Genomic DNA, 144,179 nt, shown 5'->3' on the forward strand with positions numbered 1-144,179 from the left:
TAAAATCTACTGCATCCTCAGTTCACACACATCCAGAAACAGATTTATGTCTGGGCTCTTCCTTCTCCTGTAGTCTTATAGTACTGTGCATATGTACCCAAGTAACAGGTCCTGTGAAAAGACCTTAGAAAACCCACATGTAACTGACTCAGTCCATGAACCCTCTGCCTCCCCTCCCCCACCTCTAACCCTATTTGAGCATTAAGTAGTAGTATATAAATTAATGAATTTGTAACTCAAGAAGACTGCAGGGGCATTGCCAAATAGTGAGGAGTCAGAATTCTGCACATCACCACACAATTCTTAAGAGAAAATATGTCTGGCACCAGAGACAATTTAGCTTGAGACACCATCACCTGGCTAAGTCAATTCCTTTTCTATGGTAGTAGTGAACAAAATAGATCGTTAGTTCAGTGAAAATATAATTGAAATATGCATTGAAATATGCATTGCAAATAACAAATATGCACTGATAAGACTAGAGAAATTTATCAGGAAGTAAAATTTAGGCTGCAATCCTATGCCCACATTCCTTGAACTCAATGGGACTTACTTCAAAGTAGACAATACATAGGTTTGTGAAGTTATTTAACTCAGGTTAAATATAAAAAGAAAGCGTTCGTTTTGTTTGTTTAATAGAAATAATTCATTGGGAGGGGCACTACATAGGACTTCCTTTTGCAGGCCCATGAAAATCCCAGCTTTGTTCAATTGAGGGGGGAGGTCCTTATAGTTCAGTGAGGTAGCCAGGTGGGGTTTTCTTCTTTTTCTTCTTTTTACTTTAAACAAACATCTCCTGCCAATCCAAAGGGCTCGGCAGCTTGGCTGTCAAGTGCTTTGAAAATGAGAGCAAAAATACCCCATGACAACTAGGTAGCATCATCAGTGCACCACAGACCCCTCCAAGTTGTGCCTAATATTCTACATGCTTTCCCAACCTCCTTTGTGAGTTGCAACAACATAAACAGAAGGCAGCTAACAATAATTTCCTCATTTTAGTCTCTCCCCCGCCCTCCTGCGCACACACACACAACCCACAATAGGCCTGTAACAGATCCCACACATATACACACACACTTTGTGATGAGATTTAGAAAGGAGCTGTTTTTTGTTGTTCAGCTTTGGTCTGTGGGCAGAAAGTTGTTTCATCAAATGTGTCAACATAGTCTGAGTACATTCTGAAACTCCGCCGTCCTAAGCTGGTAGCAGCCTATCTGTAGCTGAATGATAAGACTGTATCGGCTATAAATAAAACAGCATCCTTCACACACACATACAGATGGATATAATGAAACGGCAACGAAATATCTCGCTTTACCAAATATAGAGCCCACTCAGAAATGATGCATTCTAGGTTTTAAATTCTCTCTGAAATTTGACATTCAGATTCAAGTTATCTCTGCAATAGATGTTGGTGGCGGCTCACTTGATTATTTTGCATTTGCTATTCCGGCAGCCGATTATGTATGAGAATCAGTAATATTAGTGTTAGCAATGATCCCACTGTTAGCTTGATAGCGCTGGGACATGATGCAAAATCAAGGTAAAAGGAAAGGGGGGGAGTGCTCTTAAAACAGTCTGAAGGCCTGTCTAAGATCATATGATGAAGGGCAATATATAAATCTAATAAATAAATGAATAAAATTCATCAAGTGTTGGCTGTGCAGAGGATCAGCACATGCAGGTAAAAGGAAAAGGACCCCTGGATGGTGAAGTCCAGTCAAAGGTGACTATGGGGTTGTGGCGCTCATCTCACTCGCAGGCCAAGGGAGCCAGGTGTTTGTCCACAGACAGCTTTCCGAGTCATGTGGCCAGCATGACTAAACCGCTTCTGGCACAACGGGACACCATGACAAGTGCCAGAGCGCATGGAAATGCCGTTTACCTTCCCTACCTGTTTATCTACTCGCGCTGGTGTGCTTTCAAACTGCTAGGTTGGCAGATCAGCACATGCAGTGCTGCCAACAGCTGATGCCACATGCTGACGTTGGCTTCTTACACACCGCACTGCCACAAACTGCCATAAAGCAGTACAGTGGTGCCTCGCAAGACGAAAAGAATCCGTTCTGTGATTCTCTTCGTCTAGCGGTTTTTTTCGTCTTGCGAAGCAAGCCCATTGAAGGATTAGCGGATTAGCGCTATTAGCGGCTTTTAGAGGCTTTTAGAGGCTTTTAGTGGCTTATTTGCTGATTGGATCAGCTGATAAGCGGCTTAGTGCTATTAGCGGCTTTTAGAGGCTTTTAGAGGCTTTTAGCGGCTTATTTGCTGATCGGATCAGCTGATAAGCGGCTTAGTGCTATTAGCGGCTTTTAGAGGCTTTTAGCGTCTTATCTGCTGATCAGATCAGCTGATAAGCGGCTTAGCGCTATTAGCGGCTTTTAGAGGCTTTTAGAGGCTTTTAGAGGCTTATTTGCTGATCGGATCAGCTGATAAGCGGCTTAGTGCTATTAGCGGCTTTTAGAGGCTTTTAGCGGCTTATCTGCTGATCGGATCAGATGATAAGCGGCTTAGCGGCTTAGAAAAGGGGGGGGGAGAAAAAAACCAGCAGGAACTCGCAAGACATTGTCGTCTTGCGAAGCAAACCCATAGGAGATTCGTTTCGCGAAGCACCTCCAAAACGGGAAACTCTTTCGTCTAGCGAGTTTTCCGTCTTGCGAGGCATTCGTCTTGCGGGGCACCACTGTAGTTGTGTGTGCGCGGTGGGGCAAGGATGCCCTCCGAATCACCAGCCTTACCGCTGTTTACATTGGCTGGACTGGGATTGGGAGGCGGTGAGGTTGGGGCTGCAATGTCGGGTCAGGTTGGCGATCATGGTCCCACCAGTGAGAACACGTTACCCTCCCCCATACCTCACCGCCCCCCTGCCCCTGTCCAGATAAGCAGCAGTGATGCTGATGTCAGGGGGGTGGCCTAGCCCCACCCATACAAACCACCCATGTCCTAAAAGTATATTAGCATTGAAAACACTTTACACAGAAGCAGCATGGGCAGGGCCAGGACTGCATATCAGAGGATGCGGCTGCCGCCTCTGAGCGACAACTGCAGTAACCCCGTCATCTTACCTGAAGTAAGGGCAAGCCACCACAGACTTGTATTCTTTGATTCTAAATCTATTTTTTGTATCCCACACATAGTAATGCAGCCTTGGGGCCAGAAAAATGAGGGGTGGTTCAACCATTCACTGTGAACGGTACACTGAGTTTCTTATTGCAATCATAGAATGACACTGGGTATTTGATTCACATGGGCCTAATTATTTTAGGAATTAAATGCAGAGATATGTTTCACTTTCTGGCAACATTACGTCAAAGTAGCACAAGGTTGGTGGCAGTGAAGGCTATTGACAGAGAATATATTCAAGTGTCGAGTAGGCTGTCTGTAATTTGTCATTTATGCATGGGGATATCATTTCTTACGAGGAAGAACTAAAACCTTCGTGGCAAAGTAAGATGTCGAAGTCCTTCCATATTGGTTATGGACATGGTTGTTGAAACACAAACTAGGAAGAGATGATTGGTGGTATCCCTAATATCACAAGATTGCTTAAATCTCAAAACAGAATGTGAAAAGCTGTGCAACCTATTTGCAAAGTAGGAAGCTAAGAGAGAGGTGTTCAGTGAAGGTTAAATGATTTTGGACCCGGTAGATATAATTCCGAACACAGGGAAACTGTACCCCATTTAGCTTGGCAGGTCTGGCAGCCTGTTCACACCATTTCGGTCTGCGCTACAGATGGCTGACTCAACTGCTTTTCTCCTACAGTACATCATATTTCTCCCAGCATGCTGCCAAATTGTCCACCAAATTTGTAAACAGTCTCTCATTAGGCAGTGGGCACCCCCTCAGTTTCCCACTGAAATACACACAGGCACAAACTTGCCAGTGTGAAATAGCCAAACGTAATAGCAGAAACCACAGCACACATTAGTTCATAATGCAAAATGACCTACAGTACACGGGTTGGCAAATGAGGACAGATAAGTAGGTTAAGTGCTCTCTTGGCTAAATACTGGGTATGTATCTTGGCTCAAGGAACACTTCTAACACCATTGTGGCAGAGCACAAATAATCAGCCTTCATAACAAAAGAAGGTTGATCTAGCATTTTAGCCTTCAGGAGATACCACATGACCCCAAGTACCAAATGTTAAGAGAACACAAGAAAAAAGCACTTGAACGAAACATTTTAAAAGCAGCAGCTTCACCTGTCCAACACTCTGAGCAGCTGCGTGGCCCTTGTTCAGAACAATGTTTATGATTTCACCTTCATGTTCCTTCGTACGGAACAACAGATTTACTGAAACACAAAAGTCTTCAGTAACTCAACACATCTGAGGCCTTTCAGCCCTTATTCGAGGAAATCATCTTGGTGATGAAATCCAGAGATTAAGTACATATGCATTTCAAAAAGCCCAATAGTAAAACTGAATAATTACATACAATTGTAAAAAACAAAAACCTGTCTTCTGGATTGACAACGGCTTGAAAATAACTATATCTATATCCAGGACTTTTTTCCCAGCTTCAGCACCTCTCAGGTGGGCGCCATTTCTGTTCTAAGAAAACGAGTTAGTTCATTGTGAGCTCCAGAACTTCATTTTCTAGAAAAATAGTACTACCGAGATCTATATTGATATCGATTTCTATATTGATATCAATATCTGTATAAACACACATGTATATGTGTACACAAACACACCCTTCAAAGTGCCTTAAAGGTTAGAGAACCTGTAGTCCTAGCTTTATTTTATGTAAGCTGCAAAGAAAGGGGAAATGGAGGCAGGGAGGAGGGAAGCTATAAGACAGATGGGATAGTGGAAAGAGAGACAGTAAAGGGGTCTTTACTTTTGTCTTCAGCCCCCATTTTGATTCAGGACCTTTACTATATTGGTGTGTGACACCCCCCCCCAAAAAAAAACCCAAAAGTACCCCTGAGGATATGCAAACCACAACAAAAAAGGCCTAAAAATGGTTAACAAACATCACAGTGTTCCAACAGAAAGAGCACATGGCGACCTATCACTACTAATGTTTGCTGTACACAGGAGCTTACAATGCCACATAAGTTAACCTCTATCTAGGTCTGAGAAGATGCTCTACCACTGAGCTACGACCAGTGGCGTAGCGTGGGGGGTGCCAGGGGTGCCGGCCGCACCGGGCGCAACATCTGGGGGGGGCGCGCTCGCTGCCTCCGGAGTCGCCGAAGAGCCTCGGGCGCAGGCTGTAGCGGAGCCGCATGTCTCGCGGAACCGACGAGCTGTGCGCGCGTCCGGGCTGAAGGCGCCCGGCAGGCAGCGGCTCTCAGCGCTCGCCGCGGAGGACGCGCCAGGCAGCCCCTCCTCACAGCCCCGCCTCCGCCGGTGCTGCTGCAGCTGCTGGGCCGTTGCATTTTCCTCGCCTCTCTGCCCCCCTCCTCCTCCGGGCAAGCGGCGTCGTTTGGGCGGCAGCGCCAGCGGCAACTCGCAGGTTAGGGGTTAGGGGGGGCGCAAATTACGTGCCTTGCCCCGGGTTAGGGGGCGCAAATTACTTGCGTTGCCCCGGGTGCTGACAACTCACGCTACGCCGCTGGCTACGACTCCTCAATGGACCTTCACAAGTCACTCAAAATTCAGCAAGAGTTTTCCTCACAGGAACAGAATCTGCTCAGCTACAGGAAAGTGCACAACTATACTTTGCATGGAGAATCATTCTAACATCTTGCCCAGCTCCCAAACAAAACAAGGTCATACAGTACAAGTGAATTATTGTTTTTGGTTACACATTTCAATCTTACGGCTTAGTTAATTGACTTCGGCAGTTGTCAAGCCACCTTTCTTCCCCTGCTCCTTAAACTGAAATGGCAGTCTTGAAGACGGGGTGTGTGGGTGTGGGGGGAACCAATCATTTGATGAACTTAATCTAAGCGCCAACCACAGAATAAATGTCCCCTCTAGACCTTTCATCGCATTGGAGCATTCAAAATTGTTGTAGAATGAGCAAAGCAAAATCGAAAAAATACTTTCCAGATAAGAAACTGTAGCTTCCTATATGCACCCAGTGCACATGGTACACTGAAAAAGAAAATACTCAGTGGCTTAATTCAGCTGAAATGGCAACAATACCAAGCCATGATTTGGCAACCAAGGGTGCCCCCCGGGCTCACCCATTCACACACCTCCCTTCTGTTCAGATGCATGTTGCATTCCTCCCTCCTTTTATGATTCATGACAACACAAATTCAGTAAACTATGGTTAGCAGCAGAGAACATGGAAAACTAAGTCATGTAATTTGGAGAAGTGCAAATTTTGAAGTTGTGTTTCATGTTGGTTTGGGATGTGTGAATTGTGTAGGCTCACATTAAAATGTGAACAAAAAAATTTCTCCTCAACATGCGGCTAAACCTGCAGCAGGTAGACTGGGGGCCGCCAGTTCACCTGTTCAGTTCATGCTACTTTGACATAGGAAAGGACTTAGGAAAGCAGGGGCATATTGGGTTTGTGCCAAAGAATGGCAACGCCACTCACGATACAAAGACTCACTCACTCTTATGCTTTATTTCTGTTCACAGGGAGAAAATACGGTTGTTTAAAACTCCATGCTAATTACATCCGCCCTTCTCAAGCTGGTATCTTTGCTAGTTTTGCAGGATGGTGGCGGGTGGGAGAGTCACAAACTATACAATTGCTTGAAAGCACTTCAGTATCATTATCCTTGCCCTCTTCTTTTTCAGTATTCTTCTCACATTTACATTTTATGTCTTGTCTCAACTTGTGAATTCTGGTGCATATGTATTTGTTTATTGTGCATGGTACTGTAAACCAATGTATTGTTTTCGGAATATTTGTAGCATCTCTTTCAAGGGATCGACTAATTAACTCATTAAAATTAATAACAGCATCTCAATGCAGGGTGATATTCTAGGTATAGTAATGGAAATAGTAATTCCCTCTGCTCACATAGTACATAAAGAGCTTGGTCCTATGCATGTTCACTTGGAAACAAGTCCCATTGAGCTCACTGTTGCTAACAAGTTTGAATTAGCACATTCACACTTTGAAATAATTAGTCAGTTATTAATCATTACCATGGAAAGAATAGATTTGCTATCAATGAAATCAAGACCATTCATGAATGTGGCCTCATATTATGCACGGCATACCTTCAGAGAAGCCTCCAGATAGTCTCATTATGCAGCTGTGTGCACTTCCTCACAGCAGGGGCAGGGCAAGAAATGGCCTTGGTTGGCACAACAATGCCCCTTTACTTATTATTGCTTTACATAAATCTCCCAGCATAGAGGCTTGTATTGAAGGTGCAGCCAAGCTGGTGAACTTCAACCCAGATCCTCGGAGCCTGCCCTACCATTAGGCAGAGTGAGGTGGCTGCCTCAGGCAGCCGATTTGGGGCATAATGAAAGGGCAGCACATTGTTCATTATTTAATTATTGTTGTGTTATTAACAATACAATTAGACAGAAAGAGACATGCAGGGTAGTTTTTGCCGAAATAATTTGGCCAGGCTTTGTTACCATGATCCTGTCCTGTTCTGCCCCAGGCACCAAATGTAGGGGGCCAGCTGTGTAGATACTGTCTTTAATCATACAGACTTTCTTACTGGAGAGACAATGTGCCCACTCGGAGGCGGAGCTAACTGTGCATGGCAAGCATAGGGGTGCCACCCACGGTGATGTCACACACACCCAGGGAAGACACCCCACACCCCCTTCCTCCACCAGTGTGCCTACTCACTTTCTACCATTGTTATTATCACAGATTTAACCAGCATCAAATTTAGGGTTCGTTCGTTCTTTCTCTTTCTTTTCAACATTTCCCTCTTCTAACCTTACACAGGACAGATCATAAAGTAGGAAGGGCACCAGGTAGGTACTGCTGACTTTTCAAGGCCCAATCCTATAGGTAGGGGAAGTGGAAGCTGTCTTTGCAAGAGTCTGTTTGGCTGCCTGTTGCTCCCAGTTCCACGAGCAGCAGTGGCCCAGGACAAGTGACTTAGTAGAACCCTGTTCTTTTGTAGCATTACAGAATGGTTCTTACAACCATTGAAAAGAAGTATGGTTTCAAGACCAGCTGAAAAGAACTAGGCTGGTATCCCACCCCGCTCTTACCCACTTCAAGCACTAAGAAAGCCCTGTTGAACAACAGTGACCTTAATTCCAAAGCAGGGCTTTTTTTGCAGTGGGAACTCACCGGAACTCAGTTCTGGCACCTCACAAGTGGGCACTATTGCCATTCTAAGAAAATGATGGAGGCATTTGTGGTGAGTTCCAGCACCTCTTCTTTCTAGAAAAATAGAACTGATTCTAAGTAAATATGCATAGAATTGTTCTGCATGTCTGATGTATGAATCTAATTCCTTGTTTCATGATCTCAAAAAGGGAGGGCTCTTTCACTGTTAAAATGTAATAAACATGTTGAAATCATAAAAGCGCTGTCATCATCTGGCCTTGGGCCTTATCTTCAATTCCGTCTCATATCTCCCAACACTTCCATGTTGGTTTGTTTTTAAGCACCTTCAAAAGCTTGAATCTGGACCAAAGAAAAAACCGACTGCAGAAGAAGGTTTCAGAGTGTTCTGGTTGCAGTTCCTTAATGAAATAAAAAAAGAGCCCATCTATTTCCAAAGAACCAATTTGAACCAGTGGTTTGATCATTCCCAGTCAGGATTCGGTGAGCGTCAGTTATCACTAGCAACACTGTGAAACAAGATCTCTTCCTCAATTCGACAGCTCCTGTTCTGCACACATGCTGTGGATCCAAGATGCACACACAGCTCTGTGGGTGTGAAGAGGGGCTGGCAGTTCAGAAACATGCAATCTAATTGTTCAAATCACACTGCTCAGCCATGAAGGTCACTAGGTGGCTTGGGGGAAATCACATTCTCTCAGCATAAGCAAATCCATAGGATGAAACATGACAAAGAATGCACCTGCAAAGTACAAATGAGACAAACAGACAGGAGTCACCCAATTTGGGATACTATTCAATTGAGTTTTAGTCAGAATCAACCTGCTGTTTGTCCATTTCAATGGGTCTACTCTGAGTAAGACCTAGTTGACTACCATGCATGGGGAGGAATTCAACACGGCATTAAGTTAAAGTCCCATAGTGGTGTACTATTTGCACTAGCAGAATGGTTTGCAAAAGGGAAGGGCAGGAATCCAGCACGGCTCTCATGGCTGGTTCTGCAACAGATTACTTGATGCTTCCCGTTGCACAACTAGCTGCATGACAAGCTTCCGCTATTGCAAGTGTTGTGTTGAATTCCATGTTGTCCGTCCATTATTCCTGACCGCACGCTAGTGCATCAGCCCTTGCGCTGGTGGCCAGAGAGAGTACTGAATCCAGGCCTTTGTCTCCAGTGACTTGTCCAAGGTCATACCTGTTCAAGAGCAGAGGGGGGAAAGAACTAAAATCTGGATGCAACTTGGTGAGACTCCCCTAATTCCAGACTGATGCTCAGAATGCTTATTATGCCTCCTACCTTGAATGAGAGGAAGATAATGGAAATACTTTGCCTTTGTTTGTTTTTTGTGTGTGTTTTCTTCCCCCCGCCCCCATGTATTCGAGTTTATCGCTTCGTTGTATCATCCCGCTTGGCATCTATATGGTACAGGAGGCAGGCTGAATATTAAGCATCCTGCTTCATCTGACTCATTCAGTCCTAACACAGGTTAATCCCTGTATCATAGGCTGCCACCAGTTTCCTAAGCAGCTTAAAAGGACATGTTATAACTTCGACAGTGACCCGCTAATGGTTTTACATTTCTCAGAAGTATTATGAGCTGTCTTTGTCACTTTTATCTTCTAATGAGATCAATAAATTTAGGGAGCAGACATCGCTGGTGCAAAATGCAATGCCTCAGTCAAGGACATGGCGTATAATGGCTATACTATAAATAATAATCTGGGAACTATCATCAGACCTTGACACTCCCCCCCCCTCCCATCAGTGAGCAACACCGATACAGGTCCCCTGGAGGAAACAAATCTGCTTGTGCATTAGGAAAACAACGTAGCCTGTGATTTTTTCTCCCTTTCAGATCGCACTGTGCCCCTCTTAATGAAAACTCTCACACTGGAAAACAGGTTCTGAGCATCACCTTTTCTTTCTGTAGGCGAAGTATGGGGGGGGGATGTCTTCTTCCCCATTTTATCACTGACAGATCTTGTTGGGTTTAAATGTGAAATAAAGCATGTAATAAAGGTCCAACTACATTGTGTTTTCCCCAATGTGGACCTTCTCCATTTACATGTAAATGTGGTGGGTTTATCATTTAGCTTTTATCTAAATGATAAAAGCTATGAATCCTAAAAGAGCTGCTCCTGGCCTTGCAGGTCTTTCTCCACCTGGCCTAGGAGGGCAGGGCCCTGACTGACTCCAGCTACAAAAAGCTAAGGCTGCTGCACAGATAATTGGGTTAATTAAATCCCTAAATCCTAGCCCTCTAACTTTGGTCATACCAAGTCAAATACCAAGGCTAAATGCTCACAGACTGACCATTTAATTATTTGTTCTAGGACCTTTTGTGGTATCGACGTCAAGCTCACCTGGGTCTTCTTTCCTTCCCCCCGCTTTTAAAGATGGGGACAACATCTGCCTTCTTCCAGTCTGCAGGGACTTGACCTGTTCTCCCAAGAATTCTTGAAAATTATAGACAGAGGCTCTGAGATTACACATGCAAACTCCTTGGTACTAAACCATACTTTGGTTTAGTGCTATGCATGAACTGAGCCATTGGGAATAAATATGCCTGTGATCCTAGCATGGAATCATAAGATACAGGTTAAAGATCAAAGCCAACGTTCACATTTGGACAAACGCTGTTTTCCACACTATCAAAAACTACCAAGGGGGTGGGGAGGGAGGGGTGGAAATCACAGGCCTCTCTGGATCGTCCATAGTGCATTAATTTTGCTCATCACACAAGAGGCGCCAAGGAAATGGCACTGAAGCCCACAAAGAGCCTCTCTCTCCACAAGGCACAAGACTGGTATGTGCAGCAGCTGCTTCAAGGCGGCAGCATTTATGAAAACGAGATGTTATGAATATTGCACAAATCAAACCATTCTCATATTCCAAGTTCAAGCCACAGGAAGGTTCAGTGGACTCTTGACATATGGAAGGGGAAGAGGAAGCCCTGAGGTTTCCAGAGCCAATAAAGCAAATATGCATGACAAAGGAAAACCTCTGAAAGGCTACCATCAGAATGGCAGCATGCGTGCACATGTGCCCAATGTCTAAAATAAAATAATAACATTTCTGTTCTTGTCATATATTTTCTTGGTGGAGGGAATGGTATGGCATAGATATTAAAAGTGATACAGACCTTTGACTGCATGTGCTATTGATGTCTAATCATGGCCGGGGACAGGGGGGAGAGAACAGGCAAATTGACATAATATACAGATCCAGACAGAATCAGGTATTCACCCGCTAACCCTCCAAAGTGTTCAGAATTTGGATTAATGAATACAATGTTCTCCCAGATGTTCCTTCAATGGGCCAGAGTGGGAAGGAAAACTGGCTGCAGACCAAATCAAATTTTTATATTCCTCTAAGATAGTGCCAGACACTAAGATTTCATCAATGTAACATCTGAGGCACAGAGACAATGCACCATGGTTGGCTAACCCCCCATATTCAATCCATTTTGCTGAAGACAGGACAAATAAACTCAGAATCAGAGCATTCAACGACTCATATCAAAAGGTATAAATTGAAAGTCAAAACTTGTACTGCCTATAATCTTGCCAAAGAAGAATTTATAGCTGAAAATTTTCCTATGTAGAGAAGTGCTGCTGTTTGCTGATAGGCTCCAAATGCTAGCTTTAAACATTTCGAGCCCTTTCAAGTCGAGAGTTTTGCTCTCTTTGCAATATCTGCTGCGTGCACACACCCTTCTAAGGAGTGAGAAAAAGAGGAAAGTTGGAAGAGAAATGAATGACTAAAAATGGCTACTTTATATCCCCAAGAATGCTGTTTTAGTTATATTAAACGACTGGGGGGGTGTAGGCGTGGGGGTGGGGGGTGTAGGCTGTAGTTTAGCCATTTAAAGAAAATATAATAACAATGAAATAAGTCCCAGTGAGAAAAATCAATCAGGGAAAGGTTGAATGCCTACTAATTTTTCAGCCAAGGTGTTCTGTGCAAATGAGTCGTTTGTCAGCGATATCTATAATGACTACCACCACCCTCCTAGAAGAGAGATATCCATTCATTGCCTTATATAAATCCAGCAATATGTTATGCTTCATGTCGAGGTAAACTATTCATGTGAGCACAAAACCTTTTGTTTCCTAAACAGCAGCTTGCCAGGCATGCGCCAAGCATTTTGAAATGGAGGCTTCAGAAACAAGTTAGAATAGACACCAGGGTAATGCTCAGAAATAGCTGTTGAAAGAAAAAATAATCAAACATTTCACTGGTCTTCAGCAAACCTTATGCGTAAGACTAAGCAGCACTCGGAACCCTAGCCAGGTGATGTGTTTTAATATTGTTGCAGTGTACTGGTTAGCTGCCTTGATTTTCTTTTGAAAATTAGACAGGATGTGCTTAAAATATAGTATGTCGTTTCCAATTGGCACCAACAGAAAGGGTTAATCTCCTTCCTTCATGTTGTGGTCCTGGTCCTAATCAGGGAGCCCAGCAGCTGCTATTTACAGCAATGAAAAATGCACTCCTTATTAAGCCACTGTTTAACCTATGTGCGGCTTGACCCTCAGACTCCAATGCAATGCAGTGTGCTGAAGGAGTAAGTTTCATTGAATACAATTATATCGTTCTTTTTCTCTGTTGCTGCTTTTGATTACAGTGGTACCTCGGGTTAAGTACTTAATTCATTCCGGAGGTCCGTTCTTAACTTGAAACTGCTCTTAACCTGAAGCACCACTTTAGCTAAGGGGGCCTCCTGCTGCCACCGTGCCGCCGGAGCACAATTTCTGTTCTCATCCTGAAGCAAAGTTCTTAACCTGAAGCACTATTTCTGGGTTAGCATAGTCTGTAACCTGAAGCGTATGTAACCTGAAGCGTATGTAACCCGAGGTACCACTGTATAAGCCTCTTTGAATGGGCCTTCACTCAGACAGGGTGTCTTTAAAAAATTGTTTAAATAATAATTCAACTGGACTTACTTCAGAATAAACATGTATAGGATTTATATACCAACCCTCTAATTACAAAATGTCCAGCAGCATGCTAGAGCATTGGCCCATAATGAAAAAACGTGATCTTGACTGTACTTAAACTAATTAAAATTGAAGATTAATGCCCATCCACTTTATAAATCAATTTGTAATCATTAATATTTTGACAATGAAGGACATTGGCTGCAAGAAACTGCAGAGCTGTTCCAATAAGGTATATAAGAGCAAAGTAATTAGAATTGTATTAATTCGGAAGGAAAAAGAGCCTTAGCTCTCAGTTTACTACTGCAGTCCGCTTTTTGCACACGAAGGAAGTCTTCACGGTATTTCAGTGTAGAAATGGGATGAAAATAGCCAAGTGAGTACTCACCATGTTCACATTACAATCACACCTGCCTTAATAGACTGGTGGTGGGCAATTTGCATGCCTGGGAATTTGGGTGTATGCCTCGCCCTTGAAGGAGTCACAGTCCATCTGAAGGAGAAGGATTGTAGCCTAGAACTCCACTTGAATTACGTGCCAGCATTGATCCAGCTGGATGCCGTGAAGACTTCCTGTTACTAGTTCTGGTTGTTCTGTGCCAGCCCTAGCTTTTCCTGGAATGAGACAGCCTTGCCACTGAGATCCTCGAAACCTCATGTCTAGACTACTGTAAGCTACCTCAAGGCGCATCTCTGCCTGTAGTCATATAACACCAACTGGGGGGGGGGGGATCTGCACTGCTGGCCAGCGTTACTGTGCCTGACTGAAAATGTCAATATTAGCCTTTAATGAGCTGTGACCCTGCCACCCGTCAGAGCTCCTCCCATATCAACCGGACTTCTAATTGTTCTGCTGTTGGATATAGCTCTTGGACAGTGACACAAGGTAGGACCTCTGTTGTAGCAGCCTACCTATGGAACTCTCTGTCCACCTGGAGATGTGATGATGAACGGTGTGAGGACACATTTGTTTTCTCACCTTTGGGTGAACTTTATTGGTTATTTCAGGCTTCAGGTTTTATTTATGCTGAGTTGTATTGCAGTCTTGTGTTTTGTGGATGATTATTTTTATTTTGTTTGATTTTACCTAGTATAATGGTTTTATAATATGTTGTACATAGCCCTGCGATCTCTTGCACGATGAAGACATTTCATAAATAAGTGAATCAAAATTATACCATTGGGCACCTGAAATTTCCATCCCTTGTCAGCTGTCATGGGTAGGAGCTTTCATTATGGGATCATGAGGTTTGCAGGTGATGTTCAAGAGGTCCAAACAGTTTGTGGATGCTCTTTGAAGAACACTGAGCTCTACCAGAATAATACTGCTGGAATGTTGCATTATATATCTGCAACATATAACTGAGGATAGGTAGCTGAAAACTAAAAGGCCTCACATTGTTTGAGTGAGCGTGTGGTGTCATTGTGAAACAAATGCATAACAAAGCTTTGATCAACAATAGAAGATGCCATATGAAGCCATCTAAGAAAAGGACTGGAGGAGACTCTTGAAAGTCCCATGGACTGTAAGAAGATCAAACCTATCCATTCTGAAGGAAATCAGCCCTGAGTGCTCACTGGAAAGACAGGTCCTGAAGCTGAGGCTCCAATACTTTGGCCACCTCATGAGAAGAGAAGACTCCCTGGAAAAGACCCTGATGTTGGGAAAGTTGGAGGGCACAAGGAGAAGGGGATGACAGAGGACGAGATGGTTGGATAGTGTTCTCGAAGCTACCAGCATGAGTCTGACCAAACTGCGGGAGGCAGTGGAAGACTGAAGTGCCTGGTGTGCTCTGGTCCATGGGGTCACGAAGAGTCAGACACGACTAAACGACTAAACAACAACAAGACAAGGACTCTAACAGAAGAAAGATGACTGCCAGATGTGAATATTATCAAAGGCCAGTCTTACTTATTCAACGACAGCCCTACAGATTTTGGCTAATCAAATGTACTGCCCCATTGGCTCAGTGTACCTTGTAACTAATTGCACTCATGAGGAAACATTGGGGCCTGTCGTTTATTCTGTGGTGAAACTTGCATCTCACTCAACTAATAGCATTTTACTGCTCCTAAGAATGTACTCATGCTCATAACAGTTTTAGTGAGAGTAGAAGATTAACAAAAGAGGAATTTATAGTGGGGCTTAGTAATTGTTAGGAAAAATCAATCTCTTTAGTGATAGGCAGTGTTGCTCAATATACATGTTCTAAGTCCCTTCAATGCAACTGATAACAAGTTTCTGGGTGTGGGAACATGCTGGGAGGAGAACACTGGGATTTTTTGTTTCACTGGGAATGCAGAAGTCTCAAAATATGGACCACAAACACTAGCAAGCGGCCAGGGCATTAATTAAATTACATTTAGGGATATGGGGAGGAAAGAAAATTGAAAAATAGCAATCTGGCAATCTGCTTTGACAAAGTGCACAGACTGTAGAGCAGAAACAAATTTTGGCAAGGGAAACAAACCAAGCAAAATCTCCTTAGTTGGAATTTCAAGTTCAGCATTCATTTCATTTTTAGTATTTCCCATTCAGAGTGCTGTGGATCTGGGGATTTAAGAGGGTGGTGGAGGTTTAAAAACATGTAATTAATTTTTTTTTTTTATGTCTTTAGGAATTTAAATTTAATGGCTAAGTTACGTGTCTCTGAGAGTCACACTTTGTAAACAAATATTAGAAATTCTGATTCATAAATTCTGGTTTGTAATTTTGAAATGGCAAGAAATGTAAGTTTCCAATCCATTTACCTGGTGGGAAATGCAAAGAATCCTAGAAACTGCAGGTTCCTAATGCTGATGGGAACTGTAGCCCTCTGTTTCCAGGATTCTTTGGGTGTTGCTTTAAGTGCAAGGTGTGTGTGAGCCTAGACTTGAACCCAGGACTTGAACCCTAAATTCAACCTGCCGGATTTAGGGTGAGAGTTACTTGATTTATGGAACACACGCACACACACCCCACACACATATGTTGGGCTTCCCTAAACTGTCTTTGGGACTCTTGCAGCTGAGAAGGAGGGGGGAAGTCCATGGATCAATTCTTTGGCTTGGAGAGAGACCTTGATGGAGCAGCTATATTGACAAGGGAAGGAGAAGTTCCAAAACTGGCTTTACAGCAACATGGAAAGGGGATTAAACAGAGGAAGAATGGGAAAACTCCCTTACAGATCTTCAACCCTCCTCAGAAGAAATAACAAGCCCCAAGCTGTTCCCCTTCCATGAGCCTGGCAGCTTCCTTCCTGCATTTCTTCTCTGTCCCCAAAGGGACAGACCTGACCTTGTTTGGAGGAGGACAGTGGGATAAACTGGCTGGATTTTACACTTTTTTAGTGTGACGACCATACCCTCCAACATTGCTCCAATGAAAATAGGGATGTCCTAAGGAAAAAACCAGGACATTCTGGGATCAAATCAGAAACCAGGGTGGCTTCTGTAAATTTGCAACTGTCCCTAGAAAATTGGGACATTTGGAGGGTATGTGACTCTTCTCTCAGATCAAGGGCCATCTAGCCCAGCCAACACAGCCAACAGTTAGGGATGACAAAAGGTGTTTATTTCTCAGTCTGCAAATTGGAAAAAAAATCTGTGTTCCCAAATCTTGCATGCATCTCTTACCCCGTGGCTGTAAAAAGGCAGTTTGGGAAGGGCAATTTTGAACTGGTTACACAATTTATCTCTGGCGGTCTGCCCAAGCTAATGTCAGCTTTTTAAAATGTGGCGTAGGGGGGGAAATGGACAGAATTCAGTGTAATATGCACTTTGAGCCCAAGGTACTGGTATAACACAGACCTCTTCATTCCAATCCTGTAAATATATTACACTGCTATTTGGGGTTGCCAGATTATTTTTCTTCTTCTTCCTCTAGCAAACCTCTTGTAAATGTTCAGAAATTCAACAAGTGAGGCATATTAAATCCCTGCATCTCCATGTTCACAAAAGTGCTTCAGAAAGCTTTACGTTATTTTTATTTGTTTTTTCATATCATGCAGCAGTTAAAGTGCACAGGACGATGCCAGAAATAAAAAGGCATTCCTGCTGCTTTTCCAGAAATTATGTTTTCATCGAGTTTTAAACAAATCTCTTGGAATGTCTCCTCCTATTTACCAAATACTTGTCTCTTTCCTCATTTTTTTTCACTGCCGGCCATTGGAAGATTTCAGAATGGGCTATGTGGAGAAGCAGCCTATTCTGGCCACCGTCCTGTGCAAGGCTTGTGTTAATATTCCCTGAGGTAAATATTTTCACATAGAAAGAACAAATTTATTTAAAGATACTCTTGAGATAGCACAAGGGCTTTAATGTAAGCATTGTGTCTGTCAGGCACTCGTGTCCAAAGGTTTGAAAACACCCAGAGTGGAAACTAGACAGAAGATAGGCTGACAGGGTAAGGAATGGTCTGGCCATCTCCATCTGTGAAAGGTTACTTAGGGTATGTTCACTTACGCTTCATGTGAACTCAGCACATGTCGAGTGCAGTATTTTTGTGTTCACGTAATGTTCTCAGAATGCATGCACACCCTGTTTCTTTTTGGGTGGGAAATGGTTGAAGCTTTTTTTCTTTCTTGTCAAACTGGCTTCGCAGACATTAGAACCTACATGCTGATGCAGATTTTTCTTTACTTGGGCATGCTGATCGGAAGGTCGGCAGTTCGACTCGCTGCGACAGGTTGAGCTCCCGTTGCTCTGTCCCAGCTCCTGCCTACCTAGCAGTTCGAAAGCACACCAGTGCTAGTAGATAAATAGGTACCGCTGAAGCGGGAAGGTAAATGGCATTTCTGTGCACTCTGGCTTCCATCATGGTGTCCCGTTGTGCCAGAAGCAGTTTAGTCAGGCTGGCCACATAACCTGGAAAGCTGTCTGTGGAAAAACGCCAGCTCCCTCTGAAAAGTGAGCTGAGCGCCATACCCCATAGTCACCTTTGACTGGACTTAATCGTCCAGGGGTCCTTTACCTTTTACCTTACATGCAACAACACTAACAGGAAAGACATGCAGACCCTCCAAGTGTCTCTATTTTCCAGGTTTACAGAAGCCTTCTCCTGGAATGTTCCGCTTTTCCTTAGAATGGCCCTATTTTCATGAGAGGAATGTTGGGAGGGTATGGAGTTATGTGACCAGGCAAGGATAAGTAACTACACAAGCTTTAGAAGACATCTGGAGGCAGCCCTGTACAGGGAAGTTTTTTTAAAAAAAGTTAAATGTTTTATTATGTTTTTATATCTGTTGGAAGCTGCCCAGAGTGTCTGGGGCAACTCAGTCAGATGGGCCAGATATAAATAATACATTTATTATTACTACTACTACTATCATTATTATTGAATAGGACATCCTGATCAAAAACGTAAGAAACAGGAAACCAGCTAGGGAGGAAGTTAGACCTTTGGATGACCAAGGAGTCAAAGGCTGGATCTAGACATGTCAATTCATTTAAACGCGTTGTAAACTCATACAGGGAAATCTGGTAGGGAAAGACAGGACTCCACAGTGCCATCTGGTGTCACAGTGTTATATCGTATATACAATGCATATAAAATGCTTTTTCTTTACCAATCCAGCTGAGTCCAAAGGAGAAAGTGGTGATTGTAGAGTAACTGAATTATTTGTGCCTGTCCCCACAGCAAAATATGCAGGGCAGATCCCTGCACTTGAACTAACTTTTTCAAGCAGAGAGTCTGAAAAACTGAGGTGAATAATTGTGACAAGAGATTAAGTTCTAGTCCTTATTGACAAAAACTGACCAAATCACCAAGTCTAGGTGTGGCACCCACCCAAAAGTTCTAAAGGAACTCAAATGTGAAATTTTTGATCTTCTAAACACACACACACACACACACACACACACACACACACACACACCCTAAGGTGGACCCCAGGACTGAAAAGTGTTTAGTGCAACACCATTAAAAAATAATAATAATCCAGGGGTGATCTAGAAATCACAGGCTGCTTAGCTGATGTCTGTTTTGGTAAAATTGGTGGGCCCTGACATCTAAAATCCTGATTTATAATAGCTATATTCATAATACTGACTGTGCCAGCAGAAGGCACCATCTAAGATTCACTTTCTAAAGTGAGCTTTTCCTCTTTCAGAGAAGTGAAATCAGGCCATGGGAGGGAAATCAAAATATTTCCAGATTATTTAAAGAAGCACAAGATAATGTGAGTGTAAACAAAAGCTTAATGTTTGCTGCTGCTGTGAATCAGAACAAACAAAAACAGCCTTACCTGAGAATCTGTAGCATGAAAACAAACACTTGGATGTCTGACAAGATTTCGAAACAGACTCAAGAAATAAAGCTTAGCTAAAGGGCTGGCAGCCTTTCCTTACTTCGATTGCAGAATTTGAAGTGTATTCCAAGAAAGTTCCTTGCTCCAGTGTGAGGTGTTTCCCCATCCACAAGTCATGCATTGTGATTTGGGTGGAATAATGTGCTCATACATTACATAGGAAGCGTAGACAGGGCTGGCACCAGCGCCTGGCATCCTTGGGTACGTGCCAGACCCTCATTGTCTGTGGGGCTCGCAACTAACACATGCACCTGGTCTTCTTCCTTCACTTTTCATACCAGTGCTGTGAGCAAGCACTGGCACTTGCCTACGTGTTAAGTAAATTTCCCACAATGCTCCTGATATTGTGTCACCCTGGTGCATTATGGGAAATTAAAATGGTTCTTCCGTAGCCACATTGTTGCTACCAATGGTCCCCGTTGCCATGTAAGCCTTCCAGGGCTCATCAGAAAAGAGGGGGCACCAGAGTGAACTTTGTCCAGAGCCCCCTGAACTCTGGATAGTCTGGTATTTCCTTAATATCAGAAATGTGATTGAAAGGACCAAGAGATCGGAAAATCTGCCTTGGGATCTAGGAGCAGTTACTCAGGACGGGAAATACAATCATTTGGGAGAAAACATGGCTCCCCTGGAGCACGCACACATGGTTTGTCTCCTGATGGAAGATAGAAAAGTCTTCATTACAGTCTTGGTTCTTAAAACTTGTTTTAATTTGTTGGAAGCCACCCAGAGTGGCTGGGGCAACCCAGTCAGATGGGCGACATATAAATTATTATTATTACATGAAAAGAGCAGGAATGAAGATGATGAGCTGACCCTAGCTTACAATTCAAAACACAAGTTAGGCACTGAGACAAAACCTTTGGGTTCAGCCTATCTTTCTACACAATGCACCCCCACACAAAAAAAATTGGCCTCCACAGACACACACAAAGCATCCTGTAATATTTTCAGCTTCTCAAGCTATCACATTATGTTATCCAGGAAGTTAAAGACACTAATCTGCCTCACCTTTTCCAGACACTCCAAGTGTCCCTATTTTACAGAGACAGCCCCAGATTTATAGAAGCCATCCTGGTTCCTGGTTTGATCCCAAAATGTCCCACTTTTCCTTAGGATGTGCCTGTTATCATCGGAGAAATATGGGAGAGTATGGAGTGATGCGATGCCCCAAGCCAAGGAGATAAGTAACTGTACAACTTTTAGAAGACATTTGAACAGTGCTTTTTCTTCCTGTGGGGACACATACCCCTAAACATTTTGTGAATCTAAGTTTGGCCTCATTGAGGGGCAGTATTTCAATACGAGTAGGAAAATGAGAGTACCCCCAAAAAAAATTAGACAAAAAAGGACTGCGTTTGAGGTCAGCCCTGTACAGGGAAGTTTTTTTAAAATGTTTAATGTTTTTTATATAGGTTGGAATCGCCCAGAGTGGATGGGCCAACCCAGATGGGTGACGTATAAATAATAAAATTATTGTTGTTATTATGAACAAGGACGTCCCTGTTTTCATCGGAGAAATGTTGGAGTGTATGGTTTCCCAAAGTGCTATTCTCCCTCATGCTACAATCTAGACAAAGCAATATGTATGTCAGGAATCAATGCTTCTGAGATGATGGGGAAGTATATCTAAAGGGACCCAAAATAGATTTTAGCGGGCATGTGCATAGAAAGCTGCTTCAGAATATTTGTTCACCCAGTCCTGTCTGGCAGTAATACAGTGATAGCTCGGGTTAAGTACTTAATTCATTCTGGAGGACTGTTCTTAACCTGAAGGACCACTTTAGCTAATGGGGCCTCCTGCTGCTGCCGCGCTGCCGGAGCACAATTTCTGTTCTCATCCTCAAGCAAAGTTCTTAACCCGAGGCACTATTTCTGGGTTAGCGGAGTCTGTAACCTGAAGCGGATGTAACCCAAGGTACCACTGTACACCAGGATCTCTGGCTGACATCTTTCACATCACCTGCTACCTGCTCACCTTTTTTAAAAAGCAGAAATACCCACAACCTTCAGCACGGAGAGCAGGTGTTCTGACACGGAACTACCTGATCCACCTCGGCAGGTCTTGTCTAGGATTTGAACCCAGGAATTCTTGCAAGAAACATACCCCTAGAGCAAACCATTCCTTCTTTGTCTTTGGAGGCTCTTTTAAAAAAAAAAGTATATGTTCAAGATGCAGTAATTCTAGTGGCTACGTTATGCGATAGTGCCCTAGAAAAGAGAATTTTGTTGTTACCAGATTGTTTCAGATATTTGATCTTTCCTGATTCCATGAAAAAGTTTCAACTTCTAAGCATAAGAGGCTAGCAACAGATGAAGTTTGTTTAAGGAGCTCCATTCAATTTGGTTCCGAAAGTCACAGTTGCTCACATAAGTACTCCAATGATCAAAAGTAAACTTATGACGATGGTTATATTGAAACGTATTTCCTCTAGTCTCTTGGAGACTGAGGCCGAATAGGGGGTGGAGTGGACTTCTGGGATCATTTTATTCAATGGGTTTGCTTGTGTTTGTGTGCATGTATAGATTGTGTTTTTTATTTCCTCATCTTATTTTTATTCTGTGATGTTATTGTTGTACTTTTATCGAAGATATTGCTCCCCGTCCTGAGATACTTAGGTTAGGAGTGGGATATAAACATCTTAAAATAATTTTACATTGAAATTTAAATATTTTTCAACAACATACGCACAGAGAGAGAGAGAAGGCTATGACTGGGAGTAAGAATGAAGAGAGGTTGCTCAACCTCCCATCAAGTTGCTTTCATACCTAAAGAAAAAAATGTATGGGGGAACATTATCTTTTCTTCCCTATGGCGAGAGATATTTAAACAACCCTTTGAAATGGAGCCATTTAGTGCATGTTCTTCAAATTTGGTTTGATTTGCTAACATCATTGAGCAAGTAACTAGTTAGAAATATGTATTTTTCTTTTAATGAACAGAATCCTATTCCATCAGCTAGAAATTTCCATGGTAATACATCTCCTTCTGAGGCATGAGATCTCTGACTTGCTTTTTTTTTTTTTTTCCTAATGAGAGGAATAGTGGGGAGACCATCTGACTTATCGATTAAGCTACTATAAGGCATATGTTGGTTCTTTTCCTGCTGCTGAGACAATGGCCTTGGCGTTAGAAGAGCAAAATGAGCTCAGTGAGAGTTCAAACTAACCCAGTGGAAGTCTTTTGGGGCACTTGGAAAAACTGGGTGTGGTGCTTTTTGCCTTCTCAGTCTCTGTTTTAGCTTGTAGACAATTTTAAATGTACACAAATAATTCGAAAAAAGGTATATGGACAAGGGAGAAGGTCTTTGAGGGGTGAAACCATCACAGCACATGACAGGACACTAGGGGTGGGGGTGGTGGCAGTGGGAGAGGAACAAAAGACTTGTCATAAAGGCATTATTTAATCAGTCTCTTCTAGAATGCCAGACTTCATTTGCACACCATGACCTCCCTAATCAAAAGCCATCCAATTAAAGCAGTGAGAGGGCAATGAACCTATGCAAGAAATTCATAGGTCTCCTCTGTGGATTGTTCATTAGTCGTTCCCAAGTGCCCATTACGGGCTTTACCCATGAAAATGTACCTTGAGAATAAAAGATCTACATCAACAGCACATACACACCCGCCAGGTGAATGGCATTCACTTTTAAAATCAACCCCTCCAGAATGGATAAAGTACAATAACCTTTGCCTACTTGAGAGGGAGAAGTGATTTATCAGCTGGAACAAAAACAGAACCCAGTAAGATTAATTTCATACTAATCATAAAGTATTATATGAAAAACTAAACACACAAGCACAGAATGTGCAAAAGATTTTTAAGGAGACGTCTATGTAGCAATTAAACACAAGCATATGGTCATGTTTCAATAACTGCACGCCGATATATTCTAGAACTTCTAACAAATATGAAGTCACAATAATTAGCACTTCCAATTTGATATCATTTTACAAATGAAAAACGAAGTTATTTGCCATTAAGCAGTATTGACGATATGCATACAGTACACATATTTGTCAATTTCATTAACCTTCCAAAATTCACAGTGCATTAATGATAGCAATACACATCATTCCAATATTCAGTGCAATTTCACAGGGGCAAATTCCACATCCCCTCTTCCTTATAGCTGCTAGGAAACATTATACTTTGCAAATATCCCATTGGGGTAAGCAGATGCTAAACAGTTGAATCTGAATAGACTATATTATGCCCCAAAATTAATCCCAGATAAAAAGTAGGGGGCTGTTTTGAATCTATTCATCCTTTTTGGATACACAACCTGCACGGGTTCTTTCCACTAAACACAGTCACTTCATCTGGAAGAAGGGATCTTTCCACTATCAATAGTAGGCTACTTTTCTAAGCCACATAAAAGGGATATCTGCCTTAAATACATAGTTGATCTAGGCAAAGTAATAAAATAGCATCCCATCTGGTTATAAAGTACCCATGTTTGGGTTGGCCACCCTCATCCATTTCAAGGCAGGCCCCAGGCTTGAGTAGACACTCGGCATACTGCTGCAAATGCCCCCTCTGCCTATCAGCCTACCTGGAACTACTGGGGACCCATCACCATCCCTCTTGGTATTGCCACCATCTCCTGATGCTGCTTGGGCCCCCTGGTGGCATGACAATTAGTCCTGCCTCTGCTTATTAATCTGGGCAGGTAGCTCCTCCAGTTGGTGCCAAGCAACAGCCATGTTCTATCTCCACAATGCAATGTCCAGCACCCAAATGAGTCAGAAAATATGGAAGTTGCCTAGCAGAAGATAACAGCTGTTGAGTAAACCTGTTGGGGCAATGGGAAGAGGAAAAATGTTGGTTCCCAGCTGCAGAGCTGCCAGGGCCAGCACCCATCACCAGCTGAAACAAGTGATGCTGGGAAATATGCATTGTTATTATTATTCTGAGTTCACACCTAACTTTCACTTTAAGGTCCCAGAATGGTTCTGGTGGGCCCTGACAGTGGCCACCCCTCCATATTCTATAGTGTGTTTGGTCTTTGGTTTTTTTATTATGAACCAGATTGCCAGTTGCCATCACAGCCTCTTCCCATCTTCTGGCAATGTGCCCTGAACCCTCAGCCTAAAGGTAAAGGTACCCCTGAGCGTTAGGTCCAGTCACAGACGACTCTGGGGTTGCACACTCATCTCGCTCTATAGGCCAAGGGAGCCGGCTTTTTTCCACAGACAGCTTCCGGGTCATGTGGCCAGCATGACTAAGCCGCTTCTGACGAACCAAAGCAGTGCACGGAAACGCCGTTTACCTTCCTGCCGGAGCGGTACCTATTTATCTACTTGCACTTGACATGCTTTCTAATTGCTAGGTGGGCAGGAGCTGGGACCAAACAACGGGAGCTCACCCCATTGCGGGGATTCGAACCGCTGACCTTCTGATCGGCAAGCCCTAGGCTCTATGGTTTAGACCACAGCGCCACTCGCATCCCCTGAACCCCCAGCCTACCTGGCAGCAAGTCAGTATGTCAAATCCTCAGTCCTGGCTCAATCCACATGCCCAAAGTCCAAACCGAAGCACAGTCCCACAGAGATCCTGAAGCATCCAAGCTGAGGCCCACCAACATGGGCAGTTGAGCAGACACAGCCCCTCAGCTCTGCTTCCCTTTTGTTCTTTGAATGCTGATTGCAGCATCTGCGCTTGATGAGGCAGGTGTCCCTCACCTGTCCTGAGCCTACTCCAGCTGAGGAATCACACCCCTCCTCCCTGTTGTCCTACCGGTTCATGACACAACAGAGCTGAAACAGAATCCCAGCCCAAAAGTACTGCTAAGGCTGGATATAGGCTCAAAGGAGCGTTTCAGTTTAAAGTGTTGTAAATTTAAACATGGAATGCCTGGCATGTTCTGGCCATGGGGTCATGAAGAGTCGGACATGACTAAACGACTAAACAACAAAACAACAACAAATTTAAACATGGAAAACAGGTAGAGAAAAACAGGACTCCATGTTGCCACCTGGTGGCACAATGTTATACCGCACATACAACACCTATAAATCGCTTTTTCTTTACCAGTCTAGCTGACTGCTAAGTCTCAGTACTGTTAGCTCTGTCTCTCTCCCTCCCTATGTTCACTAGCCAGACTGGTTGGGCCTAAATAACCTGCACCCTTTTTTCACTTGAACTAAAGCATGCAATGGTTCAAAGGTTTTCTCCTCCTTGTGCCTCTCCCTGCCAAGGGTCTTCAAAACACATTGTTCTGCTTTTTTTGGGGGGGGGGGACATATTCTATAACATGAAGAGATGTTAACATTGTAATCCTATCTGTATCTACTCAGAAGTAAGTCCTGTTGGGTTTGGTGGGCCTCGCTCCTAAGTGAGTGTATATAGGATTTCAGTCTAAGGCTGTGCAAACCTATGCCAACTTACTTGGAGGTAAGCCCTATTGAACTCGGTGAGATTTATGTCTGAGTAAACATACATTGAATTAGGCTGAATGGCAAGTAATGAAACTAGAAGAATTCAACTGCTGCCACATTCTAGGAGCCAATACAGCATTTCCCCAAAGAGGTGTGATGCATATAAGCCATTTCCTTTTCCTATCTTGAGGTAATGTAATTTCACACTAATTTAATATGGCTTTATTTCATTTTATTTTACTTAAAAACAGGCACCAAAGTTGCTTATTGGCTTGATAGGAAACCTTTCAAAATGTTCCCTTTTGTCCCACAAATCCACACTTATTTTTGTGAGCTCTTTCTATAGGATCAGTTGAATTAGGCAGGCATTCAATTATTTCTAGGAAGATTTGATTTTCAGTCTTCAACGTTCATTGTTTCAACATGATGAAAGCGGGAAGGGGAGGATGACAGCAACTAAGAAAAAAAATGTTTGCACCGTTTTGAGCTTCTCTGTTATGATGAACAGAGAAAGAAATTAATGCAATTATATACATGTCCGTGCACACAGGTCTTGACATATTTATGTCTCAAACATTCCTCCAACACACAGACACAGAGACAGACACACACACACACACACACACACACACACTTTTTTCACATTGAGGAGTGGAATATTGTCAAGCACAGTGCTGAGGCTACTTGGCTTGTTCCCATACAGAAAGAACCTTTGGCGTTCCCATATTCCAATGGGCAATTCATTCTTGGCAGAAATGTGCCAATGGATGCTATAAAGCAGCAGGCAGTGGGTGTGTGGTGTGTGCAAGCATTTCAAAACTGCTAACAGCAGCTCCGTTGTGATCCAAACAGCTGTGAGCAAAGACACAGGTGTGCTAACCCAACAAGGCCTGCTTGTGCCTTCCCAGTATGGTGTTGGCCAGGTTTGCAAAGTTGCAGCTGACCACATAACAAACAAGGCTGCCTGAGAAACATCCGCTTGGAGTAAACATTGGGTATGCTTAGTGTTATGTTCAACAATCCATAATTCTAAAGAGCAAAACACAACAACAGCAAATCCCATTGTCCTAAACACTGGCTAATATGCCAAGATATGTCATCTTGGTTTGTGGACAAGTTGGGGTTTTCCTATAGGTGCAAATGTACCCGTCCAATGTGCTGGTGCGCCATGCCAAGCTGAAGAGTTCATCTGCCTTTTTATTGACACTTCCATTCTTGTGCCCATTCTCAGACATCAGCACAGTTAAACAAACTTCAGAACAGGGCCTTTGGATATTTGCATAAACAATGCATTCCCTTGCCATTTAGAAAAAAAGAAGATGTCTTGGCAGTGTAGATTAGTTGGAATTCAACCAGCTTACACTCCACAATAAGAGTTCAAATTGGGTTCCCGCACTCACCCTCTGCAACAATTATCACCACGTTATGAGAGACTGCTGGATTTGAAGTGGATTGTAGAGCTAAGATTGCTTGCCTAATGAAAACTAAAATTTCTTTGACTTGGTGTGGGCTAGCTGTGGATCTCCAGCTCTTGTTGGGTCTACAACTCCCATCATCCCTAACCACAGGCCATGTTGGCTGGGGCTGATGGGAAGTGAAGCCAAAACAAAAATCCAGAGGGCTGCAGGTTCCCCATACCAAATGTCCAAAGAAAACGCTCTAAGAATTCGTGCTGGTGCAAGTAGAGTGCCAACCTAGCATTCATTCCTTTCCTTCATGTCATATTCCTCCTTTTTGTGACACGCCATAAAGCACAATGTACACTGAGGTAATAAAAAATATAATCATCTGTCCATCATCATTCTAGTACCCTTGAGAGATCCATGTCAAGAAAATTATTCTGCCCTTTATGTATGCAACCACAGCAGCTAGGATTCTCATCGCTAAGTTCTGGAAAACACCAGATTTACCCACACTGGAGGACTGGCAGACGCAGTTGATGGACTACATGGAGTTGGCAGAAATGACTGGCAGAATCCGAGATCTGAGCGAAGAAACTATGGAGGAGGACTGGAAAAAATTTAAGGACTATTTGCAAAAACATTATAAGTTGTTTGAATGTTAAGATAGCGCACGATTAAGAAACGCTATGTTTCCGTAATTTATTTTAAGAAATGATAAAGTAAGTATTGATAGAAAAAACGAGAAATATTTGAAACAAATTATTATGTTTATTAACAACGTCAAAACTAAATTACAATTTTTTGAAATTGGTAACATAATATATTTAAAGGTACAATAAGATGGGAAACAAGATAACAAATTGCTGAATTGGTTAGAATAATGAACGCAATGCTGAGAGGATGTGAGGAGGTCCAAAAGTGAAAAGTTGAAGGATGTTAAGGAAAGTTTCATAACTTTTTTTCTTGTTTTTATTTTTTCTTATATATATATACAAAAAATGTTTCTTGTATCTTGCCATCTAAACAAATTTGTAAATCTATGAAAAGAAACGCAATAAAAAATCTTTTTAAAAAAAAAAAGAAAATTATTCTGCCCTGACTAATAGGCACACACACACTCCTTCAACTCTGCAGACAAAAGCCCTTGCACATAAGTTTTGAGAAGATGCAATGACTCTCCATCAACAAACTGGAACTTGACTAGTTTATGCACACAGTTCTCTGCAGTTAGGACCTAAATTAGTCCCTGCAGAGAGTGTTGAGTGCAGCAGTTCTGTCTAGGAATTCAGTTCACTTTTACCTAGGAATAACTAATGGCACCCCCTCACAAATGTTACAGGAGCAGCTTTTACATTCTTACAAGCATCTGAAGCCAGAAACACCCCTCCGCAAATTCACTAAAATTAAATCAATCCAGTTACCAAAAGTAATAGGACCAATCCGACTTTTTTCACAAGAAACAGAGGTTTTTAATAATGGTTTTCTGTGATTATTTTTTGAACAACTGCCTTGAAGAAAATCAGATTTCTAGTTTTGATTTCTTTTTGAAATGTACTTATTGCATATAATAAACCCTTTCTCTCTCGCACACACCATTTTTCAACTAGTCAACAGTAATATGATCATAATGTGCCATTAATTATTTTTTTCAGAACCTGGAAAACTTGACATTATTTTATCATGAAAGGATATGTCCCAAAATTTGATGGAACTTTTGTTCATCGTGACCCCAGTAATTTCACAGATTTCCTTCCATTTACAGAAATCTATTCCTGTCCACCCTGCTCTACACTAATAAGCCAGTTCATAGACCTAAATTTATGATGATGATGATGATGATGATGATGATGTATACCTGCAGGCCTCAGGGAGGTTTACAACATAAAAACAAAATACAAAAACACAAAATACATAATAAAAATAAGAACAAGAACAACCTAGCACATTTTAAAAGTTACTGATTTTAAAATAAAAATAACGAGCAGCACAAACTCCTTCACATTTGCTCAGTACTAGGTCCTACTGTTTTCAGTGGGTAATACTTTTAAGTAAGAATGCATGGGATTGCAACCTAAGGTTGTCTTGCAAGTAAATTCTGCTGAAGATGGTAGTACTCATGTTTTTAGTGAGAATTCATAGGACTGAATGATATTCGAGCATGGCCAATGGCCAGCGACAATGGGAGCTGTACTTCAGCTCCCTCTGAAGGGCCAAAGGTTCCCCACACCTAGGTTAGGAGGAGATTTAGCATCCTGGTAGCCATAGATCTAATTGCCTGTTGAACCTCTTCTTACTGCTTGATTCTTCATAGAACCTAGAATTTTACTTCACTGTAGGAAAACTTGTCTGGATCCCCATGTATTCTACTTGTGTAGAGTCATACTGCTTGTTCCTATTTTCATCAAAACATTTGGTTTCCTTTCCCTATCTTGCATCACAGCCAAGTTCTCTTGCTCTTTAACTTCTCTGTCACATGTCAGAGGGATTTACTTCTATGGATCCAAGATCAAAAAATGCAGACTACAATAACTACAGCAGAAATAGAGAAAGGGGTGGTCAGTTTTGGGGGCGGGGGGAAGAAGTCCATTTTTTTCATTCATGAAGCATGATTTCTTTTTTCTTTTCTTTTTTTAAATCCCCATTATTATTATTATTATTTTGTACCATTTCTCCAAAGCAGGCCTCAGAAATTAAAATCAATTCACTGTTATAGCAATTCATGCTAGCATAGTCAAAAAGCATACACAAATCGGCCTCATGTCAGCCTTTCATCATTCAGAGCAGTGAGCTCAGTGGCGACAATAGAGCTCACGCTATTGCATAGAAATGTGAAGCCCAATTAACATCAGAACACACGCTAATGTTCTAATGAAGTAAATGGACTTCAGATGAGGGGGGGGAAATGCCTATGCACCAATTAGCTGACACCGAAGGCATGTGAAGAAATAGCACGAATAGGAACGAAACAAAAGAGAGGTAAAAGTCACAATTTAAAGTAATTACACACAGGGGCTTATGCCAAGATGTTGCAGTGCCCTTCATCACAGTGAGAGGCCGGCAATTCTTGTTCGTAGGATGTGGGCAATTCACATTTCACATTGTCTTTCCATGGTGCCCACATGCTCAATTTTACAGAACAACAGGCCCCACTGTAGTTTATTTACCTACTGAAGCGAAAACCCACTTTAATGTAAGAACGTACGCCGAGGTGTCGGCTTGAGCAGAAACCAAGCACGAAAGAACTCCTCCAACTTCATTTGAACAGCTGGGGAGAGTCTGTTATGTATCAGGGGGGGGGGGGGATTAACAAAGGCCAAAAAGGAAAGAAAGAAGGGAGGTGGGGGGGGGATAACCCAGTATCTCAGCATAGAACCAGAGAGCTAGCACTGCCCTCGCCCAGCTGGAAGCGTCAGAAGAGGTGGGGAAATGGAAAAGCTGCAGCACATCTGAGCAAAAGGGATGCTTCCTCCTCCACACCCACCCACCCCCGTATGAAGATGATAATATTATATAAAACGAAAAGCAAAGTCAACTCTGTTTAGATCTAAATGCGGCCTTGGAAGACTGTGAAGGCAGTAGCTCTAAACAGATTGTGCACCAGAGGAGAGGAGTATTTTGTGGTAGAGGTAAAGGGTAAAGGGGCCCCTGACCATTAGGTCTAGTCGTGACCGACTCTGGGGTTGCGGCGCTCATCTCGCTTTATTGGCCAAGGGAGCCGGTGTAGAGCTTCCGGATCATGTGGCCAGCATGACTAAGCCGCTTCTGGCGAAACCAGAGCAGTGCATGGAAATGCAGCACCACCCGCGTCCCACTATTTTGTGGTAGAAAGGCTATATAACAAGGCTGACCTGTTTCCTGTCCATGGGCCATATCCCCCCTACACCTACACACAGACACACACACACACACACACACACACTCAAACTGGTGTACTCTTTAGGCAGATAGCTAGGAAGCTGGCTTATAGCAAGTCAAATGAAGAGTCCATCTCAATCAGTATTGTCAACCCTGACTGGCAGCAGCTCTCCAGGGTTTCAGGTAAGGGTCTCTCCCAAACTTACCTGGAGATGCTGCCAGGGATCAAACCTGTCATGCTCTGTCCCTGGACTATGTATCTTATTTGCTTAATATAATTGTATGTGCAATGTGGCTTTGCATTGAACTGGCCATAACTCTTTATGGGCTGGAGCCCATAAATACTTGGACACGCAGATTCAAATTCACATTTAAGTACACTACTGAAATACTAGACTACTTGAAGTCAGGGTGTACAAAAAATATTTAGAACATGGATGGGGAAGCCGAGGTCCTCCAGATATTGTTAGAGTCCAATTTCCATCAGCCTGCCTCATCTCTCCCTCTTGGCCCCCCTCCTCTCCAGCCTCCACTTCTGCCTCTGATTCTGGACTGCTCTCTGCCACAGACTCTTCCTTCTCACTAAACCCTGTTACCTCTTCAGCTTCCAACACCGACTCCTCCCAGTCTGTTCCCTCTTCTCCCTCTGACCACTCGTTGTCATCCCACCGCCAATCCCCCGGCTCTCAGCCTTCTTCCCTTGGGGGTTCCCCAGTGCCTCCCACCACTCCTCTGCATAACAACAAATTTAAGAAGGTAGTCATAAGAACTATTGGCAGTGAAGTCCTATGCATGTCTACTCAGAAGTAAAAATCACTGAGTTCAATCGAAATTCCTCCCAGGTAAATTTGAAGAGGACTGAAGCTTTAATGCCTGCAGTCTTGACACTTTTTGGTGTCATAAAACTCAGAGGGGCTTACTTCCTCCTAGCTAATGTGGTTTGTTGTTGTTTAGTCGTTTAGTTGTGTCCGACTCTTCATGACCCCATGGACCAGAGGACACCAGGCACTCCTGTCTTCCACTGCCTCCCGCAGTTTGGTCAAACTCATGTTGGTAGCTTCGAGAACACTGTCCAACCATCTCGTTCTCTGTCGTCCCCTTCTCCTTGTGCCCTCAATCTTTCCCTTCATGGATCACTGCCTTGCCTTGGCGAAGGGGCTTGAATAACTCAGAGAAGCTATGAGCTATGCCGTGCAGGGCCACCCAAGATGGACAGGTCATAGTGGAGAGTTTTGACCAAACGTGATCCACCTGGAGCAGGAACCGGAAAGCCACTCCAGTATCCCTGCCAAGAAAATTCCATGGACAAAGACAACAGGCATATAAAAGCTCATGTGGTACAAGAGGTTAAAAAAATAATAATCTGAAAAGAGTCTTCTTTGAAAATCTGGGACCAGGCTCACTGGTTTCAAGAAAGGGTTGGTTTTAAAAAAACAACAACAACCAAATATTTAATATAATGAATTCATCCTGTATATATCTGATCAAATCAAATGTTTAATTAAATAACTGACAGAATATGCTTTTGCACATTAGGTTTCTTATGTATCATATTCCAGTATTCAATAAGGGGTTTCCTGTTATCTCGAAAAGTCCTGGCCTTTTGTTTCCCTTAATATAATCAAACGAAACTTGACAGTGTATCCATTATATGCTTTGCTGAACCCATTACAAAGATCAGGTGCCTTTTTATTTTGCCAGTTTTAGTCAATATTACCTTCAGCATGATTAATGAATTTCTTACCAGTCCTGCTGTTTTGCAATACAGTGGTGCCCCGCAAGACGAATGCCTCGCAAGATGAAAAACTCGCTAGATGAAAGGGTTTTCCGTTTTTTGAGTCGCTTCGCAAGACGAATTTCCCTATGGGCTTGCTTCGCAAGACGGAAACGTCTTGCGAGTTTGTTTCCTTTTTCTTAAAGCCGCTAAGCCGTTAATAGCCGCTAAGCCGTTAATAGCCGCTAAGCCGCTAATAGCCGTGCTTCGCAAGACGAAAAAACCGCAAGACAAAGAGACTCGCAGAACGGATTAATTTCGTCTTGCGATGCACCACTGTATCTTTAATTAATCCAAGTAGTAATACCTTGGTATCCAAAAGGTAAGCTATAGCTAATCATTTCTTTTAAAAGAAAGTATTGAAATAAGTCTATAACTCAACCAAACACTGTGTGTATTTGTATTTTGTATTTCAAACATGTATTCTATTTTGTATCTCAACCAGCTTAACAGATACTTTCTGAGATGCATACACAAAATGTACCATTAATATACCATTCTATAGGGGGAGAAGAGGAAGTTCCGGAAAGTGGAAATCTAATATTCAGACATCCTATGGACCATCTCATGAAGGCCCTCCATCTAGTCAAAATAGATTAAAATGGCTGTGAAACAGAACAAGAATTATCCTGATTAGTTAGGAAGACCATCAAATATCAGTTCAGAGATGGTTTGCCTTCATTAGCTCAAAGCAATGAGAAAGTGCAAAGCTGTTGAAACCAGAGTCCTTTTCGTTGGAAATTCCCAGGTGTCAAAAAAGGTTATTTATGTATGCCACCACTGCGGTCCATGTTTTGTTAGTCTAAAAATGGAAAACAAGTGAGGTCCCAACTAAAGAAGAATGGCAACTTAAACTGATGGAATATGCGCAGCTTGCGGACCTAACATATAGAATAAGAGAACAAGAAGAACATACATTTAAAGAAGATTGGAATTGGAAAATGTTTATTGAATATATGGGGGGGCAGATTGTGTACATTTGGAAACTTTGGCAGGCTTGAGATAAATTCAACAGTGTAAACAAGTTTTGTTGGTTGTAATAATGGAATACGGAATGGTTTAGCTTATGTAAAACATGCAGGGATATATGATATGCAAAATGAACCATGGAAAGAGAGGAGGAAAGTCACTGACATTTTAAGGTTGTCTAAATGAATATTCTAAAGTGTGAAACAGAAAATTTAATAAAAAATTGTGTGTGTGTGTGTGTGCGCGCGCGTATGAAAATGCAAAACTGTTGCACATCCTCCAGTTCTTTCCCCACCTGCTGAGCGGACAAATGGAACAGGAAATGGAGCAGGAAACAACTATAGCACCTCAAATTGTAGTGGTCACAGTGGTTGCCTGTCTTTAAGGCTGCAGCCCAGTGAAATAGCACCTGCTTTGCATGCAGAAGGTCAATCTCAGGCATCTCCAAAACAGAGCTAGGAGGGACTCCCCATCTGAAATCTTGGAAAACTGCTAAGAGTCACAGTAGACAATGCTGAACTAAATGGACCAGTGGTCCAGTCTATGGCAGCTTCCAATGTTCCTATCTAGGAGACTTCTTCCAGTCACAAGGCCCACTTTACGGCACTATTGTGAACCTAATCCAAACCCACAAATTATGTTTCTACAAGGCTTTGGCCTAGACCTGGTATCGGTATTCTCTCAGGCTTAGCGTTAACATTACACTCACCTCATGATGTAGGGAGTTCTCATGTGATGTCTTTTCTCATTGGCATTGTATATCATGTGCAGGTGACATTCTCTTGCTTTTCACCTCTGGAATCAAGCCCAGTAATTTCATGATCGCTCAGTTTGCCATCTTGCTCACATAGTAATTGCAATATTTACCTTAAGTTTATGAGGAGAAACTTTCAGGAGCAGGAGTGCCAGCTTGGCCCTGCAACCGTGAGTGCCTGGGGCTGTGGGTGCCACACACCATGGATGGCCCTGGCACCGAAATTTGTGGGTGCCCAGCCCCTTCATGGGGAATTTTGTGGCTGCTCAGGCACCCAGAACCCCAGGGAGTTGGCACCTATGTTCAGGAGAAATATATTTCTCCACCAGAACAGAATACGCAGCACACAGATGGCCAGTAAAGTGCAGGGGCGGAGGAAGGGGTGTGGTGGCTGCGGTCCGCCCCGGGTGTCACCACTGAGGGGGGTGACAAAATGCCAGGCAGCACTCACCACAGGGCCTGCAGAGCACCCGAGCCACGCATCTCTCCTGGGAGAGACGCAGTGGCTTGGGTGCTCACAGGCTCCACGCTGCCCAAACTGTCTGCCCACTGCCTTCTCTCCCCCCAGCTGTAGGGCGACTGAGTGGAAGGAGGCCGGCTGAGTGGAAAGAGGCCCCGGCCCTATAGGTGGCTCGCCCTGCCCCTGGGCGTGCCGCCCCAGGCGCCTGAGCGGCTTCCTCCACTGCTGGTAATGTGGAGACAAGTCTAGCTTTCTTCTTCTCTGTGGTTTCAGTCAAGGTACTGGCACAGAGGGACTCTGCCAGAACAGAGTGGCCATATTTGTAAAGGGCAGACACTACGGCCAGGGTAACCAATATGGAACCCTCTGGATGTCGTTGGACAACAATTACCATTGCCTCTGTCCATGACCAATGGCCATGCAGACTGAGGCTGATGGGAGTTGGAGTCCAACAATATCTGGACCATACCTCTGCTCTGCAGAAACAGAAGTCTTGACTTCCATTTTATTGTTAACTATTGTTGATGTGGTATCTATCCCAGGGGGTTTTCTAAAGAAAGTCACTTACAACAGGGAAGGAAAGTACATTACAGAAGACTCACCTAGGGCAAACAAAACATGTGTCAACCAACATTACAGCTCATTTCCTATACCAGCACATCACAATGTAGTAAGGATAACTTTTAAATTTCACCTCAGTATCCAAAGCTGGTAGCTGGCTTCAGTTTTTCACACCGTGTAGTTTTGTTCTAAAGGGATGTCTATTTACAACCTTAACTGTACGCAAAGAAGGTGGTGGTGCTTGTTTTTGTCTGATATTTATAGGCTATACTTTATAGTTAAAATATATAATTACTGAAGAAGGCATAATGAAATCTTCTATTGTTAGACAACACATAGCAATTCTAATTAACAGGGGAACTGATAAAAGAATTTACAGTGGCACTGCTGCAGGAAAATGCAATTTCTTAGTATGGCTCTTGCCGTTTGTTTTACGGCACTGCGGTTCTTTTTGCATTCATGGTTGATTTGGGGAACTCATCTACAGCAAAACATTTCAGGTACCACCAGCCGTGTCAAAAATACTACAGTGTAACAAGCAACAGAATTTCTGGGATGACACCACAGCTAGCAGCAGAGAGGATGGTGGGACGGAGACACTTACCTAACCTCCTGGCGGGTGAATTGTTGCTGCTTACCATGAGGACAAGGCATGAGGCAGTGCAAACACACAGGCAGGAACCAGATTGGTTCAGCTGATTCATTTTACCGTATTTTTCACTCTATAAGATGCACCAGACCACAAGACGCACCTAGTTTTTGGAGGAGGAATACAAGAGAAAAAAAATATTATGATTCTCAGAAGCCAGAACAGCAAGAGGGATCGCTGCGCAGTGAAAGCAGAATCCCTCTTGCTGTTCTGATTTCTGGGAGAGCTGCGCAGCCTGCATTCGCTCCATAAGACGCACACACATTTCCCCTTACTTTTTAGGAGGGAAAAAGTGAGTCTTATAGAGCAAAAAATACGGTATATTATGAACCGCCCTGTGATCCTTGGATGAAGGGCAGTATAGACATTTAATAAAGAAAATAAAAAATAATTTGCGCCACATTCCCATGTTGTGAAGTGTGAAAGGACTCCTTTAAAAAGTGTCAAGTGTGTTTTGAGAAGTTGTTGTTGTTTTTTGCTCCACTACGTCTGCAGGAACAAATCCTTCCAACTCTACAGTTCTACGACTCTATGATTCTGTGAAAATAAAAAGTATGTAAAAATTAATTTCATGATCATCCCATGGTAAGATTTTGTCTGTAAAAGCTGATTGCGCGAACTTCGCTTCAATGCAAGGTACTGACAGCAATATCACCCTTTAATTGTTTGTATATTCACCATCAACGCAAACTTCTGGATTAAATGAGAATAACCCATCACACCACATTAGTGTTGGGTTAGGACTGGCAAGAGCTAGCTTCCAGTTCCCACTTAGCCATAAAGCTCTCTGGTAGCGTTGTGCAAATCTTGTCACTTTGGTTTTTCTTTCAAATCTTAAGTTCGGTTTTCTACACTTCCACATCAATTTGCAGCTTCTTCTCTTTTTTTAAAAAGACCGTCTGCATAAGAATCCATCAGCATGTTAGCGTGACTTTCTCCAAATATGCACAAATGCAATTTTGCCTAATACCCATGTTTTTGCAATTTTTCTCCAAATATTTACATTTTTTACACACATTTCACCCGAGCATATATGCTTTTATTTATTTTTTACATATTACTTGTCTGGAGATCTGCATTGCAGAATTTGGAGAACTGCAAATTCTGAAGGATGTCTGTTTTGGTTTATGTCTTGTTTCAAAAAAGAGGAAATAAGGCAAGTTTGCCTTGGAATGCAAACTGAATCCAATTTCTTCCCCATCCCTGCTCTCTGGTGATATGGGCCCAGTCACTATCTCTTTCCTTTACCCACCTTGACAGGGTTGTGGTGAGAATAAAAGGGGGGCATGTACCTTGAGATCCTCAAAGCAAAGGCTGGATATAGCTGGATAAAATTAATAAATAGTGAGAGAATTGGGGTGAGTTTTTCTAGGGCTCTGTTAATAACTCAAGAAACATCATGATGATGATGATGATGATGATGATGATGATGATGATGATGATGATAAATTTGTATCCCATCCATCTGACTAGGTTGTCCCCGCCACTCTGGGTAGCTTCCAGCATATATAAGAACATAATACAGTGGTACCTCGGGTTAAGAACTTAATTTGTTCTGGAGGTCCGTTCTTAACCTGAAACTGTTCTTAACCTGAGGTACCACTTTAGCTAATGGGGCCTCCTGCTGCTGCTGCTGCCGCCGCGCCACCGCCACATGATTTCTGTTCTCATCCTGAAGCAAAGTTCTTAACCTGAGGTACTATTTCTGGGTTAGCAGATCTGTAACCTGAAGCATCTGTAACCTGAAGCATCTGTAACCCAAGGTACCACTGTAAAACATGAAACCTTAAAAGGCTTCCCTATACAGGACTGCCTTCAGATGTCTTCCGAAGGCTATAGAGTTGCTCATCTCCTTGACATCTGATGGGAGGGCGTTCCACAGGGTGGGTGCCACTACCGAGAAGGCCCTCTGCCTGGTTCCCTGTAGCTTCACTTCTCACAGTGAGGGAACAGCCAGAAGGCCCTCGGTGCTGGATCTCAGTGTCCCGGCTGAATGACAGGGGTGGAGAATACAAGTGTGCAGTGCTGAGGCCCATGCATCAAGCAGCAGTCAAGAGCATCCAGATCTTATTAAAACAAAGAATGCCTACATCTGTTACTCAAGTTATTACAAAGCCACCAGTGTCATACTTAATAAATAACGAGGCAGGCTTTTTAAACAGAAACCTGATGTAAACTTAACACTCACCCAATTTTTTTTTGAAATGTAACGTTAAAAGCGATCTGCCTATGTAGAAGGAATCTGACGATTTTCCACGCAGAGGAGGAAAGTGGAGCAGCCTGTGCCAAAACTTGGCTCTTTTTGCCATAATCGCTGTGCTGGGATAGCTGTGCTTTAGTACTATTTGTGTAAAACAGCGTCCCAGTGAAATGTGGGCCAGGAGTGAAGGAGGGGGGGAAACGCACAGAGAGAGAGAGCAGCCCAGACACTGCTGGTTTATTAAAGTGCCCTTCATTCACCTGCTCCATCCAAATCAAACAGCTCTGATTGGCGTTCCGTCTTGTAAAACGGGTATTGTGTCAGCAGTGGGCAGCTGGAGTCCTCTGAGAATCTTCACTTGTCAGAGATGAATCAATCATCTAGAAAGATGTCAGCATCTGCCCAAACCATTTTATATTAGAATAAATGGCAGATGGTGGTGTTTTTATATTTAATCAGTTCCACCAAATGCAGTTTCATCTCTTATAAAACTAAACCATCTGCAGCATGTAGGTGTACAGATCTAGCTAAATGCCCGCTGCAGAAACCTCTTCTCTTAAAGGTAAACGGTACAAGTTAGTGGCAGCATTTTGGCACCATAAACTACAGGAGGAAGGGGAGGGGGGGAGAGATTTGACTTTTGCTTTTTAAATATCAGTGTGTTCTTGCAAAGGCTTTCAGTGTAATCATGCCAATAATTTATGTGTAGTATCAAGGCCCGTGCTTAATTCATAATTTAGATGGCACATATCTGCGTCAGCCTGCCCTGGATTGCATGAAAAAAATCACCTCCCCCACTATGTATGTATGAACATACTTCTTTTTTTTGCAAACGCCTTTGGCTATGTGCAATGAAGTTTATTTACTTCGCTCTGGGTGCAATATTTGTCCATCTGCAGGCCAGTGTGATGAATCTTTTACTTGGAGGGAAGTCCTGCCAATGTGACAGGTTGCAATGCACACTTACCTGGGAGTGAGCTAGATTGACTAAAACAGGACTGACTTCTGAGTAAACATATATAAACTAGTACTTACCTTTAAAAGGTTGTACTGTTATTCCCCGATAAGTGAGCACAGAATGAATTTTAAAGCTTTTTTGTCATTGCTTAAACCTATTGATTTTACTTAGCATTTTATTGATCAAACGTTGATAAATAGTTTTATCATTTTTCGTCGTGAGCATTTTTCCTCATTGTTCTCAGGGCAGGGAGATGCTCGAATCCTCTCCTTCAAGGATGAGGAAACCTGTGGCTGCCAGCTCAACAACTTTGTCTGGATTTTCACTTTGGGGAATATGCCATCCCTACCCAGACCACAACTTTCATTAAGCCTTCCCAGGGGTGCCAACTTGAATAAAAAAAATGGGGGGGGGCTAGGTAAGCCCTGCCCTGCATAATTGATCACATGATGCAGTGCATGCACACCATTTGAATGGCAATGCCCATCAACTTGGGGGGCCCAGTCCCCTCAAATATTTTATTCAGGGAACCGAAGGGACCTTGGCCCCTAGTCCCTTCCCATTGGCACGGCTGGCTGGGGCCAGGAAGTTGCCTTATACCAAGTGAGGCTGCTGGTCCATTTAATCCAGTATTGTCTACACTCTCCCGGGTTCCAGGCAGGAGTCTCTCCCGGCCCTACATGGAAACGCCAGAAATTGAACCTAAGACCTGAATACAAGGCAAATGTGCTACCGCTGAGCTACAACCCATCTGCAAAACCGATGGGAGTCTGGAGGGCTACAGATTCCACCCCCCTGCTCTCACCGTATAGTACAGTGGTACCTCAGGTTACATACGCTTCAGGTTACAGACTCCGCTAACCCAGAAATAGTACCTTGGGTTAAGAACTTTGCTTCAGGATGTGAACAGAAATGGTGCAGTGGCAGCGGGAGGCCCCATTAGCTAAAGAGCTAAAGTGTTGCTTCAGATTAAGAACAGTTTCAGGTTAAGAACAGACCTCCAGAAGGAATTAAGTTCTTAACCCGAGGTACCAATGTATATGTTTAGCTGCAGAAAGGCATGGTTTCCACCACTCCCAGTTAATCTCTCTTTCTTCCTTTCTTTTTTTGGTCACGATTTCTGAGTAGAGCAGGTTGGGTACGTTGGCTGCATGGTATTTAACCAAGATGAAAAATAAAAATAGACACCCACAACTTTAACGTAGATTATCTTTTGAGCGCATACGTCTGAGTAGCACCATCTGGGTGGGGTTTGACCAACAGCAGGTTAGAGAGCTGATTTCAAATACAAGCAGATGGATTTTCCCCTTACTTTTGGCTGTATGAAGCAAGTACACATCTTACCACCAACTGGACTATTTGTGAGCAAGTAGCATCGTGGAGAGATCAACTATTTCAATATATTGGACTGTGTTCCAGCGTATGCTTCGACTGCAGCATTTTTGATGCTTCTCAATTCTTGGCAATCAAATTTTTGAATTGGAGTGTTTAGTATGTTCCAAGTCCAGTATCTTAAAAGTGCCTACAACATGTCAGAGGACATTTACCCCTTCTTGTTGGTGAACTAAAGTATATGTGCAATAACATTACTAAGTTGCTAAGAAAAGTCTGGATTTATTTAAGCATGAACAAACACACAAACAAACACACACACACACACACAGAGAGACTTTTTTTTGGAATACCATCTAAGACTGCAGTCATGTATCTAGAACTAAGCATCATTGAACCCAGTGGGACCTTTTAAGACAGTCAAAAACTAAGGATACTGGGTGGGAGCAGCGTGATCTGAAAGTGGGGGATCAGCCCCTGGTCATGGTCAGATCACTTGCTGCTAAGCTTTAGGCTCTCAGCACCATTTCCCCTCAGCAGAGGTGGGGGACCTGTGAGATCATCATCTGAGGCCCTTCTCCGTGTGCCTCATCCACGAGGGGTCCAGAAGGTGGCAACACAAGAACGGGTCTTTTCTGTGGTGGTTCCCTGTTTGTGGAATGCTCTCCCCAGGGAAGTTCATCTGGTGCCTTCATTATACAACTTTAGGTGCCAGGCGAAAACATTCCTCTTCAACCAGGCCTTTGGCTGATTAACATCCAATACCCTTTTAAAAGTGTTGTGGGATTATTGGTGTTATGTACTGAGTTGAATAGGATCCAAAATGCAGAGTCTGATTGGTCCTAGAACAATAGGATTCAGAATGCAACAGTCTGATTGGTCCTAGAGCAATAGGATTCAGAATGCAGCAGCCTGATTGGTCCTAGAGCAATAGGATTCAGAATGCAGCAGTCTGATTGGTCTACAGGAGCCACCCAATCCAGCTCCAGGTGGAAGTGAATCTGCAACCTACAGGAGAATCCCGGAATTAGCCAATCACGTGGGGCCCATTGTGTAAATAATGTATACAAAGCAGACATTCTGGGGGAACTTCCATTCCTCCTCACCACTATGAGCTGGATAAAGAGCATGAAATTCACTCTCGACTCCAAATATATTTCAATTGGTTTGCTTTGTTCTTATTTTTTATTATGCATTTTGTGTTTCTAAGGTCGTATTTTTATGTTGTGAACCACCCTGAGATGGGTGAAGGGCGGTACACAAATTCATAAATCAGTAAAATACAATAAAATAAATAAAAATCCAGGATCTTCAGAAACGGCAAGTTTTACTCTCAGCTACATATAATTGTGTATCTTAACAGCCTAATGCATATAAACAACACTTCCGATTGCCAAATACATTTCGACCATACGGATGTAATTTACCTATCAATATGTGCCACTGAGGAAGACCGTATGGTCAAAATGTATTTGGCAACTGAAAGTGTTACTTGCATTAGGATGTTAAGTGGCACTCTCTTCTGTCATTAAAAAGACCCCTAAGGATCGGTATTGGGGTCTGTGCTTTTGAGCTTGTTCATAAATGATCTGGACTTGGGGTAGACAGCGAGGTTGCCAGGTTTGCTTGTTCATGGTGGTTAGAACAAAAAGGGATTGTGAAGAGCTCTTAAAGGACCCCGCCAAACTGAGTGAATGAGCAGAACAGTGGCAAATGCAATTCAATGTAAACAAGTGTAAAGTGATGTTGGGGCAACAACAACAAAAATCTTAATTTCACATATACACTCAACTGGCGTTGACTGATCATGAACAAGACCTTGGGGTCATAGCAAACAGCTTAATGGAGACGTCGACCCAGTGGACGGCAGCTGTGAAAAAGACAAATCGCATGCTAGACATTATTAGGTCGGGAATTGAAAAACAAAACTGCCAATATCATAATGCCCTTATACAAATCTACGGAATACTGTGTACCGTTCTGGACGCCTTACTTCAAAACGGATATTGTAGAGTGGGAAAAGCTTCAGAAAAGGGCAACCAGAAGGGATGGCGTGACTCCCCGATGAAGAATGGTTGCAGCGCTTTGGACTTTTGAGTTTAGAGAAGAGGCAAATATGAGGTGAAATGATAGAAACTTATAAAATTATGAATGGCTTGAAGAAAGTGGATAGAGGTTGGGGGTAATCTGCCCCTCTCCTAACAGGCAGGAGGTTCTTGTTATGCTAAAACATTTGTATTTCCTCATTTGGTTCAGAAGCTGTTTTTGATTGGTATATACTGTACACAAATACATTGAGCAAAATTTACAGGGTAGGGTTGGTAGGTCTTAACTTTGTACATTTTGTTACTCAACCAATCTGTAGATCAAGCAACAGGTCAATAAGATCTGACTGCTCAAGACAGCAGTCCAATCAGTGGAGTCTGGGATTAACCCAGAGCACTGAAATTAAATCCAGCTCCTGGATCTATATCTGCGCTGACCACCCACTGCCTTGGAAGATAGCCTTGTACGTGTGTGAAGCCTGGGGCAGCTACCCTTGCTTACCCCCAACACTACTCCAAATGGCCTGTCACCATAGGCCATGGGTAAGCCCAGGAGCCGGAGCTGGCCCAATTGCCTTCTAAATCCAGCCCACGTACGGTCCGGGAATCAGCGTGTTTTTACATGAGTAGAATGTGTCCTTTTATTTAAAATGCATGTCTGGGGTATTTGTGGGGCCTGCCTGGTATTTTTTACATGAGTAGAATGTGTGCTTTTATTTAAAATGCATCTCTGGGTTATTTGTGGGCCATAGGAATTCATTCAGTTAATATTTTTTCAAAATATAGTCCAGCCTCCCACAAGCTGTGAAGGACAGTGCACTGGCCCCCTGCTGAAAAAGCTTACTGACCCCTGTTCCATAGGTGCTGGTTCCTGGGGGCCAAGGCACTTTGGGCCCCCCAATTTTTTTAGGGGGGCAAACCCCCTTAATATTCAGAGGACATTCAGCTCCTCCCCCTAGGTCCTCACAACCTCATGTGTGCAATGTCAGGACATTGTGCGACCTCAGGGTATTGTATGACGTTGCACACATAACACCAGGACGTCGGGCCCCTTCAGTCGTCTGGAAAAGCTGGCATCTCTGCCTATCACCAACTTTCTTCGTCCCCAACCACTAGCAATGTACAAGGCAGGGGGAGGCTGGTGTGCTCTAGCCAGCAGTGGCTCTTCAAGGTCTGAGCCAGAGAGCCCTTCTTAGCCTGTCAGCTAAGATGCTGTGACCTTGTTCTATCTGCTTCTGTATTTTCCTCCAAACCTGATGGAGCTTTGATAGCCTGGTTTGTGCATTCACATCTATGGCATTTTCAGGACTCGAATAAAAAAGAATACTAATAATTGTGCAGAGACACCCTAAAAGAAATCACAACATCAACTAGCAGTATGTGGGGGTTTGAGTTTGGTTGGTGGTGGTTGTTTTTTTAGGAAATTCACAGCTTGCAACTTTTGGCTAAGCAGGCTCCTACCAGCACACCCTTTAACTGAGCCAACCAACCACACAGGAAGGCCACCTCTGCTGAGAATTCAGTGCATCTTTTATAGAAAATGACAATATGGCACGGGGATTATCTAGAGCTCTCCTGTTGTCCTAGTGAAACATGCAGTGGCCCTGTGATGCATGTCGCGGCAAAACTTTGTGATTCTCCCCCCCCCCAAAAAAAAAAATTGATGCAAATAAATCACAAAGCCTACTGACTCAGCTAGGTGGGCAAATCAAGATAACAGAGACAAAACATTTGGTTCTGTGCTCTGAGCCAAAAAGAGACCAAGTGCATCATTGATTTGAGGAGGGAAAAGAGGGATCAGTGAGAAATGGGGTTCCATTTGCATTTAAATACAGACCTGCCTAATTCACATTTTCTGAACCAAAAGAGCCATCCTTCACAATTTGCGCTTTTCCAAGTTTTGCAATGCGGTTCTCCAACGTAGCTATCTGTACAAAAATGCATATACTAGAGGGGAAATTGTGCATAAAATGCACTTGTTAGTGAAAATGACATACAGAAATGCATTGTATCGGGGAAAATTGCTTTGCAAAAAAAATGCATATTGGTCCAAATTGCATGGAAAATGTATATATTGGGATAAATTTGCTCTAAAATACTAATGAGTGTACATGAGGACATTTTTATTTTTAAAAACTCACATGTAGAAAAGTGGAGAACTGAGCATACAATTAGAAAAACTAGAAACTGAGAGAAACTGAAATTGATGAATTCTCCTGACATGCTATGGGGCAACACATCATGGATCTCTAGACCTTTTCATCACAAATTAATATATTTGGTACAATTCGATGGTGAGCGTGAGACTTTGCATCTCTGAATCTGGCTTTGAATGCTCCCCAATGGGGAAAATAACCCTGACATGTACATTAAAAAAATCATTTTGGGGATAAGACTGGTCTAAAGCCTTCTCTCACACATGATAGTTTTAGCTCTACAAATACAGTGGTACCTCGGGTTACAGACGCTTCAGGTTACAGACTCCGCTAACCCAGAAATAGTACCTTGGGTTAAGAACTTTGCTTCAGGATGAGAACAGAAATCGTGCTTCGGAGGCGCGGCGGCAGCAGGAGGCCCCATTAGCTAAAGTGGTGCTTCAGGTTAAGAATGGACCTCCGGAACTAATTAAGTACTTCATCCAAGGTACCACTGTAGTCTTTTGTTTTAGTTCAAACATGCAATCCCTGACCTACAATCCAAAATGGCACAGGAAAAATATTTATCCCGTGATTCTACCAAGTACGTAAACTGCCCTGCAGATTCCAGAAGGGAGGCCATTTTGAAATCTGCAGAATTTCATTACAGCTGCAGTTCGATATGCATTTCCTTTGGAGTAAGCCACATGGAACTCAGTAGGGTTTACTTTTGAGTAAGCATGCATGGGATTGGACTGGTAGAGGTCAATCCCGAAATTGTCGAAGCACTCATTACACCGTGCTTCAACAGAATACATGCTGTGAAAATTTGCCGCTGATTGTAAATATGATTCGCTAATGTTCTCTGGGTTGAATGTACTGTGCTCTCCCCCCCCCCTTTCCATCTTTCCCCCTGCATGTAAATTGATCTACTGCGTCAAAACAGTACCATTTAAAACAAAAGGGGTTGATTTATAGCCGGTCCCTAGACTCATAAATCACACCTGCAGTGTGGTGCTCCAGAACCCCTGTGTTCTGCCAGCATTTACCTTTTATAAATGGTCGGGGCTTACCTCCCATTGTGATGGAGCCTAATACAATTGCATTCTTCTCTCCCAGCATTCCCTCTCATTATTCTCACTGGGGAATTCAGACCTCGATTTTGCATCCATGTCAGGTTTCTTTTCTTAAAAAGAAAAACAGGAAAAGAAAAAGGAATGCTGAATTAAATATGTAAACTTGTATTTTGTAGCTCTGCCTACTCTCAGACATGTGAGGTTGGGCCTCCACTCCACCCCTTTGAGTTACCTAAGAAGAGAGAGAGAGAAACAAACATATTATTTTACTGATAAGGTAACTATTTTGAACAAAAGTGGCCGTATTTCAAAATATCACATGCAGAGAGTTTGCGATCTGCAGCTAGCTGAGATACCTGCTTTGGCCTTGATGCCTTTAAATGCTGGTATTTGACCCTGTATCTTTCCATTTCCTTGGTCCTATTAAACAGGTTTTACCTGCAAGGTGTGTAAGAGAAGTGGGGGGGGGGGAGAGAGATACCAATCTACTGACCCTATCCAACCCTTTTCTGTATTGTGTAACGCAATAGATAGTTGCTAGGCTCCTGAGAAATTTCTACCTGCTTTGGCAGCAAGCATTTGCCCACCCAACTGCTGATAGTTTAGGAGCATTCCTCACACACAAATCAATGGGCAAGAACGTGTAAAGTGGTACCTCGGGTTACATACGCTTCAGGTTACAGACTCCGCTAACCCAGAAATAGTACCTCGGGTTAAGAACTTTGCTTCAGGATGAGAACAGAAATTGTGCTCCGGCGGCGCGGCGGCAGCAAGAGGCCCCATTAGCTAAAGTGTTGCTTCAGGTTAAGAACAGTTTCAGGTTAAGAACAGACCTCCAGAACGAATTAAGTACTTAACCTGAGGTACCACTGTATTTATTATTGCTACTGGTATTAAATTCACATACCACTCATCATTCCACAAGAGCCCAGAGCAGTACAGGAGCGTAGGGCAGGCTTCATGATGGACTTGGCCAGGCTAACTAATATTCACCTTCTTACTATCTAAAACCTAAATGCTAAGGGTTTTATCCCAATGGCGGTACCCCTTCCTTTCCTTGTGCTTCCCCAAAATCTGCTCTGGAGGGTCCCCCAACCATCTGGAATAAATTTGGAGGAAGTGTTGGGAACAGCAGGAGAGAAGAGAAGAGGGATTTTTGTTGTTGTTGTGCAAACTGAAGTCTGCAGCCCAAGTGAAAACGCAGTGTTAGATACAACTCTAAGTCCCCATTTCCCTGCTCTTCCAGCAGCAAATGAATGCATAGGCCTTCCAAGGTGGCATTAGGTGTGTGCATTGTGTGTATGCCTTCAGCAGCAAACAATCAAGTTTGCTGAGCATTCGTCCTGATTTGTTTGCACAAAGTTTGCACAGAGGTTAGACAGTGTTGGCTATTTATTGAGCAATCCTTTTTATTTGTTTGCACTGGGGGAATTATACAATGTTGTATCAAGTATTACCCTACACTTCCAAGTGCAATTTTATTTTTATTTATTTATTTATTTATTTATTATTATTATTATTATTATTATTATTATTATTATTATTATTATTATTATTCCACCCATCTGGCTGGGTTCCCCCAGCCACTCTGGATGGCTCCCAACAGAATATTAAAAACATGATAAAACAGCAACCATTAAAAACTTCCCTAAAAGGGCTGCCTTCAGATGTCTTCTAAAAGTCAGATACAGTGGTACCTCGGGTTACATACGCTTCAGGTTACATATGCTTCAGGTTACAGACTCCGCAGAAATATCAGAAATATTACCTCGGATTAAGAACTTTGCTTCAGGTTGAGAACAGAAACCGTGCTCTGGCAGTGCAGCAGCAGCAGGAGGACCCATTAGCTAAAGTGGTGCTTCAGGTTAAGAACAGTTTCAGGTTAAGAACGGACCTCCGGAACGAATTAAATACTTAACCCGAGGTACCACTGTAGTTGTTTATTTCCTCGACATCTGATGGGAGGGCATTCCACAGGACGGGCGCCACCACCAAGAAGGTCCTTTGCCTTCCTAATCACAAAAAGTGAGTTGGGGCGGGAGTGGCTTTGTTGCTCCCAAGCACCAAATCAATTTTAATTGCACAATCTAATTTTGATTGAATCTCCAAGCTCTCAAATAGCAACAGTCTGGAAGCACCTCAGGAAACCAATGTACATGACTTGTACCATGATGGAATCTCCTCTCATGTCGGTTTCAAAAGACTGGAACTGAAAAGCTAGGGAGCTGGGTACAGTACCCGTATATATCAAGAAGCAAATTCTTTACTCAATAGAGGTCTTTAGCCTCCCCCCCCCCAACCATTCACACATTAAAATAGCAGCATTCTTCTGCATTCTTCAACATGAATGAGTGGGGCCAGGGGCAGAGAGCTGAACGAAGGATTTCCCTTACTCCTTCCCCCATTTAATTGACACATGAAAAAGATAGTCCAGCTAATCTCTAAAAATGGTAATCCTTACAGTCTGAAATTGTTTTAGAAGAAAATCCAGGCGCCCTGACAAGCAGGCTGAAAGGCTTTAATTGAGCAATGGCCTGGATCTGACCCTTATCCTGATCTCAGGGCTGACCATACGTGCTCCAGAAGGGCTATCCAATAGCAAAGCAGGATTCCATACTCTGCATTCCATTTCACTTACAAAATCTTTATTCGGTAAATTTGTTCTCTCAGCTATGGTGATGGGAATACACTGGGGTTTTGTTTGTTTGTTTGTTTTGCTTATCTAGACTTCTATGTCAGAAATGGCTCATTCCAGATTCTGCATTTGGGCATTGTAACACCACTGATGTATATATCACACGCAGGGCCGGATTTAGGTTTGATGAGGCCCTAAGCTACTGAAGGTAATGGGGCCCTTTATATGTCCAGCTGTCCTTTGTCGACAACAAATTGCCACTGTTTTTTGGGTTGAATATATGCTATATGGTAATTTATGGACCTAATAGGTATCTAAAGCCATTTGCACATGCAGAATATAGGCGCCCTATATATAGAAATGAGGAAACCAGTGATATTTTAGGGAGCAGGCTAGCAGGCGGAGCCCATTATTAACATCACAGTAGCCTACACAACACAAAACACTGTTGCTGTACGGAGGATTTATTTTATTTGGGTTTTTTTTTCTTATATTTTGGAAATGTACATCCAGGTTTTTCCCTTTAATTTTTTTTGGGGGGGCCAAAAGGGAGGGGCCTAAGCTATAGCTTGTTTAGCTTATACAGTGGTGCCTCGCAAGACGAAATTAATTCGTTCCGCAAGTTTTTTCTTCTTGCGAGTTTTTCGTCTTGCGAAGCACGGTTTCCCATAGGAATGCATTGAAAATCAATCAATGCGTTCCTATGGAGACCGTCCGGGGACAGAGGGGAAGCGCCGCGGGCCTTCCCCTCTGTCCCCAGACCTGTTTTAAAGCAAGGGAAGGGGCAGCGGGGAGAATCGCTTCTCCCCGTTGCCGCCTCTTGCTTCAAAAGAGGTCCGGGGACAGCGGGGGCAAGCTTCGTTTTGCGAAGCAAACCCATAGGGAAATTCGTCTTGCGAAGCAACTCGAAAACGAAAAAACCTTTCGTCTTGCGAGTTTTTCGTCTCGCGAGGCGTTCGTCTTGCGGGGCACCACTGTATGTAAATCCGGCACTGATCACATGCACCATGTAGACGTTGCTTACAGCTCCTCTGCCACTACCACCTCAATATGTCTTCCAAGTTACATGGGATTATAAAAATGCCTGGCGCACTTTATCACTTAAAGTGAAACCAAAAAGGGTGAATAATTTGCCATAATGTAGATTCGGTCACATCTGCATAGCAAGGTACAGATGTAGATGTAGAGATATCCCTGAGAAGGACCATACAGTATGTGCAGTGATGGCTGGATGCTGAGTGACTCTGAGTGGGAAGACTAGGAAAAGGCTGGGGTTTGATTGGCGTGAACGAAATCCTGAATACTGCCTGACGGAGGCTCTACAGAGTTTCAGGCAGGGATCTCTCCTCCTACTGGAGATGCTGGGGAATGAAACTGGGACATTCTGCACTCAAAGCAGGTGTTCTACCATTTTGCTATGCCCCTTCCATAGGCCTCAGGAAATTATATCCTTCCTAGAATCAGTCTCCACTAGGAATGGGTGAAACTGAAAATTTTTGTTTCTCTCGGTTTCTCATTTTTCCAGTCTTAAATTCAGTTGTCCACATTTTCACATCAGTCACTGTTTTCTTTTCTTTTCATTTCATGACAATTCATCAGCGTTTTAGTGCAAATTTACCATGGCATGCATATTTTTGCAAATCAGTTTTCCCTTATATAGTGCATTGTGCATATCATTTTCACTAACAGATGCTTTTCTGTGCATCTCTCCCCTAGTGTGTGCATTCTTGCACACATTGCTTGTCTGGAGAACTGCAGTGCAAAATTCAGAGAAGGGGGGGGGGAGAAAGTGCCTGATGTGAGTGATGCACTGGTCATGAGCAAACACTTACCTGTGGAGGTGTTATATGCAGCCAAAATCACTTTTTAAAAGGCATTTAATCTTTATACAACTGCTCTGTGAGCCTTGTGTTTTATTTCAACAAGTGATCCCTTTGGCAAATTTGGACTTGTGTTATATCCTTGGAGAGGGAGTTTGGTAGATAATGGTCATATTATCACCACCATTAATTTCAAGGCTTGGTTTAGGATTGAAAAAGCTGTTGCACCTTTAAGGATTGATAAAGCAGAAATTCAGACTGAAGTGGCACTGTGAACTTCTTCAGAACAAGTTGTGTTTGTTTCCTTTTAGCACAAAAGTGGCATAGCAGTGTAGACTCCCTAGAGATGCCACAGCTATTTTCAGTGGTGACAGGCACCCACCCAGAGCATGACTTCTAACCTGTTCAAACCTCTTGGAATACTAAGCAGAAACTCTTCCTCCATAAAGCAAACGGAACAAATAACACACTCACCCTTTTATTCCTGTAGCATCTGCCTCTCTTTCTATGGCATGCCGGCTTTGCAAGCTGATCGTGTGGTTTTCTACTCATAGATTTCAAAGGGAGCTGGATTAGACCAAATATGCTCTCAATATGGGGCATGAGATTCCGCAGGGAACTGCGCATTTAAACCAAGGGCGATATACAGCATCTAATTAGAAATGAACAACAATAGAAGAGCAATGATTCATCCTCAATACATTATGATAACTCTTATTAGGGATGCAAAGCCATCTCATCTATGCTTTGGTTATCAACACAGAAATTATGAAGTAAATTAGGTCTTCAGCAAGCTGATGTAATACTGGGGGGGGGAGGTGTGTGTGTGTGTGTGTGTGTGTGTGTGTGTGTGTGTGTGGAAAATAAAATTCAAGCATATAAAATGTTATTTTACATTAAATGAACCTGCTCGATAGGCGGAAGGAATACATCTACGAACTGCAAAAACATGTTTTAAAGGCACGGGAAATTGTTTATGAAGTTCAAATGGAAGTTTGAATGTGTATTAAACAACCACAATTACCCTAGTAGATGGCAGGATCCAGACTCAATCCAGACTGAACGCAGCATGTTGAGGATGAACGTGAATAATTCCAGATTGTGCAAAGACTATATTTTTTGTGTTACCGACAAGTTAATGCATATGCAGCATGAGAGTAGAAGTCTATCACTCTTCCAGGATCTCTGGAATTTGTAGCTGTTTGGGGGGAATAAGGGCGGGTGGCGCTGTGGGTTAGGACTTCCCGATCAGAAGGTCAGCGGTTCAAATCCCCGCGATGGGGTGAGCTCCCATTGCTCGGTCCCTGCTCCTGCCAACCTAGCAGTTCGAAAGAACGTCAAAGTGCAAGTAGATAAATAGGTACCGCTCTGGCAGGAAGGTAAAGGGCATTTCCGTGCGCTGCTCTGGTTCGCCAGAAGCAGCTTAGTCATGCTGACCACATGACCCGGAAGCTGTACGCCGGCTCCCTCGGCCAATAAAGCGAGATGAGCGCCGCAACCCCAGAGTCGGCCAACTTGTTGTGGGGATTCAAACCGCCAACCTTCTGACCGGCAAACCCAAGAGGCTCGGTGGTTTAGACCGCAGCGCCACCCGCGTCCCTGCATTATAAATATAATGAATAATAAACCAACAGATCCTAAGGAAATACAGAACCGCATTATTTTGCCAACTATGTAGAATAACTTCTTTTCCATTGTCCTCTCATCAACACATTGTTAATTCTTGCATACTGTTTCATTGTCTTTATGGCAATAATTGCAAACCTGGCTCTCCTTGAACTATGACTCCCATCCTAGTTGACCACTGAACATTTTGGCTGGGGCTGAAGTGAGTTGGGTACAACAACATTTTGAGGTCCTGCTTTATAGCACAGAACTACTCAACTGAATCTGTGAATGAAATATGTCTATTGCCGTGGTTCCCAACATGGGGCACACACCCCACAGGGGGGCAATTTGATTTTTAAGGGGGGCAATTCGAGAATGAGTTAGACCAAGCTAATGGCCTCTTAGGCTTCCTCCACGTGAATATGAGGTCACTTTTTGAAAAATAAGAATTATATGTCACAGGGGGGCATCAGGATTTTAGAGATCCTTAGGTGGGGCATGGCCAAAAAAAAGGTTGGAAACCACTGGTCTATTGCAAGACAAATCATATACTGATAGTGATCATCTACAAGTCAGGCACCATAAAAAATATTTTTGTAAAAATGCATTTCCTTCTCTGCATCGATTCTGACCGGGCTATAAATGAGGTGCAGAGAGATTTGCAGAGATTCCTTTTTTATAAACTGAATATTACAAATATATAAGCATTTGCACATGTTTATGCCACATACTTACATTATGGAAAAAAACATAAATATTTGACCTGCTTCCATAATGCAGTGCTAATAAAATCTTTTAAAACAACAGGCTTCAAGAGGGATTTGCAACACGAATGAATGGTTGCCTTTTGTAATTGTGTTAGTTTTCTTGGTTATAGTACTAATGCTTCTGTCTTTGTTTCCGACGTCCTTTTACACTGCATTACTTGTGGCATTACACAACTGTAGCTTTTTGATCAATATGCTCCCATGTCACACTTAATTTCACTCACACCAGCAGATGTGGTGTGATACACGGCATGTCACCATCACCACCCTTTATGCACACATGTGCTTCTGCCCCCCTCCCCCCATGCATCACATGTGTAAATGGCAGGAAAGAACTGCATGCTGGGATACCATCCCAATCTTCATCCTGCGATTTTCCAGGTTAACGGAGACGGAAGCCATTTTATTTTCCTGGAAGCGGTTAACAGGGAAATGACTGCTTGACGTCCACTAGAGTCACAGAAATGGCAATATTCTGCCTCCCTCACAACGCTTTGCAATACTCGCTGTTCAGCAAACCTGCACGGCATGAACAAAAGATGGCCCACTTGCGTTTCCCAACTTATTTTTAGCCCCAAGTTCAGTTCCAATCTTTTTATCTTTTGAAATCATGAATTTCCAGTATGACAGATAAGAGATCAGATATGTGTGGAGTTTTTACCCATCTCTTCAAAAGGAGAGCTGCTGACTGTCTACTGTATTATAATGGAAGTGGCGCTTGAATAACAATAGAAGGAACAGGCCTATTATTGCCTTAAGCTATAATTAGTTTTCTGTCAAAGAAGTAAGCAGATTTCAATCAGAACTGGGGTTTTTTTTCTAAAAAGAAAAAAAGGGGGGATTCAGGATCTTTGCAGCAGAATAAAGTGATTAATTCTCCTCCCGCAGAAGTCATATCCCCTAGATTGCTTTTACGGGCCTGTACAAATGTATAGAACTTTTACACATTTCTAGAATGAGAGTTGCTGTTGTTGTTGTTGCCTACTTAACTGTCACAGCTATCCACAAAGAATCCTAGGATCTGTAGTTTTGTGAGGGTGCAGAGAATTACCTGATAAAGATCCATAATGTCCCTCACAGAACTACTGTTCCCAGAGTACCAAGAGAGAGAGAGAGAGAGAGAAATCAATGTTTGAATCAATTTAAATTTGGGGAGCGTAGGGACACCCTTAGTGACACAGGTGGAATCTTTTGTTGCTGTTTAGTCTTTTAGTCATGTCCGACTCTTCGTGACCCCATGGACCAGAGCACGCCAGGCACTCCTGTCTTCCACTGCGTCCCGCAGTTTGGTCAGACTCGTGTTCGTAGCTTCGAGAACACTGTCCAACCATCTCGTCCTCTGTCGCCCCCTTCTCCTTGTGCCCTCCATCTTTCCCAACATCAGGGTCTTTTCCAAGAAGTCTTCTCTTCTCATGAGGTGGCCAAAGTATTGGAGCCTCAGCTTCAGGATCTGTCCTTCCAGTGAGCACTCAGGGCTGATTTCCTTCAGAATGGAGAGGTTTGATCTTCTTGCAGTCCATGGGACTCTCAAGAGTCTCCTCCAGCACCATAATTCAGAAGCATCAATTCTTTGGCAGTCAGCCTTCTCTATGGTCCAGCTCTCACTTCCATACATCACTACTGGGAAAACCATAGCTTTAACTATAAGGACCTATAAAAACCGTTCTGAAAATGGTTTTTTTTAAAGCGTTTTTAAAAATACATCGAATTTTCCATGAGGCTCACCATCGCCATCTAGTGTCACATTGTATGTTGCACTTAAAACACACTTAAAATGTTTTATTTGCAAAGTTCAAGTCTTGGGAAAGGCAGGGCAAACAGGGGTAGAGAAATGACTGCCAGGTTGTAAATGGATTCCAATGCCTTAAATATTTCAGAGTTTATAAATGCTGAAAGGCAGCAATGAAATCATGGATCACTAGGAAGTACGAAGGAAAGAAAACTTTTGTTGTTGTTTAGTCGTTTAGTCGTGTCCGACTCTTCGTGACCCCATGGACCAGAGCATGCCAGGCACTGCTGTCTTCCACTGCCTCCCGCAGTTTGGTCAAACTCATGCTGGTAGCTTCGAGAACACTATCCAACCATCTCGTCCTCTGTCGTCCCCTTCTCCTTGTGCCCTCCATCTTTCCCAACATCAGGGTCTTTTCCAGGGAGTCTTCTCTTCTCATGAGGTAGCCAAAGTATTGGAGCCTCAGCTTCAGGATCTGTCCTTCCAGTGAGCACTCAGGGCTGATTTCCTTCAGAATGGAGAGGTTTGATCTTCTTGCAGTCCATGGGAATCTCAAGAGACTCCGAAAGAAAACTGGTGTGTGGTTTTTTGCAGGGACTGAAACTTGAGAATGGAGACCTTCATCTCTCTTCTGCCAGCTCCTTTGCTAAAATATTAGTTTAATATTATTTGAGAGATTCATCTCCTTCTCACCCTCCTCTCCCCTCCCGGCTCTTTGTTGGCATCTCATTAGAGCCCATTAGTGCAATACTTGTTACAGTTCATTTAGGGAGGGGGGGGAATCATTAAACACATGTCACTTCAAAACTGTGCGACATAACATGAAATTGAAATGACCTTCGTTCTGGCACGGAGCAGCACTGACTTAGAGAGAGCACTCCTGAATTCTAAAAAAATAAAAATAAATGTTACTTAGCCTGATAATAGAATTCCAGCAGCATGCCAAGACAGTGACGACCATTACCTACTGCTTGATAGCAGAAGTCTGCAGATTTCAGCTAGAACAAAGGCATTAAGGGTTAGTAACCTTTCCTTGTGAAACTGAACTAGAAAGGGGTGATGTAATGGTTCTAGGGGTTGCTCGTGCGTAAGCAGGTACCTATCTCCCCGGCTGGGTGCAAACACTTGGCTGGGTTGCCAAAGTGAACCTTTTTCTGTCCGGACAGCCACTCACCCGTGGCTGACTCAATCGCTGGCAGAATCCGTGAGTGGGCGTTTCTTAAACTTCTTCCAGCAAAGAAGTTATTTGATGCCTAGTCTCCGCCTACCCTCTCTGCACGGAAGCCTTCTGCGCAGGGAGGGCGTGGGCAACGGAGGACCCCTACTCTCCCCGCTGGTCCCAGGCAAGGAGTCATGAGACCGCCTCGCCACTTCCCCCAGCTGCCCCCCTTCTCCACTGGTGCTACGCTGATTCTCTTCCCCAGAAGATGGGCTGCTCCTCCCAATCCCTGGACGCTCTCTGGAATCCCTCTGGCTTTTGCTCTCCCCCTCCAGTACTGATGGCAGTTCCCTGACAGGTGAGGAGAATTGCAGGGGGGACTGGGAAGGTATATAACAGAGAGAGGACAAGGATGAAATTAAGAGTCTCCAAGCTGTTTTTACACCATGCAGTTAAAGAATCCTGGGAACTGTTGCTTGTTAAGGGTGCCGGGAGCTGTAGCTCTGTGAAGTGTAAATCAGGTTTCTCGGGGAATGATAACAGATTTAAAGGCATGGTGTGTCCGCGGCTTCGATTGCGGGTTTTTATTCTAAATTTAAGGTTGTGGTTGCTTCGATTTGTGTTATAGGTTTATTATCGCATTTTTATCTGAAATATACTCGGAGTTGAGTGTGGATTTCATGCTCTTTATCCAGCTCATAGTGGTGAGGAGGAATGGAAGTTCCCCCAGAATGTCTGCTTTATATACATTATTTACACAATGGGCCCCACGTGATTGGCTAATTCCGGGATTCTCCTGTAAGCCAATCAGGTCACGGATTCACTTCCACCTGGAGCTGGATTGGGTGGCTCCTGTGGACCAATGAGACTGCTGCATTCTGGGTCCTATTGTTCTAGGACCAATCAGACTGCTGCATTTTGGATCCTATTCAGCTCAGTACATAACATTGTCTATAACCTTTTCCTCAAGAGGAGCTCTGGGAACTGTACGCAGCCTGTTACTCCTCACAGCAGCCTATGGGGTGGATTAGGCTGAGAAACAGTAACTGGCTTTCCGCAAACAAATCAGGATGACTGTTCAATAAGCAGGTCATCTGGAAGCAACCCCAAGTTGTAACAGTCTCAACACAACACCACACAGGCTTTTATTATCATTGCATGCAGCGCATTGGAGATCGCCTTGGGCACTGGGAAATGTGGAAATATGATTTTTGATTTCGTAAAAAAAAAAAAGAACAAATGAATGAGGATATAGATCTAAGCCCAACAATCAATTGAGCCGATAGTCCTCATTTGATTAGACTAAAGTTGTTTCCACATGGGAACACTTTAGCACTCTGGAAGCTTTGATTTTTCTCAATAAGCTGGAAGTGAAAGAACAATAGCGGTACCAAGTAGTATTTAATATAATGCCCTATTATTTCCTTCCCCCATGCCCAAGTTCCTTCTACAATGTTTACCCACAGGTGATTCCCACATGCTAAAAGTCCTTTTCCAATTATAATTAAAAGCTTCCGGTTTGTTGATTTTGCCCATTTTATTGCTTCCTGTTCTGTGTGGTTGTGTGATAAGTGACAAATTACCCAAAGGACGCAATCCTATACATTAGGGATTGCCAACCTGGTCCCCACAGGTGCCATGACACCTGTGAAAGCCTTCTTTGGCATGCCTGGGCATCATGGAGAGAAGCAGAACTGACTATACTCTTTCTAATTTTGTGTTATGCCACCCAATGGCAGCCATGTTGTGTTATTCCACAACTCCATGGCAGCCATTTTGTGAATAGCACCCGCAACACTTTTCCAAAATTCAAAATGTACCCACTGGTCCAAAAAGGTGGGTGATCCTTGCTATACATGTTTACTTAGAAGTAAGCCCTACTCACGTCTATGAGACTCCCCAGAAAACGTGCTTAGAATTGCAGCCCGAATTGCCCCTTATTAATTAGCTTCCGATCCATGCTGGGAAAGGTGTTAATTACTGGTTTCTTTGCATTATTTTTATTTTATTTCTTTGCACTTAAGCAATTAACCCTGACTTGCTAATTAGAATCATCTGTCTATGGAATTATATGGTTGAGGAAATGCCACAAGCCCTAAATCTCCTGTCTAAATCTTAACACGGGTAAATCATGGAACGGTTTAGTGATGAGCTGGCAAAGGTGGAATAGGAGCATTGAGTCTTCAGGGGGATATTCCTTTTTTAAATAAAACATTTAAACACTGCTTTTCAGGACAGCTGTCCGCACAAGGCAGGATGTGAGGAAATGGACAGAATACAGCATGAGGGCAAAGTAGGATGATATTGTAGGTGTGAAGTTTCCAATGAACGCATTTATTCTGTGTTTATAACTACGTTTAATAACTATCCACCTGTAGACAGCAGGACCATTTAAATAAAAAAGCTAAATCTAGATGTAATAGTCGCTGTACGCCATATTCAGAGTAGCGCCACTGAAATCAATAACTTGCCTATTAGGTTTACTGAGTCTACTCTTGAGTATGACTAACACTGAATATATCACCCATAGTCTCACTTGGCGCCCATGTGTGGGTGCCCTTTTTATTTCTTGGTATCTGTTCACTGGTTTAAACCATAAAAACAAATCAATACATTACTCTCGTACAATTGCAGTGCACTACTAACCCCTGATCTGTTCTGCTGGAGAAGGTTCAGATGTGGCAGAGATGAGCCATCACCAGACTCAGCTATACAGGTGCAAATAAAACGTTTCAAGTGTGTTGTAAAGTGCAATATACAAATGTGACACTAGATGGCGACAGTGAGCTATGGCAAATTCAATGGGGTTTTTTTCCCCAAAACTTTTTTTAAAAAAGCATTTTCACAGCGTTTTTTAATACATGTGTAGATTCCACTTCAAGGGTGTGGAGAGCTCCACTGCCATGAAGACACCTCCTGTGGTCAGCATAGTAAGAAAAGCCATTGAACAGGGTGTTTTGGAACAGAGTGTTAATGGCTTTGGCTCTCCTGGATCCAAAGAATTATGAATTTCCAGAGTGACCCAATCCTCAGGTCATATTTCTCCCTGAAAAAACGCTCTGGTCACTTCAAAAACTCAACTGTAAAGAACTATATTTGCAGCAGCTCAACAGTCCGTGGAGTGGGCAGAACAGGTACTAGTGCAATTAAAAACAAAACCAAGTGTCACAACCTTGCCAAACTGTCTCCTCATTGCCCAAGGCAGGCACCTCAGAAACATCCACAAACCTTGCATCATGACCACCACATCACTGAAAGAGAAGGAAGGAACGTGCTCAATCTGTTCCTGGAACTACCAATGCCATGATTATGCAAACTATCACAAGTCCCCAATTGTTGCTAAACAATTTTTAAAATAACAGGAGGACGGGCCTAACCAACAATAATGTGAGGACAGACCATGCTAGCTATGCCGTAAGTTACTTCAAAGCTCATTTCAAGCTGTCATAGATCTTAGAAGCTGCAACTTCAGAACTCAGTCTAGGCAAATAAGAATAATGTTTAGACTGTGCAGAAGATGTTCTACAGCTTCAGGAATGTCACTCCGATGCTGAGGGTCATTAACTTTCTGCATAATTCGTTCATTTCCCCCCTCGGCTTAGGATCTCCCCTCCCCACTGTCAATCTTCAAAACTCCAAGATAAAGACATGATTGGTTCCTCAAATCTGCTTGAATGAGGGGGTCCGTTGCTACTCCACCGGGCGCGCTTTCCAAGCAGTGGCCCTTCTCTTAAGGTCTAGAAACACAAAAGACATTTTGTAATTGCCAATCCTTGAAATCGAATTGGTGATGTTTCAGTGCATGACCCATAAAGGAGAGCTGTGGGGAACGCACATGTGTTTGACATACACTTTCCACCTCTTCGAGACTTACAGATGGAATCAAGATGTGCGAACAAGGCTTCCCAAACAGAGACAAGGGGATGTCAAGGTACCTGGCAGAGTGCCATGTGTCAGAGTTAAAGGAAGCAGATACGCCATGGGGTTTGGGACCCGCCTAGGTGCTGCTGACGATATCAGATTCCAGAACCTTACAGCAAGAGGACTTTGTGAATAATGAAAAGCAACACAGCAATTCCTTTGGGAGAGGCTGGCTGCCAAATGGGCATGAATGTTAACGAGAGTGTCTTCTCCGTTTTGGAATGTAATAACGATTGTTTGATGGGGCTGTGTGCATTCCTTCATTTGGTGCTCTTTATTAGAAAGAAGAAAACTCCGTTCCAAATAAAAAAAGAGACAATAATTGTGTTATTAGCGTATGAGCTGTGAAACCACCAGCAACTGTTTCCTGCAACAAACAACTTCTGTGGAACTTGTAGCAGAAATTTCACATGTGACTGTGAAGTGATAGGAGAATGTTATAGAGCATGAACGTGCCATTATCATCAGCCTAAACTGATCGAATGCACAGTACAGTGGACGCTCGGGTTGCGAATGTGATCCATGCAGGAAGCACGTTCGCGACCCTCAGCATCCGCAACCTGCAGCGCCATGTCTGTGCACGAACGAGTTGCGATTTGGCACTTCCGCACATGCGCAAAGTGTGACTTAGCACTTCTGCGCGTGCGCAAGCACCGAAACCCAGAAGTAACCCGTTCGGGTACTTCCGGGTTCGGCACAGTGCGCAACCCAAAATCACACAACCCAAAGTGTCTGTAACCTGAGGTATGACTGTAGTATATAACCTGAGGTATGCTGTAGCACCCACAGCAGAACATTATTCTATGATTCTATGATTCTATGATTCTAATTTGTGCACACCTGCCACGCCTACGTATATGTGTTTAAGAGACTATTGTGCATATTAACCCCATAGGTAGTGTGAGACCTAAAGTGTACTCACAGTAAATCTCACTAGTTGGAGCTAGTGATATTAATGCTATAAATTTTATAGTATAAAAGATACACCAGGCAATATTCGTCTGTTTGCACAGCACCCACAGCAGAACATTATAGGCAACTCTCTCAGTACCGTACTAGAGAGGACATTTAACCAGTACTATTTTACTAGTAAAAGAGGTGCCAGAACTCACCATGAACGCCTCCCTTGTCCTCTTATAATGGCAATGGTGCCCAACTGAGAAGTTCCGGAACTGAGTTCCGGCGAGATCCGGCTGAAAGAAACCCCTGCGTTTAACCCTTCACACACACCCCATTTTCTTGCCCTAATTTAATGTGCTATTACTTTCTCAGGCATATGGGGGGGGGGACGACAGCCCTAATATGAAGTAGAAATTTCCCTACATTCCTTGCTTACATAGCATTCAAGAGTGAATTAGCCATCACTGATCCAACAGGATAAAGGCTGAGCGGATTTCTAGGCTTCTGCACTTGATTGACAGGCATTGAGCCACAGAGGAAATGAAACCCACACATGCAAGCAAACAAGGGCTGGAGAATGGCATTTGGGGCCTTAGAAATATGACGGCAGCAGGTAAAGTTAACTAGACCTTATAAACATCCAGCCGATATGAGTAATTTCCATCTCAGTACATGTAATGTCCCTCCCATGTAGGGAGATGGGGCACGTAAGCATTAGAGCATTTATTTTATAGGAAGGTCAAAATATACAGTGAGAGAAAGCAAATGCATACATATCCCAGATCCTTAGCTACAAATGCAGCTCCCAAGAGTCCACCTGCAACTTTTAAACCCACCATGAGAAACAAGCAACCCTCATATATATGAAGTATTTGTAGAAAGCAGAGGGCATCCTCCAAATGCACTGGCGACCTCATTAAAGCAGGACGTTTCGGTCTTCAGCCTTCTACTTGTTTTCCTGCCACCGGCTATTCTCAGCTGATATGGTGGTATATCTATGTCCTGGTTTTACCATTTCAGAGGCTGGAGCTCACCTAATGGAATGTTCCTCCATACAACCAACTTAGGACTCAGCTACACTGGCAAAGAAAAAGCGCTTGATAAGCGTTGTATATGCATTATAACACCGTGACACCAGATGGTGCTGTAGAGTTCATTTTTTGCCAAACCCGATTTCTCATACAAAGTTTACAATACAGTTAATGGAAACATTTATTTGATGTGTCTAGATCCAGCCATAGTAGCAGTAGCTGTAGTATGGTGGGGCTGCCATCTAAACACCTGAAGTGACTCCACCGATACTGGCTGGTCATTGCTTGAAGGGTTTCCTGTTCCTAGCTTGAGCAACATGGTCTCTTCCTGGGCTCTGTTGCATTCCTGTATCCTTGGTTATTCTGTGGCCCTGGCTCACTCTCTGATCCTGTCTCCTAGTTTTTCTTTTATTGGCTCTTTTGGCCCAGACTTCTGGCTTGTTTCACATCTTTTGGCCCAGGGCCCTGCTCTGATTCACCTCCCACGGAAATCTAGTGAAGGGCCGCAGACAACATGGTGCCTCCAGATTTTGCTGGCTCCCATCATCCCTGACCATTTGGGCATCCAATAATAACTGAAGGGCAATGGCTTCCCCAATCCAGATCATAGGCTTCCCACCTAGGGTGTGGGTGACAAGGAAACCATGGGGTGGAATTCCAACTAAAGAGTCCCATCAGCAGAAGTCCTATGCAAGGACTTCTGCTTATGCAACAGAGATTCTCCCCCTCTTCCTTCCATATGCCCCTGAAATTGGCCTGGGGCGTGTGGGGTGGGATAGGGAGAAGCCCCAGAACAATGTGTGGGAAGAGGAGAGGGTGGTTGTTCCATATGGCAATCTGCAATGTTTGCCCTGATGGACTGATCACTTTAATGCAACACTGAATTCCTCCCCATGTGAGGTTGGGGGCAGGGCTAGCACTGAGTGAAGGTGGCTCTCCTGTTTGCGAGAACTAGGCTTCTATCACTGTGGGGAATATCCGACATTTAGCACATTCTCCCATAAGCTGTGTAACATCATCAGAAAGCCAGCCCAAGATAAGGGCACTGCAGGATGACTGAATAATATATGAAAGCAGCTGCTCGTCAACAAATATGACAAAAGTGCATGATTAGCTATGATTTATTACTCATTTTTACAGTAATCATCTTTACTTTCCCACCTTTTTCCCAAGGAACAATGCACAGTGGTTCAAACAATCCCTGCCTTGAACTGATTTGGTGCCAGTTTTATGGTGTACACTGCAGACTTAGGCAAATAAAAGGCTTAACCGTTTGTTTCCCTTCACGACGATTAAGCGTTACATTGGAATACCTAGTTAAGCATTGGCTATAAGCCAGACTAGGAAGCTATGACAGGAAGCTATGCCTTTATACCATAAGCAAGACAGTTCCTCACCTCCACAAGGTGACAAGCAGGTGTCTTCTTATACAAAACTTCTCAGTAGGGGCAGGTGGGGTTAAGTCCTCAAGCAAAAATCATGGTTTAGGGTCTCAAGCAGGGCTGAAACAGCAAACCAGGTTTTATTTATTTATTTTTAAAAAAACATTGTATACACTTACACAAAACAATGGGACATAGTAAACCTTCATTGTACATAGGTAAGGGGGAAAAGGGGGGAGACAGGATGGGGGGACCCTAAATCAGTAACCCTGACTTAAAATGTGATTTTTAAGCAGCCTTATGCCAGTTTATCCATAGGAAGGGCCCAATAATTTTCCACCCTGTTTCCATTTAGTAAAGTAGCAGTAAATATGGTTAAGGCAGATGTCTGCACAGGGCCCCTCTGTTGGATTTGAACTACCATAGTTTTCCGTGTATAAGACGAGGATTTTTTATGAAAAAATAATCATAAAAAGTGGGAGATCGTCTTATACAGGGATAGTGCATAGGGGTGACAGTGGATTGGTTGCTGTCGCATGCTGAACTTTGTCAGCGTTGTTTTGGCAGGTGATTGGTGGCTGCTTTCCAGGGGCTGGTGTTGATTGGCTGTCGCAACGGTAATTTTGTGGGCGATATGCAGCTACTGGCATCACGGGGGCAGACAATCGCTGGCAACCCCCCCCCCAAACAAAGCTTAACAATTCTGCACAATCTCTCCCATTTTCCTAAATGTGAGTCCCCCAAAATAGGGGGCGTCTTATACATGTGTTATACACGGGAAAATATGATAGTTCTATTTGCCTTATTGAATTAGCCTTCAGCTCTGTATCTCAATCCTAACCATATTTATATGGAACTAAGGGACACGGGTGGAGCTGTGGGTTAAATCACAGAGCCTAGAACTTGCCGATCAGAAGGTCGGCGGTTCAAATCCCTGTGATGGGGTGAGCTCCCGTTGCTCAGTCCCTGCTCCTGCCAACCTAGCAGTTCAAAAGCATGTCAATGTGCTAGTAAATAGGTACCGCTCTGGCGGGAAGGTAAACGGCGTTTCCATGCATTACTCTGGTTAGCCAGAAGCGGCTTAGTCATGCTGGCCACATGACCCGGAAGCTGTACGCCGGCTCCCTCAGCCAATAAAGATGAGCGCCGCAACCCCAGAGTTGGTCACGACTGGACCTAATGGTCAGGGGTTCCCTTTACCTTTAAGTGACACTGCCTCCAATTTTCCCCAAAATGGGAACAGGGCAGGAGGAACTGCATGTCAACAGCAGCAGAGGGATGGACTCACAGCCCCTTTCTACATTCTTCCATTTCATATGAATAAAGTCTGAATTGAACTATTGATGTAAAGCTCCTTTTTAGATTATATATATATATATGCAAGAAAGTGTGACAGCTACCAGCTTTACCACTTGCTCTTGTTCCTTACTGTGCAGCTGCTTCCCACCCTAAGGAACTCGTCCTGGATGATGCTGGAATGGCATCATTCCTGCAATGGATCTCCACTAGCTCTATGATGAATACATGCCAGAAACAGCAAGATGCAGGCAATTGTTCTTGCAAAGGGGCTGGATTCCCAGCTGCTGAAATGGCTGGCCATTTTGACTGACACAACTGACAAAACGGTTAAATAAATTATAAAGTACGAGAGCCGTGGACGAGCAGGGCTAATTTTAAGCATGTGAAACTAACCGTCTGCTCTCTGATTCTTGGCTTTTCTCCCCAGCTCAGTTCTTGGTTTGGCCTCAGCCATGAAAATAGCCTGTTTTGTTGGAAAGCCACATAATGCCAGAGCTCTCCATTAGTACCAAAGATCAAAGAATTGGTGCTCTTCCCACCCTATTGTCATAGTTAAAAGCCGGGAAGAGCACACCATGTAGATAGAGAACTGCTGGAAAATCAGCTTGATGGTTTATAAAAGAAGAGAGAAAAAGGAGGCAGCAAAGAATATATCTGAAATGCCACCAGTAGTACCATAACAGTAGAGGAGTACATTTTTTTTTATACTGCCCCCCGTTTCGAGAGGAAGAAGAAAAATGTGGCCACAACAGCTGTGTTTTGAATGCCGAATGGTATTTTTGGTCCTCCTTCCTTGCTGAATCCATATTTGGTGCTGAGGCAGCCTCAGCAGGGTGAAAAATAATTCCATTCTTGACTGGAAATTCCATGAGATAAAACATTCTTGCACTTGGTCCAGTAGAAATAACTGCATTTCCATTGCAAATTCCACAATAGTTATCTTGCTTCTGGTGTTTACACTGAACTTAAATATTACAGATCTCCTCCCCACCCCCTTCTCTCTCTTTCTCTCATCACACACAGACTGATTTATGCGATTCGTTCACACCGCTACAAGTTATCTTCTTCAAGCCAGACTGTGGGTTGATCTATTGATTATTGTTTATATCCCACCTTTCTTCCAAGCTTGCCGATGTTAGGCCCATCTGCCTTCAGAAAAAGTGCAGTATTGCACACTGAAACCTAGAGCATGACCTACAGCCCCTCTTCCACTGGAAAGCTGAGACTTCACCTATGTATTGCCACTGACCACGCCTCTCACCTGTCCTACAGTAGCTCTTTGTGTCCTATATTTTCAATAGGGAAATAGAGTGGAAATTTTAAACAGCTGATTAAATGTCCATTCTTTTCTTCTAGGAGTTACTTCATGTACTTACACAAAAGCCTTTAGGGGGGGGGGCGATTACTGGGTGTGAGCCATAGCCCTTTGAGGAAACACATGTTTTTGTGGAGAAAGCTCTCTATGTTCAATCCATAGCACTTCCAGTTGAAGCAGGTGTCAGGGAGCTGACATTGGCTCAGAGGCAAGAGATAGAGGGGCAGTTGTGTTACAGGGAGCCTCCGAAAATCTTGTGAAGCAGTTCCTCTTCCGGCGAGGAGGAAAGCCCCACCTCCAGTGGAGAAGAGGTGCAAGGACCAGAGGATGCTAGCAAGAGCCTTAACACCGCACCTGAGCAAGCCGGAGAGGAGGGAAACACGCCTTTGCCATCGCCCATCCTGCGCAGTAGTCTGAGGCACAGAGAGGGGCGGAGACCATTGGGGGTGATGAAACTTTTATGTTGGGGGAGGTACAAAAACAGACCACTCCAGGATTCTGCTAGCGATTGAGCCAGACATGAACTTATGACGCACTTCACTGTGAATAGTTTGCACCCAAATAAAGTCTGTCAAAGACAGGTCGGAGTCCTGCCTGGTTACTCTCCAGCACCTGACAGCAGGGGTGGGCAACCTCAGCTTTAAGGCCATGATCAGCACCAGATTTAAGGGACCCTCAGCACAGTGCTGGCAATAGGCCCCCACACAATTCAACACACACACACCACCACCACCCCAATGCAGCTTCATAATATTTTTTTGCCCCTCCCTGGGGACCCAGGTGGCTATTTGAGTAGTAGGTGGGCAACAGTGTCACTTCTGAATGGGAGCCAACTTAGTTTGCATCCTGGATGGCTGCCATCCACCTTAATTTGCCCAAATTGCAGCACTCCGGTTTACCAAAGTATGAGGCAGCATCGCTGCCTGCCTACCACTAAAGTAGTCATCCAGTGGGGATGAAAATGAGCATCTGGGACCCTCAGTCAGCAGACCCCACAATCACCTAATCTAAAAAAAAATTGATCCGGAAAATTTAACTATTTTAAATTATGAGGAAATTAACTGATCTAATAATAATTAGATGGTGCCTTTGTGAGAAGAATCTAATTCTGCAAAAGGAGAATAATATTATGAGTTAATAAAATGTAACAGAAATTATACTACTTTGGCCAAGGCTCTGGACACTATCACTGATGATATATGTTACTTGGTACTCAAACCCTATGAAATTAAAGATTTACTTTTGGGGAGCGGGGGATATATTCCTATCCAGATTATTAGATATGCAGACACTTTGCATTTTGCTGAAGTAGATTTATGAAGACCTATCAAAATACCTTTTCAAGTTGCCTGCCTTGAGGGCTGCCATTTAACAATGTTAATTATTATACTTCAGCTCAAAATAGATATGGAACATAAATGTAAAAAGTTCATCATTTGCAGTCATACAGCTGGGGAAATAAGATTACACACTGAGGAAGGGGGGGAAAGAGCAAGACAAGTTAACATAATACAACTCCCCCTGGTATTACTGAGCAAAATCTGTGTCAACAAAGCATTCCTGAAGGAAAGGGAGCGGGAGAGAAGATCATTATAATGGAACTGAAAAGCTGCAACTAGAAAAGCTAAGTTGAATAGTAAGTGGTAAGAACTCAATCAAACTTTCACACCATTTTCTTAAATTGGCCAAATTCAGAATGGTGAGTCCTGAATTTCAAAGGTTTTTGCTTTGGATTTCAGAATTCAACATTAAAGGTAAAGGTAAAGGGACCCCTGACCATTAGGTCCAGTCGTGACCGACTCTGGGGTTGCAGCGCTCATCTCACTTTATTGGCCGAGGGAGCCGGCGTACAGCTTCCGGGTCATGTGGCCAGCATGACTAAGCCGCTTCTGGCGAACCAGAGCAGCACACAGAAACACTGTTTACCTTCCCACCGGAGCGGTACCTATTTATCTACTTGCACTTTGACGTAATTTCGAACTGCTAGGTTGGCAGGAGCAGGGTTAAGGGGTGCTTAAAATACCAATTCTTAAAGCCTGATGAATTTTAAAGTTGATATGGTTAAGAATCAGCTTCCGCACTCAATAGATCAACGTAATAAAACAAGCACAGCCTCCTCCTTTGTCATTCAGAATGTTGAACCTTTACTTCTACAAATTAATTTAAAAAAAACATTTTCCTAATTTAAAGTTAATGTAGAATTTGCATGCATATGCCAACCTTGCCTCCTACGGGCGCGGGCGCGGGCGCACACACACACCATTTCAACTCTGTAAATGATGAGGGATATGCTGTTGTGATAATATGACCAATGGTAACATCTCGTTTTCCAAGTTGCGTCTGGGAGCATTTAATCAGAAGTGCTCCTTTGGTACCCTCAATTACTCTGGAAGCTCTATAGAATGTCAGGAAGTAGGACTGTCAATGATACCATTTACCAATGGTCGCTGCAGAGGGCAGGGAAGGGTTAAAGCTGAGGGATGTCTCCCTCAATATCTGGCCTCCCCATTTCCCAAAGATGCTTTCCTTTTTCATAAACAGCAGCATGGCTTTGTTTCATACATCTGTGTGTATTGTGCAGTTAGCCCCTGGAAGGCAGTGCTTTGCCAAGGCCACCTCTGTGTGGGATTGACAAGTGAAAGAGGACTAGAATATGCATTCCCCAGAGCCAGGCAAACACTTTAGAAACTATGCCACAATAAAAGAATATTTCATGAAGGCCTGACCCTGAACCTTAGTTATGACCACAAAATGAGATGCGTTTCGTGCCCTCCAACATTTCTCCGATGTAAATAGGGATGTCCTAATCAACAACAACAACAACTATAATAATAATAATTTTATTATTTATACCACCACCCAATTGACTGGGTTGCCCCAGCCACCCTGGGTGACTTCCAACATATATAAAAACATAATAAAGCATTAAACATTTAAAAAAACAAAAAAACACCACCCTGACTGGCTACCTTCAGATGTCATCTAAAGGTTGCATAGTTACTTATCTCCTTGGCTTGGGAGTCGGATAACTCCTTACCCTCCAACATTCCTCCAATGAAACTAGGGGCATCCTAAGGAAAGGCGGGACATTCCGAGATAAAATCAGAAACCAGGATGGCTTCTGTAAATCCAGGACTGTCCCTGGAAAATAGGGACACTTGGAGGGTCTGGCCTTTTATTGGACCAACAAGTCTTTATAGCAGATGAGACCTGCCTGTGACAGAGAAACCTCCTCCTAGAGCAGGGATGAGGGGATCTGTTGCCCTCCATATGTTGTTGGATTCTATCATCAGCCTCAGACCAGCATTTTCAGTACAGTGGTACCTCGGGTTAAGAACTTAATTCGTTCTGGAGGTCCGTTCTTAACCTGAAACTGTTCTTAACCTGAGGTACCACTTTAGCTAATGGGGCCTCCCGCTGCCGCTGTGTCGCCGCCACACAATTTCTGTTCTCATCCTGAAGCAAAGCTCTTAACCCAAGGTACTATTTCTGGGTTAGTGGAGTCTGTAACCTGAAGCATCTGTAACCCGAGGTACCACTGTAATAAGAAACGATGGGAGTCGTAGTCCATCAACCTATCGAGAACCCCAGGTACTGCATCTGTGTTCCAGTGGCTACTTTCAGAAACACTTCCATCACACATTTTGGTTGAGATGTCATCTTTTAAAAAAAAAAAAGACAAAAAAACACAACCACCTTCTGCTGTCACACTGAGAAATGGAGCCATCATTTCTACTTACAGGAATCCCTTCATATATATGGATTTACACACACCCACAAAGCAACTGACAGAAAGTCAGTTCTTAAAAGCCGTTGGAGAACGTTACTTTAAATGTCCCAATACACCTTAAAGAGTGTGTGGAGCCAAAGGATAAGATGTGGTTAAATATGGTGTGACCCCAAACAGCATAAAGCATATTCATTTGTGCTCATGTGCACACACACAAAGACTTCATGTGCATACTGATATTCTACCAAATTTCCCGTCTTTCCTCTCTGGTGGTTATCCAGGCATTATAGTTAGCTATATGTTATACTGAGGCATGTCTTATCAGTCAAGCCAGACAACTTAATAAGAGAAGACCTGTCAAGCAAATAGCATTAGCTCTTGAGAAACCCTTTCACCATCGTTCCCCCAAAACAGGAAGGTATTTAGCAAGAGGTGTGCAAACTGGCTGTAAATGCAATACTCGGAGTCAAAGGTGGATGTCATCAGTTAAAAACAGGTTAGGAATGTGCAATTCCTTGCAGCAGAAATACTTGAGCCATATGTTGAAATCTGTTTCTGTAGCTTAAGAACACGCATTACCTTCCTCCTCTCTAGAGTCACATGTTGTCTATTCCTATTTCTCTTATTGATCGGAAGGCTCTCCCCTTATATACCTTTATATGACCATAAGCAGCAATCAGTCAAAACAAACAAGACATGAAGTATTTTCAATTATTTTGTTGCCAGCATACATCAGTTTCTATATTATTCACTCATTCCAAGGCAAAGGACAGAATAGGTTACTCCCAGGAACCAGTGATGGCTAATTTGAGCTCAAAAACTACAGCTCACCTACAACAATTCATACAATGTTATTTAGGTGCAAGGAAATGTCTCTGTGTTAGATAAGTGAATTGGAGGAAAGTTCTCTATTACATTGGCTGCAATTCTACAAACATTTGCCTAGAAATATGTCCCACTGAATGCAGTTGGACTTCTATAATGCTGTGCATACACAACATTTTATTCTGGCACCTTCATTATATAGCTTTCAGTGAATGCTAAAGATCTACCTCTTCACCCTGGCTTTTGACACTTGAGACTTATACTTTTAGGACCCACCCTATTTATGTAGCTTTAACTTGCTTTAAACTATTTTTAATATTGTGTACTATTTGTTATGTACTGAAGTTCTCACCCTGGGCCAGCAGGGGGGTACTGTAGATGCAAATGAAGGATCAAAAGTGACGTTCAGTGATTGGATAGTTTTAGAAAGTTGTTACAGTAACATGGTACTGGAGCTCTATATAAGCAGGCTGACTGAGCCCTTCAGTTCAGTTCTGTCCTGGCCTGTGAATAAACAAGAGCTGTTTGAAGAATCGCTGTGTCGTCTGATATGTTCACCCACAACTTAACACTATTGTACTGTATTTTAATATTAATGTTGTGTTTTAATTGTTCTAGCCTGCCCTGGGAATTTAGGGTGAAGGGCATGTAATAAATAGTAGCAGCAGCAGCAGTAAAATCAACGAAGACATGGACTAATGTGGACTAAGAACATAGTCCACACACAATTTAAACCTCTTGTTTTGCCCCTGAAAGGTTCTTCTTGAGAGTCTGGTTTTGTTTAGAAATAAAAGCTCATTGCAGATGGATTCTGTTATTACCCTGCAGCATGGCCATTTCAAAACATATGTATGTGGTCCAGGCCATTGTGTGCAGGGTGAATCCACACTTGCCCAATGACATTGTGGGTGGACATATACCAATATTGTGTTACGTGTACGTGCGTACATGTACATTTTACGTGCAAGTCAAGGAGAAGACAGAACCACCCAGTGCCTTTCCACACTGTATTCCATACACACCCCGTATTTAGATAACCACACTACATGTGTGGCTCAGCATTGCGGGCAATGACTTTGCCTTCATACCTGTCCTATCCCACTGCCTCTCCCAATGTCCACTTGAATAGCATGGCCTAGGGGTGGCACACCCAAACTGTGGCCCCAGCACCAGCTGCTGCTATGCCAGGGCTGGGGGCAGAACCTGCAACTGGACTAAAGGGCATATTGTGTCTTTGTGCCAGTGCTAAGCCCCTCTGGTGAGCTGCCGGCTCAGGTCTTATCCTACATACATCTGGACTTTGCACAGAAATGGCACTGACCTTCTGTACTTATTACCATACATTCCGTGGCCTTTTGGCCCTACTATTGACAGTTTTTTCCTGTCCGCCTTCTTCGACCTGGTGCCCTTTACCTGCTTTGGACTACAACTCCCATCAGCCCCAGCCATTGCTCTCTAGATCCCCAGCTGCAGATCCCCAGCTGAACAGAGAACTTCATGAACATGACAAAGCGGCGCTGCAGTCCGTGGATGTTTATACTATAATTAAACTGTCTTTAAGGTACCACAGGACTCTTTACTGGTGGTTTTTGTTGCTGCCTTGGGTGGAGGGCGGGGGCAGCTCCCGGGATGAGAGTGTCAACCTCCCAAAGCCAGCTGAAACTATGGTGTTTTGTAAAGCTGTGTCCGAAACTGCTCAGAGTTTTGCAAGCCTTCAAGAGGAAGGAGTTTCGATGTGGGAGGAAAAACCCACCATCTTCTCCTGATGTAACCAGTTTCTTCAAGGTCCGTCATGAGCATTAGCTACCACAAGCTCCTCAGCTCTGCCACATAACTAAACCCGGGGTGGGAGGGGGGAATCCAAGAAATTATCCAGCAAGCTTGTTAAGGTACGCCCTATAATAAACTCATAAAATGTGCCATAACAGTCATAAAGTCACCTTCATGTTGGTGGAGAGAGCCAAGATGAGATTTACACACCTGTTTACCCCACCCCTTGTATTCAGGATTAAGTGGGATGTAAGCCGTGTCTGGACCTTGCGCTGGCCTTCTCTGTTGGTATGGACTTCACTCAGGGATAACAGTGTTTGCTCAGGTGCACTATCTTGGGTGTTCTCCTGAATTCTAACACAACAACCATTCTCTCTCCCGGCTAATAAAAGCCATTGACAAGGCCAGCAGCCTATGAGTTTTCTCTCATGTACTTCTTCTCCTTTCATAAACTCCTTTGAGTATACATGGGTGTCAACCTTTCTATGGAAACACCTTAGTTGGAACACACTTGCATTTTCTTCATCAACTTTTTACTGAGACGTGTAAACCAATGACATGACATCAAAGTAGCGAAAAGCACATGCTGCAATCATTTAAGGATTGCATATTCCTTTAAATGGTTCCCAGTTACGTCTATCATCCACTCCCTTTCCTCTTAGATTTTTAAATAACTGGTTGATTTGTCTGTTCTGATTTAACCTCTCCTGTACAATTAAGTTTCTTTTGCTTTCTTGCTTCTAGGCAATAACCATCTTGGCTTCAGCAGAAAGGCTATGTATCAGACACATCGGTTATCTAGAGACGAAATATGCTAAGGTCATGGCTATACAATACACAAATACGCCAATTAGAGAGGAGTAAAGTAAAACCTAAGTTGCCCCCCAAAAAAATCAAAAAGATGTAGCCATATCCTGTACCCCACAGTACCATCTTCCGAATCACATTGTTCCTATCCATGACATGTACAGCCTGAACAACTGGAGGGAGAGATCACTGGTTAGGAAATCCCCCTTAAAAAACAACTGGACCCGCCCCCACGACCCTGAAGGATCTGGTTTGCAAATTAGGAATCTTGAGTTCAAGGTTGCAGTTGTGGCCAGCAGCACTTTTGCCCAGCTTCAGCTTCTACACCAACCTTCCCCTTTTCTTGGAGAAAACCAGTCTGGCCAATGTCATACATGACTTGATTACACCCAGATTAGATTACTGCAATGCACTCAATACAGAGTAGCCTTTGAAAAGCATTTAGAAAATCCAATTGGTTCAGAATGTGGAAGCGAGAGTTATAACAGAAGCCCCTTTTTTCAGGTCACAAAACACCAATATGTACCACTTTATTTGCTCCTGTTTTCCCAGGCAAATGGAAGTTCTCATTCTTACCTTTGAAGCTCTAAACACACGTGAGGCCGGGAAAATATCAGAAGGACCAGCTCCTCTCATATTAACCTAACACATATTATATCTTGATCCAACATTGTCTGAAACAGATTGTGCTGTGTATATAAAACTCTTTGACAGGACACCCAGGGTGTGGAGTTTGTAATCTTTAGAGTAAAACTTTGTTCCATACTTGCTTTGGTTTAGGTGCCAGTCCAGGATGCTAGTATTTAAGCAATCACCTGACCTGAGCAGTGGTTGAAAATTCTTGCTCTTTTTAATTTGTTTTACCTGTACTGCCTCTGCTGTTTTGTTTATTGTTTATTGTTGTTATTGGCAAGTGGGTCATTTTAAGAATATTTGTATTCTATTTTCCTAGTTTTCTGTTATCATGAGTCACCTTCATTGCCCCTCGTGGACAGAAGGCAGGACAGAAATATTCCAATAAAAAAGAATTCCCCTTCTCTTTTCTTGATTGTCTAGGGCAGGGGTAGGCAACCTAAGGCCCATGGGCCGGGTGCAGCCCAATTGCCTTCTAAATCCGGCCCACGGACGGTCCGGGAATCAGTGTGCTTTTACATGAGTAGAATGTGTGCTTTCATTTAAAATGCATCTCTGGGTTATTTCTGGGGCATAGGAATTTGTTCATTTTTTCTCCCCAAAATATAGTCCAACCCACCACATGGTCTGAGGTACAGTGAAAAAGGTTGCTGACCCCTGGTCTAGGAGGCTTCCAATGCAAGTAACCTTTTACATGGCAAAAATGTGCTGGAGGATATTTCAAGAAAGAAGGAGGGAAGCAACCTGAATTGAGAATGGAAAATGAACGCAGCAGCAATGCTTCTCTGCTATTGTTTTGTTGAAAAAAAGCATCTTGGAGGCTGAGAGGTGGTGCTTTTGATGAGACAAAGAGACAACTTAGGAACTTCAGAAGGAAAATCCAAGGAGTGCCGTCAATAAAGGAAAGAACAACCAGAGATACCAAAGGAGCAAAATTTGGATTTGTCCTCCCTCAGCTTCTCAAGATGATCATACCTTCATTAAAGAGTTCCTTTCTGTCAAAGGGCATATCCTCTATGGTCCACCACCATGCTGTGAAACAGAGGTACCAAAAGTGGAGATCGTGCTTTAAGGAAGAATAGCACATAGCTGAATGTACAGTAAGGTTTTATTTCACCACGCTTCATACAGAAACCTTGGTCCAAGTGTTTTTTTCCAATATATTTTCAGAAGATACGGATTCTTTTTTTTAAAAAAGGCAATATAAAATTGCTACTTTTATAGAAACTGCTGTCCAGTAATAAGCCTTCTGGCCCATAATGTCATGTTTGCAGGCTTTGTTGTAAAAAGGAGTGGAGCACTGGCTAGATTTCCCTTAATCTGTGTAGCATTAATTGTTAGAGGAAGCAGGAGCGCAGCTTCCAATTCCAGTAGGCCTGTGTCATTTGACACCTCGACCTTCTCCCAAGCATGATAGGAGCAATGGCTGAAGGTCCTCATTTATTTCTTAAAGGACTAACAGATGAAATTTGTGAATTTCATTCCTACAACAGTAGGAGATTTAAAAACAAACAGCACTTGCTGTTGCGCCTCTTGGAAAGTTGACACAGAATGGAGGGGGGGGAGAGTCCAAAGGACAATGATTTTATGAAGGAATAAGTGGCTCTCACAGGACATTTATTGGGAGAGGTCCCTTCCAGCTGGCTGTGTCTCCTCACCTTACGTGTGGGATGCTGTTGTGTATGGGAGAGATAGGAGAGGCTGTTGATCCTAATCTTCCAGAGCTTTGTAGAAGATTTTACCTGTGGTCTGCACAGCCACATTCCCATAAATGGAATTGAACAGAACCTACAAAGAAGAACACCTGTATGTTAGAACAGCTTATGGTATCGGCTGGTCTACTTTCAACTGCAAAAATGAAATTTGCTTTCTTACATTTATTCACCACGTCTTACATAAATGCCCACAAGCGGTGACTGGAATGTAGAGAGGATCCCGTAAGAGAGGAAGTGCATGGCTTGCGAGGAAGGGAGAAATCTTCCCCTTTTGTTTTTATCAGAAGGCTTCCTCTTTCTCTTCAACTCCTCTCTAGAACTCACTGTACCATGCGCAGGTCATGCAATCCTATCTGTGACTAATAGAGGAGACTTTTGCCAAATATTTTATTTTGAACTTTTGACAGTGTGAGGATAAAATATTGTATGTTTTAATCCAGCAATGTATCCTCCAGAAGGTTGGTGGGGATGAAGATGATCTTTCATATATTTGGGGCCTTAAGATATTTATGGCTTAAAACACCAATATGAGCTCCTTGAATCAGCCCCAGGAATAAACTGGCAACAAGTGCAGTGGTTTTAAAATGGGGGGTTATGTGAGTTCTAAATGATTGAAGTTACCAAATCATCTTCAAAACCCTTTGTGTGCTAGTATTCACATGCTGACTATGTATTACTGAACTGCACTTTTCAGAAAAAGGCTTTTTGAAGCATATTTTTCTGACTAAAAATTGCAGCTTCACTTTAAAATAAGGTCTCTGCTAGATGAACGGCTAATTACACTTCACAATTAGTAATATTTCACTTTCTCGATGAACTCATCAGAAAGTGCTGCAAGGTAATGTGGCTGTTCCGCGACAATGTCAATAGGAACGCATTCAATTTTCTCACACGCATACACACGGACGTTGTGAGAAACAATTAACACTTCATTAATATGATATAAAATGCTAATTTACCTTGCATCCCAAGAGACCCAAAATACCCTTTTACTCATATGGGCAAATAATTGTTATCGTGATGCAGAGTGTTTGAACCAGGTTCACGGTGCATTGGGAGAAATCATTGTAAACGTTCTCTGTACAATAGCAATTAGTTAATGAGAAAGAAGAGTGGCACATCTTTAACCCTGTGACAGATGAAAGCACCATGTTATTCCACTTGGCTAAGGTACTCTGTGCCACACCAGGCCCAAGATAAGTATGTATATTGGTGAATGGCTTCTAATCTCATTTTTAAGTGTGGATTGAAATGAAGAGCTACAAGCACTGCGATGGTAGTTGTTACAGACAAGAATTGCCCACCGTAAACTCCACAGCACAGACATTCACTGGCAGTTCCCAGTGATCAAAGTATTTGACTTAAATAATTGATTTATTTACACTAGTAAAAAAGATATTATCATACCACTGAGGAATTAAAGACACTCACGCACGCTTTGCGCTTCACAATGCCCTGCGGGTGTGATTAGGGTATCGCACATCAAAGAGGATTCGCTCTGAAGGATTTCATACAATAAATTAATAAAAATAATTGAGTTAAATAATTCCTCTGATTGCCGGGATGCCTTCTGCAAGATCTGGCACAAGATGCTCTGTGCAGAGTTAACAGCTGCGCAGCAGTCAGATATAGACCCATCTAGGAAAATTTAGAACCCCGCTCAGTTTGGGGCTCTGGCATTCCAAATTGCTCTGCTGAAATACACACACTTTGCAATATGCACAGCACCACAAGTGAAAAATAGCAGCTGTTTGACAGGTTCCCTCACCCCTTCTTAGGGCGTAGTAAAATGTACCCATGTCCAAACACAGCAATGTTTCTCTTCTCCCACCTCTGTTCTGCATGCTGCTGCCAGAATCAGAGAAAGGCCTCATCATGATGAAGGAGACATTAATAACTAGATATTATGAAAGAGAAGAGAAGGATGCCATTTTTACTGGCGTGCTCGAGTGTATTGAAACATGCTGTTCTTCGCATAAGGAGTTCCCTTTTATTCCTTTGTAAAGAAATGTCTTTGCATGGTATCTTGTGTGTGTGTTACAAGACAACAATACCTGGGCCCCATCTGCACTATAATGCAGTATCATGCTGCTTTATACAGCCATGGCTTCCCCCCCCAAAACAATTCTGGGAACTGTGACTTGTTAACGGTTCTGAGAGTTGTTAAAAACACTCTTAATGTCCTCAGAGAGGTACAATGGTCAAGAGCTTCCTGAAAAGAGGGGTGTTCATTAAACCATCCTGGACTTGTAGCTCTGTGATGAGAATAGGGGGGGTCTCCTAACAACTCCCAGCATAAAAATAGCATGTGCTATTTTTCTAGAAAAAGGGGTGCTGGAATTCACCTTGTTCTCTTATAAAATGGCAATGGTGCCCACTTGAGAGGTGCCGGAACTGAGTTCCAATGAGTTCCAGCTGAAAAAGCCCAGCTTAACAGCAGTGGTTCGCAGGACTCTTTGGGTGAAGTAATGGCGGTTTAAAGTGGTGCGATAATGCTTTAACTGTATAGTGCAGATGGGGTCCTAGTGTGGGGTTACTGGGCAGAGAGTAACCCAGTAGAAGGCTTGAAATCAAGATCCTGTCCAGCCATGACAGTCACTGAATGACCTAGGTCAAGCATTATCTCTCAGCCTAATCTGCCCCACGGGCTCACAAGGATGGGCAAAAGTGGGGAAAGCCAATGGATATTGATCTGCACCCAGGTCTTCAAAATCCAGTAGATAGATAGTCCTGGCACACTGTAAGGAGAGAAACACCAAGGGAAAGACCAACGACCCATGCTCAATGAATCCAGCTCCTTGTCATTCTGCCTAGGCTGGCGAAGCCAAAGTAATGAAATTGAAACAATTCTGGTTGCAGAGTAATGACAGCCCAAAATGCTCCACATGTGAATTGGGCTTTATTCTACTTTGCATTATTTCAGGGAACGTCATATTTCAAGTGACAGCTGTTGTTGTTTTTTTGTTCTCTATGTTTATGTGGACCTACGGAAGTGAAAGTAGTTCTCATCAGCAGTTTGGTGCCTGTGATAGGAGCAAATCAATCTATTTCTAGTCCACACTATTTTCACATGTGCTCCTTCCTAAATCCCATCCCATTTCTGCATTAATCCGCACCGGTTATTATTTTTAAGTTCAGGCTGAAATTCACAAAGATCAAATTCATGAAGCCTCCCTACTCGGGAACAAGACTGGAGCAGAACTAGTGGATTGTCCTCCCCACCCCACTTCCACCCCAATACCATTAACTATCAGACCTTTGGAAGTCATTAAATGATTCACTCGCCCAACATAATTGACCTATTAAAATGCTTTACATGGAGTTGAGCATTGTTTTCTTTGGATGGTGGCCACTGGGAAAACACAGAGACATTGTTCCCCTTCCTTCTTAATGGGAGATGTTAGGAACTGTACCTGTATTTATGTGGAACTATGTAGAAGGATGAGGACAACAGTCAGAGGTAGAAATTTAGTGACCACCGAGGGAATAGCTACCCAGAAATGACTCCGCACGAACAGTGCAACAACAGAACAGCAGAGAAAGGCATGAATGCAAGTTTGTTTAAATAAAGTTCTTCATCTTATATTACTCCTGCTTGATAACAAACACCACTTGTTATAGGCGAGGATATTAATAGGCAAGATGTTAAATTGTTTTTATATGCAACAACAGTGGCAAGAGTATTGTTAGCCCAGAATTGGAAGCAAGAAGAATTCCTGACAAAAGAAGAATGGCAGATAAAATTAATGGATTGCGCAGAATTAGATAAAATGACAGGAAGGATTCAAAACTTGCGGGACCAGAGATTCACAGAAGATTGGAAGAAATATACAAACTATTTGAAGAGCAATTGTAATCAACAAATTACGTTAATAGGACTACAAGAAGTTTTGTAAGGAGAAATATATGAAATATTGCACAGTAAAGAAAGAATAGGATATTAGTTATGAGATCTGAATGTAATAGTGAATGTAATAAATGTATATTAAGTGAATAGATTGGAAAATTTTCAGATGTGATTGATGGAAGTAAAAAAAATGGTATAAGATATGAAAATATGTTCAATTATTGTTGAAAATGATATGTTGAAAACTAATAAAAAATTAGATAGATAGATAGATGATAGATAGATAGATAGATGATAGATATAGATAGATAGATAGATGATAGATAGATAGATAGATAGATAGATGATAGATAGATAGATAGATAGATAGATAGATAGATAGATAGATAGATGATAGATAGATAACAAACACCACTTGAAATAGCATCTGCTCTTCAGAACTCCTCCCCAACCCATCCCATGTCAGACAGGCTCCATGTCTATCACCTGTTCAGCACCCATGGAAAGATTTCTCCTTTTTCAACAAGCCTTTTAAGTAGAAATCTTTATCCCCAACTGTGTCTCTATTGGATTTGGAATAGGTTTTGCATATGAAATGGCTATTAATTTTCCACCCACGTGGAATTGTTGAAATTGTTTTTACATATGGGATTTTTTTAAAAATTGTTCTTTTTGTTGATATTTTCCCTGTGAAATCGCTGCAAGGTATTTTGTGAGGTGCGATCCATAAATGCGATCAAATGCATAAATAAATACTTGTGTGACTCAGTTTATGTTTCGAACAACTAACCTGGGCTCAGGCCATACAAATATACTCATTTCTGAAGCTCCGGCTTGAGAAACATCATGAGATGCTGGTGTGCTTTTCAGTTGCTTGGGTTGCAGGGGTTAATTAAAACAACAGAATTTTTTTTTAACTCAACAACAATAAAATCGGCTCAAAACCTGTAGAAGCAAATTAAACATTAAAAAAAGCTTCAAATATTAAAAGTGAGCTGTGTGGGCTGACAGCTGTTCCCATGACAAGGGTCTTTAAAAATCTCTTTCAAATGTTTCTGAAACAAATCTCTGTGGCAGTGTGGGAGCAAAGAGCTCTATTAAAGCTTTCCCAAGCGGAGGGAGAGGAAAAGCTGAGAGCCAGCTAGGTAAATAAAGGAGGACTCCTATGAAATCAAAATGATGCCTATCACAAATCTGAGAACCTCCGTGTTTACAAGGACTCACTGTTAAAGGGGAAAGAGATTTTACTTAGAAATGTCGGAAATGTTTAATTAGGCCCAGTTCAAGTGGTAACAGCGACCAACCACTTTTTGGCTCCACAATCCTGTGGAGCTATCTTTTCTGAGAACTCACACCGCCACATGGAGCCATAGAAATCCCGTTCAGACCATTAACAGGCAGTGTTGAATTCATGGAAGGAGGATCACAGCTGTAGTTCACACACACACCCAACCTCTGGGCATTGAGCCAGACCTCTGTTCAGAGCCTAAACACAGAGTGTTATGTGCACGTGGGCCCTGTGCAGAATTTACACAAAGGTTGGGGTGGACCTGCCATTGTGGCCCCACCTTTCTTCCCATCCATACAACGTACCCTATTCTTTTGCGATGTAGGCAAATTGCCCAACAGGTTGCTTCAGTCCCAAACCTGCAATCATACAAATCACATTGGACATGGAGACCACACTCACAGAGGCAGAAAGGTAGCACAAAATTGTTTCGGACCAAGTTCTGTGGGCCTATAATCTCTGAGGCACTTGAGCGGGGAGTGCCTGTCTTTACATTTTTAACAGATCCTTAATCAGTTAACTATAGGGATGAATGAATCTGTTAGCTTCGGGGGGGGGTTCGATCTTAAATCCAGTATGCATATGAGTTTGTGATAAAAAAAGGTAACCTCACAAAAATTCATCAGCATATCAGTACACATTTCTCTTAATAGACACATTTTGCAATAAATTCCCCCCCCCCAATATTTTTGTAATGTTATTTCCCTAATTTTTCCTGCACATTTTGTCCTAACAGATGCATTTCTGTACACACATTTCGGTCGGCAAACTGTTTCACGAAATTTGGGAAAGTGTGAATTTTGAAAGATTCACTTTGTGTGTTGTGCGTTGTTGTGTTGAACAGCAAATTAAAATGCAAACCAAATCAAAAGCCTCCCCAAGAGGGCCATTTTGTATACACAGTGAGCAAATATGTTCATTATATCGTGCCTTACTTGGGACGAGAAAGGAAGACTGTAAGAAGCATTCATAACACTTTTAAATAAGAAGGAATCATCAAGCTTTGCACTTAATTCTGTTTCGACTGAGAAGCTCTAAGCATTTTGCACTTATTACAATAATACTTACAACAGTTTTTTAACACCAGTAGTTTCCACCCCCATTATAATTCTCTGCTATATTGCCAAACTGCATGCTAATATCTGAGGGGGGAAGGTTCTCGTGCTGCAAGACACCTAATTTTCACATGAAGAACCGTTAGCATGAGGTGACTGAAAAAACAAAGGACTCATTTTCAAACATTTTCCCTGGCTTTGTACTTTTCCTCTCTTCCTTGCCCCCAAATTAGGATAGGGCTCCCACACACAAGCCACTCAACATGTAAAAAATGAGGCAGTAAAAAGTCCCCGCATGTGAGAACATAAATACCTCAAAAATAAATGTGTGAATTGGTTGCAAACCCTCACTGGCTCACAGAATTTGCTAAATCCTTGATGTCTATGGAGGATATCAACACTGTCTTTGACAGCGACTTTGTTGAATACCTGACTGAACTGTAAAATAATAGTAGCTAAATTCTAACTACTAAAAGAGTCAAAATACCCCCAAGCCAACCAGCCAACCATCTTGTTCATGTGTGCAATGGGGTTTGGGCTAACATTATTTGCTCCACGTCTGCCCATTCTGCCTTATTCTGTCTTCATGGGAGGGTAGAAGGTAATTACCGGTAATGCCTTCTTGAAGAAGAACATGGTCCCAGTCACATTGAGGGAAGTGTTCATGATGAAGAAGAAACTCTTTCTAGACCTTAACAGTCGGTGACAAATATCCTGTTGAAGAGCATGGTACTTGAGCAGAAGATGCCTGTCTGCTCAATTCCAGGATGAAACAGATTGCCTAGACCTGTGACAGGGAACATGTGTTCCTCCAGATGTTGTTAGACTCCAATATTCAACTGTCCCTGCCAGCAAGACCAATGATCCCCAGGCCACAGGTACCTCATTACTGACCCAGGCCACTACCAATCTTGAATCAGATGCGGATTGGGGACTGAAGCAACTTTGGTTGCCCTGTTGGACAGTTATTGCTCAAGTAAGAGTGTAGCTGTTGATTTTCTGGACCTCTCATGGATTTTCAATACTATCAACCCTAGCATCCTGCTGGATTGGGGACCATTACGTGGAGATGCACATTGGCGGATTAAGGGCAGGCAAAAGGTGGGATTCTGATTGTGCGGTGGGCTTTCACCCTTCTCCTCTCTCTCCATGCCAACCCAGTTGGTTCAGGGAGAGGTTCAGGAGAACCCTCAGGACAGTGCATAGGGAAGGAGAGGGTGGTGATCGGTCTATCTGTCAAGCCAAAATGCTTGCCCTTATGGAACAAGCATGTGATGTTGAATTCCTCCCTGTATATTTAAACTTCAGAATCCACTGCCACAAGGTGCGTTGATGGCCCCCAATTTAGGAAGCTTTAAAAGGCAACTGGGTGAACTCACCATAAGTGCTATATGCTACGTGCAGGATCAGAAGGAGCAACATGCTTCTCTGAATACCAGTTGCCACAGAGGGCTATTGTCTTTATATCCTTCCTGTAGGTTTACTGGAGAAGCAGCTGACTGGCCGCAATGGGACAGAGGAGGTTGATCTTGATGGACTTGTTGGACTGCTCCCATAGGGCTCCTCGTGTTCTCATGATAACCAAACTCAAGCAAGGGAGAGAGAAAGTGACATTATTTTTTATCAAACAAGAACACACACACACCAATCCATTAAGCAATGATTGGCTTCCATTTTGGATCATGCCCATTTAAAAAAAAAAAATGCACTCAACTTGGCAACGAAAAATGGTGAAACTTGAAACCGGGTAGAGTGGGGCAAGAAGAGGCCTTAATTCTAATTCCTAAACAACGCTTCAGTGCCACTTGTGAAGTTGGCCAAAGTTTTGCCATCATGTCGTTTGCGCTTATCAGAAGCCCTCAGGCAAAAGGGGCAACAGGAAGTAGGTAGGCTCCAAATTATTATTGATAAGAAACTCTCATTCTTTATCGTGCCTGGATAGGTACACTCCGTTAACTGGGGAGGGAGGGGAGACACAGAAATGGTGCTGGGAGTTTAGTTCTCCATTTCCTCCCCCTCCTGAAGGACAGAAGTCAAGTGAAAATGATAAAGGTGGTAACATTCCCATTTCAAAGAGGTGTGATCCCATTTATTCTGGCATGTGCCCCCCAGCCTCCCACTATCATGCATACAATTAAGTTCAAATCTCTAAAATCTTACCTGTAATTGGAGCCAGCTGCAACCTTCTGACACGTGCTAATTGCCAGTAATGATTTAAGTGCAGTAAATCCACATGCTGCAATTGTTTTAAATAAGGGAATCTCTTGCAGCTTTTTTTTCTGTGAGAAGGGAGGGGCGGGGGAGAGAGATGAGGACCTGCTAATCTTTGCTTCTGACTTATCAGATCCTCCAGTCACATGTTTGCCATCATTTTCATGACCTGATAATGTGTTTATTAGAGCCATAATGTGCAGGTGGAAGTATAAAGGTCTCAGTAGCCTATGAAACCCGCCTATAATGTATTTACTGTGGGAAACCTTCAAGTCACTCTCTGGGCTTGCCTGTTCTCAAAAACAAGGGCAGCCAAACTAAGCGCCTTTCAAGTTAAAAGTTCTTTTGATATTAGTGACCTGCTCCATATGCGGAGCAAAAACAAAGGGTTTTCTTTAGGGTTGCCAACTCTTTTGCCAGACCCTGCTGTTCTTTCAACAGCAGCTTCATCTAAAGGAATTAGCAGGCGATAAAAACTTATACCATGCCATGGAAAACACATCCACTATATCATGCCAAGTTCTTGTAAAGGCACAGGAGCAGACCAGGTCATCTTTTTTCCCCCTGGTCAGTTGAAGGTCATTTTCTCCTTCCCAGTCTCAGGCAATGCCTTCAGTCACAATGATAAGTGTTTAGTCTGGTGTCACTGCAATTTTGGAAAATCCCTTTAAAAACAAACAAACAACCATTTAGTGGGTGGGTACAGTTCAAGTGAAACCCTGCCTAAAAAATCGAGGAAGAGGGTGACAGTGGTACCTCGGGTTACATACGCTTCAGGTTACAGACTCCGCTAACCCAGAAATATTACCTCAGGTTAAGAACTTTGATTCAGGATGAGAACAGAAATTGTGCTCCGGCAGCGCGGCAGCAGCAGAAGGCCCCATTAGCTAAAGTGGTGCTTCAGGTTAAGACCAGTTTCAGGTTAAGAACGGACCTCCGGAACGAATCAAGTACTTAACCCGAGGTACCACTGTATTACTTATCATGCTTAACCTAATGAAGTGGCCATAGGTTTTCCATTCCCTTTGCCCCTCAAAGTTTCTAATGTTAAAAAAAGCTGCGCACGGCTTGTAATAATGGGCGGCTCTTTGTACAGCTGGCAGCCAGCAACTCTTTCTACCGCTGGCTACATACCCTGAGAATATCCCAAAAGGGAAGCAGCAACACACACCCCTCCACCTGAAATACTTCTTCCCCAGCAGAAAAGCAGCCTCCATTTTCAGAGGAGAAACTATATTCAAGAAATTGAGGGTGGAATGAGATTTTCGGTCCCAGCCTGAGTTTGTAAACATGTTGATCCACTAGTATTCTGATTTCTCTCTGTGTGTTTTCCCCCAAGCAGGTTTTATTTTTCTTATTAGAAGACTTACCTGACCACTGACCTACTAACAAGGGCAAGGCTGGCGACATCAGAGCCCATAGTTAAGCAATGGAACTTGCATAGGATGCATTGTTGGCCAGCAAATTGGATGGCTTTAAAAGAGTAGACAACTTCTTTGAGGGCAAGGCTATCAAGGGCCACTAGCCATGATGGGCATGATCCACCTGCAGGATTGGAGGCATCGTGCCTCTGAATGCCAGCTGCTGGAAACTGCAGGTGCACAGAGTGTTGTTCTGCTAATGCCTGACTTGCAGGATTCCCATAGGCACCTGGTCGGTCTCTGTGACTAGATGGGCTAGATTGTTTATGACAAAGGCTCCTCACCTATATTACAACTCACATAGTATTTATTAGCTGGGCTAGGTAGCCTGAGGTAAAATTCCAACATTACAAGGCAGAGATAAAAACCTAAGTTATCAGGGTGCATTGGGATCTTATCTTGCAATGCAATGTTCAGGCACACGCATGTTCTTCTGGTACATACCTTAAGGACTGCTGACTTCTAATTTGCCCCCCTGCCCAGATGTTAGGAAATCTTCCTCAGATACCTTTGGCGTCAAAGATGACACAAGTAGTGACCCAAGGCGGGGTCTTTTCAGTGGTGGCATCTCATCTCTGGGATGCACTATCCAGTGAAGCTAACCTGGCAGTGCCACTGATGTCCTTCTTGGCACCTTTTAGCCAGAGTTGGAGAGAAACTGGTCCTCAAGGTGATGCTCGTTCGCATTCCCATCAAGCCCAGCCAGCAAGGCCAGTGGTCAGGGCAGATGGGAGTTGGAGTTCAACAATGCCTGGAGGGTCACAGGTTCCGCACCCCTCGCTAGGCTTTTAAATCTCTGGTTTTACTTGTTGGATCAGACCAGAGATTCATCTAACCCAGGATTCTGCTTCCCACATGTCCACAAGTAGGACGTGAAAGCAGCAGCCCTCTCACATTGCCTTTAACCCTGAAGAAAACATATGATATAACAAATAAGCATTAGTAGTAGCCTTTGGCAGATTCCCCACCCACCCCCACTCCACAAATATGCCTAAGCTCATTTTAAAGCCTTCTAAACTGCTGGCCATCACCTCATCTTGTGGAAGTGAATTCCATAAATTAGCTGTGTGCTGTTTGTCTCAAGAAAACTGTCCAGAATCTCCTTTTGTCTGAATCTCCTCCAATTTCATTGGATGACCCTGAGTTCTGGTATTCTGAGAGGGAGGAAAACATGTATCTTTCCCCTTTCTCCATGCCATACATAATCACCATCTTATCTCCCTCTGTTGCCTTTCCCCCGCTTGCCCCCTAAACTTAAAAGTCCAGCACTTTGGAAATTTCCCTCTTAGGGATGTTGGCGTGTTAATCCTAACCTAGTTCTAGTTTTTATCTCTGTTCTCCTGCTTTTGAACTAATTCTTCCATGATGATGAATAATTTTATTATATGTATTGGTTTTTAACTACCGTACTGTACCTTAAGTACCCCCACTTTTTTTTTACCTTTTTTTGCTCAGTTGACAAATGGAAGAGAAATGTTCAAAACTGGGAACCTTTATGCAGCAGTTACCTTTTTCTACGTTTGTTCTCCTTCACCGTTGCAATGTGGACTCAATGACCTCTTGCTAAGATTTCCCGAAATATTTTATTTGTTAAATTTTAAACAAAGTAATCCCCATGACGGGGTGAGCTCCCATTGCTCGGTCCCAGCTCCTGCCAACCTAGCAGTTTGAAAGCACGTCAAAAAGTGCAAGTATATAAATAGGTACTGCCCCAGCGGGAAGGTAAATGGTGTTTCCGTGCGCTGCTCTGGTTTGCCAAAAGTGGCTTAGTCATGCTGGCCACATGACCAAGAAGCTGTACGCCGGCTCCCTCGACCAATAAAGCAAGATGAGCGCCGCAACCCCAGAGTCGGCCACCACTAGACCTAATGGTCAGGGGTCCCTTTACCTTTACTTAATAATAATAAATAAAAATATGCACCCCCATCCCCAAGACCACTCCATTGTAACTATTCAACTTCCCAAAATGTCAACATCTCTCGCGGTGGTTTGACCCCTTTCCGTTTTAACAGTACGAATTCTGCAAACCTTCCATATCTCCTCAAAATCATTTCTCCTCCATATTCCCCATCTTATCATTAATAGCTAGGTTCCTGGAATATATTTGCAGGTTGGGTATCATCATTTATCAGCAGATAGGTTGTTTTTTTAAGTCTCTGAATAACTGATTCTTATTAGTATTGGACCTGATCTTGCAAAATACACTAGGCACAAACCAGCTTCACCTCTCAAACCTTCGTAGTAAGTTTACATGCAAGCACAGGGCATGGGGAACATAATTAAATAATAATAATTTAAGAACAGTCTCTGAGAGGAGATATGCTATTGTGTACTCTCAAACATATTGAACCAGTATAATAATTCCAGCAGCATGTGAAGCAGTTGTGCAAGGAACTGGGGTGAGCGAGAGACCCCCCCCCCTCCAATGAATCATGTTGGAACAAGGCTCTGCTAAGTGTGCACCGCATTCAATGCCAGCAGAAGACAGACAAAGGGGGCAAGTGGAACAGTTTAGCTCAACAACGATGGCTGAGCTTCTGGGGTTAACGTGGGATTTCTGTCTTCACGTAGTTTGGTTCACAGCTTGAACAGTGGCAATGTTGGGTCCTAGCAAACAATTGGTCTCTGAAAACTATAGAGGTCCCTGCCAAACATATCATCAGTGGCTGCTGGCCATCTCACAGCCCAGTCCCCGAGGACAATGAGACACTGTCTTGGCGGTTCCAGAACAAATGCCAAAACTCTCTTTTCCAAAGAGGTGTTTAGAATGCTCAGAGCAAACGGCAATCTTGCTGGCTTAACATTCTTAAGTGCTTTAACATTTATAATGTTCCTGAAGCCTGTTCTTGTGCCCAGTAATCTCCCGAATCTTCATTTTATGTAAACTCTATGCCAGTGCTGACCATGCCCAGACTAACACCTCTTGGAACAGGGTTCCCTACAGCAGAAAACCATGCCAATGTAAATAAATACACCAGTTTATTGAGCGATCTATTCCAAATCTCCTTCCAGCTTTCACTACTTCCAGTAGTTTCGAGACCTGCAACAGCAGCAGATTTAATGGCTCCACCTGAACAAACTGTTTGTTCTAACTTTAATTTTGCAAATTGCTGGCAAACTGTTGCTCTGCATGCAGGGCAGAAACACAGTAGTGGGGCACTGCTAGACTCCTGGAGCCAGTTTCCAAGAGTGGAGACTCCATAACTCAGTTTAGGAAGGTAATAGCAGATAGATGGGCCAGTTACCAGGTTGACCCAATGCCCCTGTTGTAGATGCTTGGATTTCTGCAGGGCTGGGCCTAGCCAACCAACTCCATTTCTTCACACTCGGTAAGAACTTCGAGGCAGTTCTATCGCTCAGCGGTAGAGCACATGCTTTGCATACAGGAAGTTGCAGGCCCAATGTTTGGTATCTCCAGGTAGATCTAGAAATACATTGGCCAGGTGTCCACTGTTACTCTGGACAGTTTACTATTTTAAGTTTCTGTCCAGTTAGAAATTAGTCCCCCAAAAATCCGGGAGGAACTCTGTCCATGTGGCCATGATCCCCCGCAATTTGTTCTTTGTTATTGGGAGAGCACACTGCTGAGACTGCAAATTTTCATCTGGCACATGTTGCAATGATGAACGCTACTGCTCATAATGCTCAGCTTCTTACTTTTTCCTGACATGGCTCTTGCATGCTTAAATCATTACCTGAAAGAATTTCAAGGAACTAGTTGAGGTTGGTCAATTAAGGCAGATGGGTTGGTGTCCTATCACCTCGATTTGTCCTCAGCTAGCTACCTAACCTGCCTTCCTTCTTATTTACAAACTACCTAGGGGCCTGTCACTGCCTACGAGCTTCATCCTCCTTATTCTCACTGTTACCTGTATAGAACTCAACAGAGAGGAAGAGCAAAACAAAACTAGAATTACCGTATTTTTCGCCCTATAGGGCGCACCAGCCCATAGGGCGCACCTAGGTTTTGGGGGGGTAATAAAGAAAAAAATATTATTTCCCCCCAAGGCACGGGGCTGGGGCGGGGGAAGCCCAAGCTTCCCCTGACCCCAGCCCCCAGAACAGGCTGCTATCCGCAAGCCTTGGGAGCCCGGCGGGAAGTCGCGCCGGGCTCCCAAGGCTTGCGGATATCTGCCCGAAGCCCGGGGCGCGCTCCGCTGTGCTCCCCAGGTTTTGGGCTGCAGGCTGCTGTCCACAAGCCTTGGGAGCCCGGCGGGACCGACCCCTCTTGCTCTCCAGGCTTCAGCGAATGCCTGCATTCGCCCCATAGGATGCACACACACGTCCCCTTCATTTTTGGAGGGGAAAAAGTGCGTCCTATAGGGCGAAAAATAAGGTAGTTAACTCCCCTTGTCATTGGCTCCAGCGCCATCTAATGTTGACCTCCATGCCTTTCACACTTTCACTTCTAATTTGCATGAGCAAGCAACATGACATTTCCTGGCATGGGGAAAACTGCGGCAATGGAGAAAAACCTTCAGCAGTTGTTCAACTTCTACTTGCCTGCGGAGGAGCAGCTTTTCTATTGTCTCCTTGGTCATCGTTATTGGCATCCTTCATTGCTGGTTGATGAGAGATGAAACATGATGTTCTGTAGTGGGAAGTTCTAAATGAATACTGGGGGTGGGTGGGGAGGAGATCCATCAACATAGCAACAAAGGAGGGATGCATGTCAGAGGCCACAAATATATTGAGGCCCAATGTATTTCAAGTTATAAGAAGAAGAGTTTGGATTTGATATCCCGCTTTATCACTACCCGAAGGAGTCTCAAAACTGCTAACATTCTCCTTTCCCTTCCTCCACCACAACAAACTCTCTGTGAAGTGAGTGAGGCTGAGAGACTTCAGAGAAGTGTGACTAGCCCAAGGTCACCCAGCAGCTGCATGTGGAGGAGCGGAGACGCAAACCCGGTTCACCAGATTACAAGTCTACCACTCTTAACCACTACACCACACTGGCTCTCATGTGCTGGTCCTATATACTGTCCATGAATTTGGCTCTCACAAAATGTGAACCCCAGTTCCAAATGCTTCTAAGAAACAACTGACAATTAAGCAAGGAATAAATTTCAGGGACCCCCCACAATACAATACAATGCAAAACAATACAATACAACTTATTCCTTGTAATCAAATTCCAGGGCAAGTGGAGGGGGAGCGGATGCCTCAACAACTAACACTGAAATTTAACTCACAAAATTTTTGAAATACAGGCCTAAATTAATTTATGTTATTAAACTGCTTTGAGATACTTGCTTTGTATAACAATGCAGACAATAAATTGTAGCCTGACAATACTGTAATAAAAACAGCAAGAGGGAGGAATGTCTTTGTCATATCATTGTTTATAAGATTTAATGCTCGGTTTGAGCTTGACATTCAGGGCCAAGGAAAGTGATGTTTTCTTGCCAAAGTCTCCCCGACAATATATGTTATATTTTGTCTATTAAGAGCAAAGGCACGGAAGAACAAATATGATGAGTCATTTATGTGCTAAAAAAACAGGGAGTAGGGAGAGAGAAATGTGAAGCTTGCCTGCCTAGTCACCTGGCGGCCAAATATTATTCACCAGAGGAGACCAGGTAAAAGCTTATCGGGTGAGTGGGGATGGAGCAGGTCAAGTGAAGATGATGGTGATGATGATGATGGATGAGGATGGTGATTTTATTTATACCCTGCACATCTGGCTGGGTTTCCCCAGCCACTCTGGGCGAATTCAGACTTTAGATGAGTATGAAGTTCTTTAACTTCCCACATGTTCTAGCCATGGAATCCCAGGGCCTTCCTAAACTTTAAGCTCAGAAAGGACTTTGGTTTGCTTACTTGAAACGGCTTTTTTGTGTTCAGGACTAAGCTTTCAAATGCCTGCGGTTGTAGCAGATATTCCACTCCCCCATCTGGTTCTCACAAGAATGTTCATTGCCAGTTGAAACACACATCCAGTGATGGTTTGCATGTGCAGATCCTAAGCACCATAACAAGTGTGTGCTTCCCATTGAATTCAGAGGGACCTTCTTTTTGTGTACTGCAAACGACAACAGTTTAAATTTTCCAGTGTGAATATTTCACACATCAAGTAGTGATAAATCAGCTGATGGGATCAAGCAAAGTATATGTGTATGTGAACCAGTCCTATGACTTTTTTCTGTTTCTCTAGATATTTATATGAAAATTGAAACATGCCAAGATATCAATATCAAAGCACTAAAATATAGGCAACAAATTAGTGGATGAACCCTACTCAAAAGAGTGATTATTAGGTTGGACAGGGATATCAAGTGGAACTCTGCAAAGCGCTGTGGCAGTTAATCATGATTTTGCTGGATGGCTACAGAATATTATTCTACTAATAACCTACAAAAACTTGTGTGGAATTGCAAGCATTTTGGAGGACAAGCTTGGAATTCTAAATCAGAATCATACCCTAGACAACTGGACTGAAAATTTTAGAACAACCATTTTCAAATCTAGGAGGTCCAAATGCATGAGGGGCAGGAATGAATTAGTCGTCTTATTCTTTTCCTTCTCTTACAAGGCTTCTATCTCTACATGTATATAGGATTGGATCCCTTGTTCGTTTCAAATGAAGGTTGAGCCTGGCAAAATCATAAAAAAAGAGAATAACAGATTTAACTGCATGCTTGCAATATTTCATAAGTGGGCTGCTGAGAGCCATACATGTTTACACTCCTCCCTTCCTCATGCAGTCAAAGTAAATGTGGGGGGCAGGGGCCGTCCATTCACCCATTAAAAAAATGATTTAATAGCTGTGATCCATACATATCGGCGAGTGTTAGGTGGTTCTGATACTGATGCACTGTGAGGTAACTTTTAGGTTAGGTAAAGGTAAAGGGACCCCTGACCATTAGGTCCAGCCGTGGCTGACTCTGGGGTTGCGGCGCTCATCTCGCTTTATTGGCCGAGGGAGCCAGCGTACAGCTTCCAGGTCATGTGGCCAGCATGACTAAGCTACTTCTGGCAAAACTGGAGCAGCACACGGAAACACCATTTACCTTCCCGCCAGAGCGGTACCTATTTATCTACTTGCACTTTGACGTGCTTTCGAACTGCTAGGTTGGCAGGATCTGGGACCAAGCAACAGGAGCTCATCCTGTCACGGGGATTCGAACTGCTGACCTTCTGATCAGCAAGCCCTAGGCTCTGTGGTTTAACCCACAGTAACTTTTAGGTTACTTCAATTAAAATAAGTAGTTAAGGATGCCAAGAAGTAGCTAATCCAGAAAACGGCTTTGACAATATTGCAGAATAGTGATTTTTAAATTGTATTTACCCTTCTTAATGACTATGATGAAGAGAGAGAGAGAGATGCAGGAATCTTTTGCCCAACATGGGGCTTGAACCCACAACCTTGAGATTAAGACTCTCATGCTGTACCGACAGAGCTATAAATACATACATGACTAATGCATGGCCTTGCTCATAATGTAGGCACAACTTGCCAGCTTGTGTAATGTGCAATGACTATTGACTATTGCAGTGAACTTCTTGAGCGTTGCAATGTGTGATGTACACTGTTTCAGCTCTGCTTTTGGAAACGGACACTCTTGCCTGATTGGTGTGAACAGTTGCTAACAAGTATTGAGGAAACTCTTACGATGCTGAGGCCTAATGTTCACAGGAGGACTGTGGGACATGGCGAGGGCACCTAGAAACTGCTGTAGTAGCTGCCTAAAGTTGGGTTTTATTTGGTCCTCCTTTATTGCCTGCATTTATGGACCCATAAATGTCCCAGCATGCCCCTCACCCCCTCGAAGGAGACCAGTCTGCAATGAGAAACACCATTGTACTATAAACTGTTCTGTCGAAACAGCCTCACCGTTAAAAAGTTCTGTGATATTTATCATGTAAAAAATCCCATGTAAACAATAACTCACCAACCCCAGAGGACCTTTATATCAACCACAAAAGAGAACCGATGATTCAAATCTCAGGGGACAGTATGAGGGAGAGAAGGGGAACTTGCGATAAGCATCTTTCCCAAGGAAGACTGAATTATGAGTCATTTTGATAAGCCCTTTATTATTGATGTGGTATGGTCCATGCAGCCATGATGCTAATTGGATACTAAAGGGTATGTAGACCAGTATATATCAGAAACAGAAACTATGAATAAGTACATTGTTTTCTCATGTTCGCCACAACCTACCTTCAAAAAATTAAATCCAGGCAGTTGCTCTAGTCTAGCCATTCTTTATTGGTGGCATGACATCTGCTGAATACAACCTCCCTCCATCCTTCAAGCAACTAAGCTGAACACAACCTGTTGTTTCTTGCAGCAACACACATGGACTTCCTGGAAGACACCACAGCATCTTCTAAACTCCTGCTGCATCTCCTGCCACCTTAAATTTTATGTATGCTTATGCATGTATGGGTCAAGATGAGCAGTGCTTTGTGCCCAGTCAGACCATTGGATCATCTAGTTCAGTACTGTTATGAACTGGGCGTGGGGGGGGAGGGGTCGGTCTGGCTGCTATCTTAGGTCCCTTCCAATTCTTGGGATCCTGTATCCCAAGCTTACCAAAACAAATCCCTTTGGCAACTAGCTTTGGCTGGCTAGTTAAGGACCACAATTTAGCACAAGGAGGTTGCTCTGTGCCATAGAACAAATGGATGGGCCTTCCCCCCAACACTGCTCACCTAGCTGCTACAAGGAGATCTATAGCCAAGGTGGGTAGGTTTGAATCTGGAAGCAAGCTAGAAGCTGCAGGTAGAGGACATGTTTCAACCTTCAGCTGAATCAGGGTTTCTCATGGAATCTAACTGGGGAAGCAAGTTCGATTGGTGTATTAATGCTGTAAGACCCTTTTTACCCTATGCTCAGGTTGTATATATGCGTAAATATAACCACATGCCCTAAGGACACCACAGTCTCTGCTGGCCTTCATTCCAAGGAAACCAAACCCTAGGTGAGGGCTTGGAGACTGAGGTTGCATAGAATGTCCATGCTGACTGGTAGTGGCTTTCCATGACCTTAGACTGGAGTCCTTCACAGTCCTTTTTCAAGGTGCCAGAGATCAAAGTTGGGACTTTCTATATATACTAAGCATGTGATTTACCACTGAGCTATAGCACTTTACCCACAAGCAGTTTGAAGAGGGACTAACTATGTCCTCAAACATTAATGCTTCTTAATGCTAGGAGGAGAAAAGAGAGAGGGGGCGAGCACAATTGCCAGTCACCTGTTTCTCTGGGGTGCAACAATTCAAAGACTTTTTATCACTCCGCACCTGGTTGATCTTTTGACTGGCCTGGCCAGGAGGCTCTTTTTATTTTATGCCTGGGCTATGTTTATCTTTAATTGCCTGTTCCCTGAGGCTGAGATTTAGAACAAACAATAGATTGTAACACTACCTGCACGTCACGTGGCTTGATATACCTGCCTCAAGGCCCCGGATGAGAGGCCAATCTACTGTACAAGTTTGTTTGTTTTATCTAATTATACTTGTGGAAGTGATGAGTGTTTTTTTTACTACCAGAGTCTGAGAAACCCAACTCTCTAACAGGTGAGTCCAGCATACATCTCTGTCAATAGACCTGCTGAGGGCATCTATCTGCCTGACCGTATCATTAAATAGTAAAAACCATAAACAAAGCAGCTCACAATATGGATCAACAGATATTAGTATTACACACAACTGAGAGTCCTTGTGACCTCCTTAAACACTTCTCTTAATGGAACTACTACAGTACAGTGGTACCTCGGTACTTAATTCGTTCCAGAGGTCCGTTCTTAACCTTCTAGGCTGAGACAGAGAAATCCCCGTCATGTTGATTTGAACTGCTGACCTTACAATCAGCAAGTCCAAGAGGCTCAGTGGTTTAGGTGCCCCCTGCACCTCTTTCTGTGATTAGTACATTACATGGGTACAGTAGTAGATTACATGGGTGCCTGTAAATAGTGAGGTAAAGCTGTTCTTATCTGTATGTATTTTAACTTCACATAGAAATGCAGCAGACTTCCTGCCATCATTCGCATTTCACATTGTTATAGCCAACACTGCTGTCCCATTTGTGCAAGAATTTCTGCCTTTGCAATGGGAATCCCCCTTCCTCTCCTCTCTCCATGCTCCCCCTATGGTCCATCAAACCTAGCAGGCCTAGTGTCTCTCACATTGCATTGCATTGCATTGCACTGTACAGCACCTTGCATTCAGGGATCAGAGCATTCATGAGGAGTAAGAAATTAGCTATAATCACCATCATCTCCCCCTAGAAAAGAAGCTGCAGGATCACCTTCCTGTGGAACACAGAGCTGGAGAAAGCAGCCTCACTGTGGTAGGTTGAAATTGGCAGCTTTTGGTAGCTGGAGAGCACTGATATTATTCTATCAATTTTGGCCACTTAGCACCGATCACCTGTGTCAACAAGGAATTTCCTCCTTTCTGTATATTGTGAGCCATCCCTGTTGCACCTGCAGGTGAGGGAGGAGATTAGATTACCTCATGAGTATTTTTTTTAAAAAGAAAAGAAGCAAACAAACTTTTGCTCCCTCTTCCAAACTACTTTTCAAAGAAAAACACCCCTGAGTCAGTCCTGAGTTGCCATTTCACTCATGTCCAAAATTCCCACCCCCATAACCTTCAGATTTCACTGCTATGCATGCACAGCTCAGAAAGAATTGCCTCAGTGTGAGCAACCAAACCACCACCACCCCCAAAAAAGTGGAAGTTTGCTTATCTCAACACACCCACGCTGCTGGGACACATTCTACACCTGCAGTGGTGCACTGCTGAGTACAGAGAGAGCTTTTTGTTATTTGTAGTATTCTGCATGTGTTCTTTCTCTGTGTGTGTGTGTGTGAGAGAGAGAGAGAGAGAGAGAGTTGTGTGTGAGGGGAGAGAGAGCAGGCCGCAAATGGAACTCACATGCCAAAACATGTTGAAACATGTTGGTTTCACTACCTGAACTGAGGCGACAAGAGAGAGAGAGAGAGAGAGAGAGAGAGAGAGAGAGAGAGAGAGAGAGAGAGAGAGGTGGGGTGGGGTGGGGTGGGGTAGGAGAGGGAAAGGGAGAGAAAGGCAGTGGGAGTAATTAGCGAGCCAAGTTTCCAATGCTGCTGCTGGCATCGCTCCAAGGTCCCATGACCCCTTGCAAAAATGTCACCCGAGGATATTGCTAAGCAAGCTGCTCAGGCGAGAGAAATAAAAGTCCCTGGTGTTTCTGTTTGCATTGTGCAGCACCTTGGGCATTAGTTAACACTGGTCTTCCACGATTCCAGTGTGGTCTTGGTTTTTTTAAAAGAAACAACAACAACAACTTACCAATAACTGTACAGTGGTACCTCGGGTTAAGTACTTAATTCATTCTGGAGGTCCGTTCTTAACCTGAAACTGTTCTTAACCTGAGGTACCAATTTAGCTAATGGGGCCTCCTGCTGCTGCCGCGCCGCTGGAACACAATTTCTGTTCTTATCCTGAAGCAAAGTTTTTAACCTGAAGCACTATTTCTGGCTTAGTGGAGTCTATATCCTGAAACGTATGTGTCAGGGGTTTAGGAGCAGAGGCACGGGCAAGGGAGGAAACAGAGAGCGAAGGGGAGGAGGCAGAAGAAAAGATGAGTGATGACGACGACCCGAGATCTCCTAGTCTTTCCAGTGAATCAGAGGATTCACAGAAAGGAGCACCAGTGGCCAGGGCAAGGGGGGAGTCAAGGGGGGCACCCCAGGAAGATAGAGCCAGAGGGGACTCAGGGGGGAGCAGCTGGAAATCGGGACCAGCGTCACCGCCAGGAAGCAGGGAAGAGGAAGGGAGCCAGGGGGGAAGCGCTGGCAGCTCACCACAGGAGGGAGGGCATGAGTCAGGAGTGGCCACACCTCCATCGGGGAGCGAAGAAACGGTTAAGAGGAAGGTGGAAGGTTGGGCGCGCGCGCCAAGTTCAAATGCAGAGGAAGGCGGCGCAGTAAGCAGCCCCGAAAGGGAACCAGGTCCTAAAGCCCGGCGCAAGGAGGCAGGAGGGTCCGGGTCAGCGTCAGAAGAATCCCGGAAGGAAGAAGCCCCGGGGGGTAGAGGGACCCAGAGGAGGACAGTCAGGCGGAAAAGGTGGAGCAAGGCTAGGATATTAAGTTGGTGCACACGGGGCGGAGACTCAGACGGAGCTTCGCCGATCTAGCTACTAGACGTAGAGTTTGCGCGCAGCAGCGTGAGAATGGAAACTGTAATTCAATAAAGACTTTTACTTAATGATCGCTGGCTAGCGTGATCCTCTGTGAGCTAGGATCTTCAAGCAGCTCTGACAGTATGTAACTTGAAGCATATGTAACCCGAGGTACCACTGTATTGGTAAGAACTGTATACAGATGAAGTTGAAAGGTAAGAGCTTGCAGGACACACCTTCCTCTGCAGGGGATGAAAGTTAAGATATAGCAGTGAAACAGGAATTTGTAGTTTCTTTTTCTGTTTCTTCTTTCTTTTGGTTTCTTTCTTTTCTTTATTTCTCATAGATCAGTTTGTTCTCTTATAATTGTATTGTGAAAAGTGCAAAAAAAAAAATCTAACAACAACTTGCCCAGTCTATGTATACCTATCAACTTTCCTATGGAAATATATCCCCAAAACATGTGCATGGGGCGGGGGGAGAGAGGGAGAGAGAGAGACTAAAGAAGGACGTGCTACTCAGTGCCATAAAATCTAAGGCCAATTGCCCATTAATGGAAACCTGGCATATAAAAGATCCCTCTCATGGTCGGCTCCTTCAAGAAGCAGCGGCGATTGCAGCAGAAGGATAAACAGGAACTTGTTAATGCCAACTTGCAAAGGTTAGATAACGAAAGCAGGTGCTGAAAGACCCTTTTCTTTGAACACTTGGCTTCCACCTGCGAGAAGATCTCGCTGCAGTATTTCTTTCTCCCTTACAATGCAGACCTTTCCAACAGATACACCCTATCGATTACAGAAGCTTTCGCTTTTTTTGCTTTTTAATAACAATCTCCTTATTCAGTCCATGTCCTTGTAGTGGGCAGCTTTACAAAGCTCACAATCTACTCCTTCCTCTCCTCCTCAAAGACTTCATGTCCACATTCTGACCTCCCCCCTCCCAACACCCGTCGCCGTGCCTTGGCTTTGAGGGTGGGTCTCCTGCACTTAACCTCATCTTGTACAGCTGCAAGAATTCTGCTATACCCATGGAGGGGTCCTCCATCCGCAAGTGGTTTCCCCTTGGTTGCCAGGACATGCAAATGCTACGAAGAATGATTGGAGATGTGGAGTATCATGGAAGCCACTGTGCTGTGTACACATTTAAAGCACACACACACACACACACACATGAGAAACCTTTGAACTATAGTTTACCTCTCACCAGTGCTATTAAAAAGGGATGCCAGAACTCACCATGAACACCTCTCTTGTTTTCTTATACAGTGGTACCTTGGTTTACGAACTTAATCCGTTCCGGAAGTCTGTTCTTATACCAAAGCGTTCTTAAACCAAGGTGTGCTTTCCCATAGCAGCGGGGGACTCAATTTACAAATGGAACACACTGAACAAACAGGAAGCGGAACATGTTCTGCTTCCAAGGCAAAGTTCACAAACCAAAACACCTACTTCCAGGTTTGCAGCATTCTTAACCCAAGTTGTTCATAAACTTAGATGTTCTTAAACCAAGGTACCACTGTACTGGCAATGGCGCCCATCTGAGAGGTGCCAGAACTGAGTTCCAGTTGTGGGGGGGGGGAGCCCTGCCTCTCACACAGCTACAATTCCCCTTAACAAATTGCAGCTCCCAGGAGGAGGTGCTTTAAATGCATGATGTGGCCCTAAGCTATTTAGGACTAGGAGCTGTCAGTCTTACAAGGGCTGTTGGGTACCGTCTCCCCTCAATTCCAAACAGCACAGCCGGTGGTCAGCTATGATGGGAACTGGAGCTCAACAACATCCCAAAGACCACTGGTTCCTTGCTTCAAAGCTTAGCGCTAACATTTTGGCACTTGGTGCTTCTGCTGGGGGGGGGGGAATTGTTGAATGTTGGTTATTGCTCTTTGCATAAATAAGTGAAAACAATGAAATAGATGAGATAAATATGTATAAAAGCAACCACACAGCGCAGTTCTTTTCTAAAGGGCAGGTTTCACATAAATCGCTTGATTTCTCTGCACTTGATGATTGACAGCTGAATGTGTGAATGAGCTCCATTAAAAAAGCCCAGGGATGAGGGGGACGGAAAAGTCACGACTACAAGCATCAGATCATGTGTGCCATCACTTGATGTTGCAGCATGTATTGAAAGCACAGGGGACGCAGCTCAAAAATTCACCAGATTCTGAATCACACACTGTGCTCATTAGAGAAATGGGTTTTCTTAGCTGTTGTTGTTTTTTTTCAAAATCCCCAAAGCACCGCTGGTTATATTCATTTGACTTCTTTACAGTCAGCATCCAAATATTTATTTTGCCAACTTATCGTTTTGCAGACACTTGGGGCGATTTTGTTGTTGTTGTTGTTGCTCCTTCATAGTCCAAGACTGAGGAATAAACACATCTTTTTCATTTTAGGGCATCAGAGCCCTCTTTAGTCAAACATTTGATTAAAAAAATTCAACCGGCAGTAAACTGAGCACCACATCATACATACACATTGCTTTATTACTCCATTCGTGTTCTTATATTACAACCAGCTCATAATGTACCTAACCGAACCGTCTGCAAGTGTTAATTACAGAGCAGAAAAGAAATACTGTTGCAAAAAGCTTATACATTCATAGCATTGTTCTCCTGACACAAAACTGAGAACGGCTTGCATAACGTCAACATTTGTGGATCCATCTAATCTATGGAAGCCGACAGGAATCATTTGAAATCTTTTCATGAGATTTGCATTGAGTGTGTATCTGTTACATGGGGAAACTGCTCCCAGCACACACTGAGCTGTGACTGTGAGTTCCTGCACTGTGGTCGTGGGTTAGACTAAGGCAGGATGAGGAGACTCTGGCCCATGAGTCAAACCTGGTCTTTTAGGGGTTCAAATTTGGGCTGTATTCCCCAAACCACACCTGCCTGCCCATACACCTGATGTCACCTGCTCCAGAGAAGCGGACACGGAGCAATGGATCCAAACTACAAGAAAGAAGATTCCACCTAAACATTAGGAAGAACTTCCTGACAGTAAGAGCTGTTCAACAGTGGAATTTGCTGCCAAGGAGTGTGGTGGAGTCTCCTTCTTTGGAGGTCTTTAAGCAGAGGCTTGACAACCATATGTCAGGAGTGCTCTGATGGTGTTTCCTGCTTGGCAGGGGGTTGGACTCGATGGCCCTTGTGGTCTCTTCCAACTCTATGATTCTATGATTCTATGATTCTATATGTAATACCTTGCAGAGATGCATCCCCTCCAACGTTTCTCCAATGAAAATAGGGATGTCCTATTCCATAATGATAATTTCATTACCTTATACCCAGCCCTTCTGACTGGGTTTCTCCAGCCACTCTAGAAGGCTTCCAACATATATAAAGACATAATAAAACATTTAAAAAACCTTCCCTATACAGGGCGGCTTTCAGGTGTCTTCTAAAGGTTATATCTCTCCATGGCTTGGGGAATGCATAACTCCATACCCTCCAACATTTCTCTGATGAACATAGGGACAACGTAAGGGAAAGCAGGACATTCTGGGGTCAAAACAGAAAGGGGGATGGCGTCTGTAAATCTGGGACTGTCCCTGGAAAATAGGGACACTTGGAAGGTCTGTAACTAGCAGAAATGTATCCATGCAGCCCAATCCCCAGTCAATGCCTACCCTGGGGCACTGACATTCTACATTTCTGTTTACCCAAGAAGACACCTCAGTATGAGACTGCCATAATCTTGCTCTTTCTGGTCTCAGGGCTAAGCCATTGCTTTCTGAAGAAACCCTAAATTCAGCTTTTGTCTGGAAATGTGATGCGCCGAAACCAGAGATAGCTTGAGAAATCGTAAGCGGCTTGTTCCTCTCCCCCACCTCCATATAGATAGAGATGCAAAGAGCAAATGGATCTGGGCGAGATGTATACGACCCACATTTCCAAGCAGGCTATAAACAAACAAAACAAAAAAGAGCAGAAAACGTTCGCACCAACTTAAGGGAATGGATTTATATGATGAGGATATGACACGGAACTACAAAAGGAAGTAAATACCTCGTAGACATTGAGCCAGCTTAACTCACTTTAAGATCCTGATGCTAAATATTTGTTCAGCCTCTGTGTTTGCAGTGCCAACAGATCACATTCCTATAAGTCACTGCTGCTGTTTCCTCTTAGGATGGAAGGAAATTCTACAGTCACTTATTTTTTATTTTTTATTTTGAAAGACCATGTTACATGCATAGACGGTGGCCTGCAAAAATAAGGTTTGTTGTAGCATGCTTTAGTATGCTCTCCACACAGAAGTTTACGTAGCGCAGAGCCTTATGTCTTTTCAGAACAAATTATTGTTATTAATCAAATTTGTTTTCCTCCAAGCCTTTTAAACTTTCATTCTGTCTTGTTAAGGCTGCTGGAATATTCTTGCTCTCTTGTTTTTGTGCAATGCTATTCAAGGCTATTCTGACTGTATGCACAAGCAAAAACAGGTCACCTGGTGTCATAATGCTGTCAGGTGAATAGGGATTTGATCCCCAACTCTGCTGAATTGGCTGTATTCAGACCCGCCAAGTGGACAGTCCTAGATTTACAGAAGCCATCTCCAATTCTGATTTTATCCCACTTTTCCTTAGGATGTCCCTATTTTCACTGGAGAAATGTTGGAAGGTTTGCTGCATTCTTTCTATTGCTCCAAGCCTTGTAAACTTTTATTCCATGTTTTTAATGCTGCTGGAATATTACGGCAGGGGACATGGGGGTGGCACTAACCTTCCAACTTTTTCTATCCTTCTTCCTTCTCTGGGAGCTCTTTGGAGCTGAAAGGCGAGGAATGACATTTGTCAAATCAATAATAAACAAGTATGCATCCCTTCACAACTGCAGGTGGCTTTCTGTGTTCTGTGTTCCTATCCTTTGGGCCACACCACCAAGCATTTACTCCAGGATCGGGGGTTGCTGGACCCTGACACCCACCATCAACTCACATGACCAAAGATAATGAATGATGGGAGTTGTAGTCCAAAAACACCTAGAGTGCCACAAGTCCCCCATCAATGATTTATTCAGACATCCCTGTCTTGAACTGATTGTGAGCGAGCCAGACAAAAACTGAAAGCCAGCTGAGCATTATTTGATGCTGGGGAGATGGAAAGCCCATTTGGTTTACGACACGCAGACTGGTCTAGCGAACGCCACAAAACTACCCAATAACAAACTAATTAGAGATGTGGCATTTGCCCGAAACTTTCATTACTAACTTGAGCAACAGGAAGGGGAAGGTAGAAGCTTGTGGGTTCCAGGGGAAATTTCAAAATCTCCCCCTTGCCATCTGGAACTTCATCTCACTTAAATGACTAAAAGGGAGACCAAACAAGCCTAAACCTTAAAGATTACTGGTGCATGAAATAATTGAGAAATACTTTCAACCTGAAAACAATTTCACTTCCTGCATGTTACCACAAAGAACCTACTTAATAAAGTTCGTGCCAATGCAGTTTTGCATCTGCCCTATTTATCCGTGTAAAAAAGCTTGTCAAACAACTTTTGCAGGTGTCAACCCCAGTGCATATAGACATCAAAATTCTATAGGTCAGCTTCCACCCCTTCTAACAATTATTAAAATAAGTTGCTCTTACTATAAAATATAAACATTGAATGAAGAAGAAACTTACAAGCATCTGCTAGCTCCAATAGGTCACAATTCAAGGCTGGTGAGTTCCACTTGGTTTGGTGTGTAACCATTCTGCAAGGCCTGAACTGAAGTGATGATTACTTCATGGCCGTCTTCCATGATTTTTTGTTCCATACATCACACGTAAGTTGATTAAGCTAGCTATTCTGTTCAGAACCGGTGGGGTGGTCATACCAATGGGCTGGAAACCAAGGCCTTTGATTCACGAACACTTCCCAGTTAGAGAGCTGGGGAAAGGTACTCAGAGGCATTCTGTTATTATATCACAAGTCTCAGGATGAAACCTGGCATTTTCTGGGAAAGGCAGCATTCCGGGTCTAAGCTGTGGAATGTATTAAGCACAGTTCAGGACAAATGTATGTTTTGGTTGCATCCACTATACCCCATTTTCCATATAACGTTCCTTCCTAAAGATCAGCTATTGACTACTCATTCATGATTGGCTCAGAAACGATCCAAAGGGCCATGTGGCCAGCCCATGACGCCTACCTGTGCACAGGTATATTTCTAGATTTTCCCCATCTCTCTCCCACTTCCCCTGCCCCAAAGGTCCAAAAGGGCTCTTCAAAGACACCCAAATCTAAGAACAATTTACAGAACCAGAAACCCATCAGGACCAAACTTGGTGAACACACCAGTCCCATCTGCAGTTTTCCCAGGCAAAAATCCCAATATTTTAGCCTTCTGTTTGGTTCCTTTTTTCAGTTCTTTTCTTTGCACTGTGTGATCCACTGTCTTAATGTCACATGAGAGAACCGCACTGAGCTTCCTTGAGATATCTGTGTTAAATTCATTAGTCTCAAATTAATGCCTTTTAGAGCATATCTAGTTATCAGGTGCACAACACAGGTTGTCGCTGTAGTGTTATCTCTTCTGAAGTTTGTTGGCATCACTACGGAGGCACGTTCAAAATTATTACAACCGGCACTAGTTAGACAAGATACTCAACATAACACAGTCAAACTAAAAACTGTCAGAGCTGTCAGACAGTCAGTCACGAAAAGCCACAGTTAAAAAAAAAAGGTCTTTGAATGCCATTTTAAAATATCAATAAATTCTTAATTATGCAGAATGAAGTGATAGACTGGAGTGGCAGAACTCTGAACTGTACCACTTCAGCCTGTAGGTGAGGAATGATCATATTTTTCAATGTGCATATAGGAAACTAGCATAACAGAGAGAAGCTATGCAAAAATATTCTCTCATGGACTCGCTCACTGCATGCAGGGAGTTTCTCACATGGGATTAAAAAAACAAAAAGCAAACCCTACTGCCTATACTTCAAAGTAAGTAGATCAGTCCCTAATTCTATCAACTTCGGTCTACCCTTCCATTTGTATAGTGGTTTGAATGGACATACTTTTTATTATTTAAACCCATTATTTAAAACCCCTCCCACTGACCCTTGTTGCTGCCAATGCTTTTATTATTTTGACTTTCAGAAATCCTTATTGTTGTATGTGAACTGTTCAGTCTTTGCCTGCAAAAGATACACACACACACACACACACACACACACAGAGAGAGAGAGAGAGACACACATATGTAGTAAGTCTAGCCACTCAAGTGTAACTAAAACAAGCTCAGATACGCGAGGAAGAATGCCTCTCTTTCCACCCCCATCTCTTAAGAGATAAACAAAAGTTGCTAAATAGTACATGTCAACAGACACATATATAAATCCCTGGTATTGTTGCTGCACAATTTTGGGCTTAAGAAAGGATGGATCTGTGGGGGTGGAATAGTCATAAGGATAAAGATAAACCCTTATGGAATATAATGTATATAATTTCCATTGCCGCTGTGTGAGCCTAATGCTTCCTTGGTGATTCAAGTTCAGCCCCGACTGCTGATATTTCTAATACAGCAAATGCCCGTGTGTGTCCTCAGTACACATCCACACTCTTCATTTTTTAAAAAGCAGTTCTGATCGTGTGTTTTTTCATGCTTCACTTTTAATTAACAAAGGGAAAGAGAGGCAAGTTTCTAGTAAAGAAAGGACCTGGTGCAAGGAAAGTTAGTGTGTTGTTGGCAACCATTCCACGAAAGCAACGCCAGTGCTGCAACTTCCTTGTGATCCTGCGTGCTCCCAGGGGCAAAGTTGAAAGCGTAGTAGCTGCAGAAGAAATGACGTCTATAGGTATCCACACCTATCTAACAATGGCACCACCCACCAATCAAAATAATACTAACCAAGGACACCCCTATATTAGCCATACATGGATGGCCCCAGTCAACAGAAGGTGATAGCTGGGACATAATGGCGACATGGCGCAACCTTTCCTGCATGCATACAATGCACTGCACAGGGGTGGGGAACCTGAGGCCTGGGGGCCGGATGTGGCTCTTTGCCTGGCTCCCAGGCCACACCTCCTCACCAACCGTGCTTGGGTCCCCAATAACTGAAGGCTTGCTGCTTCCCATATAAACCTACCCAAGTCCTGAGATTGTCAACACAGGACCATCTCCATGTCCCCTTACAAGTTGAGCCATGGTGGGTGGGTGGAACAAAAAGGCATTCTCATTAGTGCTGCCCCCTCACCAACGCAGAAGACACACACACACGGTTTGGTTGGTGACCACTCCTGTGCCTTTTTGTAGCCAAGCAAAGACCTTTTCATTTCCATGCTCCTAATATTTGGACGTGCTTTAATGTGATTGCCAACCATGTATGGAAAGGTATGTTTTAGGGTTTATATTAATTTTGCTGTAGTATTTTGTGGGACGTTTTCTTAGCACCGCTATTTGGAATTGTTGAGGTAAGTGAAATGCTTGCTTTCAACTATGTTATTATGTGTGTGTCACTCAGGGAACAACTGCTAAACAGAGGTACCTCCAGCACACTAGTCATCACCAGGACGAAACCAAACACTCAGTAGACAGAAACATGTAGCTTGGTTGTTTATATAAGTATACCTGAAAGAGCGTCTCCACCCCCAGTGTTCAGCCTGGACACTGAGGTCCACCTCTGAGGGCCTTTAGGTGGTTCCCTCACTGCAAGAAGTGAAGTTACAGGGAACCAGGTAGAGGGCCTTCTCGGTAGCGGTGCCCTCACTGTGGAATATCCTCCCATCAGATGTCAAGATGATCAAGAACTACATGACTTTTAGAAGACATCTGAAGGCAGCCCTGTATCAGGAAGTTTTTATTGTTTGACATTTTATTATGTTTTTATATGTGCTGGAAGCTGCCCAGAGTGGCTGGGGAAACCCAACTAGGTGGGCGGGGTATAAAATAAATATTATTCTTATTCTTATTCTTACTTGCCAAATGAACTGGCTCTGTGCTTTTGTCATCTTGTGCTTACCCCATTTAGACACACAGAGACACAGATACTTTCCCCTATATTTTAAACTAAAACTGCTGACACATTTTCAAATTTGTCTCTACCATCAGGTGGCCTAGCAACATGGCTTTAAGTTGCTTGTGTTCTTGGGATTTCGTGCTAGGTGTCATGATTCTACCTTCGTGGCACACAATCCGAGCCAGGCAGGTTTTTAATTCCACCATGCAAGAGGGCAAAAGTGTGCGTGTCTCTGGGGGAGCCATCGACAGAAAGCTGAGCTGCATCAGCTGACACAACTCTGCCTTTGGCACTTGACACATATTGAGCAAAATTTCCACTGAGTTATCTGCAATACAAAGAGAGCCCTTGATTATCCTTTCACACAGAGGCAGCAAAAAACTTTGCCTTCCTATATTAATCAGCCCTATTAGCATATGGACTAATTGGAGCATCATTCTGATCTTGCTTTTACACCCTAGATAACTCTTTGATGCTTTGCTCCGGTTTTAGACAGGATACTCTGACTATTTTTGCAGCTGTTATTAGCAACGCTTGCATATTCCCGGTGCCATCTCACACAGCCAAGCTGTCGGTCCTGCAGGGTCCTCCCATCCAAACCCTAATTGCATCCCATATTCAAGTATTGTGCTATTTGATTTTATTTTAAGTTATGAAAGCATCTTGGTTAAAAAGGAACATTTTGCAAAGCAGGCTTTTTTTCTGGTGGAAAGTCTTTACTTCCCAGAAGGCAAGAAAACAATTGTTTCCAGTAATTGGACAGTTTGATTAGAGGCAGGTGGTGCCGAGCTGAGGAAACTGGAGCCACGAAGCCAATTTTAGCGTCAAGCACATTTCCTTTTACTTTAGGATCCAGCAGCATAACATGCAAATTGCTTCCAACAACAACCCAAAAGACAGGGGGAGAGAAATGTAAATTTAGTTCCTATTTATTACCTCTAAGTAACAGGCACTTTCTTCAAAGTTGAGGTTTGCAACATTTCATACCTATTTTGTGCCTAGCAGCACAACAGCAGCAGCAGCACAGGGATATAAGATCATGGGAGTTAAGGAGGCTATTGGCTAGATCATGAAGTACATCTTTCTGCAAAGGCAGATTAGAGGTAAATTTAGGATCTGATCCCACAAATGTCTGCTCAGGCAACTAATCTTAGCTAATGCTAATAATCTCATTGACTTCACTGGACTTTGACTGCAGGTTGTTCCGAGGGAATCTCATTGGAAAGGACTCGAATGAACTTCAGCGGAACTGCTAGGCTCCAGAGCCAAGCCTGTCTTTGCCTTATGTCCCACCCCCCAGAGAACCCTGACTGACATCTGTCATGCATACATCAGATACGTTAAATCTTGCACAGAGAGAAGTGCTGAACCAACCGCCACACCGGCTACTTCAGTCCAACAGATTACAGCATTGAGCTGAACACCTTCGAGGTAATAAATAAACAAGAAGCATAGAACAGGGGTGGAGAAGAAAACTGAATACAGTGGTACCTTGGGTTGCAGACGCTTCAGGTTACAGACTCCGCTAACCCAGAAATAGTACCTCGGGTTAAGAACTTTGCTTCAGGATGAGAACAGAAATTGCGTGGCGGTGGCGTGGTGGCAGCAGGAGGCCCCATTAGCTAAAGTAGTTCTTCAGGTTAAGAACAGTTTCAGGTTAAGAACAGACCTCCGGAACGAATTAAGTACTTAACCCAAGGGACCACTGTAGAGTGTTACCTCAGGTTAAGAACTTAATTTGTTCCGGAGGTCCATTCTTAACCTGAAGCACCACTTTAGCTAATGGGGCCTCCCGCTGCCGCCACGCCGCCGGAGCACAATTTCTGTTCTCATCCTCAAGCAAAGTTCTTAACCCGAGGTACTATTTCTGGGTTAGCGGAGTCTGTAACCTGAAGCATATGTAACCTGAAGGCGTATGTAACCCGAGGTACCGCTGTACAGCGTGAACCTACCTCATTCTTACTTTCCAAAGCAATATACCAACTGAAACACAGCTATCCTTCAAAACCCAGGCTTCGTTTTGTGACACGGTTCTCCAACCATGTAATCTGTACAGAAATGTGTATATGAATCACAGAATCATAGAATTATAGAGTTGGAAGAGACCCAAGGGCCATCTAGTCCAGCCCCCTGCAATGCAGGAATCTCAGCTAAAGCATCCATGACAGATGGCCATCCAAACCTCTAAGGAAGGAGAAAGTGTACCTAAAAATAACATTTAAAACCCATTAATTAGGGGAAATTGTGTTCAAAAATGTGCATATCAGGCAAAATTGCATTAAAATGTGTATAGTAAAAATTGCAAACTGATGCAGAAATGTGGAGAACTAAACTTAAGATGAGATAAATGAGAAAGTGGGTGACCCTGAAATAGACAGATTCATCCATTCCTGGTCCAGAGTGATATCTGCATTTATTGAGGGTAGGGTGTTGCTCATTACTATTTTTTAACATTATTTTTCAGTTGACAAAGGGATAGTGGGGGTCTTTTTTCAATTAATAAAGGTGTTACATTTAACAGGAGCTGTTTTGCAAAAGATGTGGCAGAAAATACGCATTTATCATCATGGGAAAATGCTGCTAACTGCCTCCATAGTGTGCATGACATTTATGGTGGTAAAATGCATGTTTTGTCCCATGCAGATTGCATTTGGGTGCAATGTGCTTACAACCATTTGCGTGCATGCGTCAAAACCCGATGAAGCCCTTAGGCTCAATTCAGAGCACTGCACGTCCAATTGTGCAACACAAAACAGGCAACTCTAGAGGTTAAGATGTCCAGATGTAAAATAATATTTCTTTAACATATAAAGTGCAGGGGGGATTCCCTCCCAGCCGTCATGAGTTCCCCTTCTACCCGTGAACTCATCACACATGCACACACCCAGAAGTGCTCTTATATTTCTGCTTGGCCCCAAATTACATTTGGGGAAATCAACATGCAGCTGTAGCTGTTGTTCCTGTTCTTCTCTAGACTCTGTCATTTGGGATTTTCCATCCTGGTGTAAGCAAAGCCTGCGCCTATGTAATGCCCACAGACCCGGTACTATAAGGAGATGCTAAGCTTTCGAGCACTTGTGTGCAGACTGGGTTGGGGAGCAGGGGAAGAAGAAGAGGAGTTTGGATTTGATATCCCACTTTATCACTACCCAAAGGAGTCTCAAAGCAGCTAACATTCTCCCTTCCCTTCCTCCCCCACAACAAACACTCTGTGAGGTGAGTGGGGCTAAGAGACTTCAAAGAAGTGTGACTGGCCTAAGGTCACCCAGCAGCTGCATGTGGAGGAGCAGAGACGCGAATCCGGTTCACCAGATTACAAGTCTACTGCTCCTACTACACCACACTGGTAGATACACATGGGAGGAGGAAAAGGTTTCCAGGGCTTTGGAAGTCAGGAACTCCATCTCCCATCAGATTGCCTTGAAGGGATCCTTCCTCTTTCCCAGTAAGGGAGGACAGCTGGAGAAACTGGGGGTCAAGGATGCTCCATTCCATCGCCAAAAAATCAGCCAGAATTCTGTTTCTACTCAGCATGCTCAGTTCTCACTGAGCTGCATTAGGGTGTCTCCCCCTTGAGTTTTTCCCAAATATTTTTTGTACTTCTGTGAAGCTTGGGGTCGCTCCTCCCAAAGCTTGCCAATACCTCCTTCTTGTGTCCAAATGGTGCTGTTTTGTCTGCATAAGAACCCATAGTTGAAGAATTGGTTGCACTCAATTTATTTATGGACTGTGTTTTTCCACAAATACACCTGTATTCAAAGCAATTCACATAAATACAGCCTAAACACAACAACGATAAATAATAAAACTTGCACTATCAGTACAAGGTAACACAAAAAAATGATTAACAGATATCAAAATCACTAATAGATATCAAAATTTAAGTGAGCATAAAGCTCACCAATAGGTGAAATGAAAATACTCACTAACTTCCCATTCAAAAATAGCTCCAAAGCTGAAAATATGAACACCTAGTACCTAGTACACCTAACCCTTTATGTCTCAACCTCAAAGGCCAGGAAGTCCCGTCAGAGATCTTCTAAAAGCAACTCCTTTACAAAGGTTCTCAGGGGTGGAAGGTGAAGCAAGGCGGGTGGGTGACAAAGTCTCTCTCACCTCACCATTAAATTGAGGCTGCTGTTAGTATATTTAATTTATGCACTAAGTGGAAGCTGCTAAAATTTGAACTAGCAGATGGGTTGCTCTTGAAAACCCATTGCTGAAGCTTGAGAAATGGCATTCTATGTTTTTAAATATGTAGTGAGTTGCTTGAAGACTTCTGTGTAACAAGTGACTAACAAGTCCAAGGAGGAGGAGGAGGAGGAGGAGGAGGAGGAGGAGGAGGAGGAGGAGGAGAAGAAGAAGAAGAAGAAGAAGAAGAAGAAGAAGAAGAAGAAGAAGAAGAAGAAACATTCTTTTACTTCCACTGACTGTCTTAAATCATCCAACATTCAATGAATGTCCTTGAGTTCTGGTGTTATGAGAGACTGCAAGAAATGTTTCTCTGTCTACACCTTCCATAATTATACACGCCTCTGTCATGTCCCCTCTTACATTGCCTTTTCTCTAAACTAGAAAGCCCCAGATGTTTCCTCACAAGGGAGTTGCTTCATCCCCTTGATCATTCTGGTTGCCACCACAGAGCACTTCAAAAGCATCCAGTTCCTCTTTCTTCATGTCAATGATGTTAGTTGCAGAATCTGGTAAATGGATAGAGGTATAGAGGTAGATAGATAGATAGATAGATAGATAGATAGATAGATAGATAGATAGATGATAGAAAATTTATTACGGTCGGAGACCAGCTTATAAAACACACTTGGGGGTTCAATCCCAGAAGGAAAACAAACATTTGAAACAATGTACAGCAATAAATTTAAAAATTATAAATGGGATAAGCGTATAGACACTTAAAACTTTAAGATAAGCTACCGCAGAGAGATGACCCAGAGTCGCCCATGGAACCGAGTTTGGGGATTTTCTTAACGAACCAGTTTGAGTCGAGGGATGGTCTGCACGTACAGATCTGTACAGAGAATCTGGCGACCATCCAGGTCATCTTATGATCTTTGCCTAACTGGTAAATGTATGTGTGTCTCAAAATTAGGGATGGGGCTTTCTGAAAATCTCAATGTCAAGCTTATACACATGGATTTCCACCCCCACCCACCCCAATCTTGCTGCTTGATCTTGATGAGAAGCAAGTTGTTGTTCTTCTCCAGTTCCACCAAAAATATGAACGATTATCCTGTGAATTACTGCATGCATACTGTATGCATCGTTACATGCATACTGTATCCAACTTTGCATTACAAAGATGTGTGCAAATGTATGCCAAAAAAAAAAAGCAGAGACATCACCTTGCCAACAAAGGTCAGTATAGTTAAAACTATGGTTTTCCCAGAAGTGATGTTTGGAAGTGAGAGCTGGACCATAAAGAAGGCTGATTGCCAAAGAATTGATGCTTTTGAATTATGGTGCTGGAGGAGACTTGAGAGTCCCATGGACTGCAAGAAGATCAAACCTATTCATTCTGAAGGAAATCAGCCCTGAGTGCTCACTGGAAGGACAGATCATGAAGCTGAGGCTCCAATACTTTGGCCACCTCATGAGAAGAGAAGACTCCCTGGAAAAGACCCTGATGTTGGGAAAGATGAAGGGCACAAGGAGAAGGGGACGACAGAGGACGAGATGGTTGGACAGTGTTCTCGAAGCTAAGAACATGAGTTTGACCAAACTGCGGGAGGCAGTGGAAGACAGGAGTGCCTGGTGTGCTCTGGTCCATGAGGTCACGAAGAGTTGGACACGACTAAACGGCTAAACAACAACAATGCAAATAAGACATGAAGTCTGGCAACATCAACCCTGCTGTGCAGGAATCCCTTGCAGGTGACCACAGTGCCAAGAGATAGACCATCAGGTTGCATATCTACAGCAGTGACCAGAGGAGGAATGACTGCTGGGAGAAGCGCAGAGAGAAGAAACACCATGGTGTGTCTGCAGCAGCTCAACTGGGCAACTTCATCTACCCCAGCTGCAATAAAACATGACTCTCCTGTATTGCTCTCTACAGTCACAGCAGGTGCTGTAACCTTCCAGCAGTTTGACTTAACCTCCAAAAACGGACCCCTCCAATGTCTCCTGAGACAGACAGATACCAGCAAGAACTATATGCATATACCCTCCACGTTTCCTAAAGTATCCAGAATATAAACAGATACATTCAGCCATGCAAAGATACTTATATATTAATACTTTTAAAATTATGCAGCAGAAATACAGAACCACGTGAAGCTTGACTCTTTCATATGCATTATACATATGATATACAAAAATAATGTGGAAAACTTTGCATATGATTAGTTGGGCCTTAAAAAAATAAAAAATTAAAATCTACAGTCGGGGAAAAATAGGCAGGTGCTTGATGCAAGAGGTGCTTGAAGATCGATCAAGTCGGAACCGCCAAATTCAGTTTATAAATCCACTTCTTCATCCCTAGTCAAAATAAAAGGTTTTCTTGTGCGAGTCACATCTCTGCTTGATTCTTATCTAGATGGTGCCTGATTTTCTTTGGTCATGTGGTTCACTTCCTTCCATTTTCTCCTGTGTACAGCATCGCTCAAGATTGTGGAATGCTTCTTAGGCTGTCTTGCATTTCTATCAGTCCACTGCAAATTAAGTTTTCAGATAGTTTGATTTCAGAATCACCTGTTAGGTTTGATCCCGATCTTCTGTAGCAATTCTGCTTCATCCCATGGGAAATTTGAGTCTGTTTCTGCCATCTGTCCCAATTTTGTTTTTTGAATGCCAAAGAAAAGGAGGGGGCAGAGCTTTCTCTCTCTCTCTCTCTCTCTCTCTCTCTCTCTCTTTCTTTCTTTAGCAATATTCGAGCCTTCATAAATGTCCTCGCCACTGGGCTCTCTGGTCCTTTGTTCCAAAGGCAATCACAACAGTGCTTCGATTTCTGCCAGAAAGTACACCAGAGAAGTTAAAACAGACAAATGTAGTAACCTTTACAAGCTCAAACAATTTGGCTCAGCAGCATGCTCTTGTCTTCCTTAGGTCAGACGGCACATTAGGTTAACTGCACTTTAAAAACTGCCCATTTTGTTTTGAAGGAAAAGCAGCCAATCAGCAGCTGTCGCTGGTGAACAGACATAACCGCACAGCACATTACAACGTCCTCTCACTTCCCTTGCCATTGATCATTGGCTAGAAAAAGAGGAGAGGGGGAATGGAAGACCCCAGCCAGGAAGCTTTTGGGAGCCCACCCCCTGCAGCACCTTGCATGAGTGGCCACATTCACAGCATACATTTAAAACACTGTTCACCAATTTAAAGAGTCGCAGGGATGGATGAGAAACTTGGTTCAGTTCACATTTAAAGGCAAATCTACCTCATTCATATGTGCTGCAACAATGCATAAACCAAAATGCAACCATCCTTCATAAATTTCCTCCTGGTTTTTATTTTATTTTCTTGTAAAGCACCTGTTTCAATTTTTCAGCGCAGTTCTGCAACTATTTAATGTGTAGGAAAATGCATGCACCGGGCAAAGTGTGCATAAAAATGAACATTAGTCATTTACACAAAAAATGCTTTATATTACTGTAGAGGAAATTGTTACAAGAATGTGTACATCAGGCAAAGCTGCTTAGTATAGGAAATTTCCACTGAAATTCTAATGAATTTTCACAAGATTTTTTAAAAAAACACCTATAAACTTGATGTTTGGAGAATTAAACTTAAGATTGGGGAAGTGGAAACGTGGAATTGAAATAATACTCATGCTGACTCTAGACCCTTCTTCTGTTGGGAGGGAATTTCACAGTTTTGGAGCTACCACAGAAGAAACCCTGTCTGATGCCATCATCTCTCACACCCCAAAGAGTGGTGAACGATTCTAGGGACTCCTAGAATATTGAAGTAAGCAAATTACTTAATTTGCGCACAGAAAGAATAAACTTGAAAGGTGTCAACAAATAAGGCTTGCTCAGAGAACAGAAATCCAAGCATGTTTCAAGCACACAACTCCAGAGGAAGTAGAGTATATAAAAATATGACTGAGTAAAGGTCTTTGTTATAGAATATGCTTTGCATGCAGAAGGTTCCAGGTTCGAGTCCTTATATCTCCAGGAAGGGCTGGGAAGGACTCTATGCCTCAGACCCTGGAAAATTGATGCTGATCATTGTTGATAATACAGTGGTACCTCGGGTTAAGAACTTAATTTGTTCTGGAGGTCCATTCTTAACCTGAAACTGTTCTTAACCTGATGAACCACTTTAGCTAATGGGGCCTTCTGCTGCCGCCGCGCCGCTGCCACACTATTTCTGTTCTGATCCTGAAGCAAAGTTCTTAACCCGAGGTACTATTCCTGGGTTAGCAGAGTCTGTAACCCGACGCGTATGTAACCTGAAGCGTCTTTAACCCAAGGTACCACTGTACTGAGTTAGATGCACCAATAATATAAGACAGCTTCTTGTGTTCCAAAATCCAAAATTCTGGAGGAACATATGCATTTCTGAACCTCTTAAAAATCATATTATTCCTAGTGAAAAATCATATTCTCCCTAGTGAAAAATCATATTCTCCCTAGTGAAAATTGTGTTAGGGTTCCTGTTCTTTCCATAAATTCTGTTTTGCACCCACTGGTTCAACTCTCGCTGATGCCCGTCTACTGGGTGCTATTCTCCAGTTTCCCTGGGGAAAGGTTGCAACTTTACGAAACTTCGTAAATATCCCCGAGGGTTTTAACAGGTGAGCAGTTGAGATGCTCCTGCATAAAATAACGTAGGAAAATACTTAGTTACCAACAGGTGCATCTGTTGTCAAACCAGATGCTTACATGAGTGACACTGCTCATTAGTTCTGCTTCCAGCGAGTAGCTTGTGTTTGTACCATCCCTACCAGAAGTCTTCACAGCCTGAATCATCTCCGGAAAGGACAAATGCTGCCACTTAGTAATGTCTCAGCTAGCAGGCATGCTGGTGATGTGACAGGTGTTTGGTTCTCTTGGCAAGTCCTGATCTAGTGTCCGTGGGATTTTGTTTTGTTATTTTGTTTTGTTTTGTTTTGTTGGAGGGAGGGGCAGGTTATAGGCAGATTTTTCTGAAAGTTCTACAGCATCTCCAACCTGTGGCTCTCCGGCCAGTTGTGGCTAAGGGCAAACAATAATAGGAGTTGCAGTCCAGCAATATCCAGAGGACACAAAGCTGGGGAGATGAGCTGCTCTAACAGTTCATGTACAAAGTACTCTGTTTACACTGAATGCTTTAGTGCAGTCCAGAAGAAGTCAACAGTGCACACAATAGACCTAATCATTGCTTTCAGTGAGATGTCATTTAGCGATGCTAAATCAGGTGGCTGATTTTAGTACAGTGGTACCTCGGGTTAAGAACTTAATTTGTTCCAGAGGTCCATTCTTAACCTGAAACTGTTCTTAACCTGAGGTACCACTTTAGCTAATGGGGCCTCCTGCTGCCGCCACGCCGCCGGAGCACGATTTCTGTTCTCATCCTGAACCAAAGTTCTTAACCCGAGGTACTATTTCTGGGTTAGCAGAGTCTGTAGCCTGAAGCATCTGTAACCTGAAGTGTATGTAACCCAAGGCACCACTGTAATAAGTTGCCTATTTAAGTTACAAAACCCACAAATTTCACATATGAGTTCCGTTTGAAGTCACAAATACATGCCACCTGATCTCTGAGCCTTGTTCATTTTTTTAATTTCTCAATTAGCTCTTGCAGGCATCAGGTGAAGCACAAACGGTTAACTCATTCCCAGACCCTTGTTCTGAGAATGCTGTCCAGATATACAACGGGCGCTAAGAAATAATCAGTCCCCTCTGTGAAAGGGCAGAATGCAAATATTGTTAAAGATTTGGAGTACTAAGAGTCTGTTGGTGAATTTGAAGGCAGTCTGGGGACCCAGCTCGACTGGTAAAGAAAAAGCGATTTATATGCGCTGTATATGCAATATAACATTGTGCCACCAGACGGTGCTGTGGAGTCCTATTTTTTTTCTCTACCAGTTTTCCCTGTTTAAATTTACAATGTGTTTAAGCTGAAACACTTCTTTCATGTGTCTGAGCCTGGGAGAGACACCTTGGATTCCAGTGCTGCACTGCTGTGGGGAACAAGCCCCTTTTGATATGACCACGCTGTAAGATCTGGACTCCCTCCATCCAAATTCAGGTGTAAGTATGTGAATAAATCATTTTTCTTAAAGCTATGACAACCTCCAAAGGAACATGGACCCTGGATGAGCACCTGGGACCCCCTGAAATCTTATCATAGCTCGGCAGAGATTGCAGGTGGTGTCCAACTATTTTAAACAAACTACCTAGCAGTCTACTGCATTGGGTGGGGCTTGCTGCCCCCCCCAGATGTTGCTGGACTCCAACTCCCATCATCCCTGTCTGTGCTGGCTGGGGCTCATGGAAGTTAAACCCTGTCAACATCTGGAGGACCATAGGTCCCCCCACCCCTGGTCTCAACAATGATCTCACACACACTTCCACATATTCTTCTTAGTCCTCAACAAGGCTTAACTGATCATCTTATACATCCTGTATTAATCTACTTATACTGTGTGTGCTTAACACACACACAGCTGCTTAAGTAGAGTGTGTGATGCATAGCACTGGCTGATCTCGTTGGCAAAATTTACTCCAGCCTCAGTAAAATTCCATTTTTGGATATTTATGGGTTGTTTTTTTCATTTTCGCTGAATAATTTCGAGTAGACATGTACGTAGAGAGCTTGAATGGAGGAACCTTGAATTGAGGAGCTGACTGAATGTGCAAAGCACAAAATAAATTTAATTCCATCGTAATTAGAGTCAATTATGTAATCCCCACCACTCTGAAAACATATCATTACACTTCGCATGCTTTGTGCCACTCATTTCTGGAATACTAAAACCATTTTGTAAATGGCAGGCTGCAGACTGAGGAGCTGCTGGCCATAGCACAGGGAAGGAATGACAGCAGTAGACAGCAGCCTTTCCCTATTCACTGAGCCACTTCTAGTGAATCTCAGTGAAGCTTAACCCATCTCTGAAGTTATTACTCCCAAACAAGGGTCTAAGAACGCAAGCCATTAAATCCCAAAGAGGTTCCTCTATGCTGGAAAATGCTGAACGCACGCAAGTTCCACATCTATTGGCCAAGCCTCAACTCCCAAGCAAAGTTTTCTCCATCTGCCTTGCCAACTTGCCAGTCTCCTCTTCTAAGCCCAGACTAAGTTTCGCTCCAGCTGTGCAAATGGCCATTCCATGAACAGCTGGATTTACAGCATGGTAAGGACCATAACCAGCCATGCTCATCACTGCACTTCCTCCAGATGTTGGTGGTGATGCCTTACAGGGGGGTTTCTGTGCATTCACATGCCAACATACATGAGCTCTGCTTCTGCAATCTGTGCCTTTCACTTTTCTAGGGAAGCATCTTCCCCCCCAACCTGATGCCCTCCAGACGACCACGGAGATGTTAGTTTCTGTTTTGCCACTGTGCAGCTGCTTAGAGTCACAAGGCTCTGTTTACATTCCAGAGACATTCCAGGCTATTGGAAGTCTCACAGGAGGCGGATGTGACGTTAGTGGTTTCCTGTTCCTTTATTCCTTTGTTTCAGTTGCTCTCTGCTTTCATAGAGAGAGGGTGTATATTTCTTTGCTGTCTGCGTAGTAAGAAATAAAGCATAGCGATGTAGCCATAAATCTCATCACTTCCCTGTGCTGGAAACTCTGCTGAATGGGAATGTGTCTGAGGCCTCATCAAAGGCTCAGGTCGTTAATTATCGTCGGAGGACTTGGCCGGAGGAAAATGAGGCTTTATCAGCTTGGCCGAGCGGAGATCCCGACAGGAGATGGTGGGAGTTGGTCAAAGTTGTGCACAAAAAGAAATTTGGAGGGCACCAGATTGAGGAAGGTGGTTCTAGGTTTGCACGTCAACATCCTCTACAGAAATCACCTCCAAAACGTGGAGATCATGCAGGGCGAAGGACACATCAGCTCTATAGCTGGTCCCAGGAATGGAGCAGAAGCATCGTACGTGCGTTCTGTGAGCCAGTGTGGTGTAGTAGTTAAGAGCGGTAGTCTCGTAATCTGGGGAACCGGGTTCGCGTCTCCGCTCCTCCACATGCAGCTGCTGGGTGACCTTGGGCAAGTCACACTTCTTTGAAGTCTCTCAGCACGAATCACCTCACAGAGTGTTTGTTGTGGGGGAGGAAGGGAAAGGAGAATGTTAGCTGCTTTGAGACTCCTTAAAGGGAGTGAAAGGCGGGATATCAAATCTTCTTCTTCTCTTCTTCTGTGAGCACAGATATAGGTGTCATTAACATGCAAAGGGGGAAAGATAGCCCTCTCTTTACAATGATGCCTTCAGCAACAAAAGTTCGAGAACTTGGCATGTGCAACAAGCACACAGAGAGAGAGAGAAAGACAGATTTTAATGTCCATGTCACGGGAACGTATGGGACAGGACGCAGCCTGCCACTTCTTTCCCCAGAGCTCCCACCGCTATACTTGTGGTGGTCTCCTGCCAGCCTCGAGCCAGAGGCCATTATGCAAACAAACATGTATAAATTAGAACAACCTCGAGATAAAAGGAGGGAGGAGCAGGGAGAGAATGACGAGCCAAGGAAGAAACACTAATTAGATTCAAATGGCTTGATTTGCCTTGTTTGTTAAAAAGAAATTAGTTACCAAAAAAAAAAGGAAAAAAGGAAAAATGTAAATTAAGAATAAAGAGCTCCCCACAAGAGGAGCCAAAGGTTTTTCCACTAGAATCCATGACGAGTATCTGAAAGAGGGAATTGTGTCTAATTAAACATTACTTTATGTCATTCTAATTAAGATGACCTCATATTATAATTAGAGATATGCTAAATTACTTGGAAATAATTAGAATGATTGGATACCCACCGTGTATGCCAGTTTGGAAGGCTTTAGTGCTCACAGTGATTCTGTTCACCTCAGTAACTTTCAATCAGAGGCTCCCTCTGTCTTTGAATGGTAAGCAGGTATCTGCCTGCCTTGCAGGGGGAAGAGACGTTTCTCCCATGTCAAGTGACGTCACTCTGTTCCTTATTAGTTTTGCACTCACAGGACACAGCACAAGGCAAGGTTATGTAATACGGCGTCAACGTAATCATTTGGCACTTATCCAGTCTTGAGTCATGCATGTTTGACAACCACAGTATTCATAAGAAAACAGTATTAGTAGTAGTAGTAGTAGTAGTAGTAGTAGTAGTAATTCTCATCACAATGAGCATGCCAGGGCAGAGGTGTTTCCCAAATCCGTTTTAACTTTCCACCTATATCTAAGGAGGCCCACTCAGTTGTAAACCAGTGTCTGTCATCAGTAGTTAAAGAACTGGTGCTGTGCTGTTTTTATTGTAATTATTGGTATGTTTTAAACCATGGGTAGGCAAACTAAGGCCCGGGGGCTGGATCCAGCCCAATCGCCTTCTAAATCCGGCCCGCGGACAGACTGGGAATCAGCGTGTTTTTACATGAGTAGAATGTGTCCTTTTATTTAAAATGCATCTCTGGGTTATTTGTGGGACATAGGAATTTGTTCATTATTTTTTTCAAAATATAGTCTGGCCCCACACAAGGTCTGAGGGACAGTGGACCAGCCCCCTGCTGAAAAAGTTTGCTGACCCTGTTTTAAACAGTTTTTATATGTGTATATAGTTTCGATTCAAAAAGTTGTTTTTCAGTGAATGGTTTTTCTATGTTTTTGGTGATTATTCTTTTTATCTGTAAGCCGTCTTGAACCTCATCTGGGGAAAAGGTGGAGTATAAAGAGCAGCAACACCACCACCACCACCACCACCACCACCACATTGAGCCCTGGCAACTTTCAGAACTATTGCAACACATTTGACTAGAAATAGAAAGTTGGGACAGGAAATCTTTTAAAACACTTATGATGCTTTTGTAGCTTTTTAAAAAGTAAATAATAATAATAATAATATTTTAAATAATATTATACAGTGGTACCTCGGGTTAAGTACTTAATTCATTCCGGAGGTCCATTCTTAACCTGAAGCACCACTTTAGCTGATGGGGCCTCCTGCTGCCGCTGTGCCGGTGGAGCACGATTTCTGTTCTCATCCTGAAGCAAAGTTCTTAACCCGAGGTACTATTTCTGGGTTAGCAGAGTCTGTAACCTGAAGCGTTTGTAACTCGAGGTAGCACTGTATTTTTGAAAAACATTTAAAAGGAGGGATTTTGATCTTGATTTTTGCACTTATCACTGCCTTCCCTGAACTTTTGTGACGGGTTCATGTTGCAGATTAACTTAATAGAATAGGTAAAGGTAAAGGTACGGGCCAGTCTTGACAGACTCTAGGGTTGTGCGCTCATCTCACTCTAGAGGCCGGGAGCCGGCGCCGTCCGCAGACACTTCCGGGTCACATGGCCAGTGTGACATCGCTGCTCTGGGGAGCCTGCACCAGCGCAGCACACGGAACGCCGTTTACCTTCCCGCTATAAAGCGGTACCTATTTATCTACTTGCACTTTTAAGGGTGCTTTCGAACTGCTAGGTGGGCAGGAGCTGGGACCGAAGGACGGGAGCTCACCCCGCCGTGGGGATTCGAACCGCCGACCATAGGTAACTTAATAGGATACCTGTACCTTAAAAACAACAACATTATTTCATGAGCAGTAAGGGGATGAGGAAGGAAGAACAAGGTGGTGGGATTTGTTTCTTCCTTTCTTATCCATGTATCTATCTTCTGCCAGACACACAAACACACCTTTGGGTCATGGCTGCCACCCCCTCCCAGTACCATACTACGGAAAACAATTACAATTACGTTGTTCAGTCATGTGAACCCTCCTCAACAGAAGCTGGTGGCACAACACCAATGTTAGAACAGCATCCCAAAAATAATGGACATGGATGAGTCCCTAGAGAAATATTAAAACGAATGCTGCAATCATTAGTATTATAGTTTTATTCATCTAAGTGGCTAGGGACACATCCAAAAGGCACGCTTAATTAGAAGATCATATAAATGCTAATTCTTTATGGCAACATGGGCATGGGACTGTGCAAAAGTACCTTTTCATAGCAAAAAAAAGTTTCAGAGAGCAAATGCACGGATTATGAAGGGTGGGAGATCTGTGTTTTGCTTTACATGTATGAATAAATTGCGTTTCTAAATTTAAATCAAAATGTATTAAGTCCTACAACAGCAGTTCAGGATTGTGGTGGGGTTAAATGGTTAAATTCCCCCCTCCCAGCACCATTCTGGATCCGTCCCCACTCTGTGGCTGCTATTTAGCAAACAAAAAACAAGCGCACAAGAGCCACTCCTGTGCTTAACCCCACACACTTACTTTGGCCCTCTATCTATTCTATCAGCAATGTCTCCCCCTCTTGTAACATGACCCTATATAACAGGGGCAGTCAGGCCTAGCCAACATGACCAATTGGCAGGAAAGATGGGAGTTGTAGTCCAACAATGTCTAGAGACTACCACATTGGCTACCCCTACTATATTGCTCTACATAACTACAGAACCATAGCATTTCAGGGGACGTGATAATACAGCATTTCAAATGCAATCTGACAAATTTGCAATAATAGTAAATTAAGATGTCATTAGTAACGTTTTATAGCAGCACATCCATGTGCCTCTCACAGAATATTTATGATTATTTAACTATAAAAAAGGGGACGCGGGTGGCGCTGTGGGTAAAACTGCAGCGCCTAGGACTTGCCAATCGCATGGTCGGCGGTTCGAATCCCCGCGGCGGGGTGCGCTCCCATCGTTCGGTCCCAGCACCTGCCAACCTAACAGTTCGAAAGCACCCCCGGGTGCAAGTAGATAAATAGGGACCGCTTACTGGCGGGAAGGTAAACGGCGTTCCGTGTGCTGCGCTGGCTCGCCAGATGCAGCTTCGTCACGCTGGCCACGTGACCCGGAAGTGTCTGCGGACAGCGCTGGCTCCCGGCCTCTAGAGTGAGATGAGCGCACAACCCTAGAGTCTGGCAAGACTGGCCCGTACGGGCAGGGGTACCTTTACCTTACTTTAACTATAAAAAAGTTACATTCCGTGCTGTTTTTCTAGAAAAAGAGGCTCCAGAACTCACCGTGAACTTCTCCCTTGTTCCCTTAGAATGGCAACGGCACCCATCTGAGAGGTGCCAGAGTTGAGCTCCTGTAAGGAGCATCTTTAAAAATAGCCCTGGTTACATTCCACCTCAAGACATTGCCAGCATGGATCATTATACCAGGGACCACCAACATGATGTCCAAGCGCCCATAGGGTCCCCTGCTGAAATTAGGCTTGAAATAAGCCTTCTCTTGTAGCCATTGGGTTAGGTTTTACGATGTTCTTGGCTGTTCAATATTTCCTCCATTTTGCAAATGTGCCCATGGGTCCCAAAGGGCTGCCGGCCCCTGTATTACACCAATTCTAAATGATCTACATTGGTTGCCTATTGTCTTCTGCGCTGAATTTAAAATGCTGGTACTGACCTCTAAGGTCCTAAATGACTAGTGGAGGTCTCCTCATTGCAAGGAGTGAGGTTACAGGGAACCAGACAGAAGGCCTCCTCGGTAGTCATGCCCACCCTGTGGAATGCCCTCCCATCAGATGTCGAAGAAATAAACAACTATCTGACATCTGAAGGCAACCCTGTATAGGGAAGTCTTCAGTGTTGGATGTTTTACTGTGTGTGATGATTTAATTTGTCAGAAGCCACCCAGAGCTTCTGGGGGCAACCCTCCCCACCCCAGCCTGTCAGAGTCCTTAGATCTGAGGGAGAACACCCTTCTTTTGGTCTTACTTCCAGGTGTGGTGACACAGGATACAACCTTCTCTATGGCAGATTCCCGTACCTTGGAATTATGTGAGACACAGACACTTTTGACGTCATAGCACCTTGCCTATAAACTTTGGGAATATGAGTCCACTGGAAGTTCCAACCCTGCATTTTTACCCACTCTTATTTAGTTAAGGTGGGACGCGGGTGGCGCTGTGGGTTAAACCACAGAGCCTAGAGCTTGCCGATCAGAAGGTCAGGGGTTTGAATCCCCACGACAGGGTGAGCACCCGTTGTTCAGTCCCAGTTCCTGCCAACCTAGCAGTTTGAAAGCACGTCAAAGTGCCAGTAGATAAATAGGTACCGCTCTGGTGGGAAGGTAAAAAGAGGCTTAGTCATGCTGACCACATGACCCAGAAAAACTGTCAGCGGACAAGCACCACCTCCCTCAGTCAGTAAAGCGAGATGAGCGCCGCAACCCCAGAGTCGTTCACAACTGGACTTAACTGTAAAGGTCCCTTTACTTACCTTTATTTAGTTAAGGTAGCCATGTTGTTGTCATCCTAAAACCCTGTAACCTGCCCTGAGTTCTGCAGATGACAGGCATACTCTGAAGTAAACAAAGGGGAACTCCATTCTGAATGTCAGATGCTTCACACATGAATCGCAGTCCTATTTCCTGCACCGTACCAGCTTCCCACAGTACACATGTTGTGTGAGAATATCAGGCACAAATCTCCATTTGATGAGGACATGTGCCAAGGCAAAGCCGGGTTAGCTACCATTTTCAAGCGAGTGACCATGGTGAGTTTCCGGGATGCCCATCTGCCCTTCACACGTTTCGATGCCAGTGCTATTTTTCTAGAAAAAGAGGTGCCGGAACTCACCGTGAACTCCTCCCTTGTTTTCTTAGAATGGCAATGGTGCCCACCTGAGAGGTGCTGGAACCGACTTCTGTCAAGTTCTGGCGGGGGGGGGGAGGGAGCCCTGACCGTAATCACACAGTTTTAAATGACTGCCATGTAAGCTGCAGTGCAGCCTTACGCCTTCTCCTCCTCCTGAAGCAGTTTGGTGTTCCGAAATCCCCACTTTGAGCATTTTATGACAGCGACATATATGAGTCCCATCCTGTGGTGACATTTGTACCCATGAATAATCATGGAATGAAGTGGGCAGGGGGGGGCATAATTAGTATTTCACTTTGCCAGAGGGAGGTACTTAAGGGGGAAAGTGCCTTTTAGTTAGGAGCAGCTGATATTTGTCAGCTGGAGGACGGGGCTAATTAAATGTATCAGGCAACGGTGACAAGAAGCTGAAAAACAGCCTGACAGTTCTAAAATGACTTATAGCACATGATTAAATATAAGAGGTTTTATTAATACGCACACATACACGCACAATGCAAACAAACACACACAGGTGTGCGCCCCTCATTTGCTAAGTACCTCCTGCGCTTTTTTTTGTTCTGGTGCTTAAACAGGTGCAGAGCAGATTCCCCGCTCATCAGTATATCCTCTGCTGCTTCCATGGCAGCATATTGGTTGCCTAGCGGGAGGCTGCCACAAAGGCTCCACCTTACAGAGTGAGACAGACAAAGCAGGAAAGGTCGGCTTCAGGTGTCCCTTCGCCTGGAGGAGGAGAAATGGTTCAGGCAAAAAGCAAGCAAGCAAAAAAGGGGGGGAACCACCGTAATGAAATTGCTTTTTCAGCTCCTCCCACTTTTGGGCATAGCAGCCGGTGGGTAGAAAGTTATCAACAGCACATCTCAACTACGTAATGTCCATCTCAGCCATAGAATCCTAACAATTTCTTACCCTCCAACATTTCTCCGATGAAAATAGGGACATCCCAAGCAGACTTTTAGAAGACGTCTAAAGGCAGACCTGTATTGGGAAGTTTTTAATGTTTGATGGTTTATTATGTTTTATATATTCTGTAGGGGACGCGGGTGGCGCTGTGAGTTAAACCACAGAGCCTAGGGCTTGCCGATCAGAAGGTCGGCGGTTCGAATCCCCGTGACGGGGTGAGCTGCCGTTGCTCGGTCCCTGCTCCTGCCAACCTAGCAGTTCGAAAGCATGTCAAAGTGCAAGTAGATAAATAGGTACTGCTCCGGCGGGAAGGTAAACGGCGTTTCCGTGCGCTGCTCTGGTTTGCCAGAAGCGACTTAGTCATGCTGGCCACATGTACCGGAAGCTGTATGCCTGCTCCCTCGGCCAGTAAAGCAAGATGAGCACTGCAACCCCAGAGTCAGCCACGACTGGACCTAATGGTCAGGGGTCCCTTTACCTATATATTCTGTAAGCCACCCAAAGTGGCTGGGGAAACCCAGCCAGATGGGCAGAGTATAAATAATAAAATTAATTAATTAATTAGTTGATTTCTGAATCATTGTTTCACAAGAAACATTCAGGAGATGCCTGAAGCATTTGCACTATCACATATACCCCAAAATTCACAACAACAACAGCCAAGCTTCCTGGGGCTTGGGAGTAGTCTTGTAAGAAATCTTATAAATAAATGCATATCATTTACCAGTTCTACATTAAGCACTCAATGGAAACATAGCCACCAGTTTCCCCTAAACTTTAATAAGTAAGTACATTATAGTGCTAGTGCCAATATAACATTAAAAAATATGGTTAATTTTCCATTGCTTGAAAAAGCCCGAGTCTCCCTGAAGGCAAAGCACAATGACTAGGATGTTCCAAACTGCTAGTGAACAGTGTTAAAACAGCTCCTTCGAAAAGGCCAAGAAACTAAAATATTAAGTGGGATAATTTCAATTCACCTGCACAAACCACAGGACTGTTTCAAGCCAACTATACTTATGTATTCAACATAATTAGCCTAATATCAGTATCTTTGGCTGTCTCAAAGAGAAAAGATACGGTTTCTCTTTGTAATAAAAGCAAACACACTTTACCTCCGCGCACACATTTGGCACCCCTGCAATCTGAAGCACCTGTAGTAGATTTCTGTATTTATAGCCCTCTTGGTGCAAGTGTTTTCAAAAGAAAAATCATTTCCATATACAGCACCTATTGTTCCTCCTTATTATTCATGTGCAAGAACCAAAGATCTGTTACAGTCTGTTCCCCCCCCCCCCATCTTTTCCCTTTCGTTGACAGTGGAAAATAAATCTCAGCATTCTCTATGGGCAGCGTTTAAAAGGCTTTAAACCTAGGCTTACAAAATAGGTGCCAGATTGTGAGGAGAATCTCAAAAGGGTCATTAGAAGTGCCATGATTGCAGTTTCAGTGGCTGAAAGAAAATGGGGGGGGGGGAATCTTGAATGGGATGGTGTTGTAGCACCCTGCTTGTGGTTAACGCTTAGCTGGAATGAAATATTCAACGCAGCAACAGAGAAATTAAATAATAATTTATTTGTCAGACAAATAAATGAGAGGCACAGTGGTATATGGTTACCAAGCTCTGGCCTGCCTCCTGCCATTATGGCCAGCCCTTATATTTCCTTAATCCACCCCCCTTTGCTGCTCCTGTGGCTGCCTCTGTTCAATCAGCCTGCTTGAATTTCCTATTGGCTGATTGCTATAACCAATTTTAAGATACACCCATATCCATCCTCCTGTCCTTATATGGCAGACAAAGAGCTATATATTGTTACATCTATAAATGACAAATAAGTAGTAATATATCTTACATGTGTCTCAACAAGGAATCTTAATTACCAGCTCACCTCTTGCCCTCCTTGCCCTCCAAAACAGATGGTTAATAATTTTAAAATTTTATCTTGAACAGATGTCAGAGACCTTGGGTTCACATAAACATTGAAAGATCTCCTTCATTTGAAGGTTTCTAAACAAATGTTTGACAACTAATATATCTGGATGGCGTCTCATTGTCTAGGAGGAAAACACTGTCAAGGTTCTCTAAAAACAGCTGGTCTTGTGCCTGGCATGAAACTTTTGAAAGTCTAAGCCCATTTACCTGATCAAGATATAAGCCAATATATGCCTTGATTAAAAATGCAGTCTATATTCAGATGCCACATTCCCCCCTTTCAAGCTCAAGGACCAAGCGTCCTTGATAGCTTGATCTGCATCATATTCTGAGTTAAAGCTCTGTATAGGGCCATGACATGAGGTAGAGTTTCATTCGAAATCATCTTGCTAATTGTACTTCTAAAACATGAAATGATACATGGCATCATACATAAAACCATCACTACTACTGTCAAGAAAAACAAGCAAGACATGTGGCCAACACACGGATTGCCTCACCATTATCTGAAATGTTAAAGCAACAGGCATTCCCTGTCAAGTTCAAGACTCCACATAGGCCTCTCTGCTTGGCAAGTACATAATCCATTCCCATTTTCAGCTGCAAAATGACGGCTCTACTTTCATCCAACTGTTGTGCAATAAGTCTCAAACTCTGGGCCGTTACATTGGTTACAAGTTCCACTACTGCTTGCAATCAAATTATTCTGTTTAGATTATAAATAGGATCCCGTGCCCCTTGTATGAGCTCACCAGGATTCCAGGAGGCAGGATCATAATAGGCTATAATGCGCTCTGGTGGCCAATCATCAGTACCGCTCCAACTTTGGGTACTTCCTCCTGCTATATGAGAAATATCAGCGTTTCTTCGTGTTCGCTTAGCTGAACTAGTGGGCAAAATCCAAATTGGTGGTAATACCCATCCCAGGAAACAAGTCCCACTCCATTTGGAAGGGAGTTTCTTGTATGCCCATTCTCCACATATCCACCACAACCATCGGGTCTGAGGTTTTTGGTACGTGGAGTACAGAAGGCGAAATATCACAAGGGGTATAGAGTTCACAGTGCAGTATGTTAGATTGCCTTTCTCTGTCACAGTTATGTTCCATACCACTTTCCATGCATGAATAAAAGGGGTTGCACAGGGCAAGGTATTCCGAGTTCGATAGGTAGTACCGTTTGCCCAGGTATGACTATTCTTAATATAATCCCAAGTATAGTGACAATGAGAAGAGCCTATCATGGTAGAATCAGCTGCATCTGATGATTTATGTACACAGAATTCCCCTTGTACAGGTATAACTCGTAATGTTTAGTTGAGTTCCATCCGGGGAAATTCTGTACTTCTGTTTGGTGTAGCATTTCGCTTACCATACCAATGGCATTTATTGGTATCGGTAATAAGGGCACACCTCCCTCTGAATCATCTGGCCCAAGAGAGCAAACAAGGCAATTGGTCCTATTTGCACATTGGCTACCATCTCAGCTAAACCTACCCACATATTGTGGTCATAGCGGAATCCATATTTAGCAAATTTGGTCAGATTCAAGGACCCTCCCCTTCCCAAGGGATCAGGATTAATAATAAAATCATGTTGATGTCTAGCATATGCATTCCTTCCACAAAAAATTACCTTATTGTGTTAGCAGAAAACTATTAGTCCCAATATAATTCCCCCAGTGACAGAAATGGGGAACCACCAAGACCAAAACATATATCCCAAAGATCCACAATGTGTAATATCCCTGATAATTGTTCCACAAGGGGGCAGTCAATCAATTGTATAAGAGAATCTTCCCGCTCACAGTCTCTGGTTCAGACGCTCCTCAAGCTTCAGGCGTGCGCAGGTCAGCCAGCTTCCAGGGTGTGGCTGCAGCAGGCCGGTCGTCTAATGTTGCCCGAGACCTAGCCCGTTCCCGGTAGGGCTAGATACAGGGGTTTTTGGAGAGAGTCAGTTTAAGAGGATTAGAGGGGTCACCTTTGCATGTCCAACTGCCTTCGGACTTCTTCAAACGGGAGTGATGAATCCAGGGGGGTCACCTCAGCTACCTTCACCACTGTTGGAGTAGAGAGCAAGACGGTGTAAGGTCCACGCCACTTAGGTGCAAGTGGATCACGTTTCCACTCTTTCACCCATATGCTATGCCAGCCTGAAGCTGATGAATCGGCACGGCAATGCTGCACGGCGTGCGCTCGAGGGCCCACCTGTTAAGATAAAAACAAACAAACAAACAAACACGAGAGAGAGACAAAAACACGGGAGAGAGATTGCATTTGTCCCTGTGTCACATGGTCTCTTATTTGTTTGAGGTCAGTTGGAATATCCTGAACAAAGGAGGGCGGCCTCCCATACAGGAGCTCAAAAGGTGACAACTTAAGTCTTTTGTGGGTGTGCACCGAACACAAAACAGTGTTATGGGTAACACGTCTACCCTCCTGAGACTTTAAACATATTAGTGGGCTTCTGGCATGCCCTGCAGATACCTTGCACAAGCGTCTGGCGGTAGGTGGTAAGCCTGGCCAGGTGAATTGCATTGTTTGGATCCCAATTAGGATCTTCCAAGGGAAAGTTGTCCTGGAGATGACGGTCAATATTATAAATATTTCCCACTCTGGCCTGCTCACGCAAATATATCTGTGCCTTTTCAATTATGTCTCTCCTTTCCTCAGTGGTGAACAGAGTATTCAGGAGCTGGCGGCAATCTGTCCAAGTAGGACTGTGAGTATTTATTATTGAAGTCACCAAGTCCATCATAGCCTGAGGTGGCTGTATTGCTTGCTGACCGATCAAGGTCTCCCTGTAACTTCTGTAATAATTCTCTAGAACTTGGATGTACAGGGGTTTGGGGTGGGCAATTAGTTGTTCCACTAAAGGAGACTGTAGATGGAGTTCTACTGGGACTCACAGGTGGAATAACCACTTCTGCTTGGGCTTCATTATAGAACTCCAATGCCTCCTGAAGATATTTATCATAATCTATCAAGGAATCAAGTTCTGTGACTCCACCCCCATTATTCATTCCACTTTCTTGCCTTGGGGTTACAACTGGTGGAGTGTTTGGATTTATTTGGCAAGATTCCTTTCCTAACTTTGGCTTTTACAGCCAATAATTTGCATCGTTGGACTTTGCATTCCCTTATCCATGGAGGATTTTTATTTAATGTGCTCAGCCAGGAATCTATATATGAAAATTGTTCTGGGCACCCTCCAGTCTCTTTGGCGATGTTAGACGAAAGTTTGCTTACTAAATTTATATCAAAGGTTCCTTGAGATGGCCATTCAATATTTTGATTCGGCCACTCTAATTCACATAACGTTCTCAGGCGCTCTGGCGTCAGTTTGACTCCATATGCCCCTGAGAAGGCTTTCTTAAAATTATTTAACATACATTCAAAAGGTGTACTTCCCCCTTTGAACCCCCAACTCCCATTGTATGGCCCTGTGAAGTATCCACTCAGTCACTCACACACACACCTTACTGGTAAACGAAGTAGTACTCACTCCACACTTAGGTCAGCTACACATTGTACTTTCTCACACATGCAATGCGCCAGATACTTCACCACACACTACCTCCCAATTTTCCCTTTTCCCCCACCAGATCACCATCTGATATACCCAGCCACCTAGCGTACTCAGTTCCCCTTTACTGAGACGCAGAAGTTTGATCAGGACTTCTCTTCCTCCCAATTAATTGGAGGGCCAAAACCCCTTAGTGCACTTACCCTTAGCTGGTTCCCTGTTTATTTCTCTGGTCCCCCCCGGTCCGTCGCCGTCAGTGGGCAGGGTATCAGACAGACGAGACTGCTGCGTTCCCCTGGAAAAAATTTTTCCAGTGCGCGCTGGGTAGGCACAGTTGTCCTCTCTCTTGTACCCCGTCCAGTGAGGCGAAGGCGCTGCGTTCCAGCAGACCACTTATCCGAGTCGCAGGCACCATAAAATGTAGCACCCTGCTTGTGGTTAACGCTTAGCTGGAATGAAATATTCAACGCAGCAACAGAGAAATTAAATAATAATTTATTTGTCAGACAAATAAATGAGAGGCACAGTGGTATATGGTTACCAAGCTCTGGCCTGCCTCCTGCCATTATGGCCAGCCCTTATATTTCCTTAATCCACCCCCCTTTGCTGCTCCTGTGGCTGCCTCTGTTCAATCAGCCTGCTTGAATTTCCTATTGGCTGATTGCTATAACCAATTTTAAGATACACCCATATCCATCCTCCTGTCCTTATATGGCAGACAAAGAGCTATATATTGTTACATCTATAAATGACAAATAAGTAGTAATATATCTTACATGTGTCTCAACAAGGAATCTTAATTACCAGCTCACCTCTTGCCCTCCTTGCCCTCCAAAACAGATGGTTAATAATTTTAAAATTTTATCTTGAACAGATGTCAGAGACCTTGGGTTCACATAAACATTGAAAGATCTCCTTCATTTGAAGGTTTCTAAACAAATGTTTGACAACTAATATATCTGGATGGCGTCTCATTGTCTAGGAGGAAAACACTGTCAAGGTTCTCTAAAAACAGCTGGTCTTGTGCCTGGCATGAAACTTTTGAAAGTCTAAGCCCATTTACCTGATCAAGATATAAGCCAATATATGCCTTGATTAAAAATGCAGTCTATATTCAGATGCCACAGTGTCCCTCTCCAGTTCAACATTCACAAAGATGAAAACCTTAACAGAGCTACTTTTGAGGAGGAAGAATCTGAATAGGTCCACTTAGAAATCTAACACATGCTTGAGAAGGCAAGAAGGGGATTTCCTTTCAACATAAACAGCAACTTCAGAAAAGGGATTCTCCGCAGGAATGCAACAGGGGAAGGAAGGGTTAAATTCCTTTTTCCCCCCCAGCTGCTGCTGCAATCCCAAGGCGATTTGCATTTTTTAAAAACATGCTAATTAAAGAGTAATACAAGTCTAGTGTAGCCCTTAAGTAGCATTTTTAAGGCATTGATCACACAGTTATGACTACACAGTTGTAGTCCAGGTTCTCAAAGGCAGGAATAGTCCCATTGTCTCCCTGACCTCCACCATCTGCCCCACATTCAGTGTATTCATACTGAGATACCTCAGACCTCTTCTTGGCTCTATGGCCAAGAATACATCTACACCATACATTCAGTACACGTGACTTCCCCTTAAGAATCCTGGTACAGTGGTGCCTCGCAAGACGAAAATAATCCGTTCCGCGAGTCTCTTCGTCTAGCGGTTTTTTCGTCTTGTGAAGCAACCCTATTAGCAGCTTAGCGGATTAGCGCTATTAGCGGTTTAGCGGTTTAGCAGCTATTAAAGGCTTAGCGGCTTAGGAAAAGGGGGGGGGAGCGAAAAAAATCGCAAGACGTTTTCGTCTTGCGAAGCAAGCCCATAGGGAAATTCGTCTTGCGAAGCGCATCGAAAAACGGAAAACCCTTTCGTCTAGCGGGTTTTTTGTCTTGCGAGGCATTCGTCTGTAGTTTACCCCTCAGAGATATACAATTCCCAGCACCCTTCACAAACTACAGTCCCCAGGATTCTTTGGAGGAAGTCATGAGCTTTAAATCAGTGTTTCTCAACCTCCAGCTGTTGCTGGACTACAACTCCCATCATCCCTCCTAGCTAGCGGGGGGGGCAGTGGTCAGGCATGATGGGAATTGTAGTCCAACAACAGCTGGGTTGAGAAACACTTATTTAAATCTATGGTCTGCATGTGACTTTAGAGCGCTAGTTGCAATATGCTCTGCAATGGAAAGAGACCAGCAGGGAAAAGAAAAGGGAGGGGAAGCTTTAACCTTGCTAAAAACTCTTTGCTCACACTTTTAAGGTACCCCTTTTAAAAGGGAAGTCTATACTCCTGCTCCAAACTCCTGTGAACTGTACAGAGAAAGAGGGTTAAGGATGTGAAGTGGATTTACTAAACAGGAGCAACTTTGCATGAACTTGTTTCTGACTGTCACTATTTTGTTGCAAGGGTTCAAGAGCACACCAAACTTTAGGTTTGAGCAATTAAAGTGGATTTAAGTGTTCTGCTGCCCTACCACAACAATGCCACTTAAAAAAAAAAGTATTTTGCCACTAGGAAAACGCACTGAAAGGTGTGAGATGAATGAATGATTAATGTGAATATGTGTAAACACCTTGCAAGCCAACCATGATGAAGAACGAATGCTCACTTTTGTATAAAACCACCGCCATGCAAATCACCACATACGGTTTGGTTTGGTGTGTTGCTGTTTTTTAGTTATTTTGATTTGAACATAAAATTTCGGTATGAAGCCTTCAGAAGTGCACCTGACTCACAAACGCAATAAGGGAGACAGGAACAAAACATAGGAGCAAGCTAGCAATTGAGGAGTAAAAGCAACTACATAAAAAAATTAAAAGTATGCATTGTTCATGTATAGCAGTTTTCTCAGAAACAATGACAAAATCATAGTAAACCATTTTAAGTTTTGCACCAACAAATCAGGACAGATGCTCAGTTGAGTAAGTCACCTGGAGGAGCTTTAAGGATTAGTTTCTTGCAAGGTGTGCAAGTGTGTTGATATATACAAGGCCCTGTGTCTTGGACTAAAATGCTCCAAATATCTTCCAGCACTATGGTTTTGTTGTAGGTGCACCTTCTTACAGATGCTCATGTCACATGTTATTCTTTGAGTCATTCTTTGGGTTATTCTTTGACCTAAGGAACTTCACTATCCTCCCTCCTTCTTGTCCCACTTTCTGTGGACACCTGGAAACCCAGGTAAAGGAGAAGAAGATGGGCATACAGGGAGATAGGGTCTGACTATATAGGGCAGGGGAGAGACCAAACCTCTGTAGCAGAGGGCATGATCCGTATGAGTAAAAATCTGAGCCCTGGATCTACTGCTGGCTTCTCGAATTAAAAGGGCATCAGGTGGAAGGCATGGGAAAGAGGGAAGAACTCATGCTGACACAGTGCTGTGCAAGATGAGCAAATTGTTTGACTCATTATATAGCGCCTTCGTATGTTCGGCTGCCAGCAGCACGGGTATTCAGCTCATCATATGGGAATGGCAGTGAGGAAGAGGGAGCAGGTTTTTTCATGGCCCTTTTGCATAGCAAGCCTGCCAGAGCCACAGAAAGGAGGGAGAGTCAACCCTCATTTGCCATTGCTGTGTTATAGCTCCTAGAGAAGCACAAGACACACCAACTGCTGTTCTATAGGTTCAGGCTATGGGTTTTTTCTGCAAGATAGCTTCTCGACTGCAAACAAAAATAATAATTTGGGCTACAGACCGCATTGTCTCACAAGTTGTGCAACTTCCTTCATTTGCAGTTTCATAAGATGGGCTGGATAAACACGACTGGAAGTGTTCAGTGAACGCTGCCTGGTTGCACAGAGCTAGAATAGGTAACCCATGAAATCCTGTGCAGACCTGTTATTGCACCTAAAGTCTAAGCAATCTAAGCTTGGGGGATGCTAATGTCCTAGAAAATTCTGTCTCAGGATGAGGATGAATGGTGTATTCCTGAAGCGCCTGCATAAAGCGAAATGTAAGAACACAATGTGAGTGTGAGCACTTAAATAACGCAGATGGGGTCCAGAGAGAAGATAAATTCTGCTAAAACTTTGGTGAGGAAACTGGAGAAAAGCATTTGAGGAGAAAGGGAGAGAGAGGTTTTTTTTCTTTCTTAGGCCAGGCTTTGTACAGAGCAAGGATTCATTCAACCAAACATGCAGAGGAAAACTCCCTCAGAACTACACAACAAATCAGGGCATGTGCTACCTCAGCGAACACCATGTTACCATGCCAGGTTGCTAAGCAACACTTCTACTACCACCCCCACCCTCTGGGGTTAGCTGACTTACTGGTGATGGAAATAACCCTTAAGTTACAAACTGAATGGCCCCTGCTGCTGCATAAGAATCCTGATTCATTAGACCAAGGGCTTATCTGGTTCCACATCCAATTTCCTACAGTGACCAGATAGGTGCATCTTGGGAAGCCCACTAGGTTCCCCCAATGTTGTTCCCAGCTGGTTATTCTTCTCCCTCAGAACCTGGAGTCAGCATGCAGCCGTGAAATGAAATAAAAACACATAGGATTTGCCCACAAGCCACCATGAGAAGGAAAGGGAAAGGAAAGGAGGGAAATTAGGGGAGGGAAATCAATTTGACTACACCAAAGTGAAGAGGTGAGTTTTTAACAAGAATTTGAACATGATTAACAGAAAATCACAAGCTGTGGCAAAAAAACAACAACCCACCAACCTAAGTAACAGAGAAGTGAATTTCCTATGCACGAGTAGTAATTCCCATGCAAGGCAGCTCCCATGTAGACAAACGCGTCAAGAAATATATGTCATTAACCTCTAGAGACAGAGACAAACGGCCACACAGCGAAAGGTAAAGGGGATTGTGTTCTGTAACAATAGCTGCCTCGAGCAAATGGGAATTACACATGCCTCTTCCACCAACATATTACTACAGTATATCATGCAAAGAATTATTGAAATGCCATACTTGCAATATGCAAAAGAGAAGAATAAAAATTGGGTCGTGGGTTGTTGTTTTTTGCTTTGTCAATGAATGTATATCACTCCCTGTCTCCAGTGAGCAGCAAACACACTCATTCTCATTGTCGATCTCTGACACACTCACACACAAAGCTTGATTCATTTGTGCCTCAGATCGTTTCCTTTAACCCTTTCTATTTGCATCCTTCTTAATTGCAGTTTTACAGGATGTGCAATGAGAATGTAGCAATGTGTATGTGTATGTGTATATACACACACACTGTATCGACAACACATATAACACTGGCACAAGGGTTCCTTGTGTTCTCAAGTCCTTGTGCACACACAAAAATTGCCACATTTAAATGTAATCATTTCTGCGTCCGATATACCCATAGCAATCTGCAAAGACTGCAGTATGGATTATATCCCCCTACCCTGTGGCCAGACAGATGCTACTGGGATACAACTCTTATCATCCCCAGCCAGCATGGGCCAGTTGTCAGGGGTGGTGGGAGTTCTTGTGAAAGCACTTTAGGAAGGTCACAGGTTCCCCATTCCTGGTTCAAACACATATATACAAACCCAATCCTTGTTTCAAATTAAGCCCTAGTTATTGGGCGGGGGTGGGGAGAAAAACTAGGACATCCACCTTATGTTGCAAAGTCATGGCGTGAATAGTTCTTTGCTAAAGGATAGGCTTCCATTGGTCACAAAGGGCTCTTTTGTTGTTGTTGTCTAACCAGAATAAGGTAAAGGATAACCGTACAGTGGTACCTCAGGTTAAGTACTTAATTCGTTCCGGAGGTCCGTTCTTTACCTGAAACTGTTCTTAACCTGAAGCACCACTTTAGCTAATGGGGCCTCCCACTGCCGCCGCACCACCAGAGCACGATTTCTGTTCTCATCCTGAAGTAAAGTTCTTAACCCGAGTACTATTTCTGGGTTAGCAGAGTCTGTAACCTGAAGCGTATGTAACCTGAAGCATATATAACCCGAGGTACCACTGTAATGTGTAAATGTGGCCAGGTTTTTACCAAAATGTCTTCTCCTTTTGGGGAGGGACAGGAGAATCGCCCCTTTAAAACTGCCAGTGGTTTTTGGCTGTTGTTAATCATGTTCTCAGGTGTTATACACACACACACACACACACACACACACACACACACACACACACTAAGGGTTTTAAGGGTCTGAGACTATGAACTTAGTAGATTTGAAAAGTATTTTTTAAAAACAACACCTGTGTTTGATGATGATGATGATGATGATGATGATGATGATGCCACCCATCTGACTGGGTTGCAGCAGCCACTCTGGGTGGCTCCCAACGAAATATTTAAAATGCAATAGAATGCCAGCCATTTAAAACTTCACTACCAACCTTTGTAGTCTTATTTGGAAGACTGTCCTAATCTGTTGCCCCCAAAGCCAAGGAATAAGTCCCACTGAACTTGGTGGAACTTACATCTGCATGAACATGCCTCAGATTATGCAGCTAGTTTAGAAGGATAAGATACACACACGGGGGACAATAATTCTACATCCGACCACCTGGAGCTTGGTTGGCAGGCTTTGCTGCTAAACGTTATAGTTGCGTGCCTCTTCAGCAACTCATGCGTGTAGAGGTTTCCTGGTGAATGGCAAGAGGCGCTACGGAAAGCCCATTAGTATATAGTTGGTGTTCCTGTCCCTGCACTGGAAAATCTCATTCAATAGAAGGTTGCTAAGAGAAATGTCGTTCAGCAAGAATTTGAGTTTGCCTCTTTCTTCAACCAGTTCTTACGGAGACTATTTACAGGTTCTTAATAAGATTCTTAACAGTGGAGCTGCAAGGAATCCTTTGTATGGCCGACTGAACATGCTTTCAGGGGTCAGTTCAGAGGTCCATGCATTTAGGTTGCTTTCTCAGTCTATGCCAGAGCTCAGGGTGGGTAACAATCCCGGGGGGGGGGGGGTATAAAAAGGATGCCATCTGTTTGCAGTTTTCTCCATCGAAGTCTTGCTACAGGCGCTCTACAGCTAAACGTGACAGAATTTCTCTGTCTAAACTACGTTCCAAGGATCTCTCAGGTTCCGCAACCCTAGATGTCATATCTTTTTTCCAGTCAGAACTCACTGGAACTCAGTTCCAGCACCTCTGATGTGAGTTCTGGCACCTCTCAGGTGGGTGCCATTGCCATTCTAAGAGAATGAGGGAGGTGTTCATGGAGAGACCCGGCACCTCTTTTTCTAGAAAAATAACACTACATATAGTCTTATCTTATTTTATCTTCACAGATAAAATAAGAAAATTTGGGTGAGAGATAATGGTTCGTCAGAGGCCATCTTGGGAGCAGCATTTTGATCTTGGGCCTCCTCTGTCCAAAACCAACTGCGCCAACCAAGACTTATTCCTATCATTTCCTGTGACTACTGAATATTCTTAACTCTTACCTATTGGGATTTACAGGCTCAGACCCAGAACACTTTTTTTTCCTTCCCAGACCCTCACACCTGCAGAATGAAGATAACAACACTTAAGTTACCTACCTCTGTGGAATGTTATGAGGCTTAATTAATGTTTGCAAAAGAACTTTGAAATCCACAAATGAGGAGTGCAAAAATAATCAGTTTATATTTCAATTTCTCCCTTTAATTAACGGACTGCCAAACACATTTTCCAAACCACTAACCTGCCTAACATTAAAAAAATTACCAAACTGAATGTTTTTTTAAAAAGAAAATGTGCTAAAAACAATAAAACCAATCAATCAATGTGATTCCCTGTTCCACAAGAACAAAGCTTTTGGAGCTGACATGTGGCTTTGTTTTGGATTTTTAAGGGACATCTACCTTCACCCTTTTTGTTACTTTATATTCGGCAGCCGATTCATTGGTTACGGGATACCGCTCTTGATTTAGTAACAGCTCAACATTCTGAATGGGATTTCAAACGCGAGACAATTTGGTGAAGGCTCGGCAAATGTCAGCTGACGCCTGAAACAAATTGTTGAATTAATTCAGTCACCTTAACACATGACTGAGAGCATGTTCAAATAAATCAGTGATTTACTACCGCATGGCAGATGTGACTGACGTAAACATGGTGGAGGCTGGTTGATTAGGGCAACCAGACCTAAGCTCTACCAAATGAAGTTATCTGAATTTTGTTATTTTTTTTAATGTTTTCCCCTCCCCCCAAATCTCAAAGCCACATTCTTTCCTGTCACACACAATCCATTTCACTGTAGAGAGGATCCTTGCCAAGGTCCCATTCCTTGCCCAATCAGGTCTCTGCACCACTCAGCCAGTTTCAAGCCAAAAGGATTCCTATGGCCAGGATGTCTCACCCATCTGTCTCCTGGCAGAAAAATAATAATAATAACCTGACAGGATCTACTGGCTCTTTGCTCTGGCTGTGCCGTTTCCCCTTCCCTCTTGTTGTCACAATCTGAATCCAGCTAAGGTATCTTGAGGCTAACTGGTCTAGTTGTTATTTCACCTGGTTGCTAGCATGCTCAGAGTTCCTTCCTTCAAGTCATGTCAACATGTTACCCCACTGGTGAATGAATTGTACTACTTGCCAAATAGTTCCCAGGATAATTTCAAGATGCTGGTTTTGGTGTAGGAGTATAAAGCCATTTGGGCAAAACCACATCTCCCTGCCCTACACCTGATGTCATATATGTGGGATATATCCAGTCTCATACAGCCAACCTGCTTAACACTAATTAATTCATGGAGGGGTTAAGACCATAGAGTAAGCTGTCCTGTCAGGCTTAGCTAGGTTCAACCCCCTCACCTTCGGAGGAAGGGTTACCAAACTATTCATTTTGTCTCCTTTTCCACTATGTGAACTGACTAGTAATGATGTCTGGGCTGGTTGCTCTAAGGCCAGACCACATGGCTTTAGCAAGCCATCTTTGTGTTTCTATAAAAACAATTTAGAAGCATTTACTAATTTTGCAACTAAGTTGTACTGCCTGTCTTTTCTTGCTGCTTCATGGGAAAGCACAGGAATCTGACCTTTGAAGTGTTTATAAGTAAGCCATTTTTACCTTACCAGACATGTGGTCTCTTTCTATGCTAAGGGAAGTGGGTAGCTTTGGAAGAAACTTAGAAGGGAGAATTTTAAAGGTCTAACAGCCTGTATTTCCATGATTTACTTTGCTGCATGTTTTGTGATTTTAAATCTCAGATTCAGAACTACTTTAGATTACAGTTTAGTAATGTCTATTTATGGTTCTTTGTAAAACACTGCACTGAGTATCTCAAAATAAAGGCAGAGTATAAATGTTTGAAATGCAGGAACAAATACCAAAACAAAACCCCAAAGTGAAATATAAAATTATCCAAACCCTATTTTCCAAATTTGTCCCAGCTATCAAAAGTAAAGCCATATAAAATGTCTTACAATGCTTCTCAAAAATAAATAAATGATTCAGCTTTGCAGAGTTTTCGTGGAAGGAAATTCAGGGGCCGTGATCAACTCACCAAGAACACCACAGTAGAATCCCAGGCAGCCTAAACCTTTTATATAAGATGGTGGGCTTGCTCCCTGGAGAAATCTGAGTTTATATCATCGTCTGTCACTAAGCTTTCAAACTGGCCTTGGGCAAATTGCTTTCTGTCAACCTGAGATCTCCCTCTCTAAAATGGAATAAAAATTACCTCCCCTCTGTGATGGTTATGAGGGCAAATGAGGAAAGGCGTATGAAGTGTTTTAGTCATGCAAGATGTAAACAGCATGCATGGTTCTGAATCTAAGCTCCTTGGGTTTGCTATTTTCTCAGAATTTCACTTTATCTTATACTTCACAGGTTAAAACAGCCACACGAGGTGCAATATTAAAGGTAATCCCTGCCACAATGTTTGGGTCAAATTTGATGCTACGAAAAGCGCATGATTGCTTTTGACGTATCATGTTTCTTTCCAGGAAGGCTCCTCCTATGTTCCAAGAAGAAACAAAGCAGAGTTCCCAGGTCACAAGTTAGATACCAGTTGTCCTTTTCAATTTGCCCCTGAAGTAGCAGGCAAGAGCCATTGCTTCTCCAAGTCCCAACCTCAGCCATTTCATCCTCTCCTCTCTCCCATCAGCAGTGTAGTACGCTTCTCAAACTGCTCACTACGGCATGTGGGCAATGACTGCATACACATGGCATTGTATTCGATAATCAACGGAGACTGAGTACTTGTGGGAGGGAGGTTTCTAACATAGTCCACACACAATCTAGACCAAGTGCTTTTTTCCTTTTTCTTGGCAGTGCTGCACAGCGTTGCTGGTGTGCATATACAAAGATTGCAATTGCCACTTCCTTTTCCATTCAACTGGGGCATGTGCAGGGAGGAAAAGGCATGGGTGACCTAATCAAAACATTTCAAAGAGGAACACCCACCCTTGTAGAATCATAGAACTGTATCGTTGGGATTCCAAGGGTCATCTATTCCAACCCCCTGAAAAGCAGGAGTCTCAAAACATGTAGAATCATAGAATTGTTGAGTTGGAAAGGATGGCAGGGTCTAGACCAGTGGTTCTCAACCTGTGGGTCCCCAGATGTTGTTGGACTACAACTCCCATCATCCCTGAGCTCTGGCCTTGATAGCTAGGGGTGATGGGAGTTGTAGTTCAACAACATCTGAGGACCCACAAGTTGAGAAAAGCTGGTCTAGATGAAAAGCAGCACGCTGAAGATGAGCGCGGATGATTCTAAATTGAGAAAGAAGACTACACTGTTGTGCTACAGATGGGGCAGTGTGTACACAGCCAAAGTGTACCCAAAAGGAATCTAGAAAAGGCAGATACAGCTGTGGCTGCCTCATCTCATAATTTAGCAGTGAATTTAAAGGTATATGGGTTATGACCAGGGAAACATATAGTAAAAATGGCCCCTCTAATCCACAGACTGCCACCTGAGGTGCCTTCACATGATCATTGAATGAGAATGAGTTTTTCATCTGATAGCTAGTGCCACGATGCTCTGATCCAAACAGATCCAGTGAGGAGGCAAAAGGGGGAAGTCACACGGCTGCATCGCAGTTTAAATCACCCGCGGCCACGCCCCATGCTGGCATTGGTTGGCCGGTATGACACAGCCGAGGGTTGGTGTGAGGGGGGCATCAACCCTCCGCCCCCCCCCCAACCCAGATCACTGCACGGGCCCAGAAGCCTGGTCACAACACCACCCATCACGAAAGGTGAGTGGACATGTAGCAGAGGCAATTTTCTCAGAGTGGTTTGGAAGGGAAGGAGTGGGGCTGCTGGAGGACCATAGAAAGGAGAATAATTGGTCTAGAGTTAGAAACAACCTTTGTTCCCAAGGCATTTGTAAGACGGAGGCACTACAGTATAGAAAAATGCTGTATTAATGTTGCAAAGACTTCATTAGTACAGAGGTTAATTGCCTTTCCCTGTCATATTTTTGCTGCCTACAACTGTGTCGTATCGTTGTTTGCTTCATTAGTTTTTAAAGTGGAACAGCTAAAGCTCAGGTTATTGAAATAACAGGTGCATTAACTGTGCTTCTGTATGGCGCTATCTGCTTGCAGCGAACTGATTAATCACCTCCATTTCCAGCAGCACCAGCCTTGTGCCTGGAGGAGAGCCAGGAATATGGGTCAGTGGGGGAAAGCCTTATCAGCACTCAGTGCTCCCACCTTGTACCAGGAGAAAGTAGCATTCCCGTTTGCAATTCCCCTGGTAATCTTACAAGAATTGCAGTCGTCTAGAAGGAGGTGTGGAAAAGAGCGCCTGGTGGCAATTGTGAAGTTCCAGTCTCTGCGTTACTCGATGTTTAATATTTGTTTGAAAGACTGTAAGTGCCTAAGGGATACAATATTTCACAGGAACGAAGGAAGCTACCATATATTGAGTCAGACCACCAGTTTCAGACTTCCTGCATGGACATCTCCAATTAACTATAGCCTCTTGTATCATCCAGACTTGGAAGCTGTGGTTACTTGGTCCAAGGTTATCTTTATTACAGCTGCAGCATTTAAAAGTATTTAAAAATCAGGTTTTAAAAAGAAGCACAGTCGTACCTCAGAAGCCGAACAGAATCTGTTCCAGAAGTTCGTTCAACTTCCAAAACGTTCAGGAGCCAAGGCGCGGCTCCCAATTGGCTACAGGAAGCTCCTGCAGCCAAGTGGAAGCCATGACGGACGTTTGGGTTCCAAAGAACGTTTGCAAACCAGGTTTTGAGGCATTCGGGAGCCGAAACGTTCGATTCGCAAGGCGTTTGACTCGCAAGGTACGACTGTATAGGAGAAACTAGGGGGGGCTAGAACAAATGTCAAAGGGAAATAGAATGGATTGTTTATGGAATTAAATTTTGGTAAAGAACAACTAGATTGTTTTGCAACTGAGAAAAGTACCCAAAGGATACTTGGCATTGGATAGTTATCAGGTGGTGCATATTTTGGCTTATTTGATTGAGGTATTATCTTCTAAACCAGCCCTGTTTTGCTTCCTGTCCCCCAGTCAAGGTACATGGTGCTCCTTTCTCGTTCCTCCAAATGCCTCCCTTTAAGATCCTTACCCCTTACACTGGGATTTCTCATCTGTCAGAAGATACCTACTCCATCACAGGTGTATATTTATCTTCTCCAATCCGGTTAAAACTTCTGCAGGATTGAAATACAAGGTTCTGCCATTCTTGACACACAATGAATTTCCACATTCCACATGCATTCTGCTGCATTCCCTCCACCCCACCTCAATCTCTTGCTATTAATGTAAATATATTCTGTTTGAGGAGCGGGAGAATGTTACTCTACATTCTTTCAGCAACTCTGCACTTGAGGGTGGGTCTAGCCATGCACAAAAGGATCCCATCTTTCAGAAAACACTCTTAAAGCAATCTATTGATTTCCATTCATTTCCCAGTTTTCCTCTCTCCCTCCCCCTATATCCCGGAGAACAAATCACTTGCAGTATAGTACACATGAGCAAGAGAAAATAATTACACACACTATATCTCAAACCCTACATAATTACACTTTAAATTGGTTTATTCTGAATCCTTTCAGCTCATCATTGTTGCCCAACTCTAATCAAGCCTGACTACTGAAGTCAATATAACAACATCTTTACCTTTATGCTTCTGCCATCCCTATCTCCTATATAAGCTTCACAGCCCTGTAGTCTTATCGAACTCCTGGAATTCAGCATGTAATGCAAAGTCATTGTCACAATCTGGGGCTTGACTTTTCCTCGCTATTAACACTACAGGACTGAATTTTTCAGAACAAGCCACCAAAATAATTCTGTCAGCATCCCCACGCGGGGGTGGGGGTGGGAGGCTCTCTCTCTCTCTCTCTCTCTCTCTCTCTCTCTCACTCTCTTTTGCAGCATCAATCTATATTTGTGCTTATAAACACGCTCTTCAGTTTCGCTTCCCATGTTTCCATCTCCCTTGAATGTTTTCTGTGAAATATGCAAAACCTGCTTAAGGCCCTTGTAGATTACTTACTTAATTAAAATATTTCTATTCTGCCCTCAAGGCAGCTCACAAGGTAAGTTAGAACTATCTACAAAATGCACCCAATAATAATATTTTAAAAAGATGATGGCAGACCCAGAACTTCACAAAACAGAGCAGAGTCCGCTGGAGGGGGGGTTGGGAGGGAGAGGACAGCAAACAAAACCATATTGAAGTTTATCTAAACACCAGCAATGGAGGGTCTGATGAAGCTTCCAAGGAGAGGGAATTTCACAACTGAGGCATAACAACAGAGGAAGCTCTCTCCTGTGTCCCAGCTAATTCAATGGAATCCAAATCAAGGCCACCCATCTACCCAGTCTGTTAGCAGCCCACCCAACTGGGGGAGTGAGTGAGTTAGCATATGCACCATGCAATCGTTTACTCAGTCGCCATATTTGGGGCCAGGGAGTAATTTTCTCCTTGCAAGTTTTCACCTACCTCATGGGCAACTGTAGCAACTTTGGTGGATAAGGCATTGGGCTGGATCCTTAGTCATGGGGGTGCCCAGTTAAAGGGGTCCAGGAGGGTTGACTCTGTCCAGGAGTCCACACCAATGAGCCAATGCAGCTCTCCCAATGGAGGCCTATTCAGGGTCGTGGCACACAATTCATGTCAGGGGTGACTCCCCAGCACAGAGTCAACCTCACTGGGTTCCTATCAGGCAGAATGCCCAATGCATTAGCCAAACCTGCAATCTTACTTGTAATCAATAGAGTTGTGGCCTAATTCAACCTAATCCCAGTCTCCTGTCAGTTGTTTTAGACCTCCCTGCATCAGCCACAGATATTATGTGCCTGTGGCGGCAAACTGCTCTTTAGTGCTAGGG

General features: G+C 43.4%; 1 long non-coding RNA gene across 1 annotated transcript; it reads right to left on the bottom strand.

The window, feature by feature from the left end:
• Positions 1 to 36,536: 36,536 nt before the first annotated feature.
• On the bottom strand, positions 36,537 to 93,286 carry LOC308584482. Its single transcript, XR_014006818.1, has 11 exons — positions 92,996 to 93,286; positions 90,652 to 90,853; positions 89,332 to 89,434; positions 83,357 to 84,072; positions 82,576 to 82,767; positions 74,950 to 75,079; positions 74,267 to 74,323; positions 62,928 to 63,032; positions 50,890 to 51,067; positions 45,958 to 46,070; positions 36,537 to 36,751 (listed from the first exon to the last, which is right to left on the bottom strand). It is a non-coding gene; the product is annotated as an uncharacterized lncRNA (long non-coding RNA).
• Between the last annotated feature and the right edge of the window lie 50,893 nt (positions 93,287 to 144,179).

This window comes from Podarcis bocagei (assembly GCF_964188305.1).
Source record: "Podarcis bocagei genome assembly, chromosome: 3".
Lineage (NCBI taxonomy): Eukaryota > Metazoa > Chordata > Lepidosauria > Squamata > Lacertidae > Podarcis > Podarcis bocagei.